The 121896-nt window shown below is 45.0% G+C and overlaps 3 protein-coding genes, 1 long non-coding RNA gene and 2 pseudogenes across 24 annotated transcripts in view; 2 read left to right on the top strand and 4 right to left on the bottom strand.

The window, feature by feature from the left end:
* The window catches only part of LOC141370028 (uncharacterized), a 3809-nt gene extending 2509 nt beyond the window's left edge, over positions 1 to 1300 (top strand). The window contains exon 3 of the long non-coding RNA XR_012373703.1: positions 822 to 1300. This is a non-coding gene — a long non-coding RNA (uncharacterized lncRNA). The remainder of the gene's footprint in view (positions 1 to 821) is intronic.
* A 4971-nt stretch (positions 1301 to 6271) lies between these two features.
* PARP6 (poly(ADP-ribose) polymerase family member 6) lies at positions 6272 to 35511 on the bottom strand. Of its 12 annotated transcripts, XM_073877300.1 has the most exons (25): positions 35382 to 35511; positions 33667 to 33934; positions 33393 to 33571; positions 31592 to 31789; positions 30623 to 30700; positions 29761 to 29855; positions 29275 to 29335; positions 28943 to 29033; positions 28420 to 28486; positions 25354 to 25503; positions 23936 to 24146; positions 23394 to 23447; positions 21021 to 21116; positions 20318 to 20410; positions 19572 to 19697; positions 18027 to 18092; positions 17056 to 17123; positions 15711 to 15759; positions 15352 to 15464; positions 14529 to 14601; positions 13744 to 13813; positions 7665 to 7744; positions 7202 to 7265; positions 6969 to 7053; positions 6272 to 6632 (listed from the first exon to the last, which is right to left on the bottom strand). In XM_073877300.1, exons 4-25 carry the CDS (start codon positions 31592 to 31594, stop codon positions 6530 to 6532), a joined length of 1896 nt encoding a protein of 631 aa, XP_073733401.1. In that variant the 5' UTR covers positions 31595 to 31789; positions 33393 to 33571; positions 33667 to 33934; positions 35382 to 35511; the 3' UTR covers positions 6272 to 6529. The 12 variants fall into 12 exon arrangements, 11 of the variants coding, with proteins under 11 accessions (XP_073733401.1, XP_025739758.1, XP_025739763.1 ...); XM_025883973.2 differs by lacking the exon at positions 33393 to 33571 and having other exon boundaries at positions 33667 to 33931; XM_025883978.2 differs by lacking the exon at positions 33393 to 33571 and having other exon boundaries at positions 15352 to 15461; positions 23996 to 24146.
* On the top strand, positions 11649 to 12587 carry LOC112833039 (transcription factor BTF3 homolog 4 pseudogene; annotated as a pseudogene).
* A 9298-nt stretch (positions 35512 to 44809) lies between the features above and the next one.
* On the bottom strand, positions 44810 to 73754 carry CELF6 (CUGBP Elav-like family member 6). Of its 9 annotated transcripts, none has more exons than XM_025884429.2 (13): positions 73312 to 73749; positions 69476 to 69558; positions 60813 to 60861; positions 49798 to 49926; positions 49615 to 49694; positions 49304 to 49447; positions 49065 to 49197; positions 48832 to 48978; positions 48595 to 48657; positions 48259 to 48339; positions 48029 to 48172; positions 47263 to 47418; positions 44810 to 46414 (listed from the first exon to the last, which is right to left on the bottom strand). In XM_025884429.2, exons 1-12 carry the CDS (start codon positions 73571 to 73573, stop codon positions 47291 to 47293), a joined length of 1443 nt encoding a protein of 480 aa, XP_025740214.1. In that variant the 5' UTR covers positions 73574 to 73749; the 3' UTR covers positions 44810 to 46414; positions 47263 to 47290. The 9 variants fall into 9 exon arrangements, with proteins under 9 accessions (XP_025740214.1, XP_073733406.1, XP_073733405.1 ...); XM_073877305.1 differs by having other exon boundaries at positions 48259 to 48336; positions 48832 to 48981; XM_073877304.1 differs by having other exon boundaries at positions 48832 to 48981; positions 73312 to 73748.
* A 15821-nt stretch (positions 73755 to 89575) lies between these two features.
* LOC112833078 (small ribosomal subunit protein eS26 pseudogene) lies at positions 89576 to 90029 on the bottom strand (annotated as a pseudogene).
* A 4936-nt stretch (positions 90030 to 94965) lies between these two features.
* Positions 94966 to 121523, bottom strand: HEXA (hexosaminidase subunit alpha). Of its 2 annotated transcripts, XM_025883673.2 has the most exons (14): positions 121226 to 121522; positions 105320 to 105412; positions 104342 to 104407; positions 102441 to 102487; positions 101814 to 101924; positions 100814 to 100915; positions 100217 to 100349; positions 99416 to 99596; positions 98342 to 98428; positions 97997 to 98069; positions 97072 to 97255; positions 96772 to 96862; positions 96263 to 96367; positions 94966 to 95209 (listed from the first exon to the last, which is right to left on the bottom strand). In XM_025883673.2, the coding sequence occupies exons 1-14, from the start codon at positions 121476 to 121478 to the stop codon at positions 95146 to 95148; spliced, it is 1590 nt and encodes a 529-aa protein (XP_025739458.1). In that variant the 5' UTR covers positions 121479 to 121522; the 3' UTR covers positions 94966 to 95145. The 2 variants fall into 2 exon arrangements, 1 of the variants encoding a protein (XP_025739458.1); XR_003210495.2 differs by lacking the exon at positions 96772 to 96862 and having other exon boundaries at positions 121226 to 121523.
* Positions 121524 to 121896: the final 373 nt, after the last annotated feature.

Raw genomic sequence — 121896 nt, forward strand, 5'->3', positions numbered from 1 at the left:
GCCCCGGGAGCTCCGGAGACCTCCCTCCCAGACCCCCGGGCGCCGGGGTTACCACCCGTTGCTGCCAACTTGGGAGTGCTGGACAAGGGCTCTTCTCTTGACCCTCGGCCCAGGCTGCCCCAGCCGTCCTGACCTAACCGGGCAGTGCCCAGATTTATGGATCTCCGGCAGCATTCCCCCAGCCCCGTCCCGCGACTCCCCATACCTCCGGGTGCCCGCCCCCGCACACACCTTGGAAACTGAGTCGCACAGGAAGTTAGGGAGCCCGAGTGGGGGTCAGAAGGTGGGGAGAGATGGAGACTCGTGGGATGGTTGGAGGTCGCCTTCGGAAGGGCCCCAGCACTGGAGCGAGGGGAGAACTAGGGAGGGCGGAGTGTACATAGAGCGGGAGCGCGAGGTCTTTTTGTTCTTAGGGCTAGAACAAGGAAGGACAAGTTGGGGCCAGGTGAATACTTTAGTTGGGGCTGGAATCCTGCAGAGCGTGCCTGAGAGTAGAAAGCGAATAGAAGGTATTAATATTAGTGCAGAACTGACCATCAGGACATGTCAGAACGTTACAACCAAAAAATCTGCAGGAATCAGCACTTTTGTTTTCAACCTTATGTATTTAAATCAATATCGTTAGAGCTTTCCTTACATCTTTCTCCAAAGTATTTTCCGATTCCCGATGATTGGTCAACAACCAGTGAGGACAGCAGTTATCAATGAAGCAGCTGTTAACTCTTGCCTTCATTAAGCCAAGTTTTGAGAACAGATACAATGTTGCCTCATTAAAAATCGTTAAGCCTATTCTCTTTGGGTCTTTCCTTTTCCCGGAACAGGAGACCAATGGGTGTGACCTGCTAGGGAGACATCTGCCTTGCAGCTGAATCACAGGCCTTTCATTCCGCTTTCCTGTTGGCTCAGATAAGATGGGACCAGAAAATGACTAAAAGTTAAGTTTCTGTTTGCGATAGAATCCTTCAATTTCTTCTGGAAGCTTTTTCTTGTCCCCTTAGTTGTAGATAGGAAGTTGGTTGTCCCCGAGCTAAAGATGAACTAAAAAGAGTGGTGGACAACACTGGGGCGTGGGGGTGTCAGTGATCTGGCCAGTGCTGGACTATGTTGCATTTAAGTTCTAAGTCTAGATGTATTCCCAAGATTGAAATGCACATGTATTAAACTGGAGAGCCATAAAAAAATGCCATCCATGAAACTCTGGCAGAGACTAATCCAGCATATCCTTGCTCACATTTAGATGCATAGTGAAAATTTGTCACATGGAAGGTGACTGTCATTGTTTTGCTAAAAAGCAGCATAATATACAAGAAAGTTTGGATTCCATCTTAGTTCCAATTCTACTCACTAGTTCTATGACCATATCCTACTCACTAGCTCTATGACCAGTTCCTTAAAAGTAAATTGAAGACGATTCCTGCTTCATAGGATGGGGTTTGATCAGATGATGTATGTGAATGAGTACTGCACGGTGCCCAGCAGGCTTCCCCTTTTTTGGGAATTGACCTTGTGGAGGCTGGTCCTCTTGACTAGTGCCAGAACATCCTTCTGAATTCAAGTAACTTTGCCTTCACTTGGTCATCTTGAATCTCCACTCCTTTGACCCAGCAACAAGTAACCTCAAGGCTACATGAACCTGGGGGGGGAAGTGAGGCAGAATACAGACCCCCCCCCCCCGAAGCTCCTCCCCTGGAGCCAGTCCTTGCACTATGCTCTCTGACCTGGCAGGATGGGAGGGGGAGCTGCTAGATTCACTAGACTGGGTAAGAGTGAGGGTATAGATTGCTGTGTTACCTGTTTGGATTCATGGCCACAGAACCACAGAATCAAATGGTCTAATTCTCGAAGGTCATTTGGAGTCCCTTGATGGGGTAAGTGTGTCAGCAAATGGTACTGGACTCAAACCCCTGGGGTCAAGCTTTGGCCCTGGTGAAGAGGGTGAGGTTTACAGGCTTTACCATTACATGAACTCTGCGCCTGTCTGAAACACCAGTTATTTCTCTTTCAGGCCAATACAGATTTCCAGGGCAGTCCATTGGCCCTGAATGTCCAATTTAAAGCAGAAGTGCTTATCACTTTGGACTTGATATGCCCTTTCCAGAGCCAGACAAGTAGACGTAATTTATTCTATGCCTTCCTTCAGACTCCCAAGAGCTCTTCAGGCTCACCAGGGTGGGACAAGATCTTAATTCCAGAGTTCCCCCACAGAAAACTCCTGGAAGAGAAAGTTGGACTTTTCAAATTAGGGATAATGAGAGAACAAGTTGTCTGGGAACTTCCTACATGAAGTAGGAAGAGGCATGGAGGGTTGGTTAGCATAGAGATGAGTATGGGAAGGCCATTCCAGGGGAGAGGAAAGATAAAGAATGTTTTCTGAATGCAACTTTGTATCTACGTCCCCTCTCCTGAGGAAATGCCCCATCAGCACTTAGAAGCAGGAGGGAAGCTTGAGGAGTCCTTGTTCATTCCAGTAGAAGTACTGCCTCATCAAGGTGACCCTGTCAGCCTACGTGACCCATTGCAAGTCTCTAGCCCATAACTGTTAGGGCTCACAGGACAAAGTCTCCCTAAAGTACTTTAATCCTATCCACTGAGCCAGTCCCACGGAGGCCCTGTGCCCTCTCTTTTTTCCCTACAAGTGTAACCATAACTAGGCTTGCTAAAATGTTAGTGGGACTGTAAGCAGACCCTATCCCCCCAAAAGTAACCGGAGATTTGGAAGACCAAGAAAAGTAGCCGTGAACAATGGATTAAGTGACCCCTTCCCCAGAAATTCCTCCTGCTGCAATTCAAATTTTTTCCTTGGCACCATACCTCCAGTCTTCATCTCCACGCTCACTGGCTACCACTAACCTGACCCACTTAGTCTAGAAAGGACAGCTAGAACTAAGGAGACTTTGGTCTCTCTCCTAGATAAGATATTTTTGTAGGTAATGCTTTAACTTAAAGGATGGCATCATTGGCCCCATTGGGAGAGGTATGGGGGGGAGTGGTTCTGAAATCTCTGTGGAAAGTCCTATATTCGAGAGAGAATGATGCCTCTTCAAATGAACTGGAGCCGACTTTTATTCCCACCTTTCTGGGGAGGGGCGGGCGCTCTGAGGGGATTGTGTGACCATGAGGCTTCCTCCCCACCACTCTCAAATTGGTCCCAGAAGCTGAGACATCTCCCAAACCTCCATGTCAGAATCCATCCTATGAGAAGCTGTTAAGTAACCCAGTTATGACTCAGCACCACACTCTTTCCTCCCTCTCCCCACTGGCCAGAATGAAAGGCAGAACCAAGCAGAAGGCTCCTCCCCTATGGATGGCCACATCCTCACCACAAACTGAGTCAGGACCACACCCTGCCTGTATGGAAAACTACCATGAGAAGGAAGAGGAAAGTTAAACTCCAGGGGTTTTTCAGAGTTCTCAATCCAGAAATCATAGCCATCTACTCTCCACCTGGAACTAACTGAGGAAGACAGTTCTTTCCCTGGCCCTAGCCCTAACTCAGCATGTCGAGGTCTAAATGAACTAAGGCTACTTGGGCCCAGGACTATGTGAAAGATAGGAGGCCACTGTCAACCTGTGTGTGCAGTATTTGTACTAGCCTTGGCCTCTGTGAAGGATGAGCTCTGGTTCAGACCTGGCTTTCACAGGCCCCACCTCCCCACCTCCCTGGTAGGCAGGCCTGGGTCAGAGAAAGAGGCGATCCTCCCTCCACTCCTCCTCCAGGCTGTGCGAGCATTCCTCCCCAGAAAATCAGGGCCCAACCCTGCAAGTTCCCTGCAATGAAGGCATTGTTGTTAGAGAAGTGCCAGAGGTTTTAATTAGATTTGTTTTAGATCAAATAGGTTTTAAAACTTTTCAGATATGATTATGTATGGCTTTCAAACTGCTTAGATTCAGAGTCCTGTTGCTTTAATGTGGAACACTATAAAATGGTGTATTTAAGGCCATTACAATTTTATTGGCATAAAAAAGACATTATGTATATGCTGTAAAAAAAAAAAAGTGACACCCATGAGACCAGCTCAAGTGTTTGAGCTTTTTCCTGGCCATATACTACCTGTGCTTTACTTCTCATTCTAGCTATTGCTAGTACTTTCTATAGCAGATGCCCCTGATAAATTATAAGAAATGCTTACAACTGAGAAACATCCATTAACAATTTCTGAAAACTGAGCAAAAATGTTGTTCTATCACTGGAGTGGCCAAGAACCTAGGCTGAGTTGCTGGAACACCTGTGTGTGCAGTCCGAGAACCTCTGAGGAGTTAACACAATGGTTAAGAGCTCAGGTTCTGGAGTTGAGCAGTTCTGGTTAAAAACCCAGCACTGCCACTAACCAGCTGTGTGACCTCAGACATGTTATTTATTTATTTTTTTTTTAAAGATTTTTTATTTATTTATTTGAGAGAGAGAATGAGAGAGAGAGAGCACATGAGAGGGGGGAAGGTCAGAGGGAGAAGCAGACTCCCCGCTGAGCAGGGAGTCTGATGCGGGACTCCATCCCAGGACTCCAGAATCATGACCTGAGCTGAAGGCAGTTGCTTAACCAACTGAGCCACCCAGGCGCCCTCAGACATGTTATTTAAGATCTCTAAAGAAAACCTATCTTCCATCTTTGTTATCAGGACTAAATGAAAAAATGACTTGTAAAGTATGAAAGGCTATCTAGCCTAGAAACAGAGGAACAGTTCTGGAGTCAGGTCACCTGTTGGTCACTAGCTGTGGGATGAGTAAATCACTTATCCTCTGTGCCTCCGTTTTCTCACCTACAAAATGGGAATGCCAGCCCCTACTTCATAGGCTTGTGCAAATTGTATTAGTCCATACACGTAGAGGGCTTACAACAATGCCAAGCACACAGTAAGCCAAACTGTTAGCAAATTATTAAGGTTCTTACTAGTATAATGCCCAGCACTTACCTAGTAAGAACTAAAAAATGTTAGCTATCTCTAATACTATACAGATGAGCTCCTCCTAGGAGACAGGAATTTCATTCCGGGTGGGCTTCCTGATGGGGCCATTTACTTAGCGGAAGGGTATTTCTCCTAGACCTGAAAACAGAATGGGACAGAGAGCCTTAGGAGACTTGCAGAGTCAGAGTGTAACAGTCTTGATTAAGAACGGGTGAGGAAGTTTAAGAAAAAGTTCCTAGGGGGACAGACCTTAAGAATGGTACTTCTATGTAAGGTCAGGAACTACAACACAGGTAAGGTACTCAGGCAGAGAAGGTCATCTACAAAGTAGGGTGAAGGTAATGAAAGACAATAGGTGGTGTTGGGTGGACGCTGTAAATCAAGAAGCTATAATGGAGGGGCGCCTGGGTGGCTCAGTCAGTTAATCGTCTGCCTTCGGCTCAGGTCATGATCCCAGGGTCCTGGGATTGAGCCCCGCCATCAGGCTCCCTGCTCGGCCAGGAGCCTGCTTCTCCCTCTCCTTCTGTCGGCCCACCTGCTTGTGATCTCTCTGTCAAATAAATAAAATCTTAAAAAAAAAAAAAAGGCAGCTATAACAGAATAAGAAGCCAATACTTGAAAAGCCAGCCTTGTTTAATGTTTTTTGTAACCTCTGTGCTTATTTTTATCTATTTTTCCTCATTAATATTTCATAAAATATTTGGCAATGTCCAACCTGTCAGAGAACTAACTTAGGGTTATAGGCACATGAAGCACAGCCTGAAAGGCCAGAAGTAGGTTGGCAGTGGGAATTTCAATGAAACAATTAGGTCTCCTAGAAACAGCTGTCTTTTCTTGTAGAATCTGGATTTTGTTTTATCAAGGGAGGCTGCATTTCTCTAGATGTCAAATTAAAGACCAAACCAACTTCCTGTACCTGTCAGCTATTCCCCCCTCACCTCCCTTTCCCTAAAGAAATAGTTGGGAGGAAGAGAGAGGGGCCCAACCCCTGAGAGAGCAAGGGAGAGTGGCTAGGTTAAATGCAGAAAGAAGAGAGAGGTCCTAAGGGTAGGAAATGTGAGCTGGTTTGGCCTCAATGGTCCTTTTAAATCTTAAGGAACAGGCATCAGTGGTATTCTCTATCCTTCTGAGTTTGTGTCATCTGCACAACTGTAAGTTTCCCTTCTTTATCCAGTCCACTGAAAAAAATGTTGCCAGATCTGTAGGACACTGCGCTAGAGGACTCAGCTTTGGCTCCACCCAACATAATTAGTTCCAACCCTGAGGATATGCCACTCTCCCCACCCAACACCCCATTTGGGGGCTTGGGGCAGGTGCTGGGCCAAGGCTAGTCAGACCACAGTGATCATATCCAGTCCACAGCACCTTCCATTTTATTGTTTTATTTACAAACAGGGTGAAGTCAACTGGGAAAATCAGGAGTAGGGAGTCAGTCTGGGCCATCCAAATGTGGAGTGGTTCCTGGGTCAGTCTCCACCATGAAGGCCGCCTCTTCTATCCTTTTCCTGCCCCTTGGTAATGGCCCCTTGATTCCTCAGGGCAGCCTCACACACTGCTCCTGAGCCCTTGTATGAGGGCAGATGGATCCTGGGGGAACAGGGGTGGTACGAGGGCTGGGGCCCCCTCAGTTTGTGTAAACCTGAGTTCCGATCACACGCATGATTTCCTTCTGTATCTTGGGGTCCTGAGTATTAATGTTGGCATCGCCCACCTGACCATCCTCATATCTGCCAAAGATAGGGCAAGTGTGAGCATAAGGGGGAGAACAAAACCAGAATAATGTCAACCAGTGGAATTATATTTGGAGGTGTGGCCATCCCATCCCAGAAGTTAAAAATCTTTCTTGCTATTCTTCTGGGTGGAAAAGATTCAGCTTATCTCATTTCCTTTAAACAGACCTTGACCTATACCCATCCCCATCTTCCACAGGCAAAGTTCCAGTGCCAGCTCCACGCAGGTAGCCAGGGACAAGTCTTGGATGACAGAAACAGACTTTCCCAGTAATCACACCATCCCCCCCCCCATTCCTCAGAGTGAGCCCCAAGGTACCCTCCTAGACTTACACAAAGAAGAACCGTGTGCAGACATGGTCAGACACAGGGCACACCCAGATGTTCCCATGCTTCTGGAGGTCCTTAGATGTAATCACTGGGAAAAAGGGGGCCAGAAGTTATAGATATAATGCTTAAGTCACACAGTCCAGGGAGGGGAGGGAAGACATGATGTGTCAACAACACCCTTGGCTGGATCATAAGGTTGGGGACACAGAAAAACAGGGACTGGGTGAGCCACCTACCTTCACAAAGTGCTATACAGTTTAGATTCCGACTCTGCAGGAACCTCGACTGAATGGATCGGGTCTGGAAGAGAAGGAAAGCAGAGCCAGGTAGACTATTACAGCTTTCCCTAGACAGCACGGTTAGCTGCTGATGGCTAGGGGTGTGGATCAGGGATATCTGGGACTCCCCAGACACCACCTCGCCCAAATTTGCTTTCCCATAATCAGTCTGGATGAGTCCATAGCTTCCATCTTTACATTTTCATGTCACTGCATTTAAACTCAGTCTCTACTTTCATACTTATGACTGAGGCCACATATGACTCTGAAAGTGTGTTCATCTTAGAACATATCTGATTCCTTCAAATGATCTGCAAACTACCCACCTCCCCAACCATCTGTTTCCCCATCCAACTCTGTAGCCTAAACTTATCCCACGGGAAGGGTTCTGCCTCACTAGAGCAGTGCCAACCAATAATACCTGGGGGATGGTATTCATCCTGTTATATCTCTGGACCAGCTCATCCTTGGAGGGCATCCTGTGCTGTCCTTTTCCCATTCCTGTCACAGAACAACAAATCCAGTTCACACACCCATTCCTCAATCAAATATTTACTAAGGTGCATACTAAGTGCCAGGCACTGAGCTAGACATGTAGTGAATAAAACAAACAAGGTATCTGCCCTGACACAATTTAGTCTGATGGAGACTAGAGCAAAGAACAAGTAATTACAACACAGTATGGTAAGAGGTGTAATGGGGAGAATCTAGAACAATGTGTGAGCTACAGGAGGGGAACTAGCCTGCTCTAGGGGTTTGAAGAAGGCTTCCCAGTGACAGCTAGAAAGAACTAGTTAAATAAGAGGAGGAAAGTGTTCTGGCAGAGGTAAGAGGACATGGAAGTCCTGGAGGAAGAAAGCAATGTGCCTTAGTTTGTATGGAGCATAGTCAATGGAAGGGGAGTGACAACAGATGATGTGGAAGCTTTAAGCTAGGTCAGATCAGGCAGGCCTTCAGACCATGTTAAGGCAACTGGAGTTTATTCTGAGAACATCAGAGAATCACTAAAAGGCTCTAAGACAGGGGAGGAACACATGAAGTGAGCCAGGAATGAGGGGCCAGGAAAGTGGTATCAACACCTTGGATCAATGCCAGGTTGAGCAAAATGAGTGACGAGGAAGCAAGCAGAGTGAGTCAGATCTGCTCTAGTCTCAAAGTTACACAGAAAACTATGACCAGAGTCACTTAAGAGAAAAGGCAGAAAGCACAGCAGGTAAGTGATGAATAATTTTCCACAAGTAACCACAATGGCAACAACCTTAAGAATCCTGCTTACTTCCTCAACTCTTTGAGGAAGTGGTGCCAATTCCCTCCAGTTTCCCCCCTACCTAAATCCATAAATCCTCCACCATCCTTATCTCCCAGCGAAGAGCCCTATTTATAACATTTATAGACTCCTTCTAGACTTTTCTTATTTAGATACAAAACAGCGCTTGTGTGCCCCTACTCCCAACTGTTTTTGGCCTGTGACTAAGACTTCAGTCTTTGTACTAAGCTTTCTCACAGGCCCAGCCTTATCACAGTCGTGTGTGTGTGTGTGTGTGTGTGTGTGTGTGTGTGTGTGTCCCCTTCTGTTAGAGAGGGAGATGGATGAAGATGGGAAATGATGCTATCACAACAGACCATAAACCAGGCCCCTATCTCACCACTCCATCCTGCAACTTTCTATTACTAATCCCACTCTGCTTCAATTCTTGGTTTTGTGCTAGCCATGGTGCAGGAATGCAGATGACTGGACTGACATTCTTCACTGCTCAGGCTGTCAATTCATCACGCACTGACACTAAAGTTCCATGACAGATTTACGGCCTGAACAAAACTCAGGGCAAGACTTAAATTAATTTCTTCCTCCTACAGAACACTTACCACCCCTCTATTTCCACTTTCTCCATTAGCCTTAACTAGGTTTAGCTCTGAATCCAAACATCATGACCTTCTCATCCTGGGTATTTCAGTGCAAGATTCTGAGTGAAATTCCCACTCAAGTTCTACCCCAGAGGATAAGAAAGAACAATCTGATTTCTATGGCTGGTCTTTGAGATGGCCCTTATGATACAATCCAAATCCTGTCCCATCCCAATCCTGTTGCACACTGCCCTGTCCATATTGACCCAATGATCTTCTGTCAGTTTACCAAGACCAGAACCTGAGAACATGGTGGCTAACATAATCCCTGGATGCTTTGTGTCCAGAGTACGCACATATCAGAAGTCTCTAAACAGAACTAAACAAACAGATGTTTACCATCTTCTTTCTCACTGGCCCTCATTATAACCTGCACACAATGGCCAAGTCATTGGAATGGAGGCTCCACGGGCCAAATGGATGCTCTCTATTTATACCGGCTCCCAGAGAGCACCGAATGCCACAAAACTAAGGATACCCTGAGGAAGAACAGAGAAAACCAGAGCTAAATAGGGTAGATGGAAACACGTAAGAAGACAGAGTTGGCTAAATGCTAGAGTAACTACAATAAACTGGACATTTGTACACATCTCACATGATAGAGACCCTCACATATCTTTGGGCCCTCAAAGACTCAGTCATTCAAGTAAAGCCTACCTGGTCAATCCAAGAAAGTGATAAGAAAACTGGCCTAGAAGTTAGGAGGCCTAGACTCTAATCCTAGCTCTGCTACTCACAGTTGTGTGACCCCAAGAAAGTCCTTTAACTTCTCTGTATGAGCTTTCCTAACTGTAAAGTAATAAAGGACTGGATGTAATTCTAAGAGTAAAATCTTATGCCATTTTGTATCCATAATCAATGGACCTTTGCAAGAGGGAAAAGCATGGTGCTATATGATGTTTTTATGTAATCAGGAAAGTAATGAAGAAAGATAAGGGGTCAACAGAGATTCCTGGCTCCATATGGCAACTAAAGGGACTCAGGCACTTAGTAGTAAACAGAAGCCAGTGAGAGAGGAAAGAGGGCAAGAACAGGGAGAGAACAAACAGGAAGCAAGAATTCTGTGGGCACCAAGAACCAGAAGAATCTAACTCAGAAAATAAGAGCTTAATGAGGGAAGCTCAGGCTTGGACAAAGATAAAAATTAAGAAACCTGGACAAAGAAGCCAAAAAGACTACCCCAACACAACCCCTACTGTGCACGGCAGGCACACAGAATAAGATTCATTCACGCATTCAATCAGTATTACCCTGTGTGGATTCATCATCAGGTTTGGTTCATGACACACTATCATTAATTTATTTACTCATTATCTATTATACCTATAGACCCAACATTACTAGTGACTTACATCTAACTATCTGCCTCTTCTTGGAGGTAACCACTATCCTGAAATTTCTTTAGTTTTAGCATACACACATACACACATGCACCTAAATGTTTAATTTTGTTTGCTTTTGAACAATATAAAAAAGACATCATTCAGTGGTGTTCTGGGCTTTTTTTTTTTTAAAGATTTTATTTATTTATTTGAGAGAGAGAGAGAAAGCATGGAGGTGGGGGGAGGAGCAGAGGGAGAGGGACAAGCAGACTCCATGGTGAGTGCAGAGCCTGACATGGGGCTTGATCTCACAACTCTGAGATCATGACCTGAGCTGAAACCAAGAGTTGGACGCTTAACCGACTGAGCCACCCAGGTGCCCCTGGGCTTGCCTGTTTTAAAATCAATTAATTACTAAGATTTTTCCATACAGTTGAGAGCCACTGTTCAACCATTTTCATTGCTAAATAATAATCCACCCTGAGAATATACTAAAATGTATTTATCCTTCCTCCTGATAATCTAATAATGAGCATTTGGGTTGTTTCCAAGATTTGCTATTGCAAATGATATTGTTTTGAACATTCATGTACACCTTTGGGTGTATGTAGGCAGGAATGAAAATGCTGGGTGGCTGGGATAAAATTTTTCAGCTCTATGAAATTTAACACCAAATTATTTTCCAAAGTGGTTATACCAATTTATATCCCCATTAAAAATAAAAGAGATCCTGCTGATCTACAACTTCTAGAACCATTAGAGGTATTACCAGGTTTCTTGATTTTTGCCAATCCACATAGGTGCTAAATAGTAAGTCTTTTTGGTCTTGATTTTATTTCCTTGATTAATAGCAGTTGAGCAGCTTTTCATATTTTTTGGTCATTTCTTCAGTGAAATGCCTGTTCAGGTCATTTACCTATTTTCCTATCAAGTTGTCTTTTTCTTATTGATTTTTAATTATTTTATTTTTTTAAAAAAGATTGTATTTATTTGAGAGAGAGAGAGAGAGCACAAGCAGGGGGAGGGGCAGAGAGAAAAGCAGACTCCACACTGAGCAGGGAGCCCGACGTGGGGCTCGATCCCAGGACCCTGGGGTCATGATCTGACCTGAAGGCAGATGCTTAACTGACTGAGCCACCCAAGCACTCTGATTTTTAAAATACATTTTTGGGCAGCCGTCTTGCTCTTGCCGCGTGCTGTTGTTGGAGGACCCTCCCTGCTTCAGATTTACCAACAGCATGAATCAAGAGAAGTTAGCCAAACTTCAGGCTCAGGTCCAGATAGAGGGCAAGGGTACAGCTCGCAGAAAGAAGAAGGTGGTACATAGAACAGCTACGGCTGATGACAAAAAACTTCAGAGTTCTCTAAAAAAACTGGCTGTGAATAATATAGCTGGTATTGAAGAGGTGAACATGATTAAAGATGATGGGACAGTTATTCATTTCAACAATCCCAAAGTCCAAGCTTCCCTTTCTGCTAACACCTTTGCAATTACTGGTCATGCAGAAGCCAAACCAATCACAGAAATGCTTCCTGGAATATTAAGTCAGCTTGGTGCTGACAGTTTAACAAGTCTTAGGAAGTTAGCTGAACAGTTCCCTCGGCAAGTGTTGGATAGCAAAGCACCAAAACCAGAAGACATTGATGAAGAGGGTGATGATGTTCCAGATCTTGTAGAAAATTTTGATGAGGCATCAAAGAATGAAGCTAACTAAAAATTTTTCTGGAGTTTGGAAGCTGGCATGGACTAGATTTAACAAATCAGCTATGTGGTTCCAAAGTTTTACAGACATGGAGAACATCAACTGTTACTAGTTCAGTAATATAAATATTTTGTATATTAATAATGCTGTTTGTTCAGCATTTTTCGGTCATTTGATTTTGCATTTTGCACTTCCTCCCAGGATCTATTCTTTCGGTCAAAATATGAAGTATTGGTGCAGTTTGAGGGTGTTTTGGTGTTTGATTCTCAGTTTCCTGTTTTGTTTTTTCGTTGGGGTATTTTTGGTGTGTGTATGTGTATGTATGTGTGTGGGTATGTGTGTATACAGTGGAGAGCAAATTGGAAAACAGTTCTATTTATCCTCCTTCTTCCCCCAGTAGAAAATAAAACAAATCTTTACATTTAAAAAAAAAAAACATTTTTATTACTAATGTGTTAAATGTGTTGCTAAATGTCTTCTGGTTTGTAGCTTTTCACTTTCTTAAGAAGTCTTCTGATGAACACCAGTTTTTAGTTTTAATAAAGTCAAATTTACTGATCTTTTATTATTTATAATTCTATTTCCATTCTCTGGGTAATTTTGTATAAGACTGTAATAATTGGTTTGGTTTGGTTAAAGTTTGGTTTCAGACTCACTTATAAAACTATCTGGGCTCGGTGAGTTTTTTGGGTTTTTTCTGTTGTTGTTAGAGTAGTTTAAAATTTAGAGACTCATTCTAAGTTCTATGATTCTGGATCTAAGTTTTCTTATCTTTGTAACAGTTAAATTACTGGAGAATACTAAATAATAACCTATAAAGAATTAATACTGTCCCTTTTATATGGCAGATTTGTAAATACATGGTGGTTATCCTTTATACAGAGACTATACAGAACAAGAACAGAAGACTGAAAAGGAACTAAGACATGAACCTGGAACACAGAGAGCTTCTAGTCAGATTTGTTTTCTGAACAGAACAAAGCTGGACTTATCTCCTGACTAGAATATGGGCTTCATTCATGCCTTATCTTTGGAACACAAGGCTTTCTCTTCCATCCAATGTAACTATTATAATGTTATGTAATTATAAACAGTTTAAATTTTAAAAAAGTAGTTGACAGGGAGAACAATGTCTCCAGACATGTAAGCCAATGGAAGTTACTCAAGCCTTCAAGTGTATTCATATATAAACTCACATGCACGTGGGCACATACAGCATCCATAATAATGACAGGCTACCGCTAACACCAAAAATGTAGTCTACACAAAGCCTCATTTCAATCTCCCAGTTAATCCCTAACTTAATCTCAGAGTCAAGCCTCTACAATGAATAAAGCTATCCCCATGGAGAAGAGGACTACCTAAAAGAAAGGGAGACAACTGGCCTCGTCTTGTAAAGAATCTAAATTTCTAATAAGAGGAGGCAGAGAGACAGACTATGTATCTATGACTGGAGAGAGAGCTGACATAGACCAAGTATCCATGATGAACGAGGAGACAGCATAGATTATGTATTTACAAAATGAATGCGACGTAAATACAGTCAAGGTGGCCACAGAGTATTTCTTACCTGAGTATCCAAAGGAAATACTGGAGATGGGGCTCAGGTAGATGCCTTTGCCATAGGCTGCTCCATGCAGCTTGCAGGGAAACACCAGGATGAGCAATATGAGCCTGGGCCCTCCCATGGCTGTATATTAGGCAGCCACAAGGCTTATCCAGCCCTCTGTCCCTCCAATTACCTTCTCACTCATTCAGATAACACTAGGAACCTACTCTTGAAAAGCTGATTGGCTGAAAAGTGGGTGCAGATTAACCCCTTTGCCCTACTAGATACTGATGTCTTTGAAAGTGAGGAGTGGCAGAGCCACTGAGTCAGTCCCTCAGAATCCATACTCCTGTCCCCAGGTCTTGGCACATATGCAGATTCCAAAAAAGGAACTACAGAACAGGTAGCCAAGAGGAGGGACAATACGCATTCCTTGGAGGCTCACAGGGCAAAGAAATAAGTCTTTTATATCAATTCTCTGAATTGACTGAATGAACAGTCACATAAATTAAAAAGCTTTGTCTAACAGGTTAATTCATCACAGTGGCTGCAGTTAGCAATTCATATTCCTGCCCATTACTATAATCCCGTTCCCAAAACCACCAAAAAATACAGCCTGGGGTCAATGATACAACAGCCACATTCATTCTATACAATTTCAACCTCTTTCCTAGGGAAGCCCCACAACAGGCTAGATTTGAGGATGCTGAGGCAAAAACAGCTGAGTACTCTAGAGCAGCCTTCCCCAAAACTGAGTGGGGCAGGGAGGGGGGGGTGGAGAGAAAGGGAAAGGGGTACAGCCTCACCTGCAGTTTGGTGTAGGATGCATTGACCAGCCCATTGCGCAGGATCGAATGCCAGTTCTCAATGTGGGACCCACTGTAAGGCAGGGTAGAAGACATGTGTCCTCACAGTATGAGGTTCCCAGAAGCACTTCTTAGACTGCCACTCCCACCCATCCTCACCCACACGGGACATGATGATAGACACAGATACACCTAGTGATGGACATGCACATGGATACAGTCACAGGCATGCAAGATATGTGTGTGTGGCTAACCCTCCATCTTAATTTCCAGTCCCATCCTTTTTTCTGTGCTTCATATAGTCCCATCCTAAATCCCCAAATGCTGGTTCAGCATTTTATTTGTATATATATCTATTTTCCTGATATTTCAAGTTACGTAGATGCATCTCACACTCAACAAACTTATCACTGATCCCAAATATGGCTGCCAGTCCTGACTTGACATCTATCTTAAGAAAAGGGCACCACCATGCCCTTCTTAATCTCTCTCTCACTTTCTCTCCCCTCCCACAATTCAGCATAAATCACTGATTTCCTTCCAAGTAGCTTTCAGATCTATCTCCTCCGATCTATTCCTTCAACCACATCTTTTTATATGTAAATGTCATTTTCCTTCAACTATAACATAAGTAGCTTGAGAGTAAAGACCATATCGTATGTATCTTTCTACCTTCTATAGCACCTACCACAATAATATTTGACTGATCAGTTGATGGACATAGGTAACACACACTCATATACCTCAAGTGAAGTTGCCCTCCCATCCCCCTAAATTATTTGTTGTCCTCCCCACCCCCACCCCCAGTCCCCACCCTCCTCACTGGAAGGCAAAGGTGCTGCCATAGAGCTTCTTGGCGGTCCGGAACCGAGCCTCCTTGGCAGGAGGGCTGCTCAGCAGGAGGAACTGGTGTGAGGTGTGCATGAACTTCAGCTGCTGCCCAGGGTGGGGGTCGGGTCAGGAAAATAGAGCAGAAATGGAGATCAGGGAAGGAAGGGTTGGGGAGAGGGAGCAAATCAGGCTTGCACTGACCCCAAATAAAGAGATTATGCTTAGGTCCAAAGACTACTGTTGATGGACAGAGCCAACGAAACAAATCTAGGACCAATGTGGTTAGCTGGTTTGGAGCCCCTCCCTGCCCCTCACCAGAAATTTAAAGAGTTTAGAAGAATAGTCACTTACCCTGCTGAGAGGTAGTTTGACAATGTGTGACCTGTTGCTAGAGATGATCCTAGCATAAAACAGAAAAAAAAGGAATGGAAAGAATGAATGTGTGGCCAGACCATCCAGAACAAAGCAGCAGCCTTGCTGAACCCCTGGGAGAACAAGCAAGGATTCCAGGGCTGTCTGCTTTGTGTGAAATGTTCAGGTCACTATCTGGGTATTCCTGGGGTTGTAATGCTCGTGTAGAAAAATGTAAAAGGGAAGCTACTGACCAGAGACCAGCTAGTTACTGGGTAAACGATGGATGAAAGAAAGACAGGGATGAAAGGGAGACTGCTACATCTAGGAAGAGAAAAGAATAATACAAAAGGAAGAGTACATAAGATCAGCTACAAAAAAAAAAAAAAAATCAGAAAGCAGGGATCTCTATTAGCAGGGTGACAACTTGTACTTGGGATTTAGAGACACACAACTGGGGCTCAAGAGCCATCCCATCTGAGCTCAGAGGAAGCCTTCAGGGCTCTTGAGGATGGGGAGGAATGGAAAGAAAGTTACTGTTTGGGCTGGAGAAAGAAAGAGAAGAAACTACAACAATCTTCCTGAGGATTCAAGGACAGATTGGGCTGTGTGTAGGCTGAACTCAGAGCGCAGGAGAGAACAAAGGCATAAAACAGTGAGAGCTCAGCAAGGCAATGTTATCTCATGTAGCGGATACAGTTTGGTTCTTTGGGCTTCACCCATTTACTTGTGATGCCATCCTGGATAGTCTATGCCTGATCACTCCTCATGCTATGTGGGAGCATGTTGCACTGAGAAAGTACTGATGTCAAAAGCTGACTAGGAAAAGAGGGGAAAGCTATGTCAGGATAACAACAAAAATCAAGATCAGGGAAGAAGGGCAGGAGGTGGAGAGCAGTAGAAATGTTCAGGACCTTTGTTAGAAAGGAATAATAATAGTGCCTCAAGGCTCTGGATAGTGTACATCAACAGGGAAGGCCTTGAGACAGGGAAAAAGAGTAGAAGAGGGAGACAGACCTCTCTGGATGCACAGAAAACTGAGCTGTAACAGTACTAATGCTTAAATGCAGAGGATACTTAAAAAACATATTGGGGAAACAACACCTAAAGAGAACCCGAAACATGGTGTCAGAATTTGTGAGTTCTTAATAGGCTCTGAGTTCTTTTCAGGGCAAGTATATCAATAAAACCCCAAGAAAAAGCAGCCAGAACATCTATAACCTCAGGGAGGATGCTAAAACTGCCTCTAAAAGAAGGTGTAGGTTCCATGTCTAATATCATACACCCCCACACCTCCCTCCCTTCCAATCCCCGAAGGATGAACCATTCTATCCATACTACTTACCACTGCAAAAGAGGATGGGCCAAGGGATCCAGCTTGTCCATCTGCTTCTTGATTTCTAGATATGAGCCCTGTAAAACAGAGGCCATAAAGTTATCTCCCAGGAGAGGTGGGGCCCTCCCACTTAAAACAGACTGTCAGGGCCTAGGGCAAGACAGGCACCGAAGGCCACACAAAGGCAAGCAGAGATGGGGTTCCCACCCTCAAGGAGCCCAGTCAGATTGGTAAGACTCATAAATAAATATGAAAATGACTGAAAATGCTTACAAAACAACATGCAGGTGGGTCTCCCTCATTTTATGCAATTCCTACAACCCTAAAAAGTTGACTTTAAATAAAAAATAAATAAAATCAATGTCCCGGGAAGATCAGGCTAAGGAATCCTGTGGTAAAACTTTATATAAAGCAGAGTCCTTCTGACAAATCATCCCTCCTAGGTATATCTTATGTGTTAATCTGAACTGTGATATATAGGATTTGCTGAGAAGAGGCCCACCTGTAAATGTGAGTACAAATGAATGTCTATTCATGCAGAGATTGCAGACGAGGGGTGGGGAAGTCTGGTGAGGGGCAGCCTTGAGTCAAAGGATGGTCACTGCTCCATGTTGCTGCCCCACCCCTAGAAGGACAGAAGATGTAGGCCCCTGGGGCTAGTTCCTTACGTCCAAGCCCCCTCCTCACCCTCCCAACCCTGGGCAAAAGTCTTTCCCTCACTTCTCTAATTCCCTAAGAATTATGGGGAAAACATTAAATGTGAACAACTTGTGAAGGAACTGGCAGCAAAGGTAAAGGTTGAGAGAGACATCGGGAGTGAGAAAGAGGAATAACAGAGAACAAGGATTGGGAAGGCTGAAGAGGGAAGACTAAAGAAAATACAGTGAGGAATCTGAGTAGCATTTCTAAATCTTCACTCCATTCCCATGGATTCCAAGCACAACAGGGCACTTAAGCAGGACAGGCAGAAGGCAGAATACCTGGGTCATTTCCCGGATGGACATCACACTATCCAGAGCTTTCTGAAGTCGCTCATAATTCTTCTTCTGTGGGGAATCAATAGGAAGAGAAGACCCAGATGAAGAAAAGTAGAGAGTAAGATGTAATGAAAAGGGAGGGCCAGATGTACAAAAGAAGTCTAGGCCCCAGGGAAATAGCATGTCATAGAAAGAACATCATAGAAAGAACACAGATTGAATGTCAGACAGTTCTGGAATCACATGCTAGTTCTCTTTTACCAGCTGGAAGTAATAGGGGAAGTTACTTAACCTCTCAGAACCTCAGTATCCCTGTATGTTAATGAAGATAAAAATTCCCACTACACTCAGAGATGTTCTGAGGACTAAATAACATATATAAAGTACCTATATAGTGTGTGATACATAGCAAAAAGGGTAATAGTGAGGCACTCTGCTAGGTACTTGTGATGGTTAATTTTTTTTTTTAAGATTTTACTTATTTGACAGAGAGATATAGCGAGAGAGGGAACACAAGCAGGGGGAGTGGGAGAGGGAGAAGCAGGCTTCCCGCGGAGCAGGGAGCCCAATGTGGGGCTTGATCCCAGGACCCTGGGATCATGACCTGAGCCGAAGGCAGACACTTAATAACTGAGCCACCGAGGTGCCCCTTGTGATGGTTAATTTTGTCAGTGGTTAATCAAGTTGATCTGACTGGGTCATGGAGTGCCCATTTTGTCATGCATTACTCTTGGTGTGTCTGTGAGGGTGTTTCTAGATGAGATTAACCTCTGAATCAGCCGACTGAGTACAGCAGATTGCCTGCCCTCGTTTGGACAGGCCTCACACAATCAGTTGAAGGTCTGAGGAGAACAAAAAGGCCAAGGAAGAGGGAACTCTCCCTGCCTGACTGCTGAAGCTAGGACACTCACTGGTCTTTTCCTACCTTTGGACTGGAATTGAAAAATCTGCTCTTTTTGGATCTCAAGACTGCCAGCTTTTGAATTGGAATTTACACCACTGGCTCTCCTGGGTCTCCAGCTTGCCAACTGTAGATCCTGGGACTTCTCAGCCTTCATAACTGCATGAGCCACTTCCTTCTAATAAATCTTTTTCTATATATATCTCCTATTGGTTCTGTTTCTCCAGAGAACCCTAATACAGTACTTTACATATATTCTCTCATTTTTATAACAATCTGCAAAGTAGGTATTATCCCCTTTTTACAGATAAGCAAATCAAGGTTCAGAAAGGTTAAGCGACTTTTCTTACACCATTCAGCCAGGGAACAGTAGAACCAACCTCAAATGGAATCCAGGTCTGTCTGGTTCCAAAGTCGATATTCTTCACTAGTAAAACCCAATAATGTTAATTCTTCTCTCCTCCTTCTAACAAACTCAGTTAGTTAAAACAGCTAAAGCTTGGGGTTTAAGAGTTCCCAAGAACCAAGTGTTCCATTCCTTCTGTCCCGCATTCCAAGCTGTTATATACACCAGAAGGACAGCCCACAGACTCCCACTATCTCTTATCATTTCTATTCCTTAGCCCTTTCTTCCCAAGCAACGATACCTTGGGGTTAAAGGCCAGAGTCTTGGGATCAGTGGGGTCCACCACAGACGGATAAGGCTCAAAGATGATGCTCTTTCTAGGGGACTCCAAAGCTGCCCTACACATGGCCACCAACAGATCCACCACCTTAGGAGAAAAGAGAGAAAGAGGGCAGAAGCTAAAGGATCTCCCAGAGCTGGGAGTCACACAGTATCCAGCATTTTGGAGGCTCTCAGCACTTCTCTCTGCTGTTCTTTTTTAAAAGCAAATATGCTTATGGTTTCATTAGAAAATACAGACTGTTTATAAAAATTCAAGTAACAGTGAATTAAAAAGTGACTAAAGAAAAGATAAAAATCATCCCCCACCCCCAAACAAATCTCACATATCAGAGGTACTACTGTTAAGTCTGATGTCTCTCCTTTCAGATTATTCTTCCTATGGAACTAGTTATTTTATTAAATAGGTAACTGAAAAAGAAAACTACACTACACTTACTGTTGCATTATCTTCTTTATATATAATGTTCTACCCATAAGTAATAGCTGTAGAGTATTTCCACTGTAAGGACATGCCATGGTATCTTTAACAGAACCCCAGAGATGGAACTGTATCCATGTTTTTTTTTTCACTACTGCAAACAAGAGTATCGTGAACATCCTTACACATGTAAGCATTTCTGGAGGTTAAATTGCAAGGAGTGGAATTGCTAGGTTGCCTGGCCTTTCTTGATACCAGTTCCCCAGCAGCTTTTCTCTCTCCCATACCTCTGCTCCAGTGGCGACCTCCTCTGCAGCTCCGGACATGACTCCCAGTGTGTAGAAGGAGAAAACACACAGCTCACGAGTACAGACGGCTGGCTGGATGGACATATTAAACAGACATAGTGGCACAGGGTGTGCAGTAAGAAGGTGTTATAGAGAGAAGGACAAATCTGACCTCAGACAACTCTAGAATGAGGTAGGAATTTGGGGCCCTCTACGTCATAAGAAAACTATAAATTAGTCTTAATTAAAACGCCTTATGTATAAGTTTGAGAGTTAATGCTATCTCCTCTATGAAGCCTCCCATGACTTCCCTAGGTAGTTAGATGTTCTCTCTTGTGAGTTTCCACAACACTGCTCGTGTCTCCTCTCCATACTTATAGTGCAGTGTCTGTCCACCTACCTACGCTTGGGAGTCCTTAAGAACAGCATCATATGCAATCATCTTGATCAATACCTGATCCCTATTTTTAAATGTTGGGTGGGGGTTGTATCTTCAAAAATGTTCATATATCCTGATCTTTCCAAACAGGACTGCTGAGATTTGTTTTCTGAGAAAAACAATTATTTCTAGAGTCTCAGGGAGTATGGACAGAATTCTACCTTTACCATAGACCTAGGAAGAAAGGAAGAAAGGCAAGATGAGGAGTGAAGGAGCCTTGGCTAAGGGTCCAAGGGAAGAGGGTCACAAGTTAAGAGCATATACCTTGAGCATGGACCCATTCTGGAAGACATGCTGCTCATCACACACCACACAGTACTCATTCAACGTTGGAATCCTCTGTTCTGCATACTTCATGATCTGGGGAGAGAAGAGATTATATCAAGTCCTTTGGAAGTACAGGCACAGATAAGGGAAATTATTTAAGCTTCTTTCCAGCTACTCTCCCTACTCCCAGCCCTGTGCCTAAGGCAGAATCTATTCTTGGGTCCTGCACTTAAACTGATGGCCCAACTCTAGAGCTACAACTATAAACACAGGAACAGCCATGGCAGAAGACCTGAGTTAAAATCCTACCCCCCTCTACCGCTTAATAACATAAATAACTTTGGGGGCGCCTGGGTGGCTCAGTCCGTTGGGCGGCTGCCTTCAGCTCAGGTCATGATCCTGGGGTCTTGGAATAGAGCCCCGCATCCAGCTCCCTGCTCAGCGGAGAGCCTGTTTCTCCCTCTCCATCGGCCTGCCACTCTGCCTACTTGTGCTCTCCATCAAATAAATAAATAAAATCTTTAAAAAAATATATATATATAACTTTGGGCAAATCAGTTAACCTGAGCCTTGGTGTCTTCATTTATAAAGTGGGTATTATTAACCCCACAGAGGAATGGAGATTAATGAGATAATTTCATTAAAGTATTTTTTTTTTAAAGATTTTATTTATTTGACAGAGACAGCGAAAGAGGGAACACAAGCAGGGGGAGTGGGAGAGGGAGAAGCAGGCTTTCCGTGGAGCAGGGAGCCCGATGCAGGGCTCGATCCCAGAACCCTGGGGATCATGACATGAGCCAAAGGCAGAGGCTTAACGACTGAGCCTCCCAGGTGCCCCTTCATGGTAGTATTTATAAACATTAACAGGTACTACCCAAACTATTAACCTTAGTTGTGGTAATTACAGATTGTCCCTCTGAGATAGGTGAATATTCAGTCCATGATTATATGGTAGGAGGCCCGTTCACTGGTCAAAAGCATAGATACAATTCTGTTGGGAAGAGAGCACAAATCCAGAGCCATTTGGCAATACCCTAAAAACAATTTAAGTTAATATATAGTGTTTTATTAGTTTCAAGGGTAGAATTTAGTGATTTATCAGTTGCATATAACAGCCAGTGCTCATTACTAAAGAATTTTTTAAAATGCCCTGTCTAGGGGCACCTGGCTGGCTCAGTCAGTGGACCACACAACTTTCAATCTCGGAGTCATGAGCTCAAGCCCCACACTGGGTGTAGAGCTTACTTAAAAAGAAAAACAAAACCTAAAAAACAACAACAATAACAAAATAAAACCATTTTTTTTTTTAAAGATTTTATTTATTTATTTGACAGAGACACAGCGAGAGAGGGAACACAAGCAGAGGGAGTGGGGGAGGGAGAAGTAGGCTTCCCGCAGAGCAGGGAGCCTGACGCGGGGCTCGATCCCAGGACCCTGGGATCATGACCTGAGCCGAAGGCAGATGCCCAACGACTGAGCCACTCAGGCACCCCAAACCATACTCTGTCTTACCATGACTCTTTCTATCAGGTAGCAGGTTTTGTATGAATCAAGTTCTTTGCATTTCACATACTTTTGGGCTGGTAAAGGGACATGCAAGGGCTTTTATTCACTCAGATGTACTGAATGCCCACTACGTACCCAGTTTGGTGAATGGTCTCCTTGATTATGCAATAACATAAAAGACTGTCTTCTCAGACCCTCAACACCAACAAGGGAGATGTGGCATGTATACAAATTAATTACAACTCAAAGCATATGGTATGTGACACACAGGTGCCATACAAAACAAAAAGCATCTTAAGAGTTCAATGAGAGAAGAGCTCACTCCCACCAATTATGATTCTATGGCACAGGTAGCATTGAGCCTTGACTGCAAAAGGCAGATATGCGGAGGAAGGCCAGTGGAGGGAATGATGTGAACAAAGATAAGAGAGATGCAAAAATCAAAGAAAGCATGTCCAAGGAATAAAGAGATATAAAAAAACAAAACAAAACCCAGTAGTAGCTGGGCAATGAAAGCGGTATAGGGAAAACTTAAGACCACTGGAGTGAGGATGTTGGGGATCATAAGGAAATCAGTGTCAATCCCTCTCATATCTTGACACCATTGCACTTAAAATTTGTCATGCATCATTTGGCACTTGATCAGACATGATCTGTTAGCATCTTCCCAATAATGCCATAAGCTTCTTGAGGATGGGAACTATGCCTTCTTTTCTCCTATCCACACAATGCTTGGTACAGTTCTAAGAGCAGAGCAACTCAGGAAGTATCTGTTAACTGACTGAGGAGCTGGGAGATGTTAGGGGATCAGATGAGTCAAATAACAGGGGAAAGGCTTAGGAATGAAGCTTTGAACTCAATTACCTGGACAAGGAATCCATATTCCAGAGTGGGGATGTTCTTGCAGTGACCACTGACCTGAAGAGAGTAGAAAGACAGACATCATGAGCCTCCTATGAAACTGGTGCCAGAAAGACCTCACACTCATCACCTAGGATTCTCCTGAAATAGCTATGCCTTACCTCCAATTAGCCTAAATAATCCCAAAGCTGGAGAGAAGACCTTTAGACATTTTTGCCAAAGGTTCCTACCTTCTTCAAGGTAGGTGAATAGGTTAATACAGCAGCTGATGACCAAGTCCTAACCACATAAAATCATACATGACATCTTGGGATGCCCAAGCTCAGACTCCCTGCTTCATGGCCTACTATAAGAGAAGCTTGACAGACAGTTATGTTTTCAGCTATTAAAAAATGTGCTCCATTCTACCCATTCATGGTACATGTCCAAGTTTGATTTAGGATGCCTGAAAAGCCATACTCCCACCTCATTTTGAGAAGCTATACTCCCACATTTCCATTCCCACCCTCCTGACACCCAAGTCAAACCCTCCCCAGCCCATGTACCAAAGGAGAGGTCCGTGCTGGGGGAGGGAGGCCCACGTGCTGGGGGCACAGGAGACCTGCCTGGGGGCTGGGAGGGTAGCCAAACACCTCCACTTTGGGGTTCTTCATGGTGCAGGAGATGGAACGGTTCATGAGGCGCCCAACTCGAAGCTCTGGTACACCCAGTTTGCCTTTCAGCATGGAGTCCTGTATGATAGGGAAACTGGGAGATCTGGAGAGAGAGCAAAGAGAAGTGATGAAACTGGGAATTCAGAATGAGCCCTAGAAGAACACTGGAGAGGAGCGCCTGGGTGGCTCAGTCGTTAAGCGCCTGCCTTCGTCTCAGGTCATGATCCCAGGGTCCTGGGATGGAGCCCCACATCGGGCTCCCGGCTCCACGGGAAGCCTGCTTCTCCCTCTCCCACTCCCCCTGCTTATGTTCCCTCTCTCGCTGTGTCTCTCTCTGTCAAATAAATAAATAAAAACCTTTAATTTAAAAAAACAAACAAACACTGGAGATAAGTGGGTCCTAGGCCAGGATGGGTGAAGTGACTTAAGCCAAAGAACTCCTACCTGAGGAAAGTTCCATTGGATTTTAAACACTTTTAAAACAGTGTATCACAAACCTGAATTGATTCTTATGTCATTATTTGTGTGTTCTTCAGATTGGAACATGGAGAACAGGCAGAGGCAAAGCCTCAGTCAATCTCTATGGCATCTAGGCCAGGTATGGAATGATCCCTTGGACAGGATGCCTGTTTCATTTAGAGAGAGAGAGACAGAGAGAGAGAGAGTGTGTGTGTGTGGTGTTTATATACACATGATTAAGTGCTAAATACTGTACTAAGCAAGAAGTAGTTGCAAAGCCTCAGTCAATCTCTATGGCATCTAGGCCAGGTATGGAATGAAAGAGCCTAATGTCTGTCTGTCGATAATAGTGCCTGGGAAGCTACAAATCTGGGTTTATATTAGCCTTTGGGCAAGTCAGAGGCCCAGGGGGACAAAATGTAAGGCCTGGGGACAGAGAACGAGACAATATTTATTTCTAAAACCTAGATAATAAATCAGTGCACCCTCTCATGAGAACAAGGAGTTAATGACTATTCTCAGATTCTGCCTTCTTAGGAGAGGGAGTAATGGATGAGGTTCAAAGAAAGAAAAGATGGAAAAAATTAGCATACAATTCTTCAAATACATACCATGAGCTAGGTATTGTGTTTTACATAAAGGACAAGGTATGAATACTGGTGTCAGAATTACAAGGATAAAGACACCAAGGGGACAGGACCGTGTGGGTGGTGTTAACAGTTAAAGGTGCAGAATTTAGAGGACCTTGGGAGAGGGCAAAATAGATAACTTTAGGTAATCAAGAAAGTGGGGTGGAAGCTCAGACAACACCATGGTCATTAGAGATGATCTGCTCCTAGGGGAGCACTTACTTGGGGATGGGCGAGAAGATGCTGAGGCCAGCTCGGAACTTCTTGATGGTACCACTTGCCTTGAACCAACTGTGCCTCTTTTCCTGCTGGGTCTTCAAGAAATCGTTGCTGAGATGTTTCCATTGTTGCGAAGTGAACATACCCAGGATCCTAAGGAATCAAAGAGAATAGGCTTACAAAAACTCAGGCAGGGGAATAGGTCAAGGAATAGAACTATGAAAAGCAATTAACCTAAAATTCAGACCCAGGGGCTGTAAAGCTACTTGTGGTGAAGTGTGTCTGAAGACCCCCGATCATGACCTTAGCACACGGAAATGTACTGTCCTAAAGTACCTCTTTACCTTAGGGGTTAAATATCCACTCCCATTACCTGGTCTAATGGACCAGAACAATTCTGAGATGATTTGCCTTTAATGGAAGATCTCAAAGGTGAGCCTTCAATGGCCACGAACCTGGGAATATACTGCCAAGAATGACTATACTGACAGTGGAACAGAAGTAGTGGGATGGAATTGAGTACCATCCTCTACTTTGTAAATCGTGAAGGAGTAGGGCCATGAGGGGTAGTGACACAGCTAGGCAAAAAATTATATCCCCAAACTTATGGCTTCCAACTTGAGCTGGGCCCTCAGCTAGTCCTGTCAATTCTTTCACTGGTCTTTGATCAGTCCTCTCTGGCATTACTCTAAGCTATTATTCTAAATCCTTACCGCCTTCTCTAAGCTTTTAACTTCACCTACAGCTGATAGCCTCTTCCTTCTTAACAGAGAAAATTGAAGCCATCAGTTACCAGCTCCTTTAATTTTCCAACCCTACTACAAAATCTGTTTCCATTTCCACTCTACCTTGATTCCTCCATTCTCTGGAGACAAGGTGACCCTTCTCTTAATTCCTCTATTTGTTCTCTAGATCTCAGCCCTTGCCTCTTTAGGGACCTTGATCCATCAGTCATCCCCCTTTCCTGTCAGTTCCTTTCCCAAAGTCTACAAAAAGTTTCAGTTTCTGCACCTCAGTCTAGTTACACCTCCTTCTTCCCCTCCTATCCGCATCCAAATATCTCAGTCCACACTTACTGTTTCTACTTCATTGCTAACCACTCACCGTAGTCCAGTTTCTCCCTTCACCACTCCACTATGATTGCTCTTACCTTGATGCTAAATCCAACAAAAACTCTTACTTATCTCCTCTTTCTTAACCTTTATCCTTTCTGGCATTTTGCCCTCCTTGTAGAAACTCTCCCCCTTGCCTTCTGTGACACCATTCTCTTCCTATTCTTCTCTAACTTCTCTGACCTACCTTCAGTGTTCTTTTTCTGCCCACCCTGCTGCTTTTCTTGGGTATTTTGTCTGGATGTCAAAGGGTGTTTTGCCCTTGATCCTATTTTCTTTTTATCATGCTTTCCCTTAGCAATCGCATACTCTACACTGGTTGTAATCTCCACCCATTCAGTGAATATATTTTCCACCCTAACTTCTGTGACATATCTAACTATGTACTGAGTGCCTCCATCTGAATATCCCAAGGTTTTTTGTTTTTGTTTTTAAGTAGGCTCCATCCCCAGCATGGAGCCCAATGTGGGGCTTAAACTCACCACCCTGAGATCAAGACCTGTGCCAAGACCAAGAGTTGGACACTTAACTGACTGAGCCACCCAGGTAACACCCCCCCCACCAGGTTATCTTTAAACAAGATGTTTAAAATGGAACTAATTATCTATCCTTATCCCATAAACCTGCTCTTCTTCTTACATCCCTATTTAATTTGGTGTTCTATTAATTTACCCAGACATCTAGGCTGGAAACCTAAGAGCAGTTTTCCACTATTCCTTGGTTTTTATGACCACATACAACATATCCAAATCGGTCTCCAAGTCTTATTGATTTTACACTCCACAAATCTCTCCAGTCCATCTTTCATCTCTATTCTCACCCACATTAACACTTTGGCTCAGGCCCTCATCATCTCATGTCTGGACTTCTACAAAGTCTCCTACTAAACTAGTTCTGGTCTCTTGTCTGCGCCCCTCCTACCTAGTTTACACAGCACTACCAGAATCATTTCTCTAAAACGAAGTCTGACCACGTCCTTTCTTTGCTTAAAACCCTTCAAAGCTCCGGCTGTCTACAAGATAAAAGCCCAAGATCCTCTCTGATTTGGACCCCTTCCTACTTCTCTGGCTTCAGTTCCTACCACTCTCCCCCTGTATTTTACTAGCAATATTTAACTACTTGAGCTTCCTACACACAGGCTGCTTCACCTGTGTCCTTGTAAATGTTATTCACTCTCAGAGTCTGTCTGCATGGGCAACTCTTACCCATCCTTGAAAACATGAATCATCTCCCTTTCATTCATTCACTCATAGCCCTCCACCCACCACCAGACTGAGTCACCCCTTCCTCTATATTTTTTTTAAGTTTTTTTTTTTAATTTTTATTTATTTGACAGAGAGAGAGCATAAGCAGAGGGAGAAGCAGACTCCCCACTGAGCAAGGAGCCCAATGTGGGACTCGATCCCAGGACCCTGGGATCATGACCTGAGCCGAAGGCAGACGCTTCACCGACTGAGCCACCCAGGTGTCCCTCTCTATAGTCTTTTTAAACCTTACATGTTCACTTGTATTAGAACATGTATCCACTGGACTCTGTATTCACTGAGGGTAGAATCTATATAATTCATTTATTTCTCTTTGTACACCAAATATCAGCAAGATGCTCAACACATTCCATAAACTAAAACTGTCTGAACTCCTAAAGCCCTACTCAGAGAAAATCACAAGAGAAAATACGAAGAGCATGACCCTAATTCTAGGGTTGTACCTATCCTTAAATGATAAGTACTAATAAGCCCCACCTCACCTCTAGGAAGTCTCAAGGCCAGACATCCCAGAACCAGAGGGTCTCCCACCTAACCATAAATTTGGCTTTCCCAATTTATTTAGTCTTTCTTGGGCACATCTCAGAAAGATATTTTTGGGAGGAAACATTCCACCCAAAGGTCTGCCTGTCCATCCATATGTCCGTCTCTTCCCCTCATATGTCCATAACCAGAAAGATCAAAGTTCTTACTTTTTCAACTGAAGACCCAGCCCAAACCCTTCCTTATTCGATGGCTGGAAAACCTCAATTGATGGTTCTGCAAAGAGAAGAAAAAGCTCCTAGTATGTACAGGTCTCTATTTTCCTGGGAGTCCAAGGCCCCAGTTCAGTGGATGAGCTTCCTCAGACTCTAAGAGTACTCTAACCAATAGTGATGGAGAAGCAAGCATCTGAGGCAGAGGGTAGATTCTGGGAGCTTTCTGACCAATTCCAAATCACTTTAGCTTCTATGAGGAGGTCGAGGGGAACGGAAAGAATAAATAATATCTGGGGACCAGAGTAAACAATTTCATTAACCAAGAAGGCCTTCAGGGGATGGTTAGCAGGTGACAGGAAATGAAGACACCAATGACAGAAAACTGAAAAACCCCTACCAATGGCCTGCAAATTATACCCAAGGACCTTATTCCTAGCTTTTCTTTGGTGCATTTAACTTAGGACTTTGGATTAGTCCACAACTGAAACACCTACATGCCCAAAGTCACTGCCTTTACCTGGTCCATCGAGGTACTGGGAGAGAGAAAATCGCAGCCTCAACACAATAGGTTCTGTTCGGAGGACTTTCCAGGCTGTAGAGACTTCCTCCTAAAAGAGTAAGGGAAACAGGTTCCAGTTTAGCAACAGAGAGGAATGGACTTGGAAGTTTTCCCTATATGACACACACATGCACATGACAGTACACACCACTGTCTGCTGATGGTCTAAGAAAGACAGGGATGAAGAATATGTGCTCCAAATACAGCACTCAGGAACAAGACTCCTGGTCTACATGACAAAATCCACAAGTCCAGCTAGACATGTTGTTGGCAGTACTAGCACCACTTACATCGAGGAAGCTGATGTTGATGTGGAGGTCAATGTCCACGTCATCGATAGTTCCATATTCTCTACAGAGATATAGGGGAGACTCAGTAAGGGAGAAAGAAGGGAACAGAGACTGAGGTGGAGGGAAAACTGAGCCTGGGGCCATGGGAGAGGGAAGAGTGGAAGGTAGCTCTGTATCTAGACTTAGCTACAGCTTCAAGCCACTTACACGATCAGGGCTTCCTCCAGGCCAGAAGCCCTTCTGACCTCAAAGGTCAAACTATCAGCTTAGAGGGATTCTAGGATGAAAGGAAACTTCTAAGAAAAGTGGCTATACTTCTTTCATCACTGCTCTCAGCTAAGCTTAAGTATGCTGAACAACTCCCACTATCACTAAGCTCCTAATTTATCCAGGTCCACAGACCCCCTATCATACCATAAAAAGAAAAAAACCTCTAGCCTTCCACAGCTCAGAAAGAAGTGGCACGCTCCTGAAGTGGAGTCCCACCTGATGGATACAGAGTTCTCACTGTAGATCTCCTTCACGGCTTCAATGTCTGCATCGAGCTGTGGGTGTCGATACAGGTCAGCTGCACAGCTCCCCTGAGTCAACAGCAAAAACAGTGGGGAGGTTTTGGGAGAGGGGAAAGAGAGATGCAAAATAAAAAGAACATGAACAAACAGCAGGCACAAGAAAATCAAACAGCAGTAGTACATATAAGCAAAAGGCAGCTTCTGTGAAGGGGCTCTTGATGGTGACCCTAGCCACCGACCATTGGCACACAAGTCTCCCACCATCTCCACTCTATGAACTTTCAGCGGACCAAATGCAGGCCTTGCTCAAGAAGTACAGCCTTAAGTCTGCAGCTTTGCCTCTGACTCTGACCAGGGATACTTAGGTATCCCTTCCATGAGAACTCAGGACAGGCTGAAGAGCACAGAATTTAACTCAGATGGTTCTGTGTGAAAAGTCCAACATTCCTCCTCAGGATTGTGCCTTGGGTAGTGATAGCGTAATCTTTAAGAACTATGTGTACAATCACTGGCAAGGTAATCTTTTAAAAATTGGACCCTAATGAATGAAATGACACCCACTAGCTAGTGAAGGAAGAGTCAAAAACTAATTATTTCCAACCAAGAACACATGGGTAGCTTCCACATCCAAGAAATGTAGTTTACTCTGAGAAAGGTATGAGTCCCAGGCAAGAGCAAGGATATGAGATGAGCTCTTGTAAGACAATGCTCAGACCACACCAACACTGTATTGTATCATCTTATCTCTGCTCCAGAATAATCTCTCACTACTTGTTGTATTCAGAGAAGCACACATTTAGACTATCCAATATGGGCTTTAGGGGCTGTAATCTCACCTGAACTCCATAGAGAAATTCCTCTGATTCATTATCTCCCTCCGAATCATCATCATTCCAGAACTGGCCTTTGATGTCCTAGTGATGAGAAATAAGAATGCAACCTTTGTTGGATCCCTATCATCCCATGGAACGGAGTGGGGTGATAGGAAACAGATTCCCACAAAGAACGGGAAGCCCCTCAGGACAGAATAACTGAGGCCCTTGGCACCTGGGTGGCTCAGTTGGTTAAGCGACTGCCTTCGGCTCAGGTCATGATCCTGGAGTCCCGGGATCGAGTCCCACATCGGGCTCCCTGCTCAGCGAGGAGCCTGCTTCTCCCTCTGACCCTCCCCCATCTCATGTACTCTCTCTCTCTCATTCTCGCTCTCTCAAATAAATAAATCTTAAAAAAAAAAAAAAAAAGAATAACTGAGGCCCTATTCCCTTTACTCCCTTCACTTCACTCTTTGGTAGACAAGTAGACAACTGTGAAAGCACTATACAAGGGACATGTCTCTTCCTGGATCTGGTCATATCCATGGCCTACCTCTGACTTCTGATGGATGGAAGAAGATAGGGAATTTTGGCCTTCTTGGGTGTAGGTATGAAGATTGAGGCTCTGGTAGCCAGTGGGGAAGGGATGCAGACTTCAACATCAATGTTGATTCCTAGGTATATCTAGATCCTAGTGCAGGCTGGGCCTCTTCTCGGATCATTACTGCAAAGCAGCTACACACATAGTTAAGCTCTCTTGTCTTATCACTCCCTTTCTATTCCTTATTTAACTCTCTCTGTCCTTCCCAAGAAAATCTACCTGTACACACCCCAAGTAATACAGTCTCCATGCTCCTTCTTCCTTTAATGTCAGATAACCAACTCTACCTTTCAAAAGGATGGAAGGGAAAATACCAGGAAAAAGTGAGGTTTGCACTTGGTCCCATCTATCCCCTGGATGATCAGTTGGAGAGATGGGTAGTCAGTTCTCACCATTGGGTCAGTGGGTCACACACACTCCCAGGTCAGTGCTAGGCAGCACCCCTCCATACCACCAGCTGAACCCAGGCCAACGGGATGGGCATTTAGGAGGCCACAGAGGGAGACAAGGGAAGGGGTGATGTCAGGGGCTGACTGGAGATCTGCTGGGGATGTCAGGCTCTGCTGTGGTGGTGGTAACAAGTCACTGTCCTGTGGAAAGTAGACAACAATTGGTTTCATCACCACTTAACAGCTAGATGGTATTTACACAAGCACACGTTTATGGATACACTTTTATTAGACATATTACAGACACTTGCACATAGAGACATGCTTGCATGCATGTACACACACTTGTACACATAGTTCTTTAAAGATAATGAACCGTGAAAGCACTATACAAACATAAGACACTACTGTTCCATTTGAGCTCAAGAGTTGGATTAGAGCAAGTCCCTGCTCTAGATCATAATGCTGTATCAACCCCTGAAGCCGAAAGTGATGGTAGCAGGACCAGATGATATGCTACTCTGTCTAGTCAGTTCATTTAGGAACATTCTTCACAGTACCAACCCTCATCAGAATCAGATTCTTTTAGGAATCTTTACCCCTAGTTATTTACTCAAATTGAATCATCATGTCTTACTAAATATCAGTATCACTAGAAGCCTTTTTACGACAATCATAGCTAACTTAAAAAGTCCTCAACAACACTGAACATCCCCTGGTAGACACGGTCTGAGTTGTCATGGCCAAAATAATACCCTGGACTGATCTCGGAACCTACTCCCCAAATAAAAATGCAATAATGATCCCAATAGTCAGAAAAACACTAACCCCTAGCCATTTCACAAAATTAAAAACAACTATCTAGGCCTTCCTGACTCTGCACCTATCTGTCTCACCCACTCCAACCTAAACAGAAGTGTTCTTGGTCTCTAATATGGTTCTACTGAACCTTAGGTTTATAGATCAGAGTGGGGTCTATGGATCTGCAACATCAGCATCACCTGGGAACTTATTTAAAATGTAAATTCTCAGACCCCTACTAAGACCTACTGAATTAGAAACTCCAGAGATGGGGTCCAGTAATCTGTGTTTTAATAAGCCCTCCAAGTTAGGCTGATGCATGATAAAATTTGAGAACCACTGTTCTAAATCCTTGCGTGCTCCAAGGGCCTGTGGTCTGTTCCTCAGATAACCAACTTAAGCCTGGTAACTGACCCAGGATGGGGACATACGGCACAATGCCAAGGCAAACACCATAGCTGTCCTCGAGCTGATAGCAGTGCCTGACTCATCAAAAACAATATGCAAAGGGAAACTGCAACTGAAGTTCTTAGAGATGAAATGGCCTGATATCTGAGATTTACTTGTATATACTACTCCACCCCAAAAGGGGGGTGGGGGGGAATGAAATAAATATGGCAAATACCAATGATCAATCTGAGTGATGGGTTCATGAGAGTTTCTCATACTCTTGTGTATAGTTGGAAAATTCCCTAACAAGTTAAAAAAAAATCATAGCCTACTCCTGTACTTTTTCAGGGTCCCTAAAAAGTCAACTCTAAGTGTGAACAGGAAAATTATCCCTGAAACTCCACAACTGCCTACTTGCTGTTCTTCAAACATATCAAGTATACTCCCACCACAAAGCCTTTGTCCCTGCTGTTGCCTCTTCTTGGAATGCTTTTCAGATATCCATATGGCATGCTCCTTACTTTCATATTTCTGCTCAAAGGTCATCTTGACCATCCTCTATAAAACAGCAAAACTTCAACACACACACACTAGCACTTTCTATCCCCCTTACCTGCTTTACAATTTTCCACAGCACCATGCTCTGACATACAAAATGTTTGTTTTATTTATCTTCCAGCAGAATATAAGCTCTGTGGTGGCAGAGGCTTTGACTCTTTATTGTCTGTTGTCAGTACCTCAACTCATACTTATTGAATGAACAGATGAATGAATGAACTGTCTGCTAGATACCTAAACCAAAAGGGAGATACACAGAAGAACCTAAATGTGTCTACACATAGACAAAATCATACAAAAATGATTTTAAAAAGCAAGACTCCATTCACCTTAAAGAGCAGCTGAGAACCAAAATTATGAAGATCTTGAGGGCTGAGCTGGGTTTGTGAGATTTGAAAATAAACAGTCAGGTGCTGATCTGGATGATCAGAGAGGAATAAAGAGGGAGGCACTAATGTCCAGCTTGGGCTGTCTTGGGCTGGGTGGTAAGACGTTGGCAGCGTAGGCCAGAAGTACCAACTTTCTCAAGGTCTTTGTCACCGCAGAAGTCAAGAAAAACTTAGCCTCTCTCCAAGGGCTGTTGCTGCTTGGTTTCTGCTGTTATCACAAGGAGAAAAAGGCAGTTCAGAGGGAATTTTTCTTGTCCAGGGAAGAAACAATTCAGAGACTACCATCTTTCCCAAACCAGGCTGTTTCAGTGAAAGGGACTCCCATCTTCTACTCTCAATGCCCATTCCCCTGGAGGTAGAGAATGGGTTTAAAGAGTGGGAAAAGGGAAGTGGTGGGTCATGAAATTCACAGAATCACAGACATCTGAAAGAGGAGTAAGCCTAAAAGATCATCTATCTCAGTGCTTTCTTGTTATACATAGAATACTCATGTGTAGGAAGGCCAAGCAAGTTGCTTAGCATCAGTATAGTGAAACTGAGACTTAAGCAACATTTGACAGGTCCTAATTGCATCCAATTTTCTTGTAATGTGGTTATAACTAATTAAAGGAGTTGTTTAATGAATTAAGCAAGAAAGACCTATCTGATTTATCTAAATGAGGTGAAGGAAGGAACCTTTCAAGAGAAGCTGGGCCAAGTATACACTGTGTGAAGAGTACCCAAACAAGGGTGTTCAGCTCAGTGTTAAGTCTGGATGATGGCAGGGCGCCTGGGTGGCTCAGTTGGTTAAGCGACTGCCTTCGGCTCAGGTCATGATCCCGGAGTCCCGGGATCGAGTCCCACATCGGGCTCCCTGCTCAGCAGGGAGTCTGCTTCTCCCTCTGACCCTCTTCCCTCTCATGCTCTCTCTCATTCTCTCTCTCAAATAAATAAATAAAATCTTTAAAAAAAAAAAAAAGTCTGGATGATGGCAGCTAAGACAGAAGGCTTTACGGATCTGTATGGGAACAGGTCAAATGTAAATAAGCCTCAAGTCCGGATCACAAAAGTCCTTCCCTAGGTCCTCCGGCACTTCTCGCTCTGACAACTTTTCATCTAGCCAAAAAAGCCTCCGATCCCAACATTTAACTCTGGGTTTGACTCTCAGCTTTGTAGTCCTGGGAAAGGGGGTTACTCCACTCTATACCGAGTGCTCCTCTCTCAGAAAGACTAAGACACTGAACAAAGAGTGCGGGGGAGAACCCACGGAGGGGAGATTCTCAAAGGCTGGCGCTATCTCCGGTACACCCGGTGCAGGAAGAGGACGAGGTTAGCCCCCAACACACTGGCTGCCATCCGCGCTTCCAGGGCAGGCCCTGAGGCCTCCCTGGGGGGGAGCAGTCATAGCTCTTCTCCGGTTTCCTCCGGAGACCCCCAAAGACACCCAACACCTGCCTCCCGGGGAAGAAGCTCTGTGCCCGATCGGTGTTGCCAGCCGCCCGGCCTTGAGCGAAGCCTGTCAAACCGAGGAGCGCCCCTCAGAGCCACCCGGTCCAAGCCCCTCACTTCATCCACCCTTGCCGAGGCGGGGCGGGCCCCGCACCCTTCCCGCGGCCCGGCCGCCCCGCCCCGTCCCCGTGGCGGCCGCCCCAGAGGCCGGCCTCGCGAGTACTCACGGCGACCCCGGGCCGCGTGCGGCCGCCGCTGAGGGGACGAGCGGCCCGGGACGCCCCGCGGGGGCGGAGCGGCAGGCCAAGGGGCGGGGGCCGGGCCGGGCGGGCGAGGTCGCGCACCCCCACGCCTCGTCGTTCCGTCACGGGCGCGCAGAGCCACTCTGCGCACGCTCGCGCGGCAACACCGTAGTCACGTGACCGGCTTCTGACCAATCGCCATGCGGCCTGTTTCTGGGCGCGCCACCGCCCGGTACGCCAGGCTCCCGCGTTTGCGCGGTGCGCGCTGGTTGGGAGGGGTGCGGGGCGGAGGTAGGTGGCGCCTGCGCCGTGGGTTAGGGCGGGTGAGTGGAAAAAGGAGGGGCTCTGGGGGTGCGCGGAGAGCCTTCTGAAAAAGACTATCGGCACTTGGCGCCCCGTGTGGTTGGGAGGAATGAGCAGGGACGACCGTCCCCGCTGCCTTTCCACGTTGGAGGCCGGGCCGCAGGTAGAGATTGAGAGGGGCTTCCTGAGACCCCGCGGACTCCTGAAATCTCTGGTTTGCAATGGGGGAGTCAAAGACCTCGGGGTCTTGCCCCCCTGGTAGCTGTGGCGTGCCGGAAAGCACTCTTTCTATTCAAACAATCTGGGTTCAGAACTTGGTTTCAGCATTTACTTCAGCCTCAAAGCGTGGGACTTTCTTTCGCTTTCTGAGTCTTAGTTTTGTCATCTGTAAAGTGGGGGCAATAATACCTTTTAATGGGGTTGTTGTGGTGAGGATGAAATAAGATAATAGCTTGAACCTTATGAAATTGCCGTTTTGTAGGCTATAAAGAGTCAAATACCTGCAGTGTCATACGGTTCAACATAATACATATGAGAATCTGCGCCTAGGAAGTTGTCCATAAATGGAAGCTATAATTGTGGCAATTATGATTATTAATCTCAGACATGGCCAGATCTTTCATCCTTAGAGTTTGGTGTCAGGGCTCACATATGCCCCTCTTTTCCATCAGCACTAATGGGGAAAGTCTTATCTTAGATCTACTCTCCTTCCTCACTCCCTCTTTTTAGCTGGATACAGCACGCTCAAGAAAGGCTTTGCCCTGAGTAATATAGGCATGTTATGTCTGTCCATCCTGAGCAGCCTTGCAGTCAGGATTTTCCTGGTGATGTTTTTTACATTTGGATATCCTCAGCATCTCCTTTCTGATTCCCTCCTTTTGATGCCCCTTGCCCCAGTCTTTTTACCTTGCTCTCAGCCTGGACCACAACACTGTCTTAGTATTAGTTTGTTACACCCATTGTTAATAATAACTGAAAAAAGCAAGGGATATAAAATAACAGGACTTACGGCCTTAGTCTCAGAGTGTAGAAGTTCAGAGTAGTTGGGGAAGGGGTTGACTCTGTTCCCTACAACAGTTACCTAGCAAGGGCCCCATAATAGCTTTTAAAAGCCATGCATGCCTGGCAGTGTTTGAACACGAGCACTTTGGGTAAGCAGAGGGAGTCTGTCCCCATGAGTAAAATGTCAAAATCCAGTATTTCACAACCTTCCAGGATTTCCCCTCTTCACCGCCTCCCATCTCATGCCACCAGCTCTTCTACTCATTATGAATCCCATGAATCTCAACTGCCTCATGGTTTATCATTATCTTCCTGGCTTCACTTCTTTTCCTATCCAGTCCAGATCCTATGGTCAGTTACTTTTATCACATTTTTGTTAATATGCTTGCCCTTAAAATGGCAATCTTGGGTCATTCCAGCCATTTACCTCCTTTCCTCTCCCATCCTAAACCAAGATAAGGGAAATCACCCAATCCTGCAGAACTGCGCTTGTGAGTAGACGCTGTTTGAGTTAGTCCAGCCCATAAACCCTATTCTTTGGAAATTATATTTTCTATACTCGCCCTCCAGATCTGTGGGCCCCAGGGCCATGTTTGTTTTGTGTGACCCCTGGCACTGTGGCTGCAGTTTTTTGAACTGTGAGTGGATTCCTAATCCAAGCTGTGCTAAGTAAATGTACTCTCCTGGGAATTTTGGATTAGGGATGAGAGAATATGATTCTGACTGAACTGGTCTCCTGAACAGAAGAGATAAAAATCCAGGAGCTATGGTGCATCTACCTCCAGCTACTATGAGGAATGAGAGATGGAGAAAGACTACTTGCAAGGAGAGAATGAACCATCTAGAGGCAGAGACCAGAAATGGCGGGATTGGTCTCTGGTTCCTAAAAGATACCCAGAGGGGCGCTTGGGTGGCTCAGTCAGGCTTTCTCTCTCTCTAATAAATAAATACAATATTTAATAAAAAAATAATAAAATAAAAGCTTCCCAGGCCCTTTGTAAGGCCCTCTTGACCTTGGGGTCTCTGAGTCACATTTACCTAGAATAAATCTTTTAAGCTAACTTAACTTGTACCCAGTGCAGAGCTACTGCAAATTCAGTCTCTTCAGTTGGGCCCATAGTGTACTCAGCAATCCTTATACATGGCAGCTTCTGCCACCATCCCCCATTCTGCTTCACAGAGAAAATGAAGGCAAGTGGGAAGAAACTGTCTTAGTTTCTAGTCCCCTCCAAGCATCTGAATCTCTCCCACCCTTTCTTTCTCAGAGAAGAGAGGTCTCCCTTCAAATCCAAGGTTAATCCTCTCACTGTAATGTGTATTTCATTACCTCTTGTCTCTTCAGGAACTTTGCTCCTTCACTTACGCCTCTCCTTCATGGATATTCAACTTTTCACTGCCCCCTACTTTTTGATCTCAGCACATAAACTTGATCAAATGGCCCAACCTAAAAAAAAAAAAAAAAAAATCCACCTTTAATCCCACACGCTACTGACTGTTGCACATTTTCTTGCCTTCGACAAGCTTCTAAGGAGTAGTGTGACTCCCCATCTCCACTTCCTCACCTCCCATGCACTCTTTAGTGCTTAAATCTAGTGACCTCTTCCCAAAATCTCTACTGAAAATACTTTCACTGAAGTTGCAAATGACTTCTGAACTGAAAAATCCACTGGAAATGTTCAGGCTTAACTTATTTGACCACTTGATGTCATTTAGCTTTGTTGATCACCCTGACCCTGTACCCCTTTTCTCCGTTACACAATTGCAGTTTTTCCTACACTCACTACACTCCTCAGCATCCTTCATGGACTCCTTTCGTGTCGTTCACTATTTAAATAAGAAAACAGGGCCCCTGGCTGGCTCAGGCAGAGCATGTGACTCTTGATCTTCGGGTTGTGAGTTCAAGCCCCACATTGGGTGTAGAGATTACTTAAAAATAAAAATCTTGCCCAAAAATGAGAAAACAGTTTAGTTCAGACCAATTTCTCATCTCCTCACTCTTCCTAGTGACCTCCACAGCACCGACCCGAAGCGGACCTTGGTAATTTGGGGGTTCTCAGAATCTGATTCCCCTTCTTCTTACGAGTCTTGGAGATAAGCAGAGCCGACATTCCATGACAGACATTGAAAAGGTTGGCAGCTAAGGCAGAGGCATGTGACCTAGGCCTAGCCAAGTAGCCCCCAGAAGCGTAGATTCTGGGGTAAATGATTCGGAGAAATAGAACCGTGGAGAATTCATCCTGGCAGTGGACACAGCAAGGTCAGCTCTCTCCCATGCATGGGGGCTATAGTGGTATGGGTACTGGTGGTGGTGACATCAAGCACCCACTGATGATGAAATCCACAGTATTCTCACTGTCTGGTTATGACATATGACTTTGGCTTTTGCTCTGGCAGACTGGCCTCCTGTTGTTCCCACTCATTTCCCAAGCTTGCATGCCCTGCTTGGCAGTACTATGACCCACCCAGTGCCCTTTCAACAAATGGTTTTTCTGTTTAAATCATCCTGGGTGGCACCCTGACTGCAGGTGACTAGGACTCCCAAATGTCTATCTCCCTCCTTTCCTTCTTGAACTTCAAGTTGCCTTTTGGATAAGTTGCCTTTTAGACAACTCCATTTGTACGTCTCATAGGCAAACACATCTTCTTGTCAGTCTACATCTCTTCCATGTTCCTAGATTCGTAAATAGCATCTCTGACTTGTTCAGCCTGAACCCTGAGAGAGAAGCATCTTAGAGTTCTCCCACCCTCATTTAAACAAAAACCAATTTTGTCTTGTAAACATCTTACATTTTACCTCTGAATACATCTTAAATCAATCTCTCCTTTATATTCCTACTCTTCCTCACCAGAACCATTGCACTATCCTCCTAACTAGACCCTCAATCCCAGTATCTACTCCTCTGGTCTATTCTCCACTTAGCTGTCCAGTGGAATCTTTTTAAGACACAAATCTGATCGTGTCACTCCTCTTTTAAAGCCCTTCAATGGCTCCTTCCTGTCCCCATGATAAATCTGATACCCTTTCTATGGACTTGGCTCCCGCCTGACTCTCACTGCTCCTTCATCTGCATCCTAAACTCCAGCCAGGTCAAATCACACATTCTTACAGACCCTGCAGGACATGTCTTTACACTCCATAAGTCCTCAATAGGCTGAGAGTCACAATGCCACCTCTGCCCCCTCCCCTTTTCACCCCACAGAGATGGATACAAGACCCATCACCCTGCCCAAAGTGATTAGTTTAGGCATGAGTTTGTGACCTTAGTAGAGCCAATCAGTTTTCTCTTCAAAGCTCTCTTGCTTTTAAGGCCATGGTGCTAGGAGCATATGAGATTGAAGCTGCTGGCATCCAGCTCTCTCTGTCCCACGGAGAAAGTGTGTCTGTGGCAGGAAAGAGAATGGGACCAAGGCACAAAGAGAAGCAGAGCCCTGAGAGATGGAGTGAGGGTTAGCTGATGACATTTAATTGAGCCCTTGAATTCAGCCCCGCCTAAATCAGTAATACCACTACACCTCTCAGTTCCTTCTTGCTTAAGCTGGTTTGTGTTGGGTTCTATCACCTGTCCCCCAACCAGTTCTAATACAAAAATGGAATGGGGTGTGCAGACTCTAGAATGGTGGAACCGAAGTGAAATGGGGGCAGTGGGAATCTGACAGTCCTTGGCTGGGAAGTTGGAAATCCCTGTTATGTGATATCAAATTAGCTGGTTAAATGATCCCCTATCTTATCTTGAGATTTGGGTCATGGATCCATCCTAGATGGAGATCCTCTTCCTCAAGTTTAAGTGAGTGAAAACAAAAGCAGAGACATGGGGACATCCAACAGGAGATACCGGAGCTTACGGCCTGAGAAATTCCAAAGAAAAAGTCTGATCCTCCACGCCACACCTGAATGCATCTTTTTTCTCCCCCCAAGAACTATACATTTATTTCACTTAGAATTCAGACAGTGCTGGGGATTCTGTGTGCATGGGGATATTGGCTTTGAATCCTGTGGGAAAATGTAGGATATATTGGTCACAAACCTCATGTGCCTTCTTAAACTTAAATCCCCACCTATGCCAAATAGCCCCTGCACTTCCACATCTGTGGTAGAAATGCCACATGGCAGGCTGTGGGATCTGACTTCCCAAGCAGCCACCTGGGGGCAAATGATGCAACTCAGAAGTACGGTGGAGGTATGCACCTTGGTCAGTGGGAAACAGGAAATGAGGGGAGAAACAGATAGATAAATTCCCTCCCAATTCTCCTCTTGGTGAACTGTTCCAAGGTGGTTTCTCCTTGCAAGCACCATGTCCTTAGCAAACAACACTGTCATGTGACCTGTTCTCTCCTCATGGCTCATGTGAGGACATCGCCAACACAGTAATACCTTGTCTTGCATTGCTTCACATCTTTCCTGACTCATGTCTCTCCTCCCCTCTCATCATCCTTCCATCTCCCCAAATAGTGTGAGCACCGTAACCCTTGTCTCAGAGTCTGTTTCTAGAGTACTTTGGTTAAGACACAGAGCCACAATCAAAGCCCCCGTCCCAACATTAAGTCCCAACTGTGGACTGCTGTGGACAGAGCAGATTTCCTGCCCAAATGCAGGGAATCTAGCCCAGACTGCTGGCTTCCTATCAGGAGCCCAGGGCCAAGGTTGGGGGTTGGGGGGGTTGGGGGGGCAGAGATCGGGCCATTTCTAGCTTACTCCATAGGGGAAGCTGAGGCTCATTTCACAGGCTGTCTTCATGCTTCCCTGCATTTTTTCCTGGGCACCTAATACTTCCCTTGGGAAAAGTCAGACCCAGGCTTGCAGCCTGCGTCTGACTTCTGGGTCTCTGCTCTTAGGCATCTCGAAAGCAGGAGGCCAGAGCGTGGAAGTTCAAAGTCTCCTCTACAGATGGCCGGGCAGTCAAATGCTCTGATCGACCCAGGCTGGTGGAGGGTGGAGAACACGGATAGCAGTGTAAAACCAGGACTAGGGAGAGAAAGGGTGGCTCTCTGCCCTTTCCAAGTTTGCACTTGGCACAGATTTGGTCACCTCTTTGTGGACCCCACATGGCTCAGCCTGGAAGGGCAGCCACTTAGACTGCATTGGCTCTGAACTCCCTAAGTCTATGAGATTTCTTCCTTCACTCGTTCTCCCAAAAACATAAGGTTGTGTGACATCATTGTATACACGTACGGGCCATGAATGGGAGCCCGGAGACCAAAAACAGCCTCTGAGTCCCGGCTGGATTTGGCCATGTCGCGAGGCAGGCAGGTGCAGTCAGAACAGTGGATGTCCAAAGATCACAGCTGAAGCTGGAAATTATCAAGGGAGATTCAGTGATCTCCATGTCCTTAGCACCTCCTTTGGGAGGGTATTCTATGCATGTTATGCTCCACTGAGGCAGAGGCGAGACTGCAGATGTGGTCAGAATACACACCAGATCCAGAGCTGCTTCCAGTGTCAGAGGTCATCCATCCTATCTCAGACTAGAGGTCTTTTCTTCCTACATCTAAGACACCCAGGCTGCATCCAGGGAGAAAGAAATTCCAGAGGCCCTGCCAAAGGTTGAAGAGCTTGCTCACAGTCCCCAAGTGATACCAGTTCTCAGAGGGCCCGCAAATTCGATGTCCATGGACAGACTCCTCTTAGGACTGCTTTGGTGATGTGGCCTCAGTGTAATAATGGACCATGGCCAGGGGGCGGGGAACAGAGCAAGCTGCAGGTTGGCCAAAAGGAGTGCTTGTGTGGCTGTCTCACTCCTATCCTAAGCATCTCCTTGGGGCTGAGATGTAGGAGCCAGTACCACCCAGGGATTCTGACTATCATCTGGTCAGGGCTACTGGAGCATGAGCCTGCCAGGTGTTGAATAGATAATGGATTTTTTTTGGTGGGGGGGGGCACTGAGCAGATTAAGATTGACAGCATAGACAGACCATTGTGGAAGCCATGAAACTGAGGGGAAGGAGAACGGGCAAAGTGTGACCTATTGCTAAGAAACAGAAACCACCAGGGCCTGACCCAGGTTCAAGGACAAGGACTCAGCAAGATTCTTGATGATGGTTCCTAGCTCACAGAGGGCCCAGGAATAAAATCAATTGGTTTGAAAGGAATTGTATCACCAGAGAATCCTCACCCCTGCTATACAGGGCTCTGGGAACGCATAATCTCTAAGGCAGTCTTTAAGGTACGGTCCGAAACCATGTCCAAAGGGAAGAGGAATCCTTCAGTTCCAGAAGGAGCATCCTCTGAGGGATTTCCATAAAGGACAGTGGATAATAAGAGATGCTTCCCAGTGGAAAGGACTAAGAGCAATCAGTTTTAACCAAGAAATTGTTCCACAACCCAGAAAGATGTACTATATGCTATAGGTTAGTGACCGTTGTTTTTTCTTCTTCCCTAATCCAAATGGAAGGTTTCTTTCTTTTAAAAAAATACTTACCCTATTTCCCCCTCCCATTTCATATTGATTATGCAGGGGTAGCTAAATCAATCTTTTAGCCATAGATTGTAGAATCATAAGTTACATCCAGACCTGATGAAGAAATGCACATCACAAAAGGACCCTGGACTGAGAGTTCAGTAAAGCAATTGGACAGGATTCCGTTTTGTCTCCCATTTTTGGGGGGGCCTGGGATCATTTCACTGTTGGGCAGGTACATTTTTGAAATTGTATGTTTGTCAAGAAAAATATAGGTAGCTGCTGGGCAATAAAGGGGTGGAATACAGTGGATGCATATTGCTTATTTACCCACCATCCCTTCCTTTGGGGACCCATTTCTCCCCTCTACACAATCCTGGTGAAGTTGTCAATTATGGTGGCCTACTCTTCCACCCTAGACATAGGCACATGTCCATTGTGGCCAAAGTCCTCTCTAGGACTTTAGAGCTAGAACTAGTGAGGCCGACATATGGAAGGATGCAGAGCCAAGAGATGGGAGACATCATCAACTGAGCCCCTAGATCCAGCCATGCATGAGGGCAGACCCATCCTTTGGTTTTTTTGTTTCGTTTTGCTTTTTGATCCATCCTTTGGTTTATCAATTGTGTAAGCCAATTAATTTCCTGCTGGATTAAACATGTTTGAGTTGGGGTTTTGATACGTGCAACTGAAAGAGTCCAGACAGATACATGCACACACAACAGAGACACAAACACAATGTTGTTCAAACTCATTGGATATTGTACAAGTCTTGCATGATCTTACTGGGGTCAGCAAATTTTTGTCTAAAGGACCAGATAAATATTTTAGTTTTGTGGGGGCACATATGGTCTCTATCTCATACTCATTGTTTCTTTGTTTTATTTTCACAACCCTTTAAAAAATATAAAACCATTCTTAGTTTGTAGGCCATACAAAAACAGGTTGCAGGCCAGATTTGCCCACAGAGCACAGTTTGCCAACCCCTGATCTAGACCCTGCCACCCTCTGCAGCATTGACACACAGTCTGTCAGTCCCTACCATGAAGCAAAATACTTTAAGTGCCATTTTGGTTCAAGTGTCTTGATATGACTTGGTAATGAGTTAAGGTTCAGGGTAGAGATGTCTTTGTGCCCACTGTCTCCCACATAATCGGCACTGAATACATGGTAATCATTATTATTTCTTGGTAATAAAGATAACTTATCAAAATGGTGCAGCTGTCCAAACAGCTTTGTTCAAAGTCCCAGTGCATCCTTGAAGACCCTTCTCTCCTTCAACTCCTTTACGAAATCTTTCTCTGACCTCTGTTCCCAATCGAGTCTGAATTAGATACTCTTCTGCTTGTGATCGTAGACCCTGTGTGGCCTTCCATCGTAACTCCCAAATTGGTCTGTCCTTCCCACTAACTCTGAGCACGTATAACGTGCCGGAGCCCTAGCTTCTAGCTCAGTGCTCAGCACCTAGCAGTGAAGGACCTCTCTGCCACCATGGCAATATCTGTTTGAAGGCACAGGTGCTCCACACGTCCACCTGTGTCCAGGGTGATGAGTCTATGTGTCCATGTTGTGCCACTGTAATGATGCCCTCAACACTGTTTCCTCTCTCAGTTGGAAGTAATTTGTTGATATGCATTACACCTTACCTGGTAATGTCATTACCGTATCTACTTTTCATCCCATTCCCCCCAAAAATGAGTCAAAGACAGAGGAACAGGTGGGAACAAGTTTTCTTAGAAACTGTTATGAAGGAGGAACCCTCCAACCCCTCTCCCCCACATCCTTTCCTTTACTGTCTGATATGATCGCAGATCAGAGGCCTCCAGCCTCAGCGACATCTGGGGATCAGAGTGCCCACCACACAGCTGGGGCCCCATACTTCTTTGATCCAGGTCTGTGAGGTGGAGGGGAAATTCACCTCCTGGGAAAAATATGTGCAAGGCCCTGCAGGCCCAGGACAGGCTGACCAAGGCAAGGTGAGTCATGGTGTTCTAAGCTGAATCTTTTGCCCATCTCACAGAAGCAGGCAGGAAGCACCACCATTGATCAGCTTTATATGGCACCCACTGAATACAACAGATAGACAAAGACAGACAGAGCACACACCACTTCTAAGCGGAACACTGCTCACCATCTAGAAGCACCTTGGATAAGCACATGTGAGACACTCTTGCATAGGAAAGATGTACTTTTTAAAGGAATGAAGAAGTATTTTGGCAAAACATCTACTTCCCTCCCAGGTCTTGGGTAAAGAGGGACCTCTAAATTCTGAAGCTTCTACATATTGAAAATGATCCCCTTCTCAATGGCAGTATATACAATAGCAAACCTTCCAAGTCTGTTGTCACAGCCCTCTACGTATATCCTGAATCTACTTTACAGGTGGGCAAACACAGACTTGGAGACAGAAGGTGGCCTGGAGCAAGGGGACACTGGGGCCGGCTCAAGGTGAGGGGAAACAGGAGGTGTCTCAGCTCAGCCAAAGGCAGGGCCTGTCTATCTGGGTTGGGAAGGGAAAGCCTGGGGTGGTTAAAACTCCCTCTTTCTTCCTGTCTGGGGAAGCAGTGGTTCCACGGGAAAGACTGTCAAGGACACTCCCGCTGGCTAGTGAGCCCCTCAGGATGGCAAAGGCCAGGGCAGGCCAGAGCTCCTCCTGGCTTCAGGGATCTTCTCTGAGTTTGGGGATTGTGGGTTCCCTGCTTCCATAACTCTCTTTGCTGCCTGCATGGGAACCTAGACCTTGAGTCCTTAATTATTTTAAAAAGGTGGAGGGGGGAGCAATTTAAGAGGGAATGAGACACAGAACACTCTTTCCACAGCCTCCCTCTGCCTAGGCTGGGGCTTTTACGGGTCTCCTTCACCCTGTCTCCTAGGGATATTTAAAGGCAGCTTGTATGAGACTCTAGACTGTCTTTTTGTTTCTCTTGTGGTTTTTTTTTTCTTTTGTTTTTCTGTTTCTTTCTTTTAATTTATATAGATATATTTATATTCTTAAAAAAGCAATAGTCCTTTGGTCCCTAAACTCTAAGGAATGATATGATTTTGAAAGAAGTAAATCTGGGCTTCCCTTGTGGAGAAGCCCTTGGCACCCCCAAGGCCCTCTGCTGGTTCCCCTAGACAGTCGGTCCTCAGCCAGCCCCAGCTGCCTTGCCGGCCTGTGATCTAAGCCACAGGCACAGGACAACACACTTGATGGAAACAATCCCTAATGTGGCACGGCCTTGGGTCCGATCCACCTCCCTCTGTGGCTGCTCGTCCAGGAAGGGCTGCTCAAGCATTTCTGTGCTTTTCCTTTCCTTTCTTCTCACTCTTCAGTTTCTGTTGTTGGGTATTTGTTGATAAGGAGAGAGGAAAGAGAAAATTAAAAAAGGCAAAACTCACCCTGGAGGGCAAGACAAGAAGAGCGGCCTGCCCCAGCAGTGACAGAGCAGGTGAGTGGCTTGACCTCTTCCTGAGGAGCAGGGACAAGGCAGCAGCCTGGTCCACTGAAGTGACCTTGGGGCCTCCTGGGAAGATGACCCCGACCCCACACCCTCCCCATAGGGCTCCCTGGGGTAGCACCAGTGAGGCCGGGCCACGTGGACCTCCGGAGACAGCAAATCTCTAGAAGGTGCAGGTAGCTGGCCCTGCTGGAAACCTAAGGGAGCTTGTCATCTCTCTCCCCATCACTCACCAGGAACCTGCAGATCCTGCTTCTTTAGCTTATTTGCTTGTCTCCTCATCTCCAGGTTCTCTGCCATCGGCCCAGCCTCTGTGTCTTCTCCCCTTTGCCTAAACTCCCCAGTGGTTCCCTACCATCCTCAGGATAAAGTCCAAACTCAAGAGCCTTCCCAAGTTTTCTAGCCTCATTCTCCACCCCCCTGCCCTTCCCCACACGCGGGTTCTCTACCCCCACAGCCCCCTGTGGCCATCTCTGAAGGAGAACTAACTGGTTAGATCTTGCCATAACTGTCTCTCCCAGACTGTGGGGGCAGGACGTTGTCAAATTTATCCCCATCCTAGGACCGAAGGAGAAACACAAAGTCTCCAACTGGGGATTCCTCCTTAACTCTTCTCTCCCAGACTTTTTCAGAGGTGGGTGCTCCTAACATCTCAAAAGGGACATCAAAGCTGACAGGGCCTCCGTCACTCAGGCCCCATCAGCCTGGGATCCACCACGGACTTACCTTTCTGTGGCTGGTCAGTGAGAGAAGATCAGTAAGGCCGATTGGCATCCTTGGGCCTCTTTAGCTGGACCTTGAGCCTCTTCATGCCAATTTGAAAGCCATTCATGGCCTGAATAGCTGTCTGGGCACTGGTTGGATTGTCAAAGCTAACAAACCCTAGGGGGTGTGGACAGAGGGATCAGCTGGGAACTCTGCCTGGCAGGGCCTCCATTCTCTCTGACCAGCCCCTCTGTCCCTGTCCCCTCAGGCCAGTTCCAAACATATGCCCCTCCAACCGCCATTGTTTGCGTGTGCACATGCACACGCAAACACACACTCATACTTACATAGGCAGACGGCCTAAGTTTCTTGGAAGGACAGGAGGCAATTCTGAAAGTGTGTGTTGGGGGTGGGGAGTGTGCTGCTTGGGGGTTTTGCCTGTCTTTCCCTGGCAGGGGTTGATTCTCTCCCTCTACAGCTCCCATTCTGGTCCTCTAAACTGCAGCTGGGGGTTGGAGGGGATCTCTGGCCTCTGGTCCATCTTCCTGTCCTTCTAGACTCTTAAGCCTGACCTGGCTGAGCATCTTCCAGACACCTGACTTTCCCAGGTGAACCTGAAATAGACTTGTTCCTGGGCTGGGCTTAGCCAAGTCACTGGTCTGTGAGCTTGCTTTGTACCATACACTCAGTTTCTGGGAGCCATTGACTTAGGGACAGACAAGCTTAGGGTCTGCAGTGAATCTCAAAGTTAGGAGTGGGAGGGGTCCATGGATGGGGCTCAGCTTACCGAAACATTTGCTCTGGTTGGTGGCTCGGTCCACAAAGACTTTGGCAGAGACAACAGCTCCAAAGGGCAGGAATGTCTGTATGAGTTCTGCATCACCAAACTCCTGAGGCAGGTGATAGATGAAGAGGTTACAGCCTTCGGGGCCTGCAGGAACAGCAGCAGGCTGGCTCAGGGGAGGGACCCTGAGTCCAGCCCCACCAGGCCCTGATCTCCAGCCCCCTGTCCCTCACCTTCTCTTTGCTGCTGGGGCAGGGCTGAAGACTGCTGGGGAAAAGCTGTGCTCACTGGGGCATAGGCCGACGGGTAGGCTGCTGGAGACAGAGGTAGGAGTGGGCAGTGACCCCCAGAAGCCATCCCCCAAGCATGGCCCCATCTGCCTGGCCACCTTTGACCAATTCGGCCCAGTCCAATTAACCCTCACCCCTTAGAGAGGTCGTTCTGGGCCCAGGGGTGGGGGGATGGGAGGGTCGACTCCTCAGAAGAGAGCCTAACCGCCCCCCCTCAAATCTCCCTATTCCTTTCTGGGGCCCTTCAAACCCCCCAGGCCGCGTAGCGCCAAGTGAAACCTGCGTAGTGGTGCATCCCAGCGTAGGCCTGCTGCAGGGGGTCAGCCACGCCAGGGCTCTGGGCTGGGGAGAGAGGGGCGCGAGGCCCACGGTGAAGGCGGGCGGGCAGGGAGGTGGAGCGATGATGTGAGAGGCAGCGGGGAAAGAGGAGTCCCTTCCCAAGGCCGTGGCCGCCTCCCCCCCCCCCCCCGCTCCCCACTCCATTTCGGGGAGATTTGGGCGGAGCGGAGGGCCCACCTGGGTAAGGGGAGAGCCCGTTATTGTAGAGAGTGTCAGAGCCCGGCTGCCCGTTGGTCTGGGGCGTCAGGGGGCCGAATCCATTGACCCCGATGGGCGCTGGCAGACCCGGAAGCGAGCCGGGGCCGCCGCCCGGCGGGGAGCTGGCTGCTGGAGGCGGAGGAGGTGGGAGAGTCAGGCCGCAGCCCTGCCCCGCGGGGTCCCAGCCGCCGCCCCGCCCCCGAGCGCAGTACCTGCGGCGGGCAACAGCGGCGCGGCTACCAGGCTGAAGGCCGCCACGTGCTGCATCTGGGCCGCCACTGCGGCCACCGGGCCTAGGCCCGGGCCCTGTGCCGCGGCCAGCAGGGCCGCCTGGTGCTGCAGGATCTTTGGGAGGGAAGAAGGGCAGGTGTGTAGGACCCAGAGGCGGGCAGCTGTCCCGGCTCCCGACCTCGGGTCCGCGCGTCCCTGTCCCCTGGGGCCGGGCACCTACCGCGGTGGTGTAGGCTCCGCATGCCCCCAGCGGCAGCGGTGCCGGGTGGAAGGCGCCCAGCTGGCCGGCCATCTGCTGCATCCGCCGCAGCGCGCGCTCCCGGTCCGTGTCCGCCAGCTTGACCACGAGGCTGGACGAGGCGCCCTGGGTAGGGCAGGGGAGTCCGCCGTGACCAGTCCAGACCCCAGCCCTGGCCCTAGGCCAAGCGCTTTACCCATCAGGCCCTTTGCTGGGCACCGATCGCACATGGGGAGGAGAAGCCCGTCCCCACCCCACTGGCCTCACCCTGGACCCGGGGTACCCGCCCTCACCGCCATGGTCCGGCTGCCATGCAGACTCTGGATTGCTGCCTGAGCTTCCCCCTGACTCCCGAACTTCACAAAGGCACAGCCTGGGGCAGAATAGAAGGATTGGGTGGCTCAGGCCACAGGGGCCAAAGGGTCATGAGGCCCAGAATAAGGCAGGAAATCCCAGGGTCAGTCAGCTCAAGTCACCTTTACTGGTGCCATCAGGGCTCCGCAAGACGGTGCACTCCTCGATATGGCCAAAGGGCTGGAACAGGCGCCTGACGTCCTCCTCACCCTGCTGCTTCCCCAGCATCCCCACAAACAGCTTTCGGTCCTCTGGGGACAAATCCAGGAGTGATCTGGAGACCCTAAGTCCTCTTGGACTCCTCAGAGTAGCCAGAGGAGCTTAAGAATGTAGCTCACCACAGTCCAGCTCTGGGAAGAGGTATAGGGAGTGAGAAGGCCCTGGGGCTACAAGGTTGGGTTTCTTTGAGGAGCAGGATGATCTACAGACAGATCTGGAGGAAAAGAACTCAACCCAGATACACCATGAAAACCTGGGTCCTGGGAAAAAACAAGAAAGACTGATTGCTGCTCTTGTGGAAAGTGATTCAGGTGATACCTTTGGTTGGGTACAGCCCTATATGCATCTTTTATATGTTTGAGCTTTCTGTTCTGAAAGTTTGGGAAAGGCAATTGTGGACCATTTTAGCCCTATTCAGGGAGGGGTTCCTCAGAGAAGACCTTTGTATTCAGATTGGATTAGGAGAAAAGAAGTACTCCCTTGCTAGTCAGGTTAATGGCAGTGACATCATGCCCCTTCCTGCTCAAATCAAGAAAGGCTCTGGGCCAAAAAACAGCACAGAAAACTTGTCTCATCATACTGCCTCATTCCCAGATGTTGAGCACTGGAATGATGACTCTGTAAGCCTAGCATCAAACTCAACTTGGGTGCCCCTCCCAAAGGCCTAAAGAGGGCAGGAAGCTTGGGTTCCTGAGCCTCCAACATTAGCATTTTCCTCTCTACACTTGCTAAGCCCTTAACCCCTTTCCTTAACTCCCACCTCCACCACCTCATTCCCTCACTGAGCTTCCTGGGCCCTCACAGGCCTACTGCCTCCTTTCTGCCTTCCCTTGTGCTCCTGCCCTGATCCTTCCCCAGGTGTTCACACTACAGAAGGACAAGTTCTGCCTGTAGACTTGGATGGCCACCTGAGAACAAGTCTGATCCCTCCCTGTGTTCTCTCTTCCTCTGGGAATGTTTTCCTTGGAGAAAGCTAGAGAGCTGGGGCTGTAAACCAGGGCTTAGCTGCACATCTAGCAAGTAAGGCCTCAGGAGCACCATCCAGGAACCCAGGGTAGAGGGGCCCAGGTCACAGGGCCTGCTGTCAAAGCCCTGTTCCTTTCTGCACCAACATAAATCTCTGAAATAGGATGTGGCTTCACGCAGGGAACATTAAGTGGGGAGATAAGGAGCAGGTGAAAATCTGGCTTCGGGTTTCACCTTCAGATCCTGGAGCCCAAGAAAACCCATCCCAAACTCCTTTACTCCTTGACAAGTTTGGCTAGGCCAGTGGGGATCCTTGGATCCTGAGTGCAAGGGAGACAAGTCTGGTGAGGGTCATAGACTGAAGCCTGTGTGTCAAAGAGAAGAAAGAATAGACTGCCTGGAGTTAGCAGTCGAGGGACTTTCCAATAGGGTTATATGTATGTCCATATTTTACCTGGATGGTGTGGGGTTCAGCTTAGGCTGCTCAGGGACCCTAAAGTGTCTGTCAGTGCTGTGTCTGTGTGGCGTGTGGGGGCTGTGATTAAATGGGACAGGCAGAATATGTTTCAGCAGAATCCTGCCTCCTCTCCAGAGGATTACTGCCCAGTGATCCCGAGGGGGGAGGGATGTGTAATGTACTCGTGGCTGGAATCCTAGAGGAAGTGCCCACCTGATGTGGTGAGAGTATAATCGGTGAGTGTGCTTCACTTCTGGGAGCGTTAGCCACAGAAGAGTGCTTTTGGAACAGATCACTGGTTTCCCAACTGTTTTAAAAAGCTGTGGAATCTGCTGTTCTAACAAAAATATTAGGATGAAGCTCAAAAATGAGAGACGAGTAGGACTGCTCTGACTGAAACCAGAAAGGTGGGGACTGGGGATGGGGCTGAAGTTCCTTTTGCTTAATCTTCTCCTAGTACCCCCTAAAGGGGGTTAGAAGGAAAGTCCTTTAAAAAATCTAAAAAAAGTCCCCTAAAAACTGACCTAAAAGATAGTGAATAGAGTTCCACATGGTATAGGAAGAGGGATCTTAGATCACCCTCTTCAGGAAACCAAGAAGATAAAGAAAAAATTGCTTGATCAGTCTGCTAGTGGCTTTGCCTTGACATTGGAAGACAGGCCCCGTTTGGTCAAGGAATCAAACATCAGAAGACTGTCTCATTGTTCTGAGCTATGACACTAAAGCATGTCCATGTGTCTGTCAGAGGCCCAGGAGGGGCTAGAGAAGATCCTGTGGCCTCCAGAGTCCCAAGGCTTAAAGAGGGCTTCATAATATGCTAATTTATAGTGCAGCTGTGTCATTGGATAGGGTCTGCAAGATGGTGATGGCACCTAGGTAAGATATCCATGCCACAGGGACCAGCATCCGGGTAGCCCTAGGTAGGAAGAGAAATATCAAGACTGAGATGGAGATCCCAAGACAGGAAATAGGATTGTGTGGACAGTGGTCTGATCCTTTATCTGCCCTTCCTCTTGTTGCTCTTTCCTGTTGATGGTGGTTAGTTCAAGCTTGTGCCACAGACCATGAAATTCTCTGATCCTTCTTTTCCAGTGCCAAGTCAAGAATTTTAATCTCCATGAGAAGTCACTGACCCTGTGGTCCTGGACTACTGGGCTATACAGAATTTGAAATTGAAATGAGGCTAGGTTAGAGGCTGGGCTCTATACTGCCTGTTTCACAGGTATCACCTTGAATGCTGGTATTTTCTTTGCCACTTTAAAGGGAGCTTGATTATGTTTGACAACAAGATGATCAAGGTCACAATGACCATGAGTTTCAGATGATCCCGAAATGGTGGGATAAGTTTCTCAGGAGACATGTCTAAGAGAAGTACAGACTAGACCTCCTAAAAGTAGCTCCCAAATATACAGCCCTGAAGGTTCTGAGGGCTGATCAGTGCCCCCAGAGAGAGATGATGATGGGATTTAGCCCAGGTAATTCAATTTCCTCTAGTTCAAGCTCTACCAGTTTGGTAAAGAGAGGATTCTGTAAGAGGTGGGTCAGAAATGTCTGAATAAAATCATCCCCTGGGTGGTGGGTGGGTCCCCAGAAAGATGGGAATATCAAATAAGGAGGCTCAGTCTTCCTGGAGTGGAAGGAATTGGAAGATAGCATTAGTATGGAGTTGAGACATAGTTGGATAGAAACACAGTCGAATGGTAAAACTGCATTCTCCTGTTGTCAACTAATGTGTACTCCTTGCTCTTCTACCAAATGCTTTTCTGAACCCAAACCAAGCTGTCTGAGCCCCAGAGGCCCAGCTCCATAAAGCTGCCTTGTACAGCTGGTCATATAGGTCAGGGATTCTAATGCAGCAAATGATGGGATTGAGAGCCCAAAGTCAGAGTTAGTCCATTCCCTCTTCCTCAGGAAAGGCACCAAGATGCTGTTCAAGAAAGGAGGTTCTGCCTCAAGTTGGCTCAGAGGAATTCCTAAGGGCCCCAAGTTTCTAGCTTCTAGGCCTCTCATACTCATTCACCTTCCTGTTGGTGGGATGTCATTATTGTAGGGACTGTATAGGAACAAGGTTTCAGCATTGGGGTACCTACCACCAAATACATCCTAAAAATACTCATCTACCTTTCAGTCCAAATACCAACCCAGGGGATCCTGCTGGTGGCAGCATATGGAGCAAATAATCTTTCCCCTGATATTCTTAGTAATGACTCCAGCATAAGGAGCCAAGAAAGCCTGGGAAATTCAGTGAGGGCAAACAGAGTCTTCTGGCCTGATCTGATAAGCATCAAGAAGAGCTTAAATTCCAAAAAAAACCCGACCAACCAAACAAACAAACAAAAACAACCTTGTGAGAACTAATAAACAAATCCAGCAAAGTTGCAGAATACAAAGTCAACAAACAAAATCGGTTGTGTAAAAATAGATAAACTGAACTACATAAAAATTTAAAACTTCCGTGCATCAAAGGACACACTCAGAGTGAAAAGACAACCTACAGAATGGGAGAAAATATTTGCAAATCATATATCTGATAAGGGGGTAATATCCAGAATAAAGAGCTCCTATGACTCAAACAAACAAACAAACAAACCCCCACAAATAATCCTATTAAAAAGTGAGCAAAGGGGGCGCCTGGGTGGCTCAGTCGGTTAAGCGACTGCCTTCGGCTCAGGTCATGATCCTGGAGTCCCAGGATCGAGTCCCACATCGGGCTCCCTGCTCAGCGGGGAGTCTGCTTCTCCCTCCGACCCTCCCCCCTCTCATGTGCTCTCTCTCTCTCTCTCTCATTCTCGCTCTCTCAAATAAATAAATAAATAAATCTCAAAAAAAATAAGTGAGCAAAGGGCTTAAATAAGCATTTATCCAAAGAAGATATACAAATGGCCAGTAAGCATATGCAAGGATGCTTAACATTACTAATCATTAAGGAAGTACAAATTAAAACCACAATGTAATACCACCTTACACCTATTAGGATGACTGTTGAAGAAGGAGAAAAAGAAGAGAAGGAGAGGAAGGAAAAGGAGGAAGAGGAGGAGAAAATGGAGAAAAGGAGATGGAGGAGGAGGGGAAGAAGAAGAAGGAGAAGAAAGAAGAAGTAGAAGGAGGAGGAGAAGTTGAAGGAGGAGAAGGAAAAGAAAGAGTTGGAAAGAATATGGAGAAATTGCAACCTTTGTGCACTGCTGGTGGGAATGTATAGCCACTATGGAAAACAGTATGGCAATTCCCTCCAAAATTAAAAATAGGATTATCATATGATCCAGCAATACCAGTTCTGGGTATTATAGCCCAAAGAATTGAAAGCAGAGTCTCAAAGAGGTATTTGTACACTCATGTTCACAGTAGCATTATCCACAACAGTTAAAAGGTGGATGCAACCCAAATGTCTTTCAACCAGTGAATGGATAAACTAAATGTGGTACATACATACAATGGGAAGTTATTCAGCCTTTAAAAGGCAGGAAAATCTGACACAAGCTACAACATGGGTGAACCTTGAGGATATCATGCGAAGTGAAATCAGCCAGTGACAAAAAGACAAATACTATATGATTTCACTTATATGAGGTATTTAGAGAAGTCAAATTCATAAAAACAGAGCAGAATGATGGTTACCAGGGGCTGGGGGGGGAGGGAATTATTTAATGGGTACAGATTTTGAGCTTTGTAAAAGGAAGAAATCTGGAGATAGGTTGCACAACAGTGTAAATATACTTAACGCTACTGAACTGTATACTTAAAAATGGTAAAGGTGATAAAATTTATGTTATTCCTATCTTACATAATTTTTAAAAATGAAGAATGACTTTAAGGAGGGCTGAAAAATAGGTACATAGACCAAGGAAGAACAGAGACTCTATTTTCCCTTCATCCTGATCCAGGAGAACCAGGAAGTAAGGGAATGGTAGACCGCTCCCGAGATTCCAGGTTCCCCCCCGCCCCCCGAGGGAAAAGAATCTCAGCCTCCAGATTTCATGTTCCTTTTGCAGGCTGTATACCTGTACCTGAAGGGCTTGTCAGAGGATTAGCCAATGCCATCACCTAAAAGTGTCAACAGTCAGCTTTGGGTGATCTGCTCTGAGTCAAGCTGAAGGAAAGTACCTCCCTTTACCTTCAGAGGTAGAATTAATTTCAGGAAGTGAAACCTTAACTTGAGTAGTCTTAAGCAGTACTGTGAAACTTATCCAGTCAGGTCTTCACTGGAAGAATACTTTTTAGAATTAAGTAAGTATAAGGATCAAAGACAGATATGAGTGTTGACAGACCAGCAGAACAGTTGCAGCTAAGATCCATATCAATTTAGGTCAGAGAATATGCCCCAGGTTATGAAATGCTGAAAATTCTAGCTCAAAATTTAACTTTAACTCAAAGTTTAGTTGTTAAACACTGAATGAAGTAGAATCCTGGATAAAATTTGGAAACCAGGCCACCTGGGTGGCTCAGTCGTTAAGCGTCTGCCTTCGGCTCAGGTCATGATCCCAGGGTCCTGGGATCGAGCCCCGCATCGGGCTCCCTGCTCGGCGGGGAGCCTGCTTCTCCCTCTCCCACTCCCCCTGCTTGTGTTCCCTCTCTCGCTGTGTCTCTCTCTGTCAAATAAATAAACAAAATCTTAAAAAAAAATATGGAAACCATGGCTCACCTAGTTTGCTAATTATATATATTTATTATTATTCAAAATCCAAGCTGATATTTAAACAAAACCATGTAAATTCAGTTAGAAATTACCTAAACAATTAATTAAAGGACGGTGATAGGAGGGTTGATGTGATAACAGATAATTGGTCTCTTCAGTTAAGCCAAACTTTAAGATTAAAAAAGAGATGCCTCACTTCAGAGAATATTTTTAAAGTTTAAAAAAACTAATGTGGAAAGAGTGCACAGGTTGATCTTAACCTATATTTGTACCTCAGGCATCCTGGAAACATAAATATGTGCTCGGTAAAAAAATACTGCCAAAGTTGGAGAATAGAACAAGCGGAACAATCACTATTGTGATTTATGAGTTTATTGGTTTTATGTTATGAAATTTGAAAGAGAGGAAAAAATATACAGGAGTTTCAATGATTTTGAGGATTTTGCCTTAGGACTAAAAAATATTTTTCCTATAAGATTGGTACCTACAAATAAACTTATTTTTTGTGCTTCCATAGTAGAGATCATGTAAGTTAGGAAAAATCAACCACAGCCTCCATGCTGAACAGCAAGTAAAATAGACTTATTTAGTGACCACTGTCTGAAGGATTTAGGGATCCCTAGCTCTGACCTCATACAATTTGATGTTAACATTTTGAAATACACGACCCTTGAATTTTTATCCAAGGCAAACATTTTAATGTTTACATTCAAATAAATCCAAATGCTGAGGAGAAAAGTTTCTGGCACTATGTGCCTTTACTATAGTTAGGATATCATTTTGTTTTGGAAAATTAGGGTGCATTTTCCTTTAAGAATACTGCTCAATGCCACAGGATGTAAAATACAGGCACAGAGTACAAAGTACAGGAACAGCATGGACAATTTATGGGAATAGGCTGAGATCATGAAAAGGCTGCTAGAACATAGTCCATGAAGACCTGGACGCACAGCTAACACTCTGAGTATCATCAAGGGTACGGAGGATGGTCATGGAAGAAGAGGACCCCAGAACCTGCTATCAGGCAGATCCTGTTGTGTTGGTACTATGATTACATTATAAGCATTGAATGTACAAGCATTACCAATAATCTTTAAAAGTAATACAACATACAGTGTGTTTAAAACATAGGCTATTTCAACCATAAACCTCATGTCTATTGATTAAAAGTAAGAGAAATACTACTCTGTTGCATTGGCATCAAAATTCAAGGGAGAGAATGTAAACTATTTTCGTTAAAAAGCTCATGTGTGCACAACAGATTCTTCCTACATGCAGATGGGAAGAAATAGAAATCTTTGGGCCAAAGAAGCAAAACTGGTAAGTTAGGTTATGTTCTCCCAGTGCTGGTAAACTTTTAAAAGTGGAATCAGTTGCCAACATTTAATATAATTAAAATGTAAATTGTAATTAAATCATGACAGTCTCATCCGTTTAAATTTACCTACCTGGCTCCTGTAGCATTTGAGTTGGAGATCCCTGTTTTATGGGGCGGGGGGGAGTCTAATAATCCCTTCCAGAAGAAAATGGTGGAATCTTGGAAGATTATACTGTTTGTCTTGACACTGTTTGGATTATGTCTGTATTGATACCAGTATTCTTAAAAGATATAGAAATCATTATTAATCAACTGTAAACTAAGGGATTTAATTTCAGGAATAATAAAAATATATGCAAGTATATAGGCTTAAATATATAAGGACAGGTATGACCATTAACTCTGAAGGTTTATTGAATGTTTGGGATCACAGAGGTAAGACTTGAATAGGGCAAGCTGTCCTACACTGGTGTCAAATGTTACATTTCAGGGCGCCTGGGTGGCTCAGTCGGTTAAGCGACTGCCTTCGGCTCAGGTCATGATCCTGGAGTCCCAGGATCGAGTCCCGCATCGGGCTCCCTGCTCGGCAGGGAGTCTGCTTCTCCCTCTGACCCTACCCCCTCTCATGAGCTCTCTCTCTCATTCTTTCTCTCAAATAAATAAATAAAATCTTTAAAAAAAAATGTTACATTTCAGGGCGCCTGGGTGGCTCAGTTGGTTGAGCGACTGCCGTCGGCTCGGGTCATGATCCTGGAGTCCCGGGATCGAGTCCCGCATCGGGCTCCCTGCTAGGCAGGGAGTCTGCTTCTCCCTCTGACCCTCTTCCCTCTCGTGCTCTCTCTCTCATTCTCTCTCTCTCAAAAAATAAATAAAATCTTAAAAAAAAATGTTACATTTCAAAAGCAAAATTCAACACCATTTTAAAAGCTGAGTTTCTAAAGCATTAGTTTGTGTTAAAATTCAGCAGAAAGCTGAACTCACTTTAGAAGAAACATTGAAGAAAAGGAACGCATTTTGATTAGTAACGAGATTATCTAACACGGATCAGTTGGTAGTTAAATACTTATAAATTGTAAAGGCCCAACTGTTTTTGCAAGATTTATTACGTATGCCTCCTCTTTCCTGAAAATGTAGCAGGGAACATTTGGTGACTCTGAGTGGGAGCAGGGAAGAATTGAGAGATCTGGTCATCTAAATCGGCAAGAAGGATTATTTATGGATGCCTTTGGAGTATATACTCATTAAGAGCCATCACTTGTCAAGAAATACCTGTGCAACACATAACTACTAGAATTATGAATCGTACTGCCAGGCAGACCTCTTTTCAACTAGATTTGCTTTTCCTGCTCTCTTGAGCTGCTCTGAATCTGAACAGGTGTGTATAGGTGGGCTGCCACAGGTACAGAATTTGTCAATGACATGACAACTGAAAACCCTGTGCAAAAAGGGGAGGAAAATGATAAAACTCAGGCTGATGCCACTGCGTGGGGCCCAAATGATGAGGACATATGGACCAGGCCAAACAGAAGCATCATCAGAAGCATCCTTTGGAGAGCTGCCCTCACCCCGACAAGATGTATTGGACTCCAAACAGTAAGAGTGCCTCCAGCACTGTGGACTTAGTTCCTGAACCAGATCCGAGTTGCATCATGTTCTGAACTCTGTGCATGCTATTCCCTGTGACTAAGAACTTGCTCCCTCTCCCCTCCTTTCTCTAATTGACTACTTCTTGTTCATCCTTGAGATCTCAGCTTGAATATTACTACCTCTGGAAATCCACCTTGACCTCCCCAACTAAGATAGATGCCCCCTTGTTATTGTGCCCACAATCCCTCCAGGACTTGAAAAGCACTGATCACACTGAATAGTAACCTCTTGTTTACTATCCCCTCATAGCTCCAGAGCTCAATGAGGCCAGGTGCCAGGTCTGCCTTGCTCACATCTCTATTCCTAATGTGGAGTAATTTACTCAGAAGATGCTGGTTGGATGGTTGAATAAACTACAGCTCAACCTGTCTGCTTCTTGGCTCACTCACATACTCAAAACTGGCCTCTGAGCTGTGGGAGTAGTTAATGTTTGTGGACAAGGCTTAGAAGATGACCAACAATGGCCAACAATGGCCTTGATGCCTAACAGAGCTTCCCAAAAGGCAGAAATTCTTGGAACAAATGAACCAGAGGTTCCGCATGGAGGCTGGAACTTCTCAAAAACCTGTCTGGAGGGGTGCCTGGGTGGCTCAGTCATAAAGGATCTGCCTTTGGCTCAGGTCATGGGATCGAGCCCCGCATCGGGCTCCCTGCTCAGGGGGAAGCCTGCTTCTCCCTCTCCCACTCCCCTTGTTTGTGTTCCCTCTCTCGCTGTCTCTCTCTCTCTCTCTGTCAAATAAATAAATAAAATCTTAAAAAAAAAAAAAACTTGTCTGGAAAGAATGAAGTGGGAAAGGAGGATACATGTGTGAGGGGGAGGAGGAAACTTGGAAATATCTCTTCAAGGCAAAGTAGAAGTGATAACATCTTGACCTCAAATTGAGAATCAGAGACCAGAGGTCAGATAATCTAAAAGGATAAAGGAAGGATTTCATGGAGGAAAGAACTCCACAATGGACCCATGAAGCTACCAGAGCCCCTTGTAAGTGCAGACAGGGAGCATGAAGTCGGAGAGGATGTGCAGAATTAGTAGGAGTTAATAGAGTCCTGTTAACAGGGTTCCGTTCTCTCCCTGATCGTGGGCAGCTTCTTCCACCTAACAACACCATGACTGATCTTGGGTAAGGCAGGGAGACAGTCTTATCCAAGGGAGAGAGTCAGCAGACATCAGGGCTATAGGCAGATATCCTGGAATGATATAAGATCCAAGGGTGAGAAAGACACCAAAGAACTGATCCCAGAAGCTAGCATCACTTTTCCAGTATGGAAGCTTGCTGGAATATAGCTGGTTGTCAAAAAGCACAGGCTTTCTACCCCTCCTGTTATTAAGAAGCATTGGTCTTTCTGCACCAGGAAAGAGTGCTGCTAAAAAAAAAAAACCTTCAAAGACTTGCCATGGTCCTCAGTATAGAGTCAAATTCCTCCACATGGCCTGCAAATTCTGTCTTACCAGACTCATCTTTTACCACAAGTAATTGGCAATTGCAGTGAAGAAATGAGTGGCCCCAGTGCAGAGTGGACTGGGTCCTCTCTGATCAGAAGAATATGAGAAAAGAGAATAATTCCATCCTGGTTTTCCAAACAAATCTGGAAGTCCCACCTGAAAAAACAGGAATGAACTCTCTCCAGGGCAAGGTGACAAGAGCCCCCTTCTTTATCTCCAGCGTCTTCTTAGGCTCTTCCTGCTTCTTTTGAGTCTAGGGACCTTGGGACCCCATCCCTCCTCAGTCTGAGCTGGGAAGACTGAGCTGTTTCTGGAGCTGAGCAACTCTGGGACCCACTTTCTCCCAACCCAAGGAAGCTCTACTAATAAACCATGGGTAGGACTGACCCAAGGAGTAGGCCCACCACCCCCAACATGGGTGATACCCTGAGGTTTGTCACATAGGGAAGTTACCTCCTCGGCCCTCACTGGCAGCCGGCTTCACTTGGATCGGACGATTCATCTGAAAGACATTGGACCAACACACCCAGTCAGCATGACTGCCTGGTCCTGGCACCCTGCTTCTCCTCCCCTGGATGCCTCAGGATCTAAACCCTGGCCCCTTCAGACTCTGTACTCCACCACTCTCACGATGGGCTATAGATTTTCTCCAAGATTCTTCCTTAAACTAGGGAATTCAGAAGGTGCTGAAACCTGAAGGGTGGGGTGATAGGAAGCTTGGTGGCAAGCCAGGATGGACTGTGATGGCTAAAGAGATTCTGCTTTAGGCTCTGGGCTGGGACTATGTGAGGCCTGTCGCTCTGGCTCCTGGACCTCCTTAAAGGCTTTGGGTGAGGAGTTGGGTGGGAGGGTGGAATGGATACTGAAGATCTGTGTTTTGTTCTAAAACTGAGAATATAATTCTATATGTCATTTAGATTAAACAATCTGGGAATCAGACTTAGTGCTGTCTACCCCAACTCTGCCTTTTCATGGTTGTATGACTTCAAGTAAGCCACCCTCTCTCAGAGTCAGCTTGTTCAATGGGGGAAAACCTTCCCCAGCTTCTGTGTCACCACAGTTTCTACACTCACCCCCTCAGTTCCCTCCCTGGGCCCCCTTCCCTTGAGGATGCTGGCAATCTCCAGCGCACTATCCTCGGCCCTGCTCATCCCGCTGTTCCCATTCTTCCTGGATAGTCTCGCCCACACCCACAGCCTCAGCTACCATCCCCACAGGGCTGACTCAGAGCTCTGCATCCCCAGCCCACACCTCCCTCTTGAGCTTCAGACCCATGTACCCAGCTACTTGCTGGACATCGTGACTAGAACGTCCCACTGGCATCTTCCACTCAACGCACCCGCACCAGAGCTTATCTTTTTGCCCGGACCTGATCCTTCCAATCATCCAAGCTAGAAACCTGGAAAGCAGCTTGACTCTTCCCTTTATCCCCTCCCCCACCAACCGATTTCACCTTCTAATTCATGGGCTCCCTGATCAGGGGTGGATAAGAATCACCTGGGAACCATACCAGACTCTCAAGTTGGGGGATTGTATAATTTGCAAAAGCTCCTAGGTGATTTCGACATACACCCCCACACATTCCCATCCCCCAACCACCCTGAGAGAATTCATGATTGAATCCCCATCTCACCTTCCTCTCATGGGTGTTGTGGGGATCACATGAGATATTGGGGACGCAAAAGATCTTTGTAAACTGCCAAGAGCTGGGTGCGTAGGATGTGAGGAATTATTGTTGGGGGCAGACAGCTGAGTGCCGGGAGGAAAGAACAGCGGCCTTCCCGTTCATGGAGGAAGGGGTACTGATGCCCATCTGGCCTGAGAAGGTGATGATCTGACCCCCTCCCTTCAGGAAATGCACTGTTTCTGCACCAATCAGGGCCACTCCATCCTCTACCAATGTGCTCGTTGCCGAGACAACAGGCAGCTTCCTGTTACCATAGCCACAAGTGCTACCCAGTAACCATGGCAACGCCCTGGCAGTCACAGTTGAGCAATTTCCTTTGGATCAAATTTGGGGGTGGAGGAGTGGGGAGGGCTTATTAAAAAAAAAAAAAAAGGAAAGGAAAGGAAAAGAAGGAAAGGAAAGGAAAGGAAAACAGGCCAAGCCTGAACCAGCACAATCCCCCTCCCACCCAGGGCTCAGGATCTTATACGCTCTGACACACCCACCCGCTGGTGGTGGCGCCCCTGCCGTGTACCAGGTTGTGGGTGGGGGCCGAGACACCGACAGGACTCAGGCTGCAGTCTAGAGGGGATGACAGATCAATCCAAGCAGATCAGGGCGAGCTGGACAGGTCTGGATTGGCCGGGACCAGGGACCAGGAGGAACGGGAACCGTCCCTGGGCACGGCCACCTGTGATTGTGGAGGAGAGACCAAGAGACAGAGCCATGGAGAGCAGAGGAACAAGAAGAGATGAAGAGACACAAGAAGACAGAAATGATGAGAGAAAGAGACAGACCCAGAAAGGGGCAAGGAAAGAGAGAAATACTGGTGGATATGGGAAGGAAACGAAGGGATAAGGAGTCAGGGAGGGAACACAGGAAAGGCAGGGAGGAGTATGGCAGGGGAGAAGGAGAGAGGGGTAGAAGCCTGGGGTGGGGCGCAGTGAGGGTGAGCAAGACCATCATTATTTTATTAGTTCTTAAATAGATCCTGAGAATTTCTCCCTGGAACCTAGAGTGACAAGCACATGTGACAGCAGTGGTTTCCATGGCAGCTGCCTCCCCGGCTGGGTTTCTGGAGAGATGGAGCTCATCAGTGCTCTGGGGGATGCCCCTTTCTCCCTCCCCTGCTCTCTCACTCTTGAATGGAGAGTGGGCATTAGGTGGTATATACATGTTCCATAGAACTGGCAGAGTCCAAGCCTCAGAGTCTTGGCACCTAAGCTTTCCACCACTCGGACATGCTGCCTGCATTTCCTGAACTCTGTGAAGAGCCCCAGCAATGACCCTTGAGATCTCGTCCTCAATGACTTATAGAGGGGAAGATAATGCCACCATTTCCTAAGAGCCATTTTTCACCAGGCCCTTTCTGGGACACTATACATACATTGTCTCTAAATTCCTTCCAACTGCTCCGCAAGGTAATACCATTGTCCCCGTAGTATAGATGGGAAAGCTGAGGCTGAGGGAGGTTAAATCACTTGTCCGAGATCACGGGATGGGTAAGAGGTTGAGCTGGGATTTGTCCCCAGGTCTGTCTGATGCTGAAAACCATGTTTTTGCACTGTGCTGCTCAACTCCATTCTTAAGACATGAACACAAGTAATGAGGCATAGCGTGACCAGGGCCTTAGGAGGAGTGCAAAGTAGAGTGCTGTAGGAGAAGCTGACTCCAGCTGGAGAGGTTGACACAGGGAAGGCTTCACAGAGGAGGCAAAACTTGACCTGGGCCTTGCGGGACTGGGGTCATTGGACCATGTGGAGGTAATGGGAGTGATAGAGTTGGAGGCTGAGCACTCCAGATGGCTGGGGGGTGGAAAGGGAGCTGCAAGTCTGAAGGAGCAAGGATTCTGGTAAGTACCTGCCATGGAGGTAGCCAGGGTAGAGCAAATTGCTTCTGAGTCATATAGATGTGGATTTAAATTGTGGCTCCATCACTGGCAACTTCTCTAAGGTCTTTGAGCCTCAGTATACACATTAGTAAAAGAGGGAATCATGATCCAACCTGCAGTGTTGTGTTTGTTTGTTTGTTTTTAATGGAAGGGTGTAAAACTAAAAGGTAGCCAATGACCAGATTGGGGCAGATTGTGAAAACCACAAGAAATTTTGGCTTTGTTTTATTTCAAAGGCAATAGGGATCTAGGGAAGGATATTAAGTGGGGAAAGATCCCATGAGCTGTCACTATGCAGAAAAAAAGGTTGGAAAGGGAAAGATTAGAGGTGGGAAGATCAATGATACAGGTAAGGGGTAGGGTGACCTGGACCAGGGCAGAAGGAAGTGGACAGATTCAAGAGATGTTTAGGGATGAATTAACTGGACTAAAGTTTTTTTGGATGTGGGAACTGAGGGAGAGAAGGAAATATTGGCTGACTTTTAGGTTTATGGCTTAGGTGTTGAGGAAGTTGGCAGTTTGGGAGTTTGGAGATGCAGGGGAAGTCCCAGGGGAGGAGCCCAAGAGGATGAGGAGAGTTGGGGAGAGTGGTTTTTCTTTGGTCCCCACTGGGAAGTGGTTAGGGAGGACACCTGGGATTTAGGTATACTCTGTGTGACTGGAGGAGAAAAAGAGCTGGCTACATGAACTGCCTAAGCAACACTACCCTGCCTCGTTCTTGCCACAGCCAAGGGAAGGATGTGGAAGTAGGGTGAGGTAATCCCAGTTCCCCCTTGAGGAAAAGAGGGCATTGCATCCTTGGCCAAGAATTTGTCATGGGACCTCAGGTGAGCTCCTGCCCTTTGCTGAGTACCTATTCCCTTGAGAGTTTCCCAGGTAGAGTCCAGGCCCACGTCTGCTTCAGGGCCCAGCCCTGCCAGGGAAATCAAGGGAGAGAATGTCAGAAAGAGGAGAGAAGAACCTATTCCAGGCAGTGGAGTGGGGAAGTTTGGAGGCAGCACAGACAGATACGAAGCCCTGGTACTTTGGCTCCCGTGAGCAGAAGGGAAGGCAAGGCCCTACCCCTTTTCCCTGCTTGACTTGCCTAAAATTCCTGCTTTGGGCTCAGCCTTGCCCTCTTCAGACAATTCTGACTTGATGTCAACTATTCCTTACACTTAGCATTTGTGCCCTCAACCTCTTACCCCCATTATGGAAAGAATATTTATCAGGATTACTGGTGGGTCTAAGAGAGGTGTCATGGATGCAGGGAAGAGAGAGGCAGAGAAAAAGCAAACTTCACAACTTTCAGCTCTCTGTTCTACCTCACCCTCTCTTCTAATCCAATCCACTGCCAAGTCCCACTAGTTTTAGCATATATAGGGATATCCTATATAGCTCTTAAGTCTATCCTCTCCTCCCCAGTCCTGCCCTATCCCCAGCTCTAGGCCAGCATCATCATTCAGCTGCACTCAAGCAACAGTGTCCTAAAGGATCATCTGCCTCCAGTGTTCCTTTCTCTCTAACCCAACCATCATACTATAGCTGGAATGAACTTTTTAAAACCAGTCCCTCACTCTTCCCTGATTAATATCCACCCATGGTTCCCCATTGCAAGCCTCCCAATAAAGCCCAATATCCTAAGACTGGCAGTCCAAACGTGTGAGTCCTGCCTCCCTGGCTGCCCCAAATACGTAATACTCTCCATTCACATGGAGCCTTGGCTGTCTCCATTGGACACCTTTCCTGCCAGTCCTCACACTGTACCCAGAATTCCAGAAATTGCCTTGTCTTTTAGCTTTCTAGACCCTCAAATGTGATGAAATACAGTCATAATTGGGCTCAGGTAGCATTTCCTCTGTGAAGCATCTCCTCTCTCTCTACTCTTGATGCTTCTTTTATGTGCCCAGGTGTAAACTGCACTGAGATGCAATGAGTTATTTTTGGCCTGGAAAAAGCTCCTTGAGGGCAAAGGTTCTGATTTACTCACTAGGCAGCTGCTACACATACAGTGCCTTTGTGTGAGTTACAAAAAGGCACTCCCCCAACTCTGTGGATGAATTAGAAAAAAATGTGCCTCTTCCTTTGGGCTGACACAGCCCTGTGATAATGTTCATGGCTTGGCCAATAGAGCATGGCTGAATTTTAGCTCCCACTGCCCTTTCCACACAAGCTGTTTTGTGCAGGGCACAACCTGCAAAAGCAAATGCACTCAGTTGTCTGTCTCCTTCACAGTGTTTGAAGGGATGAATGCCCAAGGGAAAGGAGGTCATGAGCAGGGAGAGAGACAAGTAGGGGGGCACTCTCTGGGCTAAGGTTGGGCCCACCTTCTTTAGGTAGGTTCTGGAACCTAAAATGAGGCTGTAAGAAGTAGCTTTAGCTTTATGGAGAAGAAGCTACAGAAGATGGGACAGACCATTGAGGTTTAAGGAAGTCCTGAGTAGGGAGCCAAGTTTTGATAGGTAACAGAAATTAGCAGGTGCATGTGGAGTGAAGTCAAAGGGAGGTCCGAGTCCAGTAGATACTATGAAATTGTCCCTAGGGGTTCAGGCTTTCTCTTGGGGGAGACCCAACCTTTCCTGCTCCCAGAGTGACAGTCCTGCCTGTCTCTAGTAGGAGCCCAGATTCAAGTCTTTCCCTGCTTCTCCAGCAGATGGCAGCTGTGCCCAGGACCCAGTGCCTACAGGGAGCTGGACACCCTCCTCCCTTCATGCTGGTGGGCCTGAGGCCAGGTGACTAAAGCTGCTGCTGCCCCTGGCAGGCCCAGAGAAAAGATTGATGGCACGGACATTGCTTGGGCTGGCCAACAGAGCCATTGATTTTCATTTAGGAGAATAATTAAATATTAATTTTCACTTTGTTAAGCTGGAAAGGGTGAATAAAGCCATCCTGGCAGTACAAAGCCAGGCCATGTTGGAAGCCTGCGGATGAAAGGGTGGGAGAGGGCAGATGTACCCAGTCATGATCCCTCCAGAACCTTAGACCCCTGTCTGCCATCAGCTTGGCACAGGTAATAGTATAGTGGTTAAGTGAATGAGTTCTGGAGCCAGACTACCTGGATCTTCCCAGATCTTCCTACCAGTAGCTACATAACCTTGGGCAAGTCACTTGTTTCCTTTGACTGAATTTCCTCATCTGTAAAATGGGAAGGCCAATAATACCTTCTTCATAGAGGAATAAATGACTTTGTACATGCAAAATACTAGAAACACTGTCTGGAATCAACAAATGCTAGTTACTATTCTCTTTTCTACTTCAGAAATTATTCCACTAGTCTAGAGCTTCACAACTCTTATCTCAGGTGCCCTCAGCCTCATACAGTCCTCCCTTCTTTGTGGCTGGTTGAAGAGGGTTTTTTTTTTTTAAGATTTATTTATTTATTTGACAGAGAGATAGAGAGCACAAGTAGGCAGAGAGGCAGGCAGAGGGAGAGGGAGAACAGACTCTCCACCGAGCAGGGATCCCAACGCAGGGCTCGATCCCAGGACCCTGGGATCATGACCTGAGCCGAAGGCAGCCGCTCAACCAACTGAGCCACACAGGCGCCCCTCCCTTTTTTTTTAATTCCAAAGTTCATTTTAATTTTTTCAGTGCTTCCATTTGCTTTCAGGATGAAGTCCAAATCCCTCAGTCTGGCATCCAAAGTTTCCTCTTCCACCACTGCCCTCTGGTGGATCTTCTCTCTGGCCTGGCCCATGCTCACACGGGCCCTCCTCCACACTCCCAACCCCATTTCACACCCATCTTGTTCCTTCTGTCTCTGCACCTTTACCATGCTGTTTCCCACATGGAATGTTACAGTTTGTCTCAGTGCCTTTCAGTTTTAGCAGCAGAAGTCATCTACTCCCATGGCTGGATGAGTAATAACTTCTACTACTACCCCTACGAATGCTGCTGTTACTATTACTACTACTACCACCACCAGCTAACCCATATTGAGTCCTTGTTTTTACCAAGAACTGTGCCAATGTGAGTTAGTTCATTTAATTATTATAACAATTCTATGAATTCTGTTTTACATAGGAGGATGCTTAGGCTTAGAAGTAAAGACTTGCCCAAGGCCATACACAGAGTTAGTGAGTGGTAGGGCCTGGATCCACACCCAGGTCTGTCTGACTCCAGAGCCTATACACAGAGACCTGGTGAGGGTAATACATTGGTGTTCCTTGATGCTGAGTCTTCAAGCGTGAGGCTTAAGATGCTTCAATTACTGGGATTGGTTCTATGAGCTGATGGTCTACTAACAGCTTGATCAGCTCTAGGCAAAGCTTGTGCCATTGCTGGACAGCTTCAATTCAGAAAAGTGATATCTTTATACTGAGCTGAAATTAGAGTGTCTGTTCTTTATACCCACTGATCCTGATCCTGCACTCTAGAGCCACCCATAGAAATCCAAATCCCTCTTCAGAATCTGAAGGTGGTTGCCCCCACCCCAACAGTAATATTTATTGAGATCTTACTCTGTGCCAGGTACTTGCTAAGCCTCAGTTAATCCTCATGCTAGCCCAGTGAGCTGTTAGTATAACCCACTCCTTACAGATGAGGAAATTGAAGCTCAAGAGTCTAAGTAATGTATCTGGAGACACAAAACTTAAATGACAAAACTAGGATTCAAATCTAGATTTGTGAGACTCAAAAAGTAGTATTTTTAATCATTACATTGTGATGCCTCCCTATTAAAGCTCCCATTAAACCCTATCTTCTCCAGCCAAACATCTCCAATTTCTTCAAACCATCATCCATGACATATTTTATGTCCCCATCCCATCCTGGTCACTTTCTGATAGGCTAATGATCCTCCTAAGTCTGAAGCTTAAAACTGGATATAGTCCCAGGCTTGGCCTGCTCAGGGCATTTGAATAGTGCTTTTGTTGTAGACACATCACTCCTTTGACAAGAGAAAATGAGACTCTGTCGTACGATTTGCTCTTGGTGAACCCACACTAGTTCCTAACAGTCACCATTCTCTTCCTGCCACATGGTCCATAGGTCCCACTTTGCTTTTTGTCCATGATTAGCCATTAGCTAAGGCCATACCAGGTGCCACTGATATATAATGGCCTAACTGCACACATATAATCAGGTCCTCTTAGCTTTAACCAAGTGTTTGGGGGAAAGCAATCTTGGTGAGTCAAGGCACCAAAAAAAAAAAAAATTTACTGGAAGAGGACAGAGAGAAGTGCTATAAAGGACCCTAGAACTGGAAAAAATAGGATACCAGCCCAGCAGAGTCTCTACCCCATGTATCTGCATATATTCTCACACCAGGGACAAATGACATATGAAGCCATGATTTTAGCCAAGGCTGACAAATTCTAGCATAGCCCACAACACTGACGCCTCTCTGAAAAGGTACAGTGGAACACTTGGCCCAAGTGTTAAGCCCATTTCTTTGAGCCAGAAGACTAAATATAACAAAGAACCTATAGCTATTCAGGGCACAGGTAAGCCAACTCTTAGAAAGGTGACTCTGCTTCTAGTTCCTGGTCCCAACCCAGCCCCTACATCCTATTTTGGCATGCACATAGGGCATGTCCCCAGCCTGAGGTGAACCCCACCCCCCAACCCTGGTGGACTTACCCCTGGCAGGGTCTTCTGCTCGTGCAGTGCACTCTGGGCCTTGAGAGCAGAGTCCCGGGCGCAGTAGGTGAGGAAGGCACAGCCTGGGGAGGAAGAGGCTGGCTCAGGGGGTTTCCTGAAACCCCCAAATACTCTTCCTGGAAAGACCCCATTAAGTGACAAACTCAAGGCCACTCTCCTTTAACAAGGGCACTGCTCTGAGAAGCCTTCTCTGCCTCCCACCTTCTCTGAAGGGAGGGGCTTCATGTGTCTGAGTCCCAGATTCTGGCTCCCTCTCATTTGCTCCTGGCTTCTTGCCTAGGGAACATGTGTACCCACATCCAGCCACATGCTCATACAATCCCACATCTCCCCTCCCCACTCCAGCCGTAAGTCCGGTTGGGGTTAAACCTCCCTAAGCAGCTTTGCCTTCAGCTTTAACCCCAGCCTCTCCCTTCCTTTTCGGATTCATACTCACAGAGTCTCCCAGAATCAACCTCAATTCCTTCCCAACTCAGTTTCAGATGGGAGGAGGCAAAAAAGAGGAAGAGGGTTGGGAGCCAAACCCAGGACCCCACAACTTCTTCTTAATGCCTCCCTCCTCCAAGTTTGAAGCTGAGGAATGGGTTAATTTGAGGCTTGCAAGATGGGGCTAATTTAAGGACTTTCTGTAGAGAGGAGCTTTCAGGGACCTCCAATCCTATCCAAGGAGCTTGATCTGTCAGCTCTCCCAGTACTTCAAGATAGGGCCTGTTAAAGGGTTATTGTGCCCCAAATCTTACTTCTCTAAAAGAGCCAGTAGTTATGGGACAGAGAAGGAGACTCGGTTGAGCCAAAGGATCAGTCCTTCTCCTCTTTAGGTTCAGCCTCAGAAACTGTAGCCTGCTAGGACGCACTGAGGCAGGGATCTCCTCTTTTCCAACAGCCATTGAGCACTCACTCATTCAGAAAATATTAGTTGAATACTTATTACAGTGGGGCATTATAACGGGCTTGGGGATGAAGTGGTAACAAGACAGACACGTTCCCTACTCCCATGGGGATTATGTAAAGAATCATGAGGGGAATGTAATTTGAGTCCAAAGGGTTGAGGAATGCTTCAAAGAACACATTGAATCCTCAATAGCAAATAGGGCTTAACCAGGTGACAAGAAAGAGTGGTGATTATTTCAGGCTGAGGGAATAGCACATATGAAGACTGAGGCAAGAATTTGATGTCTTAGGGAAATGGATGGAAGACTAGTATGGTTGGAGATTGGTGAAAGGAGGCATAGTGGACGGTGAGGTGTGCAGGGATCAGGTCATCTATAACCTTGTATGCCTCAGTCTGGATTTTGAACTTTTACCTAAGAGCAATGAAGAGCCACTAAAGGATTTTAAGCTGAGATCTGACATGATATAAGATCTATGTTTTCAAAAAGAGCCTTCTGAGTGTAGGAAGGAGAAAGACTGAAGGAAGAGAAAGTGGATGTGAGAAGCCATTAGGAGCTTCATGAAGTTTTCTACTTAGACCTCAGCAGACTAGGAAGGCAAATGGAACATTTTTTCTGACGTCTTCTATGTGACTGCCCCTTAAGGTGGGTGGCTATCTGTTATTCATTAAATTAAAGGGACCTTAGAGAACACCTGAGACAAACTCCTATTGTATCAATAGGGAAACTGAACCCAGAGAGTGTGTCAGTGGCAGAATAGGGTTTCAAATCTCCTAACTCCTAGGCTGACGTTGTTTTCAAAGCACCGTGGCTGCCTCCCTCAGTACCCAGTCATCAAAAGGAAAATGAGTCACTCTGGCTTTTGGATATCGCTGTTCCTGGGGAGGAAGTGGGGAAGATGTTGACTTGGAGACCCTCCCCATCATCTTGCAAGGCAACTCTGCCTTGGAGAACTTCGGGTTGGTTTGGGGATAAATCACCAAACACCTGATTTTGCTTACATCTCTGCTCCATCTTCTGCCACTCAGCCATATCAGCTGACGTCAGAACTGGGCAGGGCCAGGGCCCTGTCTGAAAGTCTCAGGGGCCCAACTGCTGCCCAAAGGAGCCCCATGTGCACTACCTGGGGTAGGTGGTGGAAGAAGGAGGGATGGAAAGACAGAGAAGCATGGCTTGAGGGAGAGACACATGAAAATAAAAAACAGGAAGAATTAGAGCTAAATGGAGAGGGAGAAAAAGGATGAGGGAACAATTCAGAGACTCTGGTGGTATTTGAATGAGAAGAGTGAGAATTAAAGGTATCTTATACACTTCTCTTATTGTACAGATGGCCCAGAAAGATTAGCTTGTGCTTACATACTGAAATAAATGTCTGGAAAATAAGAAAGTGAGTTGCTATGGATAGATGGACAGCCAGGCAGTTGGACTGCATTAGAAGGAATCTGGATGGTATAGTCTTATTCTTTCATGCCCCTTTTAAAGTAATCCCACCCCAAAGTATCAAAGACACATTGCTACCTCGCTGGTCCCAGATCTTCTGTGGGCATTTCTGTGAAGCCCCTGTGTAAGTGTGCCTAGGAACTTTCCAAGGCCTCCCAGTTGAAAAGAGGTGGTAGCCTGATTCCAGCTCTCAACCCTTAGGAAAGTACCTTTAGCTATTACCCAGGGCCCACCACTTTTCTCCTAGGAAAATCATGGAGAATAGTTGGTGACCCTTCCCCCTCAAATTCTGAAACTGAAGCATGGAGAAGGTGGGGAGAGGTAGAGGTGTCTCTCTTCAAATAATTTCCTTCCCCAGCCCATGTATGACATGTGACTCTGGCTTTCTTACTCTAGCCCAGCCTGGACAGACTTTTCTGCATGTAAACAAGCCTCCTCCCTCTCTCTACAGGAAGAAAGGGGTGTGGCTGGACAGGACTGTGGTGCCTGTCTCTTTAGCAAGGGCAGGGAAAAAATCTCTTCTGCCTCTTCAACCTGACCCACCCTGAGGCTCTGGTTCCACAGGCTCTGCTCCAGGACCAGCCTGTGAAGGAGGGAAAGCAGGAGGCCATAAAGAGGATTGGGGAGGGGTAAAGATGAGGCACCAGAGTGGGGAGATTAAAGGATAAAAGAAATGTGGGTTCAGCTGACAGGAAACCTGAAATGAGGGGGCAAAAGGTGGCAGATTTTCCCAGCTGAGGTCAGGGTTCTGGACTCAAGTCAGAAGAGGCAGAGTGTTGGCATTCTGTCGGGGTTGGAGAGATTGGGTTATTGTCAAACGTAAGGGTGGAATTTGGAGCCGAGAGCCTCCTCGAGGAGAATTGGATTTTGTGAGTTAGCCAGGCCTGGATTCTGAAGAAGGGAGGACTTTGGGTTGGGGAGGGGGTGGTTAGCATCTGCATCAAAGGAAAGCTCTGTGGGGGTTGACTGAGCTTGGAGGCCAGAATGAGGGGTACAAGTCCAAGATGTGTGTGCGGGTGGTTAGGCCTGAGTGGGGGTGGCACCAGATTGGGGGAGGAGGTCAGAAATGATTGGGTCCAGGGTTTGGGAGATTGAGGGTATTAGAGACCGAAAGGTCAAATAAGTTTCCTAATTCCAGGTTTTGGGGTGTCTGATAAGAGCGATGGAGGGAGGTCCAACTGAAAGGTCGGGACTGTTGGGATGTGAGAGATGAAGGGTAGGGAGTTAGAGGTTAGAGTGGAGAACATGTCAGGGGATCAGAGTGATGATCAGTGGGAGGATGTCAGAGAGAAAATTCTGGGTTGGGGGGTTCTGTGATCTGGGGAGGAGACTGGGCTATAGTGGGACTGGTATTGGACTGGTGTTGGACTGACTCTAGGCAGAGCTAAGGTTGGGGCTGCGGTTGAGGCTGGGGTTTGGGCCGGGCCCACTCTAATCGGATTGGGGCAGGGCTGGGCTGGGCTGGGCTGGGCTGACCCCGCGCACCTTTGTGGAGGCCGGTGAGCCGGTCCTTCAGCACCGTCAGCTCGTAGATGCGGCCGAATTCCTCGAACAGCGGCTTGAGGTCCTGCTCGTCCAAGCCCCGCGGGATCTGCCCCACGAAGAGCTTGATGGCGTCGTGGTCCTTCATGGGCACGGCAGGACCGGGGTTTAGCCCGCTCATGCCGACGCCGCTGTCCGCGGTGCTGAAACCCAGGCGCGGGCCGGGGCCGGCGGGCGGCGCAGACCCTCCGGGCGCCGCGGCCATATCCCCGCCCGGTCCGCCCTCCCGCCGGTCCCACCAGTCCCGCCTGTCCCGCCGTCCCCTCCCTGGACCGATGGCGAGGGCCAGGGGGAGGGGGCGGGGTCCGGGCTGCGGGGGCGGGGGGGCTTCACAGGGGGCGGGGTCCGGGTGGAGGGGCGTAGAGGGGGTGGGGCGGGCTGGAAAGGGGCGGGGCCGGGGGCGGGGCAGGACCGGGCCGAGGCGGCGGGACGCTGGGGTCTGGGTTGAGGTCCCCGCGCGGCGCTATCCGGGCTCCCGCCCGAGCTCTCCCGGAGCCGAGCCCCGAGCCCCAGCCCCCGTGCTTGGTGACGTCAGGCAGCCGGCCGCCGAGTCTACGCAAATGATTTGCATAATGAGGAGGCAGCGACCAATCAGAGCTGGAGTTGACCGGGCTTGGCTGGGGGCGGGAGGGGCGGCTGGGCTCACGCGCTCCTGTTCGCCATGGCAACTGGACCCTCGGACGCCCTGTGTGTGTCGAGTGTGTGCGGGCGTGGCTGTGGATCGCGCGTGTGCGCCTTGGACCGCGTGAGGGGAAGTAGCTTCGTCATGCGTGGTGATGTCTGCGGGAGTTGGAGCTAGCCCCCTCCTCACACACAGGCACACACGCAGCCACACACACCTCCAATCACTGGAGCGTTTCCTGCGGGGGTGGATGGGGATTCCTCTTCTTCATTACCACTACCAAAGCCAGTTCCTCGGAGCCGATCCCACCCCGCCCCATCACACTTCCCTCTTCGGTGTCTTCACTTCCTTAACCACGAGCCTCAAACACGTTCGTCTCCCCTGCATCCCCCCCAAAATAAAAGTAAAAATAAATTCTTAACGAGAGAAAAAAAGAAAAAAAAAAACAAAACTCTAAAACATTCCTTGGACACTGATTCCTCCGCAGGAGAGTGAGAGAACTTACATTAGCCACATTTTCTCAGTTGCCTCGTTCATCCCAATTCCGTGAGCTCAGAAGTGTTATCCTCCTTCTCCGGAAAAGGAGCTGCGGGTCTGAGAGTTAAGGAGGTTAGGACAGGCCCGCCCCTAACATCGGCTGGGCCCAGGGTAAGAGAAGAAAGGGAGATAGACATACCGTGTATCTAAATATTTAAAAGATACAAATCAAGTTACAATTTGTTAAATATGTTCGCCTCTTATTTTCACAAATATACGTCTATAATAAAAATAAAAAGTATGTGTAGAGCGGTTTTTTATACAGCTGAAAGTTGGCAAAATATCAGAGCTGATGGAATCTTACTACTCTTGTTTATGTTTGACTGTTCTCTTGATAGGCTAGTGATGTTTGAACAGAAGAATCCAATAGAGATAAATAATTTATAAATTCTATAATTATTTCATAAATTTTTTCTTGCTTTCTTTCAACAAAATTGCTAACCTCTGCTGATTGACCACTCCAAGAAACCATTAAAGAGCAGCAGTAGTAATTGGAATTAACAAAATATTCTTATGGAAACATTCAAATTAAGAAATAAATTGTGATTTTTAAATTTTTTTAACTTTTAATAAAAGCTACCCCTTTTAATTACCTAATTATAAAGTATGTTACCAGAATATTTCACTTTCCTTCAGTTTGATGTATTTTTTAATTTCCTTGCTCTTTGACCCATGGATTATTTATAACTGTATTGTTTAGTTTCCAAGTGTTTGGAGACTTTGCTGTTATCTTTCTGTAATTGATTTCTAGTTTGAGTTCATTTTGGTCAGAAATAATCTGTACGATTTCAATCCTTTTATATTTGTTGAGGTTTTGTTACCCTCAGAGCATGATCGAACTCAGTAAATGATTTGTTGGTGCTTGAAAAGAATGTATATTCTGCTGTAGTTGGGTGGAGTGTTCTATAAATGATCATTAGAACCTGTTGCTTGATGATGTTGTTGAGTTCTTCTATATTTTTTTATTTTTTTAAAATTTTATTGTTATGTTAATTACCATACATTACATCATTAGTTTTTGAGTTCTTCTATATTCTTTCTGACTTTATGGGCAGTTGTTTTATCAACTGTTACTTGTGAATTTAACTATTTCTCCTTTCAGTTCTATTAGTTTTTGCTTCACGTGTCTTGTAGTTCTGTTGACTGGTTCATACAAATTTGGAATTGCTATGTCTTCTTGGTGAATTGACTCTTCGATCATTATGTAATGTCATTCTCTGTTCCAGATAAATTTCTTGCTCTGAGATCTACTTTTATCTGATATTAATATAACCACCCCTGATTTATTCTGGTTAATGTTTGCATATCTTTTTCCACCGTTTTATTTTCAACCTACCTATACTGTTGTATTTGAAGAGAATTTTTTGTAGACCGCATATAATTGGGTCATTTGAAAAATCCAAGCTGCCAATCTTCATCTTTTAATTGCTGTATTTGGACCATTTACATTTAATGTAATTATCCGTATGTTAGGGCTTAAATCGCCACTTAGTGTTTTTTTGTTTGTTTGTTTTCTTTTTGTAAGATTTTATTTTTTCGAGATAGAGCGAGAGTGAGCAAGAGAGAGAGAGAGAATGAGTGGGGGGAGGGGCAGAGGGAGAGGAAGAAGCAGGATCTCCACCGAGCAGAGAGCCTGACATGGGGCTCGATCCCAGGACCCTGGGATCATGACCTGAGCCGAAGGCAGACACTTAACCAACTGAGTCACCCAGGGGCCCCAGCTTCTTTATTTTCTTTTGTCTTCCTCAGGGTTTTTTGTTCCTTATCCTATGTATATCATACATAAATATCACAGTTTACCGGTGTTAAAATTTTACCAGTTCAAGTGAAGTACAGAAAACTTACCTACTTTTAAGTCCTTTTATATTCCCTCATTTATAATATAAGGGTCTTAAATATGTTTTCTCCATATTTTTTTCTTTTAAAGATTTTATTTATTTGACAGAGAGAGACACAGCGAGAGAGGGAACACAAGCAGGCGGAGTGGGAGAGGAAGAACCAGGCTTCCCGCCGAGCAGGGAGCCTGATGCGGGGCTCGAACCCAGGACCCTGGGATCATGACCTGAGCCAAAGGCAGATGCTTAAATGACTGAGCCACCCAGGCGCCCCTGTTCTCTCCATATTTTGAGAACCACATAAGACAATGTTATTGAATAAAAATTTGGAAAACTCAAAAGGAGCAGTAAAGCTTCTTGTATATACCCATACTTTTGTTCTTTCCATTGTTCCTTCCTCCTTCCAGATAATCCAAGATTCCTTCTTTTATCATTTCATTTACATGTAAAAAACTTCTTTAGCCATTCTTTTAAGGTAGTTGTACTGGTGATGAATTCTCTAAGTTTTCCTTCATCTGAAAATGTTTTGATTCCTTCTTCTTTCCTGAAGGAAAATTTTGCAGATATAAAGTTCTAGTTTGACAGTTCTTTTCTTTCAGCACTTAAAAAATGTTGTGCCACTTTTTAAAAATGGCATCCATAGTTTCTGATGAGAAATCTTTTATCATTCAAATTGTTTCCCAATTGGTAAGGTGTCATCTCTCTCTTTTTTTTTTCCACTTTCACAATTGTTACCTTTGTCTTTAGTTTTCAGAAGTTTGACCATGATGTGTTTTTTTTTTTTTTTTTTGATTGAGAGAGAGGGTGAGGAGCAGAGGGAGAGAGAGAATCTCAAGCAGGCTCCATGCCCAGTCCAGAGCCCAATGCAGGGCTTGACCTCACGACCCTGAGATCATGAAATGAGCTGAAACTAAGAGTTGGACACTTAACTGACTGAGCCACCCAGGCATCCCCGACTGTGATGTGTCTTGATGTGGATTTCTTTAGCTTTACCCTGTTTTGGCTTTAATCTATAGATTTTTGCCTTTTGCTAAATTTTTATCATTTTTAGCCATTATTTCTTTAAGTACTTTTACAGCCCCTACCTCTTTCCTCTTTTTTTCCAGGATTATGATGACAGGAATGTTAGATCTTTTGTTATAATCCCATAGGTCCTTGAGGCTCTGTTAAATTTTTTAAGTCTATTTTCCCTCTGTTGTTCAGATTGGGTAAGTTCTATTCTGTCTTCAAGTTCACTGATTCTTTCCTCTGTTATCTACATTTTGACGTTGAGCCCATCTAGAGAGTTACTCATTTTGGTTGTGTTTTTTTCAGTTCTCAATTTTCCATGTGGTTCTTATTAATATTTTCTACTTCTTTGCTGAGACTTTCTATTTTTTTTTTAAATTTGTTTCAAGTGTGTTTGTAATTGCTTCTTAAAGCATTTTATGATGGTTCTTTTAAATCCTTGGCAGTTAATTCCAATATCTATTTCATCTCAGTGTTGATTCCTATTATGAGATGGGTTTTTTTTTTTTATGAAACTCTGAATATTTACAATTTCTTTTTTAGCAGGTCTCCTTTGACCCTACACTAGTCGAGAAACACAGCCTTGTTACTGACAGGTGGGGGTTTAAGTGCAGGTTTCCTAGTAGGTCTCTGCTGAAACCACCCTGAATGGGAGGGAAAGGGGTCTTATTACTACTGGTTGGAGGTAGGAACTTCCAACTAGGCCCTTTAGACACTATTCCAGCAGGGAGGGGGATGAGTCCCAGGTGGCCTTCACTGAACCCAGAGAAGAGGAGCTTGTAATGTTGGGTGGGGATGAAAGTCCTTACCTCCCCATTTGACCTCCTCTGACACCACCTTGGTGGTGGGAGGAGAAGGGGTACCTTCTTACAGCCATAGGCTAGACTAATTGAATCAGAATTGCTGGGGTGGTACATAGGCATAGTGTTTCACAGCTGCCCTGTTGATTTCAGTGTCCTTGTAAACAAGTTTAAAAACTATTGCTTTAGAATTTCCTTTAGTGAGGAGTCTGTTGGTGGTAAACTTTGCTATGCTTATCTGGAAATGTTGTATTTTGGCCCATTTTTTGAATGATAGCTTAGTGCGTGTACAGTTATTTTCTCTCAACATTTTGAAGATATGAATTCACCATCCTTTGGTTTCCATTTTTGCTTATGAGAAGTCAACTAGCAGTCAGCTTGTGATTTCTCTTCAGGTAACTGGGTTTTCTTTATGGCTGCACTTAAGATTTTTTCTCTTTTTTCTCTATAGTCTTCATTTTCAAAATGTGTTTAAGTGTATAATTCTTTTTCTTTTAATGGCTTGAAATTTCTTGTGCTTCCTAAATCACCATATTTATATTTTTCTTCAATTCTATAGAATCCTCAGTCATTGTTTTCTTAATTAGTGTCTTTCTCTCATGTGGTATGATGTGCTGTTCAGGCCTTCTTCCCTCCCCTTTGGTGAAGAATCTGTTGTAATAGTTGTGGGAATGCTGTGGGCAGGTAGCCTTCAGCTGTCAGCACATTCAGAGATTGCCTCAAGGTCATGTCCCTTCCAGGGCAGCCCACATCCAATGATTGATCAACATAGGATTATAAAAGCCTACATGTCTCAGCCCAAATCAGAACAATTTTGAAGGCCAACAGAGCTCCTGTGGAGTCATCTGTAGTTGTTGTTGGCCCTGAATCACAGCTCATCTTCTTCCTCTCTCTATTCCTGCTTCCTCTCACTCTCCCTTTTATGGAAATTGACTCCAATGGTACTCCTTAATAAACATCCTGAATGCTAAACTTGGTCTAAGAGGCAGCTTCCTAGGGAACCAAACCTGCAATATCCCATTCTTTCTAGTCACTCCCTCAGAAAATCTGATTAGCTATGTCAGATGGTCTCACTCTCTCTCTCCCTAACTCTTTATCTCTTTCACAATTTCCATCACCTTGACTTTCTTTGATGCATTTTGGGTAATTTCCTAAGAGCTATTACTTTAGATTAGCTCCCTAATTTTCTTTTCAACTATTTTTATTATGAATTATTATTTTAAGGTATTTCTTTACAAAATTTTCTAGCACATTTACTTGGGAAAATTTAATAAAATGTGTTTTAGAAAAAAAAGCATAAAACTGATTTTTAAAAGGCTTAGTGTTTTGGTTGGTGCATCTCTTCCATTCAAATATCTGGTACCACACAAAATATCTTCATACTTCTTCATGAGTCAGTTTTGGTAATTAATAATTCCTTTAAAAACTTGTGTTGTAGTGTTAAATGTATTTGCACAATATTTAACCTAATGTTTCTCAATTTTTCATCTCTTGTATTCCCGCAGCTATATCTTGTCTTTCATTCTTAATGTTTTTTTCTCTCTCTTTTTTCTTTTTCCTTTTTTTTTTTTTAAGTAGGGTCCACGCCCAACATGGAGCCCAACATGGGGCTTAAACTCATTACCCTGAGATCAAGACCTGAACTGAGATCAAGAGTGGAATGCTTAACCGACTCAGCCACCCAGGTTTTTTTTCTTGATCATAGTTGACTAATGCTTGCATTTTCCAAACAATAATCTTTTTGTATTATTGACTAACTCTGTTGTAATTTTTCATTTCATTAATTTCTATGTTCATCTTAATTGAATTTTTTACTACTTGCTTTTTGGCACAAGGTAGGGATTGGCTCTCTAAAACAACTAGTTGCAACTACTCTGATTTTAGTGATATACCTGGTATTATGCTGATTTTACCCTATATAGAAACACTTCAGAGATATTGCAGGTTCAGTTCCAGACCACTGTAATGAAGTGAATCTCACAATAAATTGAGCCAAATAATTTTTTTTTTGTTTCCCAGTTCATATGAAAGTTATATTTAAGACGATTCTGTAATCTCTTGGGCTCCTGAGTGGCTCAGTTGGTTAAGTGTCTGCCTTTGGCTCAGGTCATGATCCCGGGGTCCTGCTTCTCCCTCTCCCTCTGCCTACCACTCCCCCTGCTTGTGCTCTGTCTCGCTCTCTCTGTCAAATAAATAAATACATAAATAAATCAAAAAGGTTGATCAATGTAAAAGATATGACCACAGGGTGGCAGTAGCACACAATGAGTTTTATTTGTGCGGCGCTTTGACAGGTTTGCAAGGGGTTCCTGGGGGTTGGTGTTTCTCCCAGCTGGAGACCTTCCAAGGGCACCTGTACAGGGGCCACCACCCAGAAGGGGAGGAGAACAAGAGAACTCCTGATGGGAGGGAGACCAAAGAGAGGGTTTACATGTCTACGTGATGCTCAACAGTGGCTCAGGGTCTTTATAGCTCTGGGGTTTTTCTTATTTATGGCTTTTTTATGTCAGCTTCAGTTTCACAGGCATTATGAAAATTAATGAAATGAAACCTCATTTAGAATGGAGTCAGGAAACCAGCAGGGGGAGCTCTCATGCTCCTAGTAGATTGCAGATCCAGCAGGAAGAGACACACCTGCAAGTCAATACTACTTTATTACCCCAGAAGGAGGGGAAAAGGTTTTTCTCCTCTCGGGGGAACAGCCCAGCCAATAAAAGACTGTCCACAACTCAGCCAATGAAATTCCACTTTACTTCAAACTCCCAATTTACTCCACTGAGGTTTTTTGTTTTTTTTTTTACTCCCAGCTTTACTCGACAGCCCTCCCAGAACTGCCCCTTTCTTCTACAAGACAGCATTCCTCCCCTTTGTTTACTGTATTTGCCTATGGGCTTGCTGTAGTTTGCTTCTCCTGAATCACAATTCTGTTATTCCTGCATAAACTCAATTTTGCTGGTAAAATAACTGGTAGTTTTATTTTTAAGGTTAACATTACACAAAGCAGACAGGTTGTAAATGGCTAAAATTCTGCTTATTTCAACAATCTTTAAAAGAATTCAGTGGGGGGTGCCTGGGTGGCTCAGTTGGTTAAGCATCTGCCTTTGCTCAGGTCATGATCCCAGAGTCCTGTTGAGTCCTGCATCAGTCTCCCTGCTCAGTGGGGGGTCTGCTTCTCCCTCTATCCCTCCCCCACCCCCCTCCCCGCTCATGATCTCTCTCTCTCAGACAAATAAAATCTCTTAAAAAAAAGTTAAAAACAAATAAAGCTATTCAATGTGTAAAAATGTTGCCAGTGGGCTTTTGTGCTAGTAGGTCTTAGTCTGTCTGAAGGAGTAAACAACATAGGGCTAGCATACAGAGACCATCTTTGGATAAGGGCCCAGCACTGGCACTGCAGATGTGTGTTACCATTTCTTCTGTGTTGGTCAACCCGGGTTTGTTCTTCCAGGTACATGTGTGTCTCTTCAACCTGTAGTTTGAAGCCTTTTTATATGAGAAAAATATATATATATATTTTAAGAGTTTATTTATTTGTCAGAGAGAGAGTACAAGCAGGGGGAGAAGGCAGAGGGAGAAGCAGGCTCCCCACTGAGCAGGGAGCCCGATGCAGGACTCAGTCTCAGGACTCTGAGATCATGACCTGAGCCGAAGGCAGACGCTTAACTGACTGAGCCACAAAGGCGTCCCAAGAAAAATATTATTATAGTATAGTTTTAGTACATATTCTGTTCCATTGCTTTGGTTTTCCTCTTCAGTAAATCCTATCATACATATGTTAGATCTTCTTTGACTATCTTCTTTTTCTATCACTTTCTCTCAAATCCATTTTTATCTCTTTCTTCTGTATTGTAAAAAAGTCCTTCATTGAAACTTGTCTGAAAATATTAGGCATTTTCATTTTCTCTTGGGTTCCTTCTCCTTTAGTTTTCATTTCAGAAATAACTTTTAGTTTATTCTCTTTCCTGAGTTCTGTAAACTGACTTCTAAAAAATCTTAAGTTTTTCCTATTATCGCATTTCTGAAATTTTCTAATTCTTATACTGATTTTTAATAATTTTTTTCATTTTCTTAATGATTTTCTTCCTTTTTTCTTTCTGGGTAAATCCTTCCACCATGCTTTCATTGTCAACGGGGACATTATTATATTCTTTTCTTTTTTATGATGACTATGGGATTCAGCTGAGATCAGTTTCAATTGCTCATGTTTGAATGCAATGAGCTTTTCTGACTACAAGGAACAATGGGAAGAATAGGTATTTTAGCTTCAAAGCTATAGAGTTTTCTTTATTTTTCCTTAAAGAAATAATGAAAATATGGCCTCTGACTTCTGAGATCTGCATCTTCCACGGTCCCACCCACTTTTATTAGGGCCTTCTCTGTCTTTTGCCCTTATAGTCCCTGCCCAGCTCTATTTGGATTCTACTCCCATCAGTTTCTTCTCAGTTTGGCTTTGTCCTGGAAGGAAGTTTTGATTTGTTAGTATCAAGATATTATAAGCACTCAGACCACTTCAACATCTCCAGAAATTACTGCAGATCCTTTGCATTTGCTTGCAAACTGAGTCTGTATGACTTCCTCTCAGTTTTGGAGTGATTCTCAGATTGTACTTACCATTTACTTCCTGTCAGTTATTTGTGGGCTTTCCTATTCTCAAGTATATTATACCTCTCATTGCCTTCCCTTGCTTTTTCCTGCATAGATACTGAATACATGTTGGTTGTATAGGCATGGATTCATCCCCAAATGCTAGTATTTTGGGGGGGTTATAGGGTGATAGTGTGTTTTAAAATAGCTTTATTGGGGCGCCTGTGTGGCTCAGTCAGTTAAGCGTCTGCCTTCGGCTCAGGTCATGATTCCAGGGACCTGGGATCGAGTCGCGCATCGGGCTCCCTGCTTGGTGGGGAGGCTGCTTCTCCCTCTCCCTCTGCCTGCCTCTCTGCCTACTTGTGCTCTCTATCTCTCTGTCAAATAAATAAATAAAATCTTTTAAAAAAATAAAATAGCTTTATTGAGGTATGATTGAATACAATAAAATGCACATATTTAGAATATATAATTTTTAAAATATTTTATTTAAGTAATCTCTACACCTAATGTGGAGCTCAAACTTACAACCCCAAGATCAAAAGCCAGCCAGCCACCCCTAGAATATATTATTTGATAAATGTTGACATATGAACCTGTGAAATCACCACAATCAAGATAGCAAGCAGATCCATCACATTCAAAGGTTTAGTTGTGCTCCTGTTGTTTCTCCCTTCTGCTCCTTCCTGCCTATCCTATCCTCAAGCAATCACTGATACATTTTTTTTGCCGGTATAGATTAATTTGCACTTTCTATAGTTTTACATAAATGGAATCATACATTATGTACTCTTCTTTTTTTCTGGCTTCTTTACTTAGCAAATTAATTTTAGAACCACCCATGTTGTTGTGTGCATGGATAGTTTACTCCTTTTTATTGCTGAGTACTATTTCATTGTATGTATATACCACTATTTGTTTATCCATTCACCTTTAATGGACATTTGAGTTATTTCCAGTTTTTGGCTATTACAAGCTAAGCTGCTATGAACATTCATGTACAAGTCTCCTTATAGGCATATATTTATTTTTCTCTTAGGTCAATACCAAGGAGTAGAGCAGCTGCATCACGTCACAGGTGTATGGTTAGCTTTTTAAGAAAATGTCAAACTGTTTTCCAAAGTGGTTGTTACATTTTACATTCTCACAGTGTTATGAGAATTCAAGTTTTTCACATTCTTGTTAACAGTTTTTATTGTCAGTCTTTTAAATTTTAATCATTCTAATAGGCATGTAGTGATATTTCATTATAGTTTTAATTTCCATCTCCCTAATGATTAATGATGTTGAGAATATTTTCATGCATTTATTTACAATCTACCGCAATCTATTACCCAGTAAGAAAAATTGCATTGTTTTCTTCTTGTTATGCTTTGGGAGTTCTTTATATTCTTTAATTAGTTCCAATCCTTTGTCAAATTTATGCTTTGCAAAGATTTTTTTTCTGCCAGGCTGTGGCTTATATTTTCATTCTATTAACAGTAACTTTTGAAGAGCAGTTTTCAGCTTTAATTTTATGATGAACAATTTATCAATTTGTAATTTAATGGATAATGCTTTTGGTGGCATATTTAAGAAATCTTTGCCTAAGCCAAGGACACAAAGATTTTCCATGTTTTCTCCTAGAAGTTTTATAGCATTCAGTCTTGCATTTAGTTCTATGCATCATTTTTAGTTAATTTTTGTGTATGGTGTGAGATATGGATTGAGCTAGTTAAAAGATATACATTTTTTTGCATATGGATATCCATTTGTGTTAGCACCATTTGTTGAGAAAGGCTATCCTTTCTCCAACCTTGCTCTTTTTCAGAGTTGTTTTGGCATTCCTAGGACCTTTGCATTTCCATATAAATTTTAGAATCAGCTTGCCAATTTCTGCAAAAAAGCCTGCTGAGATTTTGCCTGGAATTGCATTGAATCTACACATCATTATGGGGAAGAATCAACATCTTAACAAAACTGAGACTTCTGCTTGTTGAAGAAAGTATGTCTTTCCATTTGTTTAGGCTTTTCTCTCAAATGAATATTTTGTAGTTTTCAGTGTATAAGGTTTTTTATATATTTTGTTGAATTTCAATTTTTTAAAAAATTTTATTTATCTGTCAGAAAGAGAGCACAAGCAGGGGGGAGCAGCAGGCAGAGGGAGAAGCAGGCTCCCTGCTGAGCAGGGAGCCCAGTGCGGGACTCGATCCAGGACCCTGGGATCATGACTTGAGCTGAAGGTAGATGCCTAACCGACTGAGCCACGCAGGCGTCCCGAATTTCAAATTTTTAATTGCAAATCGTATCTTTTTTAAAAACTGCAATTTCTAGTAGTTTGTTGCTTGTATATAAAAATGTAATTGATTTCTGTCTATTGATCTATATCCTGCAATGTTGCTAAACTCAAATATAAGTTCTAGTGGCTTTTTTATAGATTCAATTGGATATTCTCCATGAACAACCACATCATCTGCAAATAAAGACAGTTTTACTGTTTCCTGTTTAATCTGTATACCTTTCTTTTTTTTTTTTTTTTAAAGATTTTATTTATTTATTTATTTATGAGAGACAGAGAGAGAAGCAGAGGCAGAGGGAGAAGCAGGCTCCCTGCAGAGCAGGGAGCCCAATGAGGGACTCAATCCCAGGACCCTGGGATCATGACCTGAGCCGAAGGCAGACGCTTAACTGACTGAGCCACCCAGGCGTCCCTATACCTTTCTTTTTCTTGCCTAATTGCACTAACTAGAACTTCCAATACAATTGTTTTTAAAAGTTGTTTTAATATTTTAGTCATATTTCAAAATAAATCATCAAGGAAATAATCAAAGAATTATAGGACCCAACAAACTTTAGCTAAATCTAATCCAATTTCCTCTTTTTATATATATTAAAAATAAGATATTGATGGAATCCAAATCTGTGGTAGGGAGTTTTTTCTCCTACATAGTGGCATTACTCATAATGATCATACTATGATATATAAACTCTACCTTAGGCACTTTTGTTTTTAGTATATGTTATATTATTATTACATAAATGTCTATAGCACACATCTGCGGTAAGCATTACTAAAATTGAATTCATAAAATTCAGAAAACTGGAACGTTTGATTCTCCTCCACTATATTTTTTTTTTTAGATTTTATTTATTTGACAGAGAGAGACACAGTGAGAGAGGGAACACAAGCAGGGGGAGTGGGAGAGGGAGAAGCAGGCTTCCCGCGGAGCAGGGAGCCCGATGCAGGGCTCGATCCCAGGACCCTGGGATCATGACCTGAGCCAAAGGCAGGCACTTAACGATTGAGCCACCCAGGCACCCCTCTCCTCCACTATAATCTTTAATACAAGAGCAAAGCATGGAAATCCTTGCTTTGTTCCCAATATTAGGGGAAAACCTTTATTCTTTCATCATTAAGTATGGTGTCAACTGTAGATTTTTTTTAGATAGTCTTCATCAGGTTGTGGAAATTCCTTCCTATTAGTATATTGTTGAGGGCTTTCATTATGTTTTCCATTTTGTCCAATGCTTCTTCTGTGACTATTGAGATAAGAATGTGGGTCTTTTATTCTATTAATATGCTGTATTATATTAACTAATGTTGGATGTTCCTTTTTTTTTTGTATGTGGGTGTCCAGTTGTTCCAGGACCATTGTTGAGTAGAACATGCTTTCTCCATTAAGTTGCCTTTACTCCTTTGCTAAAGATCAATTGATTATATTGTGTTAGTCTTTCTGGGTTCTCTATTCCATTCCATTGATCTATTTGTCTATTCTTTTTTTTTTAAGATTATTTATTTATTTACTTATTTGACAGATAGAGACACAGCGAGCGAGGGGACACAAGCAGGGGGAGTGGGAGAGGGAGAAGCAGGTTTCCTGTGGAGCCGGGAGCCCGATGCAGGGCTCGATCCCAGGACCCTGGGATCACGACCTGAGCCGAAGGCACATGCTTAACGACTGAGCCACCCAGGTGCCCCTATTTGTCTAGACTTCTTTCACGAAATGCCAACTGTCTTGGTTATATTGACTACAGTAAGTCTTTTTTTTTTTTTTAAAGATTTTATTTATTTATTTGAGAGAGGGAGAATGAGAGATAGAGAGCACGAGAGGGAAGAGGGTCAGAGGGAGAAGCAGACTCCCTGCCGAGCAGGGAGCCCGATGTGGGACTCGATCCCGGGACTCCAGGATCATGACCTGAGCCGAAGGCAGTCGCTTAACCAACTGAGCCACCCAGGTGCCCCGACTACAGTAAGTCTTGAAATTAGACATTGTCAGACCTCTCAGCTTTGCTCTCTTAATGTGTGTGGCCTAACAATATTCTCTTTCAATGTTGTGTTGGCTGTCTTTTGCTTTTCCATATAAACTTTCTGTTTGTAAATGTCCATAAAATAACTTTCTGGGATTTTGACTGGGATTACATTTAATCTATGGCTCACATTGGGAAGCGCTGATAACAATATTGAATTTTCCTATCCAAGAACATGTAATACCTCTTAAATCTTCTTTGATTTCATCGTAGTTTTGTACTTTTCCTCATATAGATCTTGTACATCTTTAATTTTTTTGGTGCTAATGTAAATTGTGTCGTGTTTTAATGTCAAATTCCAATTATTCATTGTTGATATATAGGATAGCAATTGACATTTGTATATTAGTCTTGCACCCTAAAAACATTACTAGAATTGCTTATTAGTTCTAGGAGTTTGTTGATTCTTTTAAATTTCCTTCATAGACAATAATGTCATCTGCAGTTTTATTCCTTCCTTCCCAATCTGTGTATCTATTTCCTTTTCTTGTTCTTATTGCATTAGCAAGGACTTCTAGTACAATGTTGAACAGGAGTGGTGAAAGGCACCATCCTTGCCTTATTCCTCTTAGGGGGAAAGCATCTAGCTTTTCACAATTAAGTATGATGGTAGCTGTAGGTTTTTTGTAGATGTCCTTTATCAAGTTGAGGAAGTTCCCCTCAATTCCTGGTTTACTGAGTTTTTATCATGAATGGGTTTTGGATTTTGTCAAATGCTTTTTCTGTATCTGTTGATATGTTCATATAATTTTTCTTCTTTAGCATGTTGCAATGGATTGCATTAATTGATTTTCAAATGTTGAACTAGCTTTGCATCCTGGAGTAAATCTCATTTGGTTATGGTGTATAATTCTTTGTGTACCTTGTTGGATTTGATTTGCTAATATTTCGTTGAGTATTTTGCATCTACGTTTAGGAGAGATACTGGTTTGTAGCTTTCCTTTCTTATAGTGTATTTATCTGGTTTTGATATTAGGATAATCCTGCCCTCTACTTTCAAGAAGAGATTAGAGAGAATTGGTGTCAATTTCTTCTTCAAATATATGGTAAAATTCACCAATGAACCCATCTGGGCCTGGTGCTATTTTGGAACAATATTAATTATTGATTCATTTTCTTTAATACATATAGGCCTATTCAGATTATCTAGTTCTCCTTGTGAGAATTCTGGTAGATTGTGTCTTTCAAGTAACCAGTTCATTTCATCTAGATTATCAAATTTGTGGGTATAGAATTATCTATAATATTCCTTTATTATTCTTTTAATATCCATGGAGTCAATAGTGATGGCTCCTCTTTAATTTCTGTTAAGAGTAATGTGTGTCTTCTTTTTTTTTCTTGGTTAGATTGGCTGGAGGCTTACTGATTTTATAGATCTTTTGAAAGAAGCAGCTTTTGGTTTTATTGATTTTCTGTTTTTTCTATTCATTGATTTCTGCCCTAATTCTTATTATTTCTTTCCTTTGCTTACTTTGGATTTTTTTCTAGTTTCCTAAGGTGAAAGCTTATTTTTTTTAGATCTTTCTTCTTTTCTAATATATATTCAGTGTTCCTAAGTACTGCTTTTCCTGCATCTCACAAACTTTGATAAATTGTATCCTATTGTTTTATATATATGTGTATATATTTTTATATATAATTTATATCTATTTAATTATATACATATATACATTATCTAATATATAAAAATATATTTAAGTAGGCTCCATGCCCAGCGTGGAGCCCAACACCAGGCTTGAAGTCACAACCCTGTGATCAAGAGTCAGGTGCTTAACTGACTGAGCCACCCAGGCACCCCTCATTTAGTTTTAAAATATTTTTAAAATTTCTCTTGACCTGTGTGTTACTTAGAACTATGTTGTTTAATTTTCAAATATTTCGGACGTGCCCGGCTAGCTCAGTCGGTAGAGCATGAGACTCTTAATTTTCAAATATTTCGGGACTTTTGGTTATATTATTGGATTCCAATTTAATCCCATTGTGGTCTGAGAGCATACATTGTATGACTTCAACTTTTAAAAATTTAAGGTGTGTTTTATGTCCCAGAATGTGGTCTATCTTGGTGAATGTTCCATGTAAATTCAAGGAGAATGTATAGATCCAGTTGACGGATGATGCTAAATTATGTAAAATGATGTGATGTCACTACTGATTTTCTATGTGCTGAATTTGTCAGTTGCTGAGTCTTCAACTGATCAAGTTGAAGACTCCAACTGTAATAGTGCATGTTTCTCCTTGCAGTTTCATAAATGTTTCCCTCATATACTTTTATGCTTTATTGTTAGGCCACACACATTAAGGATTATTCTTCTTGGGGAACTGACTCCTTTATTATCATGTAATTCTCCTTTTTCCCTGATAATTTTCCTTGCTCTCAAGATGGCTCTGTCTGAAATTAGTATCTATTCATTGATTTCCATTACTGTTAGCCTGGCAGGGGGAGTGGGAGAGGGAGAAGCAGATGTATATAGACAAGATGTAGTTGGGTCTTATTTTTTTTAATCGTCTCTGGCAATTTCTGTCTTTTAACTGGTGTATTTATTTTTAAATTTTTTTTTTTTGAAGTGTAATCGCCATTTATTTTTTTTCTGGAGAACAGCTTTTCTTCAGTCCTTAAGGACTTAGCTCCTTACATGGGCTTTGGTGGAGGTCGTGGGGCAGCACCTGCAGGTCTAAATCGGGGTGGGGGTGTTCGGTCCTTCCGTGCTTCACGAGAGCGATTCCTGACTACCTTGCTGTGAATGGCACAACTCACACAATAATGTAGTTTCACATACAGCTTGGGAAGCACATAGGCGTCGAAGACGCTCGCTTCGGAAATGTCCCTGACGGCGGCAGCCTCTACTATGTTCCATATAACTTCTTAATGGCCTTATCCTTGGGCACACAACGGGCGCAGTTCGTGCAGCGAATAGGCTGCACGTGGCCGCGGCCCTTTTTGGCACGACCATTATTCCTTCTTTTCTTGGTCATCTTGGTAGCGAGACCCGAGACAGTATTTTTAAATTTTTTTAAAAAAGATTGTGAGAGTGAGCGAGAGAGTGGACAAGTTGGGGGAGGGGCAGAGGGAGAGGGAGAAGTAGGTTCCCCGTTGAGAGGGAGCCCGCTGTGGGGCTCAATCCCAGGACCCTGGGATCATGACCTGAGGCAAAGGCAGATGCTTAACCGACTGAGCCACCCAGGCGCCCTTAACTGGTGTATTTAGACCATTCATACTTAAACTGATTATTGGAAAAGTTAGATTACTATCTAACATATTTGTTACTGTTTTCCATTTGTTGCCCTTCTTCATTGTTTCTATTTTTGGTATTCTATTTTCCTGCCTTTTATGGTTTTAATTGGGCATTTTATGATTATATTTTCTCTCCTTTATTAGCCCATCAGTTACTTTAATTTTAGTGGTTGCCCTAGTTCTTGTGAAATACATTTACAACTAATCCAAACCCACTTTTAAATAACACTATACTTCTTCACTAGTACAAGAGCCTTATAACAGAGTATTTCCAATTCTTCCCTCCCATCTTTGATAACATTACTGTCATTTATAAGCTATAATAACCAAATACATTATTATTATTATTTTGAACAAACTGTTACCTGTTAGACCAATGTAGCATAAAAACTAAAATTTGGATTTGAATTTGAATCACATGGAATCTACAGATCATATTTAAATCCTTACAATGTTGAGTCTTCTCATGAACATGTTACCTTTCTACATTTGGGTCTTCTTGTGTCTTTCAGAAATTTAATGACTTTCTCTATAGTTATATATTTTTAGATTTATTCCTAGGATCATAGAATTGTTGACTCCTATTACATGACGTATGCAATTACATGAGGCAATGTTATGGTTTTTTGCTTAAACCAGTTTGTTTCCTTGCAACTCAAGGAGTCCTGACTAACACAGGTAGAATGTCAGGAAATGATGGAGAGCTCAAGAGACACCCCATTTTGAAGGGGACAACTAGCATACCTTAAGTGAATTGGACAAGGGGGCGATTTTGAAAAATTAAAAGCAGAAAACTGACATATTATGCCTGTTTGTGTGCAGAGAGAAAGGAACCATTCATAAGGAAAAGGCTTGAAGAGCAAGGCAAGAGGAAATGGACTTGAGCCCAGGTATAGCTGAGTACTCAGCTTTATCCATGTGCCTGAGTGTAGTGTCGAAGAGCAGAAGAGTGTGGTGTGGGGTAGTGGCTAATGGCTGGGTGCAGTGTAAGGTAGAAATAACCAGGTGAGCTTCGATCCATATTGCCTAAGTAGAAATCCTGACTCAGCTTAACTGTGTAACCATTTAATCTTTCTGTGTCTGTTTCCTTATCTGTCTGAAGCTAATAAAAAATAAAATAAAAAGTGAGGATAATATTGATACCTAACTCACTGGTTAGGAAGGAAGTTAATATCCAATAAAGTACTTATAACAGTGCCTGACACAGAAAGCTCATAGAAATGAAGAAGCACTGTTCCCCTAGATGGATCTTCACAAGCAACTTCATTCCAATTTCTGATTTATGTGAGTCTAAACATCCACATAGTTCTCTCAAAATTCCTATGGTCAATATCTTCTCTTTTATAATAGATTATCCAGATAACTCCAACATGCTTTCTCTTACATTCAGCAGCACCCCAGCACAGGCAGAGACGTCCCTCTTCTCAGCCTGTGTCTGCCTGCTGGCTGGTACATACACACACACATGCACACACACACACACTCTCTGTCTCCTCTTTTGGGGGTGCCTTCTAAAATACCCCTAATTTGCTATAAAGTGAGCTATAAAAAAATTATTAACAATGAAGAAAAATCACAGCTAAGTATCAGATACTCCAAAGAAAACGAGATTTAAAATAAATTTTAGAAAGCAGTTATTTTGGGAAGTGACTGGGAAAGGGGACATATATAACATCTCATCTCTTTTAAAAAAATCTGAAGCAAATATAACTACTGAGATGTGGTAAATTTGGATGGTGGTTATACTGTGTTTATTATTTTATTCTCTACACTTTTCCATTTGCTTGAAACATTTGAAATCATGAAAAAATGTAAGTAGTTACTGTGGTAGAGAAGACAGGATAACATGGATGTGGTTAGAGTACAGTAATTATTGTGAAAATAAGACTCACAGACTTTTTCACTTTAAAAATCTCTTTGAAAAATGCAGGAAAACACACACACACACGGACTGCTGCAAAAAGGATTTTTTTTTTTTTTTTGCAAAAAGGATTTTTAAAAACAACTGTGAGGACTGTAAAGATTTATATACAGAGTGAATAGTAATGAAAAAATTCAACAAGTAAACATTTCACTGAAATTAGTTAATGTGTATTTATGTATATATTTATTTATTAACAGTTGGAATAAAAGGATACTAATTTTCAAATTTTCAGAGTTTATTCATTTATAAGAAAAAATACAGAATGATTTTAACCAAGTACCCAATTCCTACTTATTTTCTTTCTTAGTGGGGAAAAAAAAGTATATGAAACACAATTGTCATGGCCTGTATTGATTAATCTTACAAGTGATGTTGACAAAACTATAAAAACCTAAACTTTCGAATGCAGCAATGTTGCCACCGTGTGTGTATATGTACATCAGTATAAATTAAGTCAGTCTATATCCACAGAACCCCTTTTCACCCTTTCCCATTGTCATTCGGCTTTCTGAACCCCCTTGCTATTCCCCTGTGCTGTCAGGTCCTCTGCTTTCCCATCCCTATGCTAATGCACCAAGGTGCACCTAGATTCCAAGGGCGCGGGCTATCTGGCACTTGAGCTCAACTCCTACCAAGGAGAGGGGACGCTGCGTGTCCTTCCAGCCTCCATTCACTCCTTTACTTGTACCCCCATTAGGCCTGCTTTGCGTCCTTACTAAGATTCCTAAGAGAGCGCACGGACTCTGCACTAAGATGAAGTCAGGAAATCAGTCTGGGCACTTCCTCGCCCCCTAGTGGTGCAAAAGGAACATGAGCAGGCTGGAGGCGGTGGGCCCTGTCAGGGTGGGGCACTAAATGCACAGCCCAAGTGAAAAAGGAGGAGATGGAGAAGCAGTGATTCTGTGCACTAGAACAGACTGGGCAGAGGCTGCAGGCATTGCCTCTGATCCCTCAGCAGCTGCAGGTCTGATGAGGATCTTCAGGTCAACGTGCTCATGATCAGTGGGCCCAAGGGAGCAATGGTGGAGGTTGGGGAACAGCACATTCCACAAGTGAAAGTCTTGACTGGGCCACACAAATTTTTTTTAATTGTAAAAATAACAACATTATAGAAAATGTTTATAATAGGAATAAGAAATCATAGAAATGTACTGCTGCGACAGTGTTTTCATGGCCTCTTCCTTCACTGACTTGACTGAGACAACCTAAGTGTCTGATCTTTTTACTTAACATTATCTCAAAGAGTAACAATTAGTTATGATCAGGAAGGAAGCAGGGGCACTTAAAGTGAGCATTTCAGCGTCCCAGGTAAGGAGGCTCCTTTGGTAGTGCAGATGGTAGAGGCTTAGCTTGTATCTCTCTAGGCCAGAGCCCTGGGCTTGGCTAATCTGGGCTGTATGGTGACCCTGTCCCCAAGAGGATTCTGCAGACAGAAGATGCCCACCCTGTCCCTGTAAAAACAGCACAAGAAGGCAGGGCTGGTGTACCTCCAACCAGGTCCCCAAGGGAGCATGATAAAGGGACTGAAAGACGTCGTTTAGGGACCAAATTCTACTCAGACCCCTTCTCAGCCTGTCTTCCCCCACGTTTCTGTGTCCACCAGACTAGAAACCTTCTGAAAGAAACGTCTCAGACTTCTCCATTGCCCTTGCAACCGAGGACCAGGTAAAAGAATTAAATAATTGTCAAAGAGATCCTCATCTAAAACAGCTGCTGTCTACTGCTGCCCCAGCCTCTGGACTGCACTACTGCTGCTGCTCCTGCTTTTTTTTTTTTTTTTTCAAGATTTTATTTATTTATTTGACAGAAAGAGACACAGCGAGACAGGGAACACAAGCAGGGGGAGTGGGAGAGGGAGAAGCAGGCTTCCCGCGGAGCCGGGAGCCCAATGCAGGGCTTGATCCCAGGACCCTGGGATCATGACCTGAGCCGAAGGCAGACGCTTAATGACTGAGCCACCCAGGCGCCCCTGCATCATTGGTTCTGAACACGAAACCACCAAGGGGCAGTCTGGCCCAACAGTGAGCCATTTCTTCCTAGGCAAAGTGGGTCACATGTGTAAAGACCCTCTACCAGAGCCACTTGCCCACCTCCCGGTCCTCAGGGGCTGTCCCCTCATGGCTTCAGCTGAGCCATCAAGTCTTTGAGAAGATGCTATTGGGCCGCAAATGGATGGGAGGAGGTGGGTCGAAGTTGCTGGCATATTGGGGAATGGACCAGGGCCTCTTGGGACCAAATCCTTCAAATGCAACACCTACCACAGTGTCAAGACCACAATGTATATTCAATATTATTAAAATAACGGTTGTACAAAACTGAACTAACAAGAAACCCAAAGCAGAAGAAAAGCTCTAGGGGAAGGAAGTGTGTGAGTATGCATGGGGGAGGGCTGCTCTGTAACTAGGTTGGGTCTGGAGCCCTTGCCACTCTCCAGAACTTCCTGGGGCTACTATAATGCCTTCTTCCATACACAGAAGCCTTGGAGGCCTAAGTGACCTCTGCACTTGGAGGGAAGGGAAGTGAGCAGACTGAGCATGGGGGTATGTGGTTAGACTAAGTGTCGGGGGTGAGAGAGGCGTCACACAGCTCAGAGGCTGCACAGGGTTTCATTTCCAGCTGTCAACTTATGAGATTCCTCCAGGGGCCGACACTGATCCCAGCCTGGCTGGGCTGCTGCGCCCTGTCGCTCTCGGGAGCAGAAGGCCAGTGCAGGCAGCTCCCTACCCCAGGGCCGGTCACATTTCTCTTACACAGGTAATCCATGTTCGTTACGGAAAAATGCCACATCACTCTTTATTGGATGCTAGTGCCAACACTGGCCCCCTTCTCTCTGTGCACAGGGGCACGTGGGCAAGGGGCTCCATCCCCCGGCCGGGATACAGTGGAAGCCTGGCCCCACTCCCAATCTCCCAGGGCCAGCACCCTCCTCAGTGCCTGGGGCTGCTTGCTCAGGTTTGTTCAAACTCCTGTTCACAGTAGCCTACACTGAGGGGCTGGGCCTGGACACCTCGCCTGCAAGAGGACATGAAGAAACAGGGCAAGATGAGCCACTCAGACAGGGGTCAGTCCAAGGCCCCGCAATACCTCTGCCACAACCAACAGTCTCCCCTTCCCCTATCTCAGTGCATCTTGAACGGCCACTGTACACCAGAATTGCTCAGGGATCTCATTTCCAGAGATTCTTACTTGGCCTGGGCTCACGTGTTGGCAAGAATCTGCATTTTGAACAGGCGCCCCAGGTGATTCTGACACAGGGACATCCAGAAATTTGGGGGGACACCTATTTCTAACCTGCCTGTCTCTGTACCCGAGTCCCAAATAATGCAGTACCTTTAGAAAAGAGCTGATGCCTAAGGGATGCCTAGTGCTCCTGGCCCACCGAGCCCCCCTATAATGGCTCAAATGCTATAAATGCAGTGGCGGTGGGGGACCAATGTGCTGTCCTGTTCACGCACAGGGTGTGGACATGAAATCCTGTTTAGCCTCACAAGTTCCAGGATGTGACCAGTCTCTACAGGGGACCCCTGGGCATGCCTTCTTTATTATTCAAACGAGCAATGTGCGTAGAGATGGTAAGGAACTAGCTCAAAGTCGCCCAGTGAATTACACACAGTAGAGGCCTAGACCTTGCCACGGCTGGGTCTCAGCTCTACGCTAGGCTGAGTCCTCCAGGTCCTCAAGACTTAGTCAATGAATAAATCAGGGAAATGACCATCTTATGCAGGCCCATCCCCAACAGTGGCACGGGTGCCATGAGAGCCCATAAAGGCATGGCCATGGCTAAGAGCATAGACTTTGAAGTTGGCTTGGATCAATTTCTGGTTCTGAGTGATTTGCGGCTTTACATCAACTTCTCTGTGCCTCAGCTGCCTATCTCTAGAGGGAGGATAAAACTGCCTACCTTCCGGAGTTACGGTTAAGATTCAATGAAATAATGCCCATAAAGGGCTCAGCGCAGTGCTTGCCACAAAGTAAGCCTCTGTAAGCATTCGCTGTTGTTGTTCCTGTAAGTCCTCCATCTGCCCACCCACTGTGGGAAGGCCCCAACACGGCCTGCTTGCTTACCTTAGGAGCTCACAGCGGAATTGTGTCAAACGTTTAAAGGCAAAGTCCAAGCTAGTCACCAACTTGTTGCTCCACAGCCTCTCAGCAACAGCCCCTGCCCTGGGCCTAGAGGGAAGGGTCATGCACCAGGTTGGCTCCCTTCAAGGGAGCTGGACACTCACAGGCTGCTGCCTCTTATTTAGGGCACCCTGCACTCAGGGCCAAGGTCATTTAGACGACAACCTGGCTGGGGGGCTCCTGGGGACTTCTAGGGCTCAGCTCCATCTCCATTAAGAGGTGGATCGTGATCCCACTCCCGTCCTCTCCCAGAGATATGGAACCAGAGTAAGTTGTAAAGGGATCATGAACTGTTTTTGACAGTAGCAGCAGGTGCTCTCAAAATGTACAGCTCCTTCTCTCTCAGGCCTGGAAGGAGGGTACTTGTCTGGGGGTGACTAGACAGGAGCAAGTCTATAAGGAAGAACCCGTGCCCACAAGCTCAACCACCCACATCCTCAGGAAGCCCTTACCAGAGTCTGGGGGCCAGATTGGTGCTGTCTACGTACTCCCCCCACATACAGGCCTCTCCACCAATCACAAGAGCCTTCTGCTGAGGGCTACCTAAGGGGAAACAAGGACCAACAGGCCGCTGCTGGCGGGGGTGGGGGGTAACCCTAGGGTTTCCCCCCAACCACCTTCCTAACGTAGGCCCCTCTCCAGATAGCTCATATCTCATCTCACCTGAAAGGTCTAGCCCAGACCCTCTTGTCTCCCGCTCTGTGCACCAGCCCAGCCTCCTCTGGTCAGCAAGGAGAGCTCCCTGCTTTCACCTTTGAATTCCAGGGGCTCCACCATGTAGATCTCTCTCCAGTCAGGGCCATAAGTTATATGATTCAGGTACCAGGGGGCAGAGAGCAGGACGCGGAAGCCAGCTCCGGTGATCAGCTCCATCTCCTTCATATAATGTACTGGCGCCTCTTCCCGCCATACCTGAATGATTGTATCTGGCCGAACCTGTCAGAAAATTAATGGCACATAGCTGAGATTTCTGGCCCACATGCTTATGCAAGCAACCCAGGCCAAGGGATATGTGCCCACTCTGCTCTCAGGCAGCTAACCATTTCTCTGTGACTCCTAACCCCTGGGCGCCTGGCACAGAACAGAGGCCAAGGACTCTATAGGACCTAGGAGTCCTCCCTGCTGCTTCCACCCCCAGTCCTTCTGCAGCCTCCTTGTCGGGAAAAAGACAGTAATACTGGCTATGAGCTAAGGCAGACAAGTGGGGCCCAGGAGACTCATCAAGAGCTACCATGTCCAAGAATCTCCAGATGTTTCTGAGGATGAGACAAGGTTCCTGCAGAGCCCCTGCATTTGGCAAGAGGCTGGGACCTAACTGATCAACAATGACAGAGAAAGGAGTCCTGCTCCCAAACCTGGAAGACCCCTAGTCTATGACTCAGAAAGGAAAAGCCAACCCAGCATGCCAGTCTCAGGAATCCTAAGTAACGTGGCAGCAGAAATAACTCTTGATCAGTTTGTGGTGAGGGAAGAGTGACAGATGTTCTGACACTCACACCCAGGGCTTAGACCTCTGTGACCTTTCTGGAGGGGAAAGGAGAGATGGCCCCTCAGTGCTCTGAATATTAAAGCCTAATCCAAACCCAGGGAGGACCAGTCTGTGCAGAGGCAGAGAAGGGCTGAGAGACCAGAGGGAAGCACTGTAGGTGGCTCCTTCTCTCTCTGCCCCTGGCTCACCTTTACTTTATTATCAAACACCTCCTGCCACACCACATAGCCCTTGCCATAGGCAGAGACGATGTTCAGCAGCCTGGAGAGTAAAGAAAGGGTCTGCTCAGCTCAAATAGGTTCTAGGCTGTTGGTGCCAGTGCTCAAGGTATTGAGGCTGCCTAGGGGCTCATTCCTGATTGAGCAGTGTCTTCCCCAGTTGGGAACTGACTACCCCAAAGTTGAAAAGATAGGACAAAGTACCCCTTCAAGGGCCCAGAGAGTGGTCAAGCAGGGCCTGGCCCTGGTATGGAAAGGGAGGACTGCACAGGAGGTAACCCCAAGATACCCTGCCCACCCTCTTTCCTTCCTCACGTCTGTATGTAGAAAGACTCCAGCTCCTTGAAGTCATTACCAAAGCCTTGCTTCTTCATAAAGGCCTGGATATCTGGGTTGGACTTCCTGAATCCCAAGAGAAAATGCAGATTAATTCTTTCAACATCCTCAAAGCCCAAAGCTTGGGGATTAGTCACCTGGCCTCCCACAACTTCTTTTTTCACTTGAAAAACCAGTCAACTTCGGATCTCAGAGGCCCCAAATATGGCAGGTGCGGCTGAACAAAGCTGTGTGAGGGGGGGCCACTGACATAGGCTGAGCAAGGAGGAGTTTCGACCCCAAGAGCTTTCAATTTAAACTCTCAACAAGAACACGTATTAACCTGTCTAGTCTATAGCATGTGGCTCTGAGGTCTTGGTCTGGGGCTCTGGCACACTGGATTCTGGCTTCCGTGTTTAACCCCCCACACTCAGGCATATTCTGCTCTTCTCTTCTCATTTATTCTTTATTCCAGCTGGATGTAAGTGTTGCTGTTACCTGCTGTGGCTCCCTCCCCAAGAACGTTTGCATTTTGCTCACATTTCTTCCTGGAATGTTTTCCCCCTCCTCCACTTCTTGGAAAAGCCTATTTCACCCAGATCCAGCTCTAATGTCCACTTCTCAGAGAAGCCCATCAACCTCTTTTGAGCAAAGTGGATCTGAGGGTTTGGACCTTACACTTTAATACTGACTAGACACTTTCATACATTAGTGTCAAATTCATCTGTGTCTTGACCCTTCAACCAGACTATTTTACAAAGGCGGGGATTATTTTTCTCTATCCTGGACTTTCCCAAGACAATTCTGTTCCCAGATCTGGTTCTTCCCTAAGTATATCAAGGATATGACAGGAAAAAGGGACAGTTTCACATTCACAGCCTTGCCAAAATCAGGAAGGGCCTTGATGTAGGTGGACAGAGGAAAGGCCCAAGGCTGAGCCATCTGGACAGAGACAGATTGTTCTCAGAGGTTAGCCCCTGAGGAGCACCTAAGGTAGGTAGCCTCTTAGGACCTAACCTCCATTCTGAGTGACCAATTCATCAGGCAGGGATGGGAAGATCAAAGGGATCATACCAGCAGGTGAAATCAACCTCATCTCCTCCAAGGTGAAGATAAAAATCCGGGAAGACAGAGCTGACCTCCAGAAAAAATGTGCTCATGAATTCATAAGTACTGTTGAGAATGGGATTCACTGGTCCAAAGGTGCCAGAGGGATGAGACCCAGAGTAGCAAGGAGTCAATAATCCAGGGACACCTAAGCCGACAGAGAATCCCACACAAGTGTCACAAATACATAGACCCCCACACTGTCATATACTTAAGGACATTAAGCTGCACAAAGTAAGATAATCATGTTCATAAACATTACACATACATAGGTAGGGACCATCAGGCACTCACAGACTGTGGTGATCATGAGCTTTTAGTCACAGTCAAAGAAATAAGTATATCCACAATCATAGACAGTCAGAGATGGGTTACTCCCAGAGAGCTACCAACACACACACTCTTGCCTTGACACACAGCAGGGCTCACCTTTGTTCCCAAAGGCTGCTCTCCTCATACTGCCTTTAGGCAGTAGAGAGAGACTGCCTGATCCAGCCAAACTGGCAAGACCTTTTCTTCCACTCTAGGGCACAACTTGCAAGAGCATCATTAAGACAAGAACATCTGAGAAGAATCTGCCCATAGTTTAATGGTAAGCAGTGGCCTCCTTTGTCCAAAGTAAGTTCTGCCTACCTCAAGTCCCAGGTGGAAGGAGCTGATGGAAAACATTCTTCCAGGGACCAAGGCCGGGGCATGCCACATCCAAGAGTCAATGCCCTGAAGCCCCACCGAGGGGGATCAGTAGACTCTATCTGACTTTATTCTTACCTGGTCCCCAGGACAGAGTGTGGCCAGGAGTGTCAAACTCTACCAACACACGGATACCCCGAAGTCGTGCATATTCAATCACCTCCCTCACATCCTGTGCCGTGTAGATATGGGTGGCAGGATTGTAGGACCCCTGAAAGGCACAAGACACCCTTAACAATGTCATTACCTGAAGGCTAGCAGAGTAGAAGATACTCAAAATGCCTCCAGGACTCATTGCATATCGGGAAATCTACCCACAGCTCTTTGGTATCAGGGACCATCTCCAAGGATCTTTATCATAATTTCCCATAAGCTAGCACATCTATTGCTTTACCTGAGTGTCATAATGCCAGTGAGACAACAAGGTAGGCTGGTAGCAGAATATAAACAAACAAAAAGAAAATGAGACCAGGAGAGATTATCTGTCAGAGAAAATTAATGGCAAAGTTTGGACTCAAACTTAGGTCTCCTGGTCCAAATCCAGTGCCCTTCCCCTAAGTTCGTGTGTCCCTCAAACTGGCTGGTGAGGATGAGAGCCAGTGTCCTTGACAGCAGGGCCACAGCCTGGCTCAGACATCAGCCCACAAACTTGCTCTTGGAGAAATTAAGACGTACCTTTCTGGTAAGCTCTGGAAAAGTGAAGCTGTCATATGGGAAAGAAGAGTCATCGACCAGATGCCAGTGGAACACATTGAATTTATTGTATGCCATGACGTCCTGTAGATCAGAGCACACACTGTGAACCCATCAGAGCTTCTCCAGTTTCAGCCTCAAACTTGATAAGGTAAGGCAGACTGGTAGGCTGCTCCACATACCCACCAGGCTCAATCTGCACCAGCTTCCTGATCAATGTTTATAGGGTCTATCTATCAAATCTTCCCATATCAGGGAATGCCTTACCATAGAGGGAAGGAAGACCTAGCACATTTCTTCTTCTCCTAGGGCACATCCAAAGACGTCTGACAGAGGCATTACCGCCTCCTTTTTAGCCACACTGAGAAGACAGCTGCAACTATGTGGTACCCTGGTTTTCCAAAAGCACCACCATGCCCTGAAGACTAATATGTCTTCCTGCCATTTGTTCTGGATTGTCTAACATTTATCCAAACTGTGAAGTCTATTGTTGAATTTAGTAGGCCCCATAATCCATAAATCTCAGAAGCCAAGACTGATGGATGTGTCCCCTCCTTTGGTTCCAGAAGAGGAACAAAGGGAAAGGTAGACACATGAGTTCGATCAGCAACTGTAAGGTTAAGACTGCCCAGCAAACTTAAGATAGTTAGGAACATCCTGAGCTATGGCTTTTGAACATCTCTCTCCTATGACCTTGTCCGTAACTAAGCTAAAATAAGCTTGGCTTGATCAAAGAAGCCAATTCCCCAAACCACCTTCTGTATTCCTGGAGATAACCTGGACATTGATCCAGAGCAGCCAATGGGGTAAATTTAAATCACTCCTTTTTTGTCTTAGAGCCGGTCATCTTTTCCATTTTCCCTAGGAGCTCATGAAGTTACATACATTCCCTCTCCAACGCTTTAGAAATATGGCAACTGGCCTACCCCTTGCCCCATCACCCCAAACACTAAGGGCAAAGATGGCCTTAAGGCCTGAGTACCAGAGTGTCCAGGATGCTAGTCAGTGGCAGGTAATGGCGAGACGTATCCAACAACAAGCCCCGGTGAGAGAAGCGGGGAAAGTCTTCAATCTCAGTCTTGTTGATAAAGAACTGTGCAGACCAAACATTGAACATATCAAGATTCAAAGGGAACTCACCATGGGGGTGGAGGGGAATGAGGAAAAGTCTCCTGATCCTTCAAAAGCCAATCTATGACTGTTCTGCAGAGCAACTATCTCCCCAAATGCCCCACATCTCAACTTCGGCGACCACAAAGAGGCACCTGTCAGAGGGTACCGGTCCTATGCTAGCCAGATATAACTGTCCCACACACTACTCAGCCTACATATTCTGGATTTTCACTGTTAATCTGTTTATTTTCTTCAAAGCAGTGTGGTCTCAAGGTCATTACTAAATAATGACGCAGGGGAACTAAATTACAGTGATTACAAATAGGCCAAATCTACCAAACTGGTTTCCACTCATGTCTCCTTCTAACTCTTGTTGGGGCCATCATGAGCCACCAGGACTCTGTCTAAGACAAAGTAAGTTATTCCCAGGATTCTCAACATTCGGAGCAAATCCCCAGAGGTATAAAAGGAACCCTTTCGGAGAGCCCCCACTCACCGTGCCCTCAGGAGATCTCCAAACAAGCTGGCTAAAAGTCTCCAGACCTATGCGGAAGTAGAGAGACAGAGTAAAGGCTTAGGGATTTGGGAAAACAGATGCACCCATTTGGAAGGTTCCCAACATGACAGAGGAGAATACCTGGGCACATGGTAAAAGTGGATATACTATGGGCTTGATGAGTCTCAACACGGATGCAAAGGGGATACTAGGAAGCCAGTATCTGTTTTTACTCCGCATTTTATTTTGGGCAGTGTAAGGGACTTTAGTGCCTCTCCTAGGAACATACTAACCCTCAAAATCCACATACCTCTTATCCATATTTCCTAAGCCTTGAACTCACAAGAGTATTAAGAGAAGCCAAGATGTCTGCTTATGAGTACAGATATGGGGACAAGCCAGCTCACATGGGTTAAGGCTTTCCAAATTAATACTGATCAGGAGCTAAGGGAGCTGAGAAAAAGGGGTCCTCAATCTACTGCCCCTTCTATTATCCAAGACTGAATTGTGAAAAAGTAGTCATAAGCTGAAGTTTCCAAGGAGCTTGGGTCCACAGCTGGACCACGAAGACCAAGAATCATCTACCTCTCCTCTTGAGAAGGGAACTAGCTAGAGAGAGCTGAGATATGGTAGGCAGCAACGGCCCCAGAAGGACTGCCCCAGACACAAACTCCTAGATTCTAGCAAGGCGCAAGGGTAGGCAGGCTGAGTCCAGAGTGTTCTATGTTCTCGACAGCTGGAGCCCCTCTTCTGAAAATCCAGAAGGATTTCCAGAGTCCCAAAATTTCCGCATGAAAGAATCTGAGGTCTTAGCGGTCACTTGGCACCTACTTCGAGGCACTCTGCTCTGACATTGTTTTGGCTTCTTTTCATTTTGATTCTGACACCCACATTTCTGGGGTCCCAGACTTCCCGCTGCCCCAACCCGACTAATCATAGCGCCTGCACAAAAGGTATAGAGAGAGCAGAGAAGGGAGTCAGCCCCTGTTTCTCCAAAACGCAGGAGAGGAGGAGAGGGGCGGTAAGGGAACAAAGACGAACCAAAACAAGGTCTCAAATTGTGACAATTTCCCTCCTCATTCACCAGCAGGGGCTTTGCAAAAGTAGGAGAGGTACTTGGCTAAGTCTATATCTAAGGACAAAATACCTTTTCAGTAAAGCAAGAGGAAGGGCAGAGGCCCATCACATGTTAGCTAGTAAAGTTCCAATTTTCTCCTGAAATACTATAGTTCTACATGACTTATACTATTTACTTCTTTTTGACATTTATCTATTTCTTGTGATCAAGTTTTCCTTTTTAAAGAACCTTTCCAGGGCGCCTGGGTGGCTCAGTTGGTTAAGCGACTGCCTTCGGCTCAGGTCATGATCCTGGAGTCCCGGGATCGAGTCCCGCATCGGGCTCCCTGCTCAGCAGGGAGTCTGCTTCTCCCTCCGACCCTCTTCCCTGACCCTCTTCCCTCTCGTGCTTTCTATCTCTCATTCTCTCTCTCTCTCAAATAAATAAAATCTTTAAAAAAAATAAAATAAAATAAAGAACCTTTCCAATTACATGTGTTTAGTGAGAGCCGAACAGGCAGTGTTTGTGGCAGAGTCCCAAGCAGCCTGTTCCCTGCTGGCACCCGGAGCATCAGACTGCAGAGTCTCTCACTGCTTCCCCAGAGCACCTGCCCAGGACAGCTGCTGCCACCATTGCACAGGCTGACACCTGCCAACTTCTAGAGACAGCTGTAAGGAGAACACGCCCTTCAGGGAGATGGGGAAACACTCCAATCGGTCTCATAAAGAAAGCTTCCTACACTGAAGGTACGTGCTGGGCCCCCAACCTTGTGCTCCCAACCCACCAATGCCAACCTTCCCACTTCATCCCTCTCTTTCTCTCCCAGCATCAGTCCCCATGTTACCTCGGAGAGCTCCCCAGACAGTCTCAGAGAGGAGGAAACAATGATCATCATTTATGGTCAGGGTGTCTGAAACGACAGGAATGACTCCATTGGTTAAGGACTTCTACTCTCAGATTACAGATCATATGCCCTGTGTAAATCCTTGGATTAAAAAACAACAGTAAGATCACATTTTTTTTTCCTTTCAAAGAGGAGATATCCCCAGAGCAGAGCAGCTGCAGGTCAGCTAGGCTTGGGTCAGAGTGGGAGGGTGGTCTCCCAGAGGCTCTGTGGGCCCTAGAAGATAATGCACGAGGGCCAGGCTAGAGAAGAAAAGTACCACCTGCCTTGTGGTTCAGTCTACCCCTCCAGAAGCATGAGTTCCTGCCAGCCCTTAGCTGAAAGTATGAGGCAGACAGGGATGCTTGGAGGGCGTGTCCAGGTTATGGTGTTCCCAAAGCCTTTGTAATCACCCTCCTTTCCCTTTGTCTCCAGGCTTCATATAGCTACTTCATCCAAGAATGTGAGGAGGAAGCCAAGACTTGGAACGTTCATTTTGGAGACTGAGAAGTTCCCAGATACTGCTGCTTAGGGAGGACAGGAGGCATCACAGGGCTAATGACTTGACTTTATTCAGTCATTATGTCCAAAAACATTATGACCAAAAACTCCTCTCCCCAGAGTGGGGTCTCTTAAAGAAAATCAGCAAAGGGTACAAACTCCTAAAACGGCAACAGAATTAGACACAGTCCAGAAGGCAAGTGTCCTGTGGGACTCCATGAAAAGCCACTGTGATGTTCCACAGCCAACCTTCAGACACTGGTTAGAGTGCATATGAAAAATTCACCTTCTATGGCTCTCAGCCCTTGATGACCCAGGGTCTTCTCCACAGTCCTGGAGGGCTGTAGGCCTAGCATCAGGAACTTAGGTCAGACCAACCAGAGTTACGGTCCCAGACAAGTGCTTGCTCCCTACAACAGGGAACAGGGTGGTACTTACAGTTTTCCACCGACTCCAAAGAAGGAAGCTGGTTACATCCAGGAGTGACCACAAGGATAACCAATGAATTCTTCTCCGGTGCATGCTGTTTTCCTGAAAGGGACAGGGTAAACTCAGTGTGGCTGACCTGCCACCAGAAGCGACAGGCAAAACCAAGGTGCTGCAGGAAGGTCCCTAAGCTCTAGTCCCTTCTGCTCGCATGCGTGTGGGAAGAGGCAAGGGAGGAGAGGGCATTTACCCTTGGCACAGGCACTGCCTCATCACCTGCTCAACTTTCCCATTTTGGTTGTGTTGCCCTCTCTCCCCAGTAACCTGCCCTGACCCATGTATCAATGATCTAGCAGCAGTTCTTTGTAACCAGGGCTCTATACTTCTAGTTTGGTACAGGAAGCATGATTCCAATACCTCAACAGCTGCTTCTAAACTAGAGGCAGCTTGAGGGCATTTCTACTCAAAGCGTGGTCTGCAGATTAGCTGCTGACTTGCAAACTGCAATACTGGTTGAAAGGAAAGGTACTGATAGATAGGAAGCTTATACAATGCCAGAATGTAAATCAATTATGTCAGAATAAACACACTGTTTAGTCCTAACATTTTTCATAACACATTTTTTTTAATGAAGGGAATAGTTTTACATTCCGGTGTGTGTACCTCTCCTCTCGCTGCAGACTCTCGCTTGAAGGAGCACTGTTCTGGAGGGCTCCAGGTAAAAGGTTTCCAGCTTTGTAAAAGCCCAGTAGCTGATGCAAGCAGATGAAGCAGATGACCAGAGGAGCTCCTACGCAAAGGAGGCCTGAGATCATCGAGCTGGTGCCCCAGCAAAGGTACATGGTTACCAGCCCATCCTGCTTCCTTCCCTCTTCCCAAACAGGCTCTCTGTCTGAGGCAGTCTTCTGCCCAACAGTGGAAAGCCACCAAGTATGAGCCAACATCTAGCATAGTTCTTCAGATGTACCCCACCCCCAAAAATACAGAGCCAAAGCCAAAATACTAATGCACCATCCCTTCCCATCCACCTAATGGTTCTTCTTTGTGACCTTCAAGGTGGTTCTGATTGTACTGCCCCAAACCTGACCTCAATGAACTCCTTCTTTCTATTCTTTTCTGGAACCACATGCATCCACACTGGCACCACAACAACCATGACTTCCTATGGAACCACAAAGTCAGGGATAGAATGGCCTGGGAAAAGGCAGGGAGAGAGGATTCAGAACAAAACTGGATCCCAAATGTTATCCATCTCTAGGACAAAAGTAACCCAAGAGCCTTGAGCCATTTCCAGAAAACCTGCTCAAACTTCCTGAGCACTACCACACGGCCGCATCTCAGCTTTTGGGCTTGCCAAGAAGCAGGCCAATAAGGCGCCTCTTTCTATCATCAAGAACAAAATGTATTCTTTCCCCTCCTTGTAAATATCCTGCATCCCACACTAATACCTACCTAAATCCTGCAGGGAGAAGGGAATTTGAGGCCACTCTGGGCCAGACCAACTCACAACTCCATTCTAAACCCTGAAAACTCATCTCCAACAACAGAGAACAAACAGACTGTCAGGGCAGAGACTACCCTCAAAGCAGAATCTGTAGGGCCCTCCCGAGCTCCCCAAGCAGAGAGGCCATCTCTACAAACCCCCAAGACCAAGGAGGACTTAACTGAGAGGTAGGAGCGAAGAAAACTATAAAAGAATATTCTTCCTTAAACTATGCCCTCATCCCTTGCTACCTTGCCCCCACTCCAATCCCATACATCACAGATCCCCAGTACCAATATGTGGAGAGCTCATCTGCATACTACCCAGGCGGCCATCCAAAAGCGGGCAAAGTCCCGAGCTTTAGCGTTAATTCCCTGGACCTCAGCCTACGAAATTGAGGAGAAATCACAACTATCCATGTGCAACTGCCACAGTCACTGTCCTAATGACATTTAGAGGCTGCACAAACACCAGGTTTATTTGAACTATTGCCTGGAACATTAAAAAAAAAACAAAACCTCTAACTTCTGTTGTTGCTAATATTTTTTTTTTCCTAAAACACACCTGCACTCCGTCCTCTAAAACCAGAGTCTTTTCGGGGGGAGGGCTGTAGACTCCTTACAAGATCTGATGAAAATAAAAATGAAAGGACTGTTTCCCCTAGAACAATGGCCCTAACTAAGGACTCATCCCTCCACCCCCTGCCTCTAATCTTATGGTGAAGAATCCCTGTCCAAAGCGTTCTCAGTGACTCATTTGGATTTGGGCTGATAAAGGAGGTAGAGTCATGGCTGCTATTTAAACAAGCCATGAGGGGGAAGGTCTGGGGGAGGCGGCAATGTGAGAACCGGCAAAATAGGAGGGGCACTGGGTCATTTAAAAGGATGTAAATAGCGTATCATCATTGTGGTTTTCTGCCTCCAAGTTGCTACCCTGAAGCAAGCAGGAAATAGGCAAGGGACAGGCCAGCTTCCTCCACACGCACCCACATGCTCTGCACTGGGAAGAACTGAGGTGTAGGAAGCATGGCATTGCACACTCACAATGAGCGCAGCTGGGACAACAGGAAATTCTGAAGCCTCAAGTGCTCAGGAAGAAGCATGGCAAACAGAGCACTGAGTTGGGAAATCAGGAAAGATTGGTTCTGGTTCTGCTGCTGCTAAGCTGAGCGAGTCTCAGGGCTCCCATATTCTCCCCTGCAAACAATGGCAAGATAGGACCACATTCCGGCTACTCCTCCAAAGAGGTAATACTTGGTGACTCCACACACAGATAGTATGCTCCAAGGTCCCGGTCCATGACCATTACTTCCTATCTCTATTCCTTCCCCATTCCCCTTTCATGTACACCCGCTCTTTTCCCCTGGTTTACTGAAAAGTTTGCACCTTCTAAATTTAGGAAAGGGAAAACATTCAAACAGTACAGAAGTGTTTACAACAAAAAAGCTAGTTACCTTTGGCACCCCTCCCCTTTCAGCATCATTTAGCCTACACAGACAGGTGAGCTCTGGACATGGAACTCCTGAGACCCTTTTTCTACCATAGTCCTGCTGTTGAACTTCCTCCAGATGCCAGTGCTATGACCCTTCTATTACCTTTCTGCTCTCAGTTCTCTCCCATCTTCACTTCCCTCCCTGCTGGCCTAGGTGTGCTGATCCATCACCTCAAACACAACCTAGCCAGGGCTCTCAGCAACCTGTCCTTTTCTTCTGCTGCATCCAGTGGATCAATTAACACCTGCCTTCTGTGCACCGACCCTGGCTACTGCATCCTACTGGAAGGAAGAGAGAAAATCATGTAACAGCAGGATTGGGCTGCTGTAAAATCATGGTCTCTCATCTTGGCTGGGCCCTTGATGCTGTGCCCTGAACATCTCCCGTCTCCACCATTGCTTTCTTCTATTCTCTGCAACAGCTTTTTTTTTTTTTTTTTTAAAGATTTTATTTATTTATTTGAGAGAGAGAGAATGAGAGAGAGCACGAGAGGGAAGCGGGTCAGAGGGAGAAGCAGACTACCCGCTGAGCAGGGAGCCCGATGCGGGACTCGATCCTGGGACTCCAGGATCATGACCTGAGCCGAAGGCAGTCGCTTAACCAACTGAGCCACCCAGGCGCCCTCTGCAACAGCTATTTCAAATTTGAGCCACTTTCTTCAAGTCTGTAACTCGATCACCACCACCCTTACTCTCAGTAGACAATCAAAAGAGCACTCCCATCCATCTCTACTTCTCCTCTCCTCCCTGACAAAAACACCTGCAACATACACCTGGTCTTTATCTTTGCCTCCTATCCTGGTGGAAGGGGTTTCCTTTCACCTGTGCTCTGGATCTCTCCTCAGTCTCCTTTTGTATAAATGATTTCCCTTTCCCCCCAAATCTTCCAATTATTTCTTTCTACTGATCCTTTCCCAACAGCATTCAAATATTTGCAAGTCTTCCTGGTTTCAACTCCATGTCATCTCCAACAGACTCTTTCTTCTGCCTTCTGGTCCCAAAGAAACTCCAGAGAAAATGCAGCCTAAGCAGTTAGGTGCTGAACTTCAAAGCCATACAGACCTGGGTTCAAATCTTAGTTTCAACACTTTCTAGCTGTGGGACCCTGGGCAAGTTATTTTCCCTCTGTGCTGCAGTTTCTTAATCCAAAAAATGGTGATCGTGATTGGTAACTACCTTACTGGGCTGTTGGGAAGATTAAATGAGTCAGCGCATGTAAAGGGCTTAGTCAGTGCCCAGACACAGGAGCTCATGGAGTTGGCCAACCGTAGTCCTCTCTTGGTAGCCACTTCTGACATCCTTATCTACTCCTTAGTCCACTATAACATGGCTTCCTTTTCCTCCACTCCTCTGCAAATGCCTTCACCAAGGTCCTGTGGTTCTACAACTACATTCAAGGGACCCTTTTCAACTCATTCTTCATTCATTCATTCAACAGTTATTTATTGAGTGCTTACTATATGCCAGGCTGTTCTAAGTGCTGGGGACACAGTGTGTCCCAACACAGTGATCAAAACAGACAAAAATCCCTGCTGTCCCAGAGGTAATATTCTGGTGGCCACTCACTTCTTGGGGGACCTCCTGGCAGCATCAGACATCCCTGATGTTCATGAAACTACACTCCCTTAGCTTAGGGGACACGTCTCTCTCTTGGTTTTCCTTCAAGCTCCTTGAATATGCTTCCTCATTCTCCCCTTCCTTCGCCAGCCCCTACGTGCTAATGTTCCCCAAAGTCTCTAGGCTTCTCTTTTTCTCTTCACTTACACTCTCCTTGGACAATGTCATCTACCCACAGTTGGTTGATGATTCACAAATCTACCTTTCCATGCCAACTCTTCTTCTGGGACTCTAGACTCATAGGCCTACACTCAAATAGCTTAAAAGCCCTTCAAATCTTAAATACTAAATTGAACTAACTCTTCATTCCTCTTCCTGGCTGATCTTCTCTCTCAGTTTGATAACAGTACCATCTATTGATTTATCCAGACTAGAAACCTCTTCCTTCCCTCATCTTTCTGAGATTAAAAATTCATGCCCCCATAATATTTACCGATGGCCTACTATGTGTCAAACACTGTGCTAAGCACTGAGATTACAACACTAAAAAAGAAAGACCCGACCAAGTAAGTCTAGTTATAACAAAGTCCTTATCTCGACATCTTTACCACCCTCCCACCCTCGCTGAGTCAATGCCTTAATTCAGCCTCTCGTAAATTCTCACCTGAATGACTAAAAAAATCTCCCAGTTGTTCTGCCTCCATATATACCCCATTTCAATCTACCATCGTCTGTGAGCTTTTAATATGAAGATCTTTTCTCTGCTCCTGTGCAGGAATTCTCACAGTAACACAATGAACTCTTTACAGAATCCTGAAAATGCCACATTTTCTCCATACTTTCCTTTGCACGTATTGCTTCCTCCAAGTGAAGCAAACTTTGCTTTGCCTCCACATCTCACCTAATTATGAAATAGCTGATTCTTCCTTTTATAAAACTTTTCTGTCACTCCCCCACCCTTTCCTAAGAGACCTTCCTAGTAGATCATGAAACAACGTATACATACATTTTTTTATAACTTATCTTAATATTTGCTGTTTATTTGTCTATCTCCTCACCGAAGCTGTAAGTTCCTCAACAGCAGGGGCCAATCTCAGGGCCTTTGTATTTCCAGTGCCTGACACACGGTAGTCATTCAATAAATGTTTGCTGAAAAAATGAATGATGCTAGAATTAAAAAATGCACATTTAATGCTATGTATGCATAATGACTGTGCTACATGATAATCAGGCATAAATGGCAAGTAGTTAATGGAGAGATTACTTTTATACGCCCAAACCCAGTATTTGTGAAGTCCTGGGATTAGGGTGGGGAATGGTAAGACGACCCCCAGGCATACAGAAAGTGCCTTTTCAGACACTGCTTTGAAGAACCATGGCTCCATTAATCCAAAGATTCAGGTCTTTCTACTCTCTGGAAGGGAGCACTCATTCCTGCATCAGGGTACCCAGAAAATATGCCTTTACCTCAGTGCACAACAGCTTCTCCTTGCACCCAACCTGCTCCTCCATGAACCAAAATATTTCCATCATATCAATGTGTTTAATTCACAGGATTTTAGCAGCATGGAGAAAACATTCGTTTTGGTTATAAAGTGGCATTGGTTTGGCTTCTGGAGTGGACACCAGGAAAGTCAACCCAGCCTAGGCACCTTCCTGCTCTTTCGGGTGTACCCTGCCCCGCTGTGTCCTGGTATTCTCCTAGGCTGGTGCCCTGTCGATTCTCCATATCCACATTGTTCCTCTCCCCCTCCCACCTTTATCTCTGTCATATTCAGGCTTTCTCTCCCCATATTCAGTCTAATGAAAGCCCTAGAAATCATTCATTTACCACTCATTTCTTCATTCCAACCAGAATATTTTGAGCATTTACTGTACATCTGGAATTGTGCTAGGTGCTGGGGCAGTTCAAAATAAAAACAAGCCCAGTCCTTGCCCTTGAGAAGCTCACAGTCTAGTAGGAGAGACGTATACAAACAACAATTACAAAGCAGTGTGATTAGGGTTAAGGGTGGATAATTATAGCTACCTCCAGAAAGGAAGGGTTGCTTCACCTTGGAGAGGACTTCTGAGCAGAACCTTGAACCCTGAGATGGTGTTTGCCAGGCTACCAACAGGGGAAAAGCAGCCAATGCAAAAGTACATTGTTGTGGCTAGGGGAAGAGGCAAGGCCACCCCTTGTCAAATTTCTTATCCCAGTAAAGTAGGAGTCTGAGAACTCAACTGCCCCTGAGCCTGGAGCCCTGCCACAGTGCTGCTGAATTCAGTCTGGACCATAGTGCCTCCTCCTACGAGTCCCAAGACTTTTCACCCTCTAGAGACTACTAATATCCACTCAGAAGTGCAATCTATTCAGCCCATAAATGAATCCTGAATGTTCTCCCTTCTACCTTCTTTGTAAATGTTGTAGTTAAAAGTTTTCTTGTCTTCCCCTACTTTTAAAACTTAATCTGTTCTCTTCCTCTCTCCCTACCCACAAGAGGGCACCTCCCTGTAATTCTGGATCCCCAAAGATAACTTAGGTTAACATTTTGCACAGTCTTTCAATTTTTTTTCCCTAAATACACAGATTTATTATTTTTAAAGCAGAAATGAGATCCTAATATATAATAGTTTGTAACTTTTCCCCCACTTACCAAATGATTTGCAGATCTTTTAATGTCAATATATATAGATCTGTATCTTTACTTATAAATGCTAAATAGAATTCCATTTTTGAAATATACTTTAAAAAGTGGCAAGTCCCAACTTCTCTTTGTGGACATTATAGAATGCTTCTAAGTTTCTGATACTATAAGCAATGCTCTAGTAAACATTCAGATATCTATATCTATATATTTTTAAGCATTGGTTGAGAGATTTCTGTAGGAAAATTACTAGAGGTAGAAATGCTAGGCCAAAGATATGAAAATTTTTGGTTCTGACACTGCCAAATTACTCTTCCAAACTGTTATATTTGAACAAAAGTATAAAACTGATTTATATCTGAACCAACATACATGAGCCCATCCTTCCACATCCTTCCAAAACTAGACTATCTCAATTCTTTTTCAACTGTGCCAGCCTGATAAAGAAATATACCACTGTTTTAATCTGTATTTTAAATATGACTGAATTTGAAAATCAGTCACATTTACTGGTCATATATATGTGTGTGTGTGTGTTTTTTTTTTTTTTTGTGAGGGAGGGGGGGGGGGGGGGGGGGGGGGGGGGGGGGGGGGGGGGGGGGGGGGAGAGAGAGAGAGAGAGAGAGAGAGAGAATCTTAAGCAGGCTCCACGCCCAGCGCAGAGCGACTCTGGGCTCAATCTCATGACCAGGGGATCATGATCTGAGCCGAAATCAAGAACCAGACGCTCAACCGACTGAGCCACCCAGGTACCCCTTTACTGGCCATACTCTTTGCATGTTTTTTTTTTTTTTTTAGATTTTTTTTTAAATTTATTTATTCATGAGAGAGAGAGAGAGAGAGGCAGAGGGAGAAGCAGGCTCCCAAGGAGCAGGGAGCTCGATGCGGGACTCGATCCCAGGACCCTGGGATCACGACCTGAGCCGAAGCAGACGCTTAACCATCTGAGCCACCCAGGCGCCCTCTTTGCACGTTTTAAATGTTTTTTTCTTGATTTACAGAGCTCTTTTTAGATTTTAACCTGTCTTTTAAGACTGCAAATAGTTCCCCCATTGTGTCCTTATTTTTTAACCTTATGGTTCTCTTGCTTTGGTTTTTATGTAGTCAAATTTGTTCATCTTTTCCTTTATGGTTTCTTTTATCCACTTGCTTAGAAAGGCCACCTCTGCCTCTGGGACCATATAAACAGTTTCCTATACTTCTAATAGTTTTATGGCATGGCCTTTATCTTTAGATCTTTAACCACCTGGAATTTACTTTTGTGTTTGATATGAGATATAGATTTAATTTTATTTTTTCCCAAATGGATAACCAGTCATCCTTACATATTTATTGACTAAACATCTTTGCACTTTTGATTAGAAATGTTTCCTTTACCATATATTAAATTCTCCCATGTATATGAACTCTTGTTTGTCTCTGGAGCTTATTTTCATGGCAATCTTATAGTTGGGAGGATCCACCATGTCGTACTGCTATCATCTTTTGTCATGCTGCCCAGTATATAGATGCCTCTGCTCATTTCTGTTCTGGACCCACACTCCCATTCCTATAAATGTTGTTTCTTGTCCTCCACCAAGCCACCTGAACTACATATCACCTACCCCCACAAGACTCTGGAATCCTGTTATTGAACTACCAACATCCTCAGTCTCTTCTACTTCCTCCTTAACTGAAGACTGGCTCTCCCCAGGAATATTATTTCCCTTACAACTTGCTCTGAGAGGCAGCTCCTTTTCAGCTGCCTCCAGGACAACTAGTCTCTACCATCAAGTGAAAAAAGCACCTCTTCTCTGTGGCTCATGATATTCAGTTGTAAAATCTTGAGCCTCTCCTTGTCACCAACACTGCAACATCCTGGTCACCTCTTTATTACCCAAGACTTTGGATCCTGGTCTCCAGTCTTCCTCTCCATTCCAAGGTTGGCTTTCATCCTAGGTGATTTCAACAGTCAAGAGGAAGTACTAACCCACATTCTAGCTTAGCAGTTATCCAACAACACCTTAACACCCTCCCGTGGTCACCTTTTGGAACTTCTTGTCCCCTGGAGATATTCCAACTCATTCTCTCAAGCTTCCATACTGTATAACTAACCTGCTGAACCACCCTAGATCTGTGTGCTTCAACCACAGTGACACTGAGTTTCTTAAATATATGACACGAAGACTTCTTTCCTGAAGCCTTTTCCCACATGCAGTTCTTTCCATGTGGATTACTACCTACTCCACCAACTCCTACTTTCGAATATGATTGGACAGCTCTTTATGGAAGCCTTCTCAAAATGTACCCTCTCCTACACCCCAACACACACACGTGGGTCAGATGTTCCCAAAGTACCTTGTACTTATCAGCAAAAATCACTTTACTGATACTTTATTGTATTCCCACTTCCAGAGACTATAAATTCTTTAAGGACAAGGACAGTTCAATTAATATTCTTGGACAAGTGCTAATGACAAATTATAGTTGCTTAGTAAATACTACTTGTACTAAGGATGGAAGGAAAGAAGGAAGCTGGCCAGAAACACTACTGGAATCTGATAATGATGGGCCTGGGATCAAAACATTCATAACTTGAGTGCTAATGATTAAGCAATTAGATGTTAGAAGTTACTATCTGAGGTAATTAACACTAAAGTATGATCAGGGCTTACTCCTACCAAAGGCCAGTAGTTTTCCGAATCACTAATCGGTATAATGCTTGAAAATATTTGTGAGTAGTAGACTGCCCCAAGATTGCAAAATCTTTGTAGACAAACAGACCTGACTGGAATTTCTGCTCCACCAATACTAGCTGTGAAACCCTGCACATGTTATTTAGCCTTTGTGAGTCTCAGTTCTGAAGGATGGAGATAACACCAACCTCACAGAGCTATTAAAAAGATGAAAGGGCGTAATATAAAGCAAGTGCCAGACACTCAATAAATGCTAGTTTCCTTCCACCTTCTACTCCTTTTTCTTAAAAAGTCAGTTTTGCCACTTGGCTGGAGGAGCCCAGAGTTGGGGTGTCCTGTGGGATAACCACACCATCAGAACAGCTCCTCTGAGGGCTTTTCATGAGCTTCTCATAGGAGCCTGAAGGCTCCACTACTGTGTGATGACACCCTGTATGGCAAACAGGCTGAGACTCCAATAATATAAAAGGGACATGAGCTTAGAACTGAATTTACCTCAAACTAGGACTGTGGCTCTAGTCCAAAGATCAAAGCCACTAATGTGGGATCTCAGTACTAGTTACTACCAGGACAAGGTCAAATAAGACAACAGTTAAACTTTTCAACTAGGATACAGTGTACCTGGTAAGCCATCTCCCTTGCTCCCAAAGCTTCGCAAAAGAAGGGGAGGCTGCTTACTGACACCCAAGGTGATAAGCACCCAAACTTCCTGCATCCGAGCATACACTTCCAAAGGAAAAAAGCTCCACACCATACCCAAGCCCAATCACCTTCAAGAAGTGGACATCAATAGCACACCACTATTGTCTAGATTCAGGGCTGAGTGCAATGCTAAGGAAGCTTAAGCAGTAACAAAAGCTTAAAACAGAAGCAAAGGAAATGAAAGAGAGAAGTTGACACAGTAATGGGTCTTCTTCACTATAGCCAGGAATTGAGAAGAAAAGCAAATCCATTTCTCTATTACGATGGATTATACAGATCCATAAACCTTGAGGCAGATCCCAGAAAACGCTTCACACATAAAACTTTATCACCTCGGGTGCCTGGGTGGCTCAGATAGTGAGTGTCTGCCTTCGGCTCGGGTCATGATCCTGGGGTCCTGGGATCGAGTCCCACATCGGGCTCCCTGCTGGGCGGGGAGCCTGCTTCTCCCTCTGCCTCTCTCTCTCTCTCTCTCTGACTCTCATGAATGAATAAATAAATAACATTTAAAAAAAAAACTTTATCACCTCCACAGATCCAACCACCTCTCTTCAGCTGTCCTCACTGTCACTGACTCTACAAAGGTGGGAGAACTCCTAATCCAACTGGCTAACCCTCTTGATACACATTGTCTCACCCCTTATCCATTATTTCCAGGGACAGCAGAGGAAATTTAGGAAGATGCAGAAATATAAAAGTTACCTCTTTTATTTCTAAAAGAAGTATTGGTTGGGCAGTAAATGTAATCCACAGGAAAAGGATTGAGGTTTATGCTTTAAAGAGGTTAAGAAATTGACAATGTGCCCCAGCAAAAAACTGTGCAGCTATAAGAAAAGATAGCTCACACTTGCTATTAAAAACAAGAACAAAGTACCAACTGGCAAAAACCCTGCAATGCCCTGCTTCACTCTTCTGTTTGGAGATGAGGAAGTGAGGTGGAAGGAGATGGGAGGAAGGACAGCTCTGGGGCTCAGACTTAATTTTTGTTTTATTTTAAAATGACCTACTTCTTCCTTCTCCTGTACCCTCCTTCAAAGATTGTAAAGATAGTCATCACTATCTCCGTTATCTTCAGAAATTCTTGAAATGGAGACAGATTAAAAAAAAAGCAGCAACTACTTGGAAATTAGGCGATTTGCCTGAGGGCACATAGCTAAACAAGTGATTCATAAACATTCTCTGGCTGACTCCTGAATAAATCTTGTTCCAGACCCTGAGTCCTCTACTGTATAGGTTTGCAAGCAGAATATCCAAGGCAGGGGGAGTGACGACAGCTCAAGAAAGTCTTGAGTTTTTCATAAACCAGGCCCAGGCTACCCACACACATCCTGACCAAGCCGAGCTTCTTGGGCTCAGCACTATCCCGGGCTGTTGGAAAAATATTGTGACTTAACAATAAAGCAAAACCAAGGTTGTGGGGAAAGAGGCTGGTTGAGGATTGGAGGCCAAGCTAGTCTAGGCCTTGGGATTCAAAACGGAGCACAACAATTATTCTGGCCCTCACTAAAAACTATCCTGCGACCCATCTCCATCCAAATTCTTGTATTTCTCCTCCTTATGTATCCCTCCATTCTCCACATACCCCTTCACAAGAATAATTCTACTACAAAACATTCTTCCTGTGTGGTTTTCTTCCTTTTTGCTTTCAAACAATAAATTTAGTGGCAATAAAGTCTTCACAGGAATAACTTGTCCTTGTCTCAGAAAAGGTTAAAGGTACATAGCCACTATGCAATTACAGTGCAGCACTAAGCAGGACTGCTCCTTCTCGCCAGCCCAGCTGCCCAACCTTAACCGTTTCCCTCCTACACTCCCTAGATGCACTCCCAAGGCATCTCCAATTTTGTAATGAGATAAGAGTAGTTTGAGCTGGGACCACAGCACAGTGTGAGCCTCCTTTCCCTGGAATCCACATGCTAACATTCCAGATTTGAAACTTGAAAGGCAATAATTTCTAAATGAAATCTGCAAATCATCTTTTTGATGATCTTAGAAATAGACAAAAATTGTATGACTTTCTACTTTTATACAAAGTAGCCCTTTTAAGTTAATATAGCCAACAAATAATTAAGTATCTCTTATGTTCCAGGCATTGTAATAGAAGGAATGGTCAAAGGAGGTATTTTAGGAGATTTAGATTGTAATCAGCTATGCCACTTATTAGTCACTTGTGTCATGTCTGAGGATGAGCAAATCAAATACTGATAATGGCTGCAGAAGGATCCAGATACTCATATAATAATCTTCCTTCCATTCTAAAATAAAAGGACTTGTTCTTTTTTTTTCTTTTTAAAGATTTTATTTATTTATTTGACAGAGAGACAGAGAGAGAGCACAAGTAGGCAGAGCGGCAGGCAGAGGGAGAGAGAGAAGCAGGCTCCTGCCAAGCAGGGAGCCTGACGCGGGGCTCGATCCCAGGACCCTGCGATCATGACCCGAGCAAAGGCAACCGCTTCCACCCAGGCGCCCCTAAAACGAGTTACTCTATTCAGGGACAATGGCATCCTAAGTAACTCATAGGGATATGTGTGTGACTATCACAACTGGATGTGAACTTTAATAAAAACCATTAAGTACTATGGCTTCAAACAATTTGTTTCAGAAAAGCAAAGAAGAATTCAGTCAAATGACATAATCAGATTTAGCCATTTTACCTGAAAAAATTTGGGCTTTATCAACTCCATCAGGCACCCAGAAAAGTATCTGGGGCAACATTAGATAGGTACTATCCCAAGTGATCAGATCTTTGATTCATAAACAAGATGTGGCTCAATAATCAAAACAGAGAATTGGGTTCACTCAAGTATCTAGAGCTTAAACTAATTCCATTTAACAGGTTTAACAACATGCAACACACACTGTCCAGTTGGCAGAAACACCTCTCAATGACAAAGACAGGTAGCAAACACTAAACACCTCCGTAGACCATTCAGCAATTGGTGGGCTACAGCTAATCCTTGAAGGTGAATTCAGAATCAAATCAAACCTCAATAACAGATTTGTTTTTCCGGGAAGTATGGATTCCACTGAATTCCAGGTTCAGATCAAAACCAGAAGTGGTGCTATATTAAGAACACTCGCCCAGAACCTACAAGGAAGTTATGTGGAAGAAGGAGATGGAAAGCTGTTTAAAGCTAAGATTTAAATTGCATATGTTGTTTTCTTTACTAAAATCAGCCCCATAGAGAAATACAGTCTGATTTGGGCTGTGCTTATGTTGCTTTTCCCTCCAGGGATTCATTCTTGTTTTTGCAGAAAGAGGATTACAGTTCAAGTCATCTGAAAGCCTTCCAGGAAACGAATATTCCAAAGGGAAGGCTTCATAGGAAGAACGAAAGAGAAGGAAGTTACTTCTGTGTCTTTGGTAATGTTGATCCAAACCAGTTTTCATTACCTCTTAATGGATAAGAACCCTCAAATACAGCAAACTGATTCACAGTAAGGTAACAAATTGAAATAAACATCTTATTTAGGTTTTTTATCTGTCTCTAAATCTTTCATTAGGGAATTTACTAGGACACCATTGTCACATATCATCCCCATTTCTATTTTCTTCCTTATACTCTAGACCTATAGCAATGGAGGTAATGGCTTAATTTAGATGTATAGGAATTATCCGAATTTATACCGTAGTAGCAAACATTCTAATATCTTTTAAGCGTTTTATAACACACTGTGTGCTTTTGCTTCATATTTCCCCAATTGGACTTCAAAGCTTGAGCCTACTTTTTTTTTTTAAGACTTATTTATTTGTTTTAGAGAGAAAGAGAGGGAGGACACAAGAGGGAGGGGCAGAGAGAAGGAAAGAGAATCTCAAGCGGATTTGCCGCTGAAGGTGGAGGCTGATGTGGGGCTCGATCTCAAGACCCTGAGATCATGACCTGAGCTGAAACCAAGAGTCAGATACTTAATCGACTGCATCACCTAGGCATCCTGAGTCTACTTTTGAGCATGTTTTTCTTGTAACCTCCAGAGTGCCCAGCACTAGAATAGGCACATACCAATTAGATGACAGATCTTTTTTTTTTTTTTTTTGGACAAGCCAGGCCTTAACTGTTCTATACCAAAATAAACACGTTCTGAATGCCAATCTTGTCTAAGGCATTACTTGTCAAAAGATTCACAGAAATACCTGATCTGCCACACACAATAGCAGGCCTTTTATCCTTCCCAGCCTAATCCATTTTACCAGTTAAGAACTACCCTGATACTGAGACTCTATTTCTTTCCCTAGATTATCTAAGTACCATCTGTTTAATGAAATGCATTTAATTCTATAAGTCAAATGAGAACATTTGTGAAAGTAATTTAATCACACTTGAAACACAGTACAAGATGATGTTACCATATGGCCCAATCATAAATATGGCTTCCCCCCGTAACTACCTACACATCATAACCAGAGAACTGGATTCCAAAATAGCGGGAAGAAAACTCTAAATTTTAAGCCCAGAAAGCAGAATTTTATTCCTTTGCGTTACTGACTCTTCTTACCAATTTTCTGTGAAATAATCCACAAATACAATCTTCAGCAACTACCTTAAAGAAAACTGCTCACCCCTGCTGTTTTGGATGAAACTAGTATTCAAAGCACTCCTGACTTGCCCTCAATCCCACACTTCTCCCCAACCTCATTCTTCCCCACTCCCCAGCCCCACCCTCATCACATACACCCTCAAAGCACTTTGAGCTCAATCATAACCATCGGGGACTCTGCTCAAGCCTTTCTTCCTCCCGGGAATACTTTCAGTCCTGGCCAATTATATCCACCGCCCCACTTTAAGTGGTTGCTCAAAACTCATTTCCCTATGGAAGTGTTCTCCGATCTCTCTCACAGTTTAAACATTTACTGGACATGCCATGTATCAGACACTTTTTATGTAATTTTGCATAGGTCAAGTCATTTCTAATGTCTTATCTTGCCAATCTTTGGTGTCCCCTCTGAGGTCCTCTACCCAGCCCCGGTCACAGCCTCACTGGGACCCTGCGACACTTGAACGCGGTCAGAGGGATCACCTTCGACGTCTCCTGGCCCAGTATTTTCAGCAATTTGATATCCTGATTGAACTGCAGTCCGGTAGCAGGCATTCTTGGTGAAACAGAGCCCGGGGCGGGGCGGGGTGGGGGGAGCAGGATTCCGGAGAAATCCTGGCTCCGGAAGTCAGCTCAGTGAAGCAGAGAATGGAGCTGGGGACTAAAGGATGGGGGTGGGTCTGAGATGACAGCAGGAGAAAGGGCGCGGGAGGAAGTGGAGACCAGAGGGTTGTGACTAGACGACAGGGTTGGGCAGAAGCCAGAAGAAGGGCGTCTCGGGAGGTCTGGGGAGGCGCCCCCGGGCAGGCTCTCTCGGAGCCGGAAACGAGGCGGGGCAGGTCCGACTCACTTGTGGGTTCAGGAGGTTGCCAAGGGCGGGAGGTGAAGAGGAGGTCGCGGTAGCGCTGGAAGGCCTCGTCGAGGACGGAGCAGCCCGGCTGCGCGGTCGAACTGACGTGGTACTGGAACTGGAAGTTGTGCGGGAAGATGGCGTAGTGGGACTCGGAGGTTTGGATGTACTGGGGCCAGGGCCAGAGGGCCGCGACCCGGCCGGCGAGCCCTGCCGCCAGCAGCAGCGAAAACCAGAGCCCCGAGCCCGCCATGGCTCGCCGCTCCCCTCGCTCCCGGCCGGCGGGGCCACGTGAACCCCCGGTCAGCTGAGCGGCGCCCGCGTGACTACCGGCGTGCCACGTGACCGGCCGGCTCCTCGGCCGCGCCCCCGGACGACCCGCCCCGCGCCCCTCCGGCCGCCTAGACCGAGAAGCGCACGCCGCGGTGCGAGCGCCAGGCGGCGGGCGGCGGGGGCGAGCGGGAACGGACGTGTTCCCCAGCCCGAAGGGCGAATGAGCTGGAGGACGTCCCGGGCTCAGGGAAGTTCAGAAGCGGGAAAATGGGAGGATGCAAACCACTGGTGGTTTTAATGGAAAACGCTGTGGGGCGGAAGGGGCTGGAATCGGGTAGTCTGGTTCTTCTAGAGAGAGATCACGAGATCACAAGAATGAGATGTATTTATGACTGGAA

Source organism: Callorhinus ursinus, unplaced genomic scaffold (assembly GCF_003265705.2).
Source record: "Callorhinus ursinus isolate GAN/ISIS: 27379988/994484 unplaced genomic scaffold, GSC_fseal_2.0 scaffold25, whole genome shotgun sequence".
Taxonomy (NCBI): domain Eukaryota; kingdom Metazoa; phylum Chordata; class Mammalia; order Carnivora; family Otariidae; genus Callorhinus; species Callorhinus ursinus.

Coding starts and splice junctions, on each gene's coding strand:
- HEXA (XM_025883673.2), bottom strand. CDS start 121,478: ATGGCGGGCTCGGGGCTCTGGTTTTCGCTGCTGCTGGCGGCAGGGCTC. Junction 104,408..105,319: donor TTTGGAGTCGGTGGAAAACT/GTAAGTACCACC, acceptor CTGTCGTTTCAG/ACACCCTGACCATAAATGAT. Junction 102,488..104,341: donor TGTCTGGGGAGCTCTCCGAG/GTAACATGGGGA, acceptor ACTTCCGCATAG/GTCTGGAGACTTTTAGCCAG.
- PARP6 (XM_025883973.2), bottom strand. Junction 23,448..23,935: donor CAGCACGGACCTCTCCTTTG/GTACATGGGCTG, acceptor TACTCTCTTCAG/GTCAGTGGTCACTGCAAGAA. Junction 21,117..23,393: donor AATATGGATTCCTTGTCCAG/GTAATTGAGTTC, acceptor TTCTCTCCCCAG/ATCATGAAGTATGCAGAACA.
- CELF6 (XM_073877304.1), bottom strand. CDS start 73,573: ATGGCCGCGGCGCCCGGAGGGTCTGCGCCGCCCGCCGGCCCCGGCCCG. Junction 49,695..49,797: donor CCCTGATGGCACCAGTAAAG/GTGACTTGAGCT, acceptor ATTCTGCCCCAG/GCTGTGCCTTTGTGAAGTTC. Junction 48,658..48,831: donor CGGGCTCTCCCCTTACCCAG/GTGGGCCCTCCG, acceptor CTCTCTCCCCAG/CCCAGAGCCCTGGCGTGGCT.